Source organism: Cuculus canorus, chromosome 4 (assembly GCF_017976375.1).
Source record: "Cuculus canorus isolate bCucCan1 chromosome 4, bCucCan1.pri, whole genome shotgun sequence".
NCBI lineage: Eukaryota > Metazoa > Chordata > Aves > Cuculiformes > Cuculidae > Cuculus > Cuculus canorus.
The window spans coordinates 4,049,620-4,192,814 of NC_071404.1; the positions used below are offsets into that span (position 1 = coordinate 4,049,620).

The following is a 143,195-nucleotide window of genomic DNA, read 5'->3' on the forward strand; positions in this document are numbered from 1 at the left end:
GTCTAGACTTGGCCCTTTGCACCCTTTGCAGTTCTCCAGCCCTTCAAATCCCAGGTGGCCCACTTAGATTCTCTCTGTAGCCATAGTCTCCTTTGCAAGACACAACTGTGCTGCACACACACCTTTCTGGGCTGGGACACCACAGGGAAGTTACTCCAGGGCCTGTAAATGGGGCAGAAACACAAGAAATGAGTGTGATATCTCCTGGCCACAGGAGATGTTGTGGGGATGCACACGAGTATGGTCTAGCTGTGAAAAGCTGAGTGGCTCTGCACTGCTGGGACGTGGGGTCAATTCTCACTCTCTGGTGGGGTTGCCTTTATCAGAATAGTTACGGGCACTGGGAGGTGAAAAAATTGGAGGAGAGAAAGAGGCAAAAGGAAAGCAATGGGGTGCCAAGGAAATTAGAGGGGGTAAAGGAAAGCAGAGGAGGAGCGACTCTCTCCGCCCTTTCCTTTATCCCACATATGAGAAGACATGGAGGGGAAAGCAACACAAGTGGAGAGAGGAGGTGGTGATAGTGCCCGTCTACTCCACTCTCGTGAGGCCTCACCTGGACTATTGTGTCCAGTTCTGGAATCTTCAGGATAAGAAAGAGATGGAACTGTTGGAACGGGTCCAGAGTAGGCCTCAAAGATGATCTGAGGCCTGGAGCACCTCTGCTGTGAGGACAGGCTGAGAGAATTGGGCTTGTTCAGCCTGGAGAACAGAAGTCTGTGGGAGACCTTAGAGTGGCCTCTCAGCACCTGGAGAGGCTCCAGGAAAGCTGGGGAGGGACTTTTAACAAAGGCAAGTAGTGCTAGGATGAGGGGGGATGGCTGTAAATTGGAAAGGGGGAAGATGTAGATTAGACATTAGGAAGAAATTCTTAGTGCTGAGGGTGGTGAGACATTGGCCCGGGTTGGCCAGAGAAGTGGTTTCCACATCCCTGAAGGTGTTCAAAGTGTTCAAGGCCAGGCTGGATGGGGCTTTGAGCAGCCTGATCCAGTGGGAGGTGTCCCTGCTCATGGCAGAGGGGTTGGAACTGGATGGGCTTTAAGGTCCCTTCCAACGCAAATCATTCTATGACTCTAGTGGGTCACCTCTGAGAGACCCATGCAAAAAGATGTGGGAATGGGAAGGGGGAAGAGTTAAAAGAGAAAAGTTGTCTTCACACGCTGGGAGGGGAAGGAAATCCCTTGCATTCAGGGAAGCACAAATATTGAGCCAGATGGAAACCAGAACACAATCTGCTTGATTTCCCATCATCTATGGTGGATCTGACATGGTTGGATTTGTTGGCAATGAGTTACACCGTCTCTGTGAGTGGTGTGAAATAACGCTTCCTTTTGTTTGCTTTAAGCCTGTGCCAGGTTATCTTGGGACCTTCCAGTTCCTGTGGAGTGTGAAAGCTGTCAGCTGCCCTCTGGCCCAATTTTGTACTGTCGAGAAGCACAAACGCTTGATCTGAATTTACCTCCAATGTGCAGGAAGTTGTTGCATTGTGGCTGACCAAAGGCTGGCCAACCTGATGCCCCGAGCCGCCACAGGACTGGCTTCTCACACCCTGGCTTGCAGTCCTTTGCTTTGATCTGCCTGGCTGAGAAAGTTCTTTGTGCCAAAGTGCTGCTGATAAGCTGGGTTCTTGCTTTTCTTTGTAGCGCTGAGGATGTGGCAGGGATGGAGATTGCAGCGAGGTTGACCATCGGGGAAACCCATGTATCTGAGATACCTGCCAGATGCTGGTGGAAGCTGAGCTCAGCCTAACCCAAACCCTCCCACCAACCCTGCCCCTGGGTAACCCTGGCATGGTTGCTGTCTGTCCCATCTTCTCATAGAATCATTAAGGTTGGAAAAGACCTCTAAGGTCATCTAGTCCAACTGCCAGCTCAACAGCACTATGCCTACTAAACCATGTCATGAAGTGTCATGGCCACATGCTTTTTAAACACCTCCAAGGATGGGGACTCCACCACTTCCCTGGGCAGCCTGTTCCGATGCTCCACCACTCTTTCAGTAAAGAAATTTTCCCTAATATCCAATCTAAACCTACTGTGGTGCAACTTGAGGCCATGTACTCTTGACCTGTCACTTGGGAGAAGAGACCAGCACCCACCCCACTACAACCTCCTTTCAGGGAGTTGTAGGGAGTGATAAGGACTCCCCTCAGCCTCCTCTTCTCCAAGCTAAACAATCCTAGTTCTCTCAGCTGCTCCCAATAACCCCTGTGCTCCAGACCCTTCGCCAGCTCCCTTGCCTTCCCCTGGACATGCTCCTTCAACTTAATGCCCTTGTACTTCTTGTCCTTGTCCTGATTATGGATATTAAAAGGCCAGCCTTGAGAAGCAAAGTTCCTGCTGAAAGCACAGCCTGGTGATGAAGGGAAGCCAATATAAACACCTGGCAAAATTCCCTGGCCAAGTTTCACACCTAGAATGAATCAAAATATCTTCCTTCCTGCTCAGGCAGCTCCCAAGGAGTCACTTGTTCCTGCCCCACACGCTTTCTTTTCTTTCCAGGAGAAAACTTGCTTCCTCTGGAAAGTTCACACGATGAAACCTTTTATTTTACACTGGGCCCCTCGACTGTGGTTCCAGTTGAAGGCTGGGAACGGGGAATGCTGCTCCCTCTCCTGTACTGACTTCAGGCATGTTTAGCTTGGGAGGTCTGTGCATCTGTCGTTAATTAGCTCCACATTAAAAACGACATGGAATAAACTCAGTAACAGTTCAGATTGAAGAGAGATGTTGACCTGTCCCTCCTGGTAGTGAGGTTTCTTTGGCTTTATGCAACCTGAGCTTTGCTCATTGTCCAAACAGCTGCGGACAGGTGGGAGTGGCAAGGCCCTCTCTGTCTTCGTTCTGATATCCTATCTAAGAGGTGCTGGCTTCAGAGAAGCTCAGTTGCCCTGATATGCCTGGTTAGGTGGTCCTTGATTTTATTTTGCTTTGAAAGATTCAAGTATTTGCAGGAGAGGATGTGAAATAGGGTGAAGACAAGGAGGACGATGGTTTTAAACTAAGGGAGGGGAGATTTAGACTGGATACAAGGAAAAAATTTTTTCAATTCCCATCCCTGGAAATGTTCTGGGTCAGGTTGGGTGGGGGTCTGAGCAGCCTGGTCTGGTTAAAGATGTCCCTGCTTCTGCAGGAGGGTTGGAACTGGATGACCTTTGAAGGTCCCTTCCAACCCAAAACATTCTGTGATTCTGTGAAGAATTCTCTAGACATCTCAACAATTCCATAAGTAAATAACCCACTCCTCTATGCTCTTATGGAGGAAAATCACATCACCTGCAAGACAACTTGGTGCCCCAACAACTCTCCCTGCCCACCCTCTCTTTCCCTCTGATTTCTCTTTGCAGTTCCCATCCCACCCAGTTTAAGCTGCTGAACTGTAAGTGCCAAGTGTTGTTTGATGTGACCTGGGATATCCTCTCTCTCTTGTGGTTACTTGCCCAGAAGGACGTGGGTCTCTTGCATGTTCTCGGGCATCTTGAATCCCCATGATCCCAAGTGATGGCAAAGATCTGGCAGGACTTCGGTAAGAGGAGTGCTTGAGCAAGCCAAGACTCCTTAGCTTGGAAAGAAGAGGGGAAATACAGCAGATCCATCAAATCCTGTGTCACATGGAGAGGTGGGAGGGAATTACGTGTTCATTGAGAATTGATTTCTTGGAGGAATTTCTGGCCAAATTTCAGGGGGTGAAGATTCTTAGGGGACACCTACACCAGGGCTGTGGCTGTGCATTTTGCATTGCTGGAGAGGATTGTGTGCGCTGGTTGAAGAGCAAAGCAATGCTCTGATTCAGCTTTCCATCATGAAACCTGGTGATTTCCAAAACCACCTTCAAATATGTTTCCAGGCATTAAACTCAGACTCAGCCCAAGATTCCAATGGAAAGAGGAAAGCACAGCTGAGACAGTTTTATTCATACAAATATGTACTTTGAAAAAAAGCATGTCCTGTTGTATTCCTTCAGAAGAGGAGTTATGCCATGCTCCTCCAGAGGAGAAGGGATAGTGGACAGAAATTCTTCATGATGAGAGCGGTGAGGCACTGGCACAGGTTGCCCGGAGACAGTTGTGGATGTCCCATCCCTGGAGGTGTTCAAGGCCAGGTTGGATGGGGCTTTGAGCAACCTGGTCCAGTGGGAGGCGTCCCTGCCCATGGCAAGGGGCTGGAACTGGATAGGTTTTAAGGTTTCTTCCAAACCATTGGATGATTCTATGATCCTTCTGCATTATGTCTTCACATCCTCGGGTGAAAGCTGACACAGGCTTCTAAGGGTGTGATAAAGGACGACTTTTGTTTTCTTCATTAACAAAGTCTGCCTCCTGAATGACCTGATGATGTAAGATCAATCTTACATTTGGAATTACCTTAAAAGCTGCTTTAGTCTTCCCCTTGCCCGATTGGGAGGGAAACAGTGATTTCATAGCCAATCTCTTCTCAAATTGCTCTCCTGTCACCAGCAACAGCAGAAAGCAATGAGAAGCAATACATTTTCTTTGTTACCGGCAAATTTTGCTTCATTTTAGAACAATGTATTCCTTGTCTTCGCTATTGGCTCAAGTGATTAACTTATTGTCAATGATTTATGACTCCTCTTAAACTATTGCTAGGGTTGTTGGGCTGACATCATCAAATTGCTCCACTTAAGAGCAGGCAGAGCCAGCAGATAAGCGATCCTGACTCGTTGCTACTGTTCCAGGCAGGATTTGCTGAAATACCAATGGTGTGAATGCAGAGGTTGAGTTTTCTCACCCCACTCTTTCTTTTCTTGGGTGATGGTCCAAGCTCAGGTGTTGGAGTATGAACTTGTGCTTCACAATCAAGAAGCTCCATCAGCGGTTTCCGGTGGAAGCAAAGGTAAAGACAAGGAGCCAGTAGCTACACGCTGCTAATTAAGATTAAATGCATTCAGCAGCTGACAGCCCTCAGGCTACAAGCGAAAAATGGAACACCCCAAGGCTGGCTCCTCCTTGCACCCCTGAAAAGGGGCCTTTGTAGTTGCTGTGCAGAGCAGATCTCATTATTGGAGGCAGAGATGGACTCTTATTAGCAGCTCTCGTTGTGTCCTGGGAGGGTTTGTGCTCACAGCTTGTGGCAATGCTAATTCAATGTCCCCTCAAACACACCTTGATGGGATGACTGATAGACCTCCGCTACGTTAAATTTTTGTATGATGCACTGCAGACCTTACAAGGAAATGATCTGATGAGTCCTGGCATGAATTTTCCAGCTGCAGCTGTGCATGAGCGAGGAACTGGCATTGTCTTTCACCACCCTGAGTCTCTCTGCTCCTCTGGGTCTTCTACCTCATCCGGGATTATGAAGCTATCTTGTAGGCAGGTCTCTGGTGTTTTTGTCCTTGCTTGAAATGTTCTTCCTTTCCCATTTGGTGTCCTCTGCAAAAATGCTTCCTTCTGGAGCTTGAATACCCTCCGAAGCAAATCTCTGTGCTACTTTTACTGACCTGAGTAGTTCTCCAGCCAAGAGGGGGTGGCAGAAGGTCCCTGGAAGAATTAGGGCTGTGCAAGCTCTTGGAAATACCCATTTGTTTGTTGCATCTCATTCCCCACTCTTCTGCCTCTCTTCCTCCTTTTCCTTCTGCATATTCCGTCCTCTCCGGTGTCCTGGTTGGGAACAGGTCATGGTTGAGCTGGAAGCTCATCCATACAAGCCAAAATATCTGCAGTGCCTGCAACGTGCAACTGGTGGAGTCACCCGTGTTTGCCATATGAATCCTCCTTCTGGTCCTTAAATGGATGAGGGCCAAGTCTGGCAGACCAGGACAGACAGGGTCTGAGGCTGTCACTGCTCTGTGAGCTGCACATCAAACGTTCATCCATCTAAGGTGCCAGCAGAGCAAAAAAGCACCCTGTTCATAGCCTGTTTGCTGGGCTTGCCGAGAGGGAAAGCAAGAAGGAGGAGGTTGCTCTGCAAAGGGTATGCACCCTCCTTCCTTCCCCAGGCTACTCTCCTGCACCGCTTCTCTCCTCGTTTAGGGTGGTTGCACAGCTTCTGCTGTGTTGTCTCTTTACCCATATTCTCCCACTCTTCTCCCACCCAAACAGAAATATCTTCAAATACAGCCCAAAATGTAGCCTGTGCCTCCAGGCTAAGAATACTTGGTCTAAAGGAGTTTGAGTCGTTTGTGCTGTATCCTGATCATCCCACCGCTGTGGTCTTGCTCTGAGCTGGCATCTCTGAGCAGAGCAGCTCCTGTGCTGCCACATCAAGCATTCCTCCTTTTCTGGAGGGTAGGTCCTACCTGCTCCCTGGTCTTTAGTAGTCAGGCTACAGGTGGGAGAGGACGCAGAAGCTCAGGGTGATGGATTCAAGGTCATATTGAGTACAATTCTCTTCCACCACCTGTTTGCAAGGGCTTTGCTGTCCCACTTCCACTGGGAGCTGCTTGGTTTGGTGGCACCATGCAGCTCTGAAGCAGGATGCTGGCTATTTCCTTTTCAAGGCAGACACCTTTGTCAAAACAAACTTTCTGAGATAAACCGTGCTGTTGTTCACTCCTGGGGTCACCACTTCAAACAGCCTGAGCTTATCAGGTCCCACCTGGCCATGGGTGGGAGATGACCTGGTCACCGTCATGTCTGGCACATGCTGGGTGGGTGGGGTGAAGCAAATTGGTGATTCCTACATGTGCCTAGTGGATGGACACCCACCTTGATCTCTGCCTCACCAGCAGAACTGCCAGCAGGCTGGTGCCATTGCTGCTTGTCCTGCAAAAGAATTAAAGGCTATTTCGGAAGCAGCCTGCATGGAATTTTCTGGCATCACCTTACTCACTTCTAAACATATATTGAACCCTGTATTCTGCTTTGAGTTAAAGCAGAATTAATTTTCTAACTTTCAGCTAAGCCTTGCTGAAGTAACTTCATTTTCTGAAAGCTCACTACATGTTTTTTTCAGACAGTGTCTGCCTCTAGAATTGATAACACTGAAAATTTAGGATTGTTACCAAAGTAACAGGGCATCGGTGTACAGAAAGTCATTGCTTACATCTATCCTTATGGAGGAAAAAGTCATCTTCAAGATGATGGAATGTAGTAAGTGAAAGGGATAAAAAAGTATTGCACCTGCAGGGAGAAGCGGACAGGGCAGGTGACCCCAAACCGACCAACCCCATATATGTCATACTTGGGATAAAACTGAGGGATCACTAGGGACAAGTTCTCTTATTCAATGGTCAATGTCCAGTAAGTATTCTATTTGGTTTTTTTGCCCTGATTCTGGATTTGTGTGTTCCTGAGTCTCATTCCTAAGACGAGCTCCCACTTGCTACCGAGTCTGTTCCCTGTGTCTGCTCTGCAGCATCAGTGGTGATGTAGTCATCTTGCACAGTGGTGGTTCTATTTTGTATATTTGTCTATATATAACATATCCCCAACGTAAGAAGGATATGGAATTGTTGGAATGGGACTCCACAAGGATGGTGTGAGGGCTGGAGCATCTCTGCTCCAAGGACAGGCTGAGAGAGTTGGGGTTGTTCAGCCTGGAGAAGGATTTGGGGAGACCTTCTAGAAGCCTCCTGGTACCTGAAGAGGCTCCAGGAAAGCTAGAGAGGAACTTTTTATAGGGGCCTGGAGTGACAGGATGAGGGGGAATGGCTGTAAATTGGAAGAGGAAAGATTTAGATTAGACATTAGGAAGAAATTCTTCATGATGAGAGTGGTGAGGCACTGGCATAGGTTGCTCAGGGAAGCTGTGGATGCCCCAAACCTGGAGGTGTTCAAGGCCAGGCTGGGTGGGACTTTGAGCATCCTGGTCCAGTGGGAGGTGTCCCTGCCTATGGCAGGGAGGTTGGAACTGGATGGGCTTTAAGGTCCCTTCCAACCCAAACCATTCTATGATTCTATGAATTTCTTATATTTATCACTATTATTTTTCATTATTATTGTTTCATTAAAACTGTTTTAGCTTTAGTTTCCAACCCACAAGTCTCTTTTTCTTGTTTCCCTTTCCCTGGGAGGTGGTGGGACGAGGATTTGTCCTCAACTTCTCCTACTTAGCTGCTAATCAAACCAGGCTTGGGGCTAAACTGTGACACCCAGTCGCTCTCCCACTCCTCCCTGGCAACTCCATCCTTGTGGCAGAGCATAAAGGACACGTTTGCAGTGTGTCACTAACTTTCTACAAAACCATAGTCCTGTCACAACCACAAGGTGCCCCAGTTTCTCCATGTGTGTATTGGAGACGGAAGCTGTTTCACCTGTATGTTCTTCAGCCCAAGGTGGAGTGTTTCCTGCTATGTCGTGTGCACTGCCAAGTATGTCAGAGGACTTGGATCTCCTGGGGACAAGTGGGAGCTATTGGATTCTCATCACTGTGGCAGATGGTAGCTCCTCCTGCAATGGGCACGAGTGATATTATTCAGCGAGTCAGCAGATTAGTTTACTCACCCTCCTGCTGCCAATTCCCATCTTTGCCAGCTCAGAAGGTATCTGGGCTGATAAAACACCTTGGTTCAAAAGAAGCCATCGAGGTTGCCACTCCAATTGAGGTTGAAGACTCACAGCGTGCAGTGGTTAGAGTAACATCTGCACAATAAACCAGGAAAAGGCTGCTGTGATACCCCCTGCCCAGAATTTCTGCTCATCTGATCGGAGTATGGTCCCACTGAAGGATGTGAACATAAAGACAGCAAGCGAGCATCAGCAAGAAAGTTGCCAGATGATCTTCTTGCACTCAGTGATGCAATGAAGGCGTTTGTTTGGTCTTGGTACAAAGACCAAAGGATGAAAAGGATGAAAAATAAACCAAGAACCTTGAAGTCTGTTCACATGGATACTGGCACTTAGTTCAGTTGAGCAGCCATGGGCTGTTGGAGGCACCCTAGGATCTACTGGCCTCCAGCTGTGATGGTCTCCCACAGGACTTGCGACATACACAGATGTTTAAGGTATCATAGAGCATCTTGTGTATCACCAGGCATCTTGTAGGGAGCCACCTGACCCGTAAATCCCAAAGATTCTACTCTACCAGCCAGCTGCTGGGCTAAATTCATCAGCTGCTTCTGGTGGCTTCTCATCTCTGAAAATGTACTTTGGGTCAAATGGGAAGAAGCAGCAGCAGAGGGAGCTGGTTGGCCGGTAGATGGTTGAAAAATATGCTTAAAAGGTATTCTTGCTTCACTGAGTAGAACTTCAGGGCTGAGCAGGACTTGGCCTGTAAATATTGCACCCTGCAGCTAGGCTGGATTCTGCATGGTGACGAGGAGAATGACCTTCTGTCCTTGCAAATAAATCTGGGAGGTGGCAGTGGGATTGCAAAGCCTGATGCAGGAGCTGCCTGTATATCATGAATATAAGAAGTCCATCATCACAGGCTGTACTTGGCCAATAAACCCCATCCTGCATTGGTCCCATGGAAGGGCAACCTTGGAGCTATGCTACCAGCATTAGGGCTAAATCTCACTGGGGTTCTATTAGGGGGAAAGAACATCAGATGCACGCGTGTGTGTGTGTGTATGATTTTATATCAGCCTGATTTAGCTTTGCCGGTCTGAGTGAAGTGACATTTCGGATCCCCTGGGGTGGGGTGTGACCCTGCAGGAAGGGCATTTTCCAGCAGCACTAGTCCAAGTGTAGTCCAAGGGTTTCCCAGAAAGTGGCATTTTGTCTCTGCTGAAGGAGAGCATTGCCTAAGCTGCTCTACGTTTGGCTTTTTTTTCCTATTTCATTTGCAAAAGCATTCAAGCTATAGATTCCTCTCTCCTTTTTGCAGGCAAGATCTTTTCAAGATTCTCTCTCCTTTCAGAAAGCAGATGTTGGCAGGAATCTTAATTTCATGTCATTAAAATCCGCTTTGATTTTTTTCCTATCCTGCTTTTTTTTTTTTAATCACTTATATTAAATTACAGGCTTTAAGGATTGCTCCACAGTTTAGGAAGATGTTTGTGGCTCAGGAAAAACAAAAAAATCAGTCCCCTGATTTTACTGTGAATATGAGTGAGCTCAGTACATTTTTAATACATTCGCCACTGATATTCTGTTAAGGTTGATGTCCTTTCAAAGAATAGCCATCCATAGAATAGAATCGTAGAATAATGGAATAATTTGGTTGGAAAAGACCTTTGAGATCATCGAGTCCAACCCTACCTGTCCACTACTAAACCAGGTCCCTGAGGACTTAATCTACCCACTTTTTACATACCCCCAGGGATGGGGACTCCACTCCCTGTCTGGGCAGCCTCTGACAGTGCCCGAGAACCCTTTCAGTGAAGAAATTTTTTGTGATATCCAATCTAAACCTGCCCTGGTGCAACTTGAGGCCATTTCCTCTCATCCTATCACTTGTTACTTGGGACGTGACCAACACTCACCTCGCTACAACCTCTTTCCAGGTTGTAGACAGGGATAAGGTCTCCCCTCAGCCTCCCCTTCTTCAGGCTCCACAACTCCCGTTCTATCAATCTCTCCTCAGAACTTGTCCTCCAGCCCCTCCACCATCTTTGTTGCCCTTCTTTGGACAGGCTCAGTCCAGGGACTTTAGGATTTGGGTTTAAACCTGTCCTTGCCTCGCCTCTGCTCGCAGTAATCCCCTGTTGCTTTGAAATGAGGCCAACGACTCCCTCTCTCAATGGGCTCTCGGGAGAATTTGTGCTCTCGGCAATGTGCACTCGCAGCCCTGAAGGCCAACTGTATCCTGGGCTGCAGCAAAAGCAGCGTGGCCAGCAGGTGATTCTGCCCCTCTATTCCTCTCTTGTGAGACCTCATCTGCAATAGAGTCCAGTTCTGCAATCCTCAACATAAGAAGGATACGGAGCTGTTGGAATGGGTCCAGAGGAGGCTACAAAGATGATTGGAGGGCTGGAGCACCTTCCCATACGAGGACAGGCTGAGAGAGTTGGGCTTGTTCAGCCTGGAGAAGAGAAGGCTCCAAGGAGATCTTACAGTGACCTTCCAGTACCTGAAGGGGCTACAGGAAAGCTGGAGAGGGGCTGTTAATAAAGGCTTGTGGTGACAGGATGAGGGGGAATGGGTATCAACTGGAGAGGGGCAGATTTAGACTGGACATTAGGAAGAATTTCTTCACCATGAGGGTGGTGAGGCATTGGCCCAGGTTGCCCAGGGAGGTTGTGGCTGCTCCATCCCTGGAGGTGTTCAAGGCCAGGTTGGATGGGCCTTGGGCAGCCTGATCCAGTGGGAGGTGTCCCTGCCCATGGCAGGGGGTTGGAACTGGATGATCTTTAAGGTCCCTTCCAACCCAAACTATTCTACGATGTCTATGATTTGTCCAGGTCTGCTGGAGATGCTCAGGGCTGGCTGGAGCTCCCACTTAGGCAGCGAGGTCACAGCCCCTGTTCCATGATGTACTCCAACTGCCTCATCTCCCAGGAGGGAAGATCTGTGATTTGGCAAAGAGCTTCCCAGGATGGATTTTGCTTTGCTGTGAAGGCTTATGGAAATCACCGAACTCCTGCCCGTGATTTCCTGCACGTCTTTCACAATTTCTGCAGTGTCAGAGAGGACTTTTCATTTGCTTAAACTCAATTCCCTTTTGGGGCTTTAAACAGTGAAAGCAGATCAATGTCTCGTGAACCTCCTCCGTAAAGATGGGTGTGATTTGCTGCCATACTGCAGCTTTCTAGGCTGGAAGCTTTATCACTCACTTCTCCCTCTCATCTCCTTATTCCCACCATGAGCACTTTAAGCCATGGCACAGGCAGAGAGCCATCAAAGGTTATAACTCCTGCGGATGTTTACTTAAGTGTCTTATTTAGAAGATGATGAGGCTTGAGTGCTTATCCTAATGCAGTCACAATTCAAAGTTACTGGTGTGCTCTTAACTAATAAACTTCTAATTGCAGACCAGAATAGAAAGCTCTGTAATCACATAAAATTACTTTCTGATGGGTGAAAATGCATGAGCCTGGGGCTGAGATTTGCTTCCCTTCCCCCCTCCCCTTGTGTCTTCAGGCAGGAGTAGAAGGCTCCTGGGAAGCCAGAGGTTTTGCCCGATAGGAGCAGTGAGGAAGGATGGGGAAGGCAGGAGCATCCACCCCTCACTGTAGTGATGGCTCTTTTTGAAGTGCTCACTGTTCAAATTGGATTTGACACTGGTTATCATTGCGAATTGTGATTATGGGGCAGATGGGAAAGGGATCTCTCTGAGGCATTGTGAAAGCTTCCCTGCTCTGGATTTCACCCAACTTGTCGCTAAGCTTTTCTCAATGGTGCCAAGTTCCCCTTTGCCTGGAAAGGAAGATATCAGTATCCCTGGGAGAGGCGCACCGCATCGTGAGGGGAGGAGTGGACTGGGAAACAGGGCTCCCTGCAATGAACCTGGTGGCCTCCATCCCTTCATCCACGTTGTCTGCAGCACCGATGATTCAATGGGGGGTAAGTGAGCTCCAGAGACATCTGGGAGACCCCGAGCCCAATCAGAGACATCCGCTGGGGTAGCACAAGACCTTGGCTTGAGAGTGGGCAAAGAGCTCTCCAGATGGGAGGGAAATACTCCAGAGGCTCCAGCTGGAGGAATCCTGAGTGTTCTTCAAGAGAGAGTGAAGGAAGGGGCTTTGCATGCTGCAGAGAAACAGCTCAGTGGGACACAGGGGCTTAAAGGTGTAGGCTGAAGTCCCATGTTGAATGGGGCTCAGCAGGCGATGAAATGCAAAGTGATATCTGATCTACATGCAGAAAAGGCCACCTCTCACTGCTGGGGCAGGAACATCTCCCTCCATATCTTTCTGGGGGGTGCTCGGTGAGATGAGCCGACGTGAGGCATCTCAGGGAGCACATCGTCAGCGCAGCACTGTGTGACACCGAGACCTCTCTGAGGAGACTTCCAGGGCCAGGAGCACGGCAGGGCCATCTCCCTCACTGTTGCGCACGTGCAGGGCGGGAGGCACTCCCTGGACACTAGCGAGGCTGTCCTGATGTCAACCCGGCTGACGGTGGAGTGAGGGTCAGGATGTTCCCTCAGATGGAGCCTTGCCTGGCCGAGGTCGGATTTCCAGGGGCAGGAAGAATAATGTCCCCAGAGACCTCTGATGCACTGTGTGTGCAGTGGCGGTGGCCGACGGACAGATGGCTTCATGCCTACATGGCTTCTCTGTCTATAAAACACAGTCCTTAGGTGCAGCACGTGCAACGTGGGCACAAAGCAGGGAGGGAAGATGCCCAGGAGTTAGAATTCACATGCTTTCAAATCCAAAGTTGACCTTAAACTCCAGATTCTGTAAAATAAAAATCTTAGATCCACATTTCTCTTGGTGAGGTTTGTCCTTAATTGGGACTTTGGTGTTCGTTCTCAATTATTCAATGATTTTTTTTTTTCTGTACAGTCTGGTTTTGGTTATCGTGCTTTATCTCAAGTGTCTTGCATCTCAGGCTGGCATCTGTGACGATATGAGGCACAAGCATTCCTCCGAGCCCTTCCAGGAGCCTCACATCTCAATTCACAGATAGGACAGGTCCTGGCTACTAAATCATAGAATGGTTTGGAAGGGACAACTTAAAGCCCATCCAGTTCCAACCCTGTGCCATGGGCAGGGACACCTCCCACTGGATCAGGCTGCTCCAAGCCCCATCCAACCTGGCCTTGAACACCTCCAGGGATGGGGAGCCACAGCTTCTCTGGGCAACCTGGGCCAGGGCCTGACCACCCTCACAGTGAACAATTTCTTCCTAACATGTAATCTGAATCTTTCCTCTTTCATCTTTAATATTAATACTAAGTAATATTTATCCTTATCAGTTTTCATTCTAATTCCCCTCTTCCTTTGTGCTGCTCTTCCTTCAGTAACTCAAGACAAGACCATCCCATCAGCACCACCCAGAACCTTCCTGGAGCTCCCTGCCTTACATCTCACCTGGAGTAAGTTGATACCTATATTTCAAAGCACCTGATATGTTTCAATAGCAGAAATCAAGATGTTCTTCCGGTTAATTTCTGGCTTAGGGGAGGAATGCATGCTCTGGATCACGTGTACCAAGACTGGACTCAGAAATGGCTCAGCCAAAATCCCGCACTCTCAATGACGACCATGACTATTGCAGTTGCCAAGCCAGAATGGCCACCTTGTAGGTTCATCTTATAGATGATACTTCAGGGCTGTAGAATGCCATAGGTGGCTGTGTGTAGACCCTCTTTCACCTGTGCCTCACACCACTGACTGGTGGCCGTAGAGGTACCTGCACCCAGAACACACCAAGGGACATCTGACAGAGCCAGCATTGGGCTGCTGCAGCTGTGGCTTCCTGTGGTCTCCCGAGGAGATGAATTTTGGTGGTACAAGAGTGCTTCCAACGTGTTATGTTGTCCTTCCAAGGCAGAGCGAGTTACAGCTGTTGAGACTGAAGATATCTCCTCTGTGGGAAACTGCAACCAGGTCCAAGGATGAGATGATGAGGTGCCAGATTAAGGTCAGGGCTAGCTGGGAGGGAGCATATCTTTCCCATCACAGCTTCTGGGATGCTTGGGGGAACTGAAGAGGACACAGAAGCTGTGGGATGACATAGTGCTCTGAGGGCAGAGGTCTTGGACAAGGGGAAGATCTCCAGCAGCTACATCTCCATCCACACTCTTGTCTCTGCCTCTCTTCCTCTTGCCGTGTTTGGGTTGAAAAAAACCTCTTGAGTGCAAGAGGACTTTCTTAGCACCCTGCCAAGCTGAGGGACTGGGCCAGGACAGGGGCTGCATCATAGGGCCATTCGCTTGGGAATGTTGTCCTGTGTGGGAAGGTGTTTGGGTCTCGGAGGGGACCTCCCTGAGTCTCTGAGCCAAATGACAGACCTCAGACTTGCCTGGCCAGGACCAGTGGGAGTCCTCTCTGCAAGGACTCTCAGCTACTTTAGCCCTTACAGCAGTTAAAGAGTAAATAATGAAATTAAATAGGAACAAACAAGCACAGAGATCAGAATTCAAGACTCCCCAGTGTTTCTGGCCTGACAGAGAGTCGCAACAAAACCTTTCCTCAGCTGACTCTGAAAGGGAAAGCCACACAAGCTCCTTTTGCTATTCAGTCCAAACACAGGGCTGCTACTCATTCGAGCCCTCTGAATGTTTTCTTAGCTCCTGGGTACATCGCGCTGTGCCAAGAGCACAAACACTAAGGCCACTGGTTGTAGGTGGGCAGGAAACAACAGCGGTGGAGGAAAGTGTTTTCCAGAGCAGGGTAATCAGGGCATGTCCCAACCTTCTCATCCCATTTTTTTGCCATGGCAAATGGTGAGAAGCAGACGAGAGGACATCCTGGAGCTTGCTTAGCTTCCTCCTGTAATTTCTATTAGTGCTTTGGCTCAGTTTGCAAGTCAAAGCTAAGCTGTTCATCCTCATTCAACTCCAGCAAGAGCAGGGCCAGCACAGGAACCTTCCATCTGAGCCATCGGACATGGACTGAAGGCTGAGCCAAAATGACTCCACAGCCCAACCACTGGTTTCAAAACCACTCACCGTTATATGTGCCGTCTTTGCTAGGGAGCATGCCTGCTTTGGAGGAAAACATAGAACTGGGATCTTCTCTTTGGGTTGCTTAGAATCATAGAATGGTTTGGGTTGGAAGGGACTTCAAAGCCCATCCAGTTCCAACTTCCCTGCCATAGGCAGGGACACCTCCCACTGGATCAGGCTGCTCAAAGCCCCATCCAACCTGGCCTTGAACACCTCCAGGGATGGGGCATCCACAGCTTCCCTGGGCAACCTGTGCTGCTGCCTCCCCACCCTGATCAGAAAGAATTTCTCCCTAATGTCCAATCTAAATCTTCCCCCTTCCAATTTAAAAGCCATTCCCCCTTGTCCTATCACTCCAGGCCCTTGGAAAAAAGTCCCTCTCCAGCTTTCCTGGAGCCCCTTCAGGTACTGGAAGCACGTTCCAATGTCTCCCTGCAGCCTCCTCAATCATCTGGGACCACAGCAGGAAAAGGAAAGGGATTTTACACTTTGCCTGCATTTTATTTTTTTCTGCTTATAAGAAGATTTTGGCCCTTCTCCACGTTTCGTGGCAACCTTCCGGAAATCCTGGATGCACCTCCAGAAACCCTCCTTGAATGCTTTGATTTTTAGCCCAAAGAATATCAGCAATAGAAACAGCTTGTCCTTGTGGCGAGGTCGTAATCCATGCTCCTCCTCTTGCTTGTCCCTGAAGCACTGTGTTTTCCCTTCTTTTACGAAATGGAGGTTACAACGCGTATTTTACCTTCATGAAAGCCTGTGGTGGTCTCAGAGATGTGTTTACACACAGAAATCCTATCATCCAAAGCGGTGTTTCTCCCAGCTTTGTGGCTTTTGCTCTGTTCTTTACTACAAAGCGAGCTCCTCGTAGCCCACAGTCACCATTTTAGTATCTTCCCTTCTCCATCGCCCAGGCTCATCCCAAGGAAATCCCCTCAGAAAACCCCTCTGAGTGCATTTCTGTTTGATCTCCTGCCTTTGCCAACCATCACCACCTTACAGCATGAGCGGACGCTACTTATATGTGATTTTAAATCCCTTCTTAGCTAACAAAGCAGGGATTTGAATTTCTAGCCTGTGAGCATAGATCGTGCTCGGAGAGGTGCCTATGCCAGGAAATTCCTTGCATTGTCTTAAGCAATTTGTTACTCTGTGCCTCCTTGCAGGAACAGGCTCTGACACAGCTTTTGTGTGTTGCAGCTGCAGGAGAGCAGAGCTATCAGCGTTCCTTTCCTTCACGGGCGAAGCTTGTTCTTTCGGAAGAGAAGCTGACGTTCTCCAAACCCTGCTGAATTAGCACCCTAGATGCCAACGCTCTCTTGGCCCAGAGCTAACACTGCCCAAGCTTCTCATTGTCCAGTTGTTTTGTGCTCCCTTTGGGATAAACACATGTCCGGACTGGGAAGAAACTCTTGGGCAATAATTCGCTTGGCTAAATACAGGTTTCCAGTGGAATTTTAGATACAGAGGGTCTCCTGCCTGGCGCATTTTCCCCTCTATCCACTGGTTCAGTGGCTGTATCTCCATCCTTGTAAATCCTGCTTACATCCCTGAGAGGATGTCCCAGACACCACAGCAGCTCTCAGATAACACTACACATCTTCAAGGTCAGCTTAGATGGGACCTTGAGCAGTCTGATCGAGTGGGAGGTGTCCCTGCCCATGGCAGGGTGTTGGAACAGGATGGGCTTTAAGGTCCCTTCCAACCCAAACCATTCTATGATCTATGTTTTGGCAACGACATCGAGTCTTTAGTCCGTATAGGCAATGATGGCTGGAGGTTAACGCATCTGACTGCACACGGGTACTTTCTGTAGAGGTAGATTGCTCTCTAGAGTCCCTTGATTAAATCTATGTGAACCTCAACAAGCCCCTGGACACCTCTGGCTAAATTCAGTTGCCTCAGTGTAGATGCTTCAGGCCTTCTGAGATATGTCCTACCATGCCCAGGGCATCTGCAAAGGTTGGCTGGTATGGAACAGGATGCCCAGGACACCCATGCATTTCCAGAGAGATGCGTGTCACACCCAAGGATGTCCCCAGTGGAAATGGATGCCTACGTTTAGGTAGCTGAGTCTTGCCTCTAGATTCCAGACAGACACCTAATGCTGGTGGAGTTTTCATCTGAACTGAACCCCATTCCTGCTGACTCAAAAGGACACTGGCCACTCCAAGCTCTTAAAGAGAGGAAGCATTTCACAGATCATGCTGACACAACAGCAAAAGGCTCTTCCCTCCCTGCCGTGGTGTGGGTGACACATCAGTACTGTCATTGCCCTGTAGATGACCTTCCAGCTCATTTGCAGGCTGCATCCCTTTGGTAACCTGCGTCGTCCCAGGAAATGCCAATACACGAAAGCTATTTTGGCTCACTACAGTGCAACACGTGCCAGCAGAAGGAACATCAGGTAATGTCCTCCCTGCGGGATCATAGAATCACTAGATTGGAAAAGACCTTTGAGACCATCAAGCCCAACTGTACCTGTCCACTACAAAAATCACTCCCCTAGGCACCTCATCTACCCATCCTTTAAATCCCTCCAGGGATGGTGAATTCAGCAGCCTCTGTCAGTGCCTGAAAACTCTTTTGGTGAAGAAATTTTTCCTGATGTCCAATCTAAACCTGCTGTGGCACAACTTGAGGCCATTCCCTTTAGTCCTATCACCTGTCACTTGGGAGAACAGACCAACACCCACCTCTCTACAACTTTCTTTCAGGCAGTTGTAGACAGGGATAAGGTCTCCCCTCAGCCTCCTCTTCTCCAGGCTAAACAACCCCAGCTTCCTCAGCTGCTCCTTGTAAGACTTGTCCTCCAGCCCCTTCAACCAGCTTCATTCCTCTTCTCTGGACACACTCCAGGACCTCAATGTCTTCCTTCTAATGAGGGGCCCAAAACTGAACACAGTATTCGAGGTGCGGCCCCACTAGTGCTGAGTGCAAAGGCACAAACACTTCTATGGTCAAACCCTGGATGAGTTTGTGTATGATGTGCTGCTGGAATCAGTGGCTGTAAACATCCCACAGCCTTGTATAAGATGGAAAAACCCCAAATAAGAGATGCTGCTCTCTGGCCAAAGGCCTCTTTTCACCCACCAGGTGAACTTGGTGTTGGTTACATCTCTGTTAGTTTTGCTGAACCAGAATGGTGAGTTGGGACCTGCCCCAGTAGAGACATGATCCACAAAAGGGTTTGGACAGTGGTGGAGGGAAAAGACAAGCACCACCAGTTGCCTTTGCAATGTCTGCTTGCAGAGAGGGTGGCAATAAATGCAAATTTAGTTCAAAGCTCTCTATGCCGCAGGTGGGGGAAGCTTGTTTCGTTCCCGTTCCCTTTGGCAGCCAGAGTAAACTTGGATGTTGTCAGGAATATTAAATGTTGCTAAGCAACACGTGATCCCAAATGAGTTTCATCAGCGCAACCCTATGGGGAGGAGAAGATGAAAGGCATCTGAGTTGGGAAGATCAGCAGAAAGCACCTGTTAAGGTGGTGGAGGACAGAAACCGCCTGGGCCCCACTGGGGGAGCGAGGGCAGAACCGAGGACTGGCTGTGATTGGGTGTGTCCTGAGTAGAACGTCACGGAGAAGTGCAGGGTGGCCTCCACGCTGACCAGTGCCAAGTGAAGTCCTGCTACGGGCAGTGCCCACCCCTGTCCTCCTTGCTGGCTCAAGCTCTGGTGTTATCACCTCTGGCCCATGAGCCTCCAGTGAACTTGAGGAGATACAGACAGTCTGCAAAAGCCAGAGGCACAACAAGGTCAGTGCAAAGCTTGCTGATACCCAGAGTGGTTTCCTGAGGAAGAATAGCACAGAAATTGACTTCTCTTGCTTTTCTGTCCCTCTGGCATAAGTAAGCCACCTCCCTCCATCGTTGTAAGGTCACACTGGATGCTCACCACAGCTTGTCCAGCAGGGAGAGCACTGGGGGCTCATGCACATGTCCCCAAGCACTTCTGAGAAGGCACAAGCACTTTCCTGCCCTCTCCTGCAGTGCCAGTAGCTCTCCAAGCTCCTGACTTATATCCTTGAGATCTTGCTTTAGGCCACCTCACTGCACCAGACGTAACCATACCCGTTGACTCCTATCCATGTGGGTTATGGAAGCAGGAGGAGGATAGTTCAACCACCATCATCTTCCTCAGAGACATGTTCCCTGCCACTTAGTCCCTTTTCCATGTGTTTCCAGCTCAGATATGTTAACTCTTGAGTGAAGTTGTCTCCAGCATCAGTGAGGTGCTAGGAACTCTCACACAGGAATTAATAACAGAAGGGAAATGGGACAATAGCTCTATGCTGCACCACGGATATGGTGTCCACCATCCCAGAGGAGATGGAGTTGGGAAAGGTCTAGAGAAGGGCAGCAAGCTGAGCAGAGGCATGGAGTGGTATTCCCGCAAGGAATAGCCAAGTAAACACTTCTTGGCTTTGAAGAGATAACTGTGGGAGGACACAATAGTGGACTAGAAACTCATGAGAGGTCCAGAGTGTGAACAAGGACTAGCTAGTCTCAGTCTCATACAGCTGAAGAACTAGTGGTCATCAGATGAAGCTGTTATGACAAAGGGTTTAGATTTCAGGAAATCCCAGAGACGATTCATTTACTGGGCTTGCTTTGGTTGTTTCAATTACTTGTTAGTTTTCAAGTAAGGTAGATGGTCAACAGGCATCCCCTACAACACCCACCTGGTGTGGAGGTGCCCTTCCCATTGACAAATGTGGCTTTAATGCTGCGCTCGAGGATGGCTGGAGAGGACTCTGCTGTCAGTGCACACACTGCCATACGTCACTCCTCCTCAGCTGTGTCTCCCAGTACGAGCTCGGAGTGGAGCTCAGAGTCTTTTCTCACCCTCTGAAATGACTCACGGCTGATGAGACTGCTGGCGAGGGAAGGATCAAACTGGGTTTTGCAACAGGACTGGATCCTGCATGATGCAAGAAATCCAATTTACTTATCACCTGCTGGGTTACTGACTTCCTTTCCACCTTCCAGTTTGGTTCCAGTTCTCCTTTGCCTGCTAGCAGTGAATCACCACGTGTTTGGTTTTTTTAGCATCACTGCAGGATATTTTGTTTAAAAACATTTACACTTCTTTTCCTAGTTGATTTTGTACAGCTTTAGTTTTGGTCCCAGCCGAGCAGTTCCAAAATTGCACCCCACTGGGCAATCTTCACACTGTCCTGGGGACCAACAGGGATTGTGGGGGGAAGATTTTAAGTGGACACAGTGGCCATGGGTCTGGTTTCCTGGGCTGCCCAAGATGCCCTCATAGACTCTGGGGATAGAAGTGTTCTCAGCGGTGTAATGTTTCATCTGGTCAGTATCCTGAGACAGTGAAGGACACGAGTTCTTAGAATCATAGAATGGTTTGGGTAGGAAGGGACTTTAAGATCACCTACTTCCAACACTCCTGCCAAAGGCAAGAACACCTCCCACTGGATCAGGCTGCTCAAAGCCCCATCCAACCTGGCCTTGAAGACCTCCAGGGATGGGGCATCCATGACTTCCCTGGGCAACCTGTGCTAGTCACTCATCACCCTCACAGGAAAACATTTCTTCCATCTAAGTCTCCCCTCTTTCATCTTAAACCATTCCCCTTCATCCTAGCCCTGCGCTCTCTGATCAAGAGCCCCTCCCAGCTTTCCTGTAGCTTCCTCAGGTACTGGAAGGCTGCTCCAAGGTCTACCCAGAGCCTTCTCTTCCATAGGCTGAACAACCTCAACTCTCTCAGCCTGTTCTTTTTGTGGGAGGTGCTCCAGGTCATCTTCATGGCTTCCTCTGGACTCAGTCTAACAGATCCGAGTTCTTCCTGTGCCGAAGGAAGCATAGGAAGTTCTGTCCTGTTCCTTCTTGTCCCTGAGTAGCTGCATTATGTCTTCCACCCCAGCAAACTCTCCCCTGGGTGTTCATGCCTAGCTGATTTGACATGACTGTACAAATATAGATGGCTTAACCTATGTGGAGTTCTCTGGGAGAAGAGAAGAATAATGTTGGACGATCAGAATATTCCATTTAAAAAAAATTGAAACAAACAGAAAGAAAGTTCATCCAAACAAACCTTGTACTTCTCCCCTATTAATAGCACTCGATCTCTGTCTGGTCTCTTTAGGTTGCTGATGCTATATGGGCTGATGAGGATAGATATTCTGCTGGACCGTGATCAGGAGAAACTGATGTGATGGTTGAGAGCACCTTAATTTCTATGGTTTTGTCCCCATTTTTAACACAGGGTCAGTGAACCCTTGTGCAGTGAGTCTACACTGCTGCTAACGGTTGGCTGGGGAGAGCAAGCTCTTCCGCATTGGTTTCTTTGTGCACCTGAGTTAACACCTTACCATGGAGGAGTGAGCAAGGGATGTCCATGAAGGTACGAAGTCTTTGTGAGAGGAGTGGTGGCCACTAGAGGGTGGCCATGTCATAGCTGGCACTGGCCTTGGGGACGCTGCCTTCCAGGGGCAACTCTTTTCTCTCGTAATGGTAAACTGACTTCTGGCCTTGAACATGCGACCTGCCCAAGTACAACATTTCTGACCTGAAGGAGATCTGGTAAGCTCTGGTGGCTGATGGAGAGGGAAGAAGTTTTCATGTCATGTGTCAGAGAAGGAGTAGAGGTATTTGGATATCTGGGAAGGAAGAAGAGGAAAGGTGTGAGAGTTGGGTAGTTGCCTATGCAAGGCTGTAAGAAACGTCATGGCTACTTGCCATGAGTCTCCTGATCCTCTCAAGTTGGGGGTACCTATGCAATATTTTCATCGGCTCAGAACTGCAAAGCCAGTTTTCTGAGCTCGTGTTTACTTGCATCATGACCTGACTTCACACCCAAGCCAATGCAAACACTGCTGCTTTATTGCTTGAAGGCCATAATACTGTCAGAGAACACAATGAATCCACCTCTCCCGGTATGGCAGGTCCTGGAGGCAGGAGCTGTACTGCTGCTACCTGTGAATATATTGCATAACCTGAAGGACAGAGTTCCTCAGATGCAAGTGGCCCTACGATCAGGCATGGTGTGGACTATACTGAAAAGAGGCAAAACAAATTCTGTCCTCAGTGCCTGACTCCCTGCAGCTCCCTGCAGGTCCCCCAGGCCATCCCGCCAGCCGTGGCAGCTTCCCAGCATCCACTTCTCCTCCTCTGCCCTCCTGCTGTGGTGTATCTCATGATAAAGCTGACTTCCTTGTTCATCCTCCCCCGTTTTGGCTCTGAACAGGAGCTCTCTGTTCTTTTCCAAGGAGACTTTGGCAAAGGAGCACATTTCTTTCCTTCCCTGTAGCAGCCCCTTTCCTGCCCCAGACCTGTCCCTGATGAACTCCTCACTTTGTCATCTGATGCTCCCTTCTGCTTTGGCTCACTTTTTGCTTACCCATCCACTGGCTTCTGGTCCTTCCCCTCGCAGCCCAAACACATTTTAATCTTTCCCATCTGAAACAACTCTCGCTCAGCTCTGATTTCCTCTCCAACTCCATCTCATTGCCACTTCTGTGCACACACTATGCCAAGACCTAGCTCATGTCTTCACTAAAACCTTCACCCATGTCTAACAAAACCTCATGGATTTTGGGTTGAGCCCAGCATAGTTAATTTGTTCCTTCTGTGCTGTCTTGGTGTCTTTTTTTGAAGTCTGAGGACACCACTGTGCCTGCTGACACAGTGAATTTGTCCCCTTTTGCTTACATGCGTGTTATCCCAGATCCTGCAAACTGAGTTGTGTGCTTCCTACCTCTCTGCATGGCTGCCCACCTCATCCACGGCCTTTGCCATCTGGTACCTTCATCTCTACATGGGTCTCTCTTGCTGACAACAACTGTTCTCCTGTACCAAACGGCTTCTGTTCAGCCCACGGTATCTGCAGTCACCTTGCTCTGTTTTCAGACATGTGCCTCTATGTTCTCTCCTGCACTGCTCTTTCAAACACAGGCGGTGAAAATTTCTTTTAGACAACTTGGTTTAAAAGTTCTCATTCAAAACAGAAGGTTTGCGAAGAACCACCATTGTTTCTTTTTCCTTCTTTATACTCACTTATGGTTCATAGAATCATAGAATGGTTTGAGTTGGAAAGAACCTTAAAGCCCATGCAGTTCCACCCCCCTGCCATGGGCAGGGACACCTCCCACTGGATCAGGCTGCACAAAGCCCCATCCAACCTGGCCTTGAACACTTCCAGAGATGGGGCAGGCACAGCTTCTCTGGGCAACCTGCGCCAGGGCCTCACCACCCTCACAGGAAAACATTTCTTCCTAATATCTCATCTCAATCTCCCCTCTTTCAGCTTAAAACCATTCCCTCTCGTCCTAGCCCTGCATTCCCTGATCAAGAACCCCTCCCAGCTTTCCTTCCAGTACTAGAGGCTGCTTTAATATCTCCCTGGAGCCTTTCCTTCTCCTGGCTGAACCAGCCCAACTCTCTCAGCCTGTCCCCATATGAGGTGCTCCAGCCCTCAGATCTTCTTTGTGGCCCTCCTCCATACTCGTTCCTGTTGGTGTTTGCTAATGATATCTGACGATATGTACCTGAGTACTGCGTTTGTGGGGTTTTGAAGGAACAGGAATTAGAATCAACCTGGAATTATGAAGTGTCTCTGATTTAAGCATCTCTTTTGCTGGAGTTGTGATATCAACAGAAATTAATCTGGTTCCCTGGGGTGTCCCAGACAGGCAAAGCTGTGGGATGCTGCCTAGAAAGGACACGTAGATGCCGGGGAGACAGACGGATGTTTGCATGGCTGGCAGGCTGTTATTGCCAGCCAACACCAGCTGGTCTCAAACAGGATCTGCTCACGATTTTACAGTTCCGTTTGAGCCTCTTAAAGGCTTAGCTGCATTCACAGGAAGGGCTGTCCATGTTTTTACACCCCTGGACACACTGCAGACCAGTGCTCTGACCAGCTCTTTAGGTGCTCTGATAATAACAACAAAGAAGCAGGGAGAGGGCTGGAACAGTCTCACATCAGCTCTTCAAATTAGTGATTTCTGTGATCAGGAGCAGAAAATACTGAACAAAATCCTCTTACACTCCCTGTCTTTGCAGGCTTAGGATTGGGATGACCGTGCTCAGCAGCACTTCTCAGGGACCTCCTGCCTTGGCTGTTGGACATTCCTTATATGCCAGTATTTGTGGAATGAGCTGGTCCTCTGAGGCTGGTTCCTACCTCTGCTGACTTTGCAGACATCAGGCAGACACAAATGTTTGCCCAGCAAAGCACGTGTGAGATCTGCTCTGCCTTGCTCTAAGAAGTGAAGACATCACTTCCTCAGCAACGTGAATGCTGGAGGTGGTCACCCTGCACCTGCTGAAAGGGAATAGGGAAAGGTTCACAGAAGACACCACCGCTCAGAGATCTCTGCACTCTCACGTCAGCCATCCTGCAAACTTTCACTCAGGGAAGTCACCCTGGAGAAACTCAAATCCCCTCTGCTATTTTTCTCCCATCCAGTATCCCTGGAGTCTAATAAAATAATATTGTTATCTTTCTCCCCTTTAGAAAAATGCAGCCCTCCAAGCCCATTGCAAACACTGAGTGCTGACCCCTATCTCCTCAGTGAAGCAAGAAGGAACATGTTATCAGTTAGAGATGCTTTGGCCTGATAGACTTCCATGTTCAAGTATTTGGCAGCCCCTTTGATTTGAGCCTATGTGGGATACACACACCCTCATGGGAAGGGGCCTCAGCTGCTCGTGGTCTCTTTTAGAGAGCACCTGAAAGATGGTTTCCTGACCTCAAAAGGCAAATAGACACAAAGTGAAGTTGGAAAAGATACAGAACAACAAGAAGCTCAAAACTCTGTGGTGGCCTTCATATCACTAAGTAGATGAGGACTCATCAGGCTGGAAGGGTTATGACAGAGGACTATAAATCAATGTGAAGGGTGGACAGGGAGAGTACGATCGCCATCTCGATCTGTACAAGGATTACAGGATGTCAGATGAAAACAGAAATTACATGTCCAAAACAAACAAAAGGAGCTGGTTCTTCTCCTAGTGTATAATTAAGCTGCGGAACTCCTTGCAGCAGGATGTTGCAGATGTTGAAAATGGATGGGAGTTTATAAAGCAGCTAGACAAATTCATGGAAGAAAAACTCACTATGGGTAATTAAATATGAAAACGCTGTATATGGCACAGGAAGCTGCAAACTGTTGGAAGCTGACTGGATATTTTGGAGATGTATCTCAAACTCTTCGCTGTATTTTGACTCTCTTCTCTGGTCATTTTCTCCCAACCTTGGCCAAAGACAACTCACTGGGATGAATGGACCTTGATGGCCATTCTGAAGGTCCCACATTTTTTCTATCTGAATACCTGATGGTAGGTTAGGGCCCTCATTACTTCATAGGTCTCAGGACTTGTGACAATGCTGTGGGCAGGTTCATGGCATGCCGTAGGAACTTCTCCTGTCTTCTGGCTAAGATTAACTACTAGCCATAGGCATTGTGCAGGTAAAGGGTAAGTCACTTCCACAGAGACTACACATAAATGGCTTACAAACTATGCTATCCCTCATCTGCTTACTATTCCATGCTCACCCTACTCTTCAAATCTTCTGATACCAAAACAAAGTACTCCTTAAGCTGGATCTGCAGATCAGCTGTGGATCCTTTACAGCGAGGCTCTCTGGATTCAATGGGAACCAGCTGCTGTAGATAGGTTTAACTGCTTCTATATTAGAGTTCAGACACCTGCAACAAGGCTGGTTGTGATGGGCGTCTCATTGGGTTCGTGATCCTAATCCACAAGAGTAATCTCAGCAAGGCTTAGACCAAGCTTTCTTATTTCTTTGTTTGCAGTTTAGAGCAAGTAATTGTTTTGCAGCTGAGGAACATAAGAGAAGATGATGTTGCCTTCTTCCTCAGCCTTGTGTGGATCAGCAGCACCAGACAGACCACTCAGCACATTTGGGACCTGAAGGCACTTACCTGTCCTTAAATCTGCTTAGCCCGAGTGTCGCAGTACTGGTAAAACAAACATTCACCTCCTTCCCAGTGCCCATACCCAGCTGTGTCCATGTCATCGCCTCTCTGTACAGTCAGGCAGAGATACAATTATGGGAGCTGATCTATGTAAAAAAGAGGTAGACAAAACCAACAACACCAAGTGTGGTTGTTTTGGAAGCTGTGCTGGTTGCAACCGAGAGGACAACACAGTTGCAGTACGTGGTGATGGGTGGAGAAGATGAAGCAGGCAGCAATACCTTCAGCAGGTTTTTCTGCAAAGACTTGGTTCTGTGAAGCCACAAACAACGCACGCTGGTGTTTGCACAACGCCATTAGCAAGGGGGCTGGGTTTTAAGGCAGGCTGTTTTGCTTTCTGGCTTCAAGTCCCTTTACCAGGACTCGTACTTCAGTCAAGAAGAAGAATGAGGGCGTGAGGTAAGTTTTGATTTCTTTGTAAAACTGGCTTTCCAGTGGAGAATGCAGGGGAATCAGCAGGGATAGAAATTGTGACCCTAAATTAAGGACATGACCTGGGCTATGACCTGTTCCGTGCACTGTCTGTAGTCCATGCTAGCCCAGTTCAACTCGGTGACCTTCAAAGGTTTAGCACATTCCCTTTGGGTATGAGTGGGTGACCTACTGAGGCAAAAAGAGAGGTGCCTGTGCCTGGGAAGCTCTAGGCTGTTGAGCCTCCCCACGCGGAGCCTGGCTGTCCTCCCATTCCCACAGATCACAAGGGAAGAGGGAAGTCACGATGCCACAACACTCACTGTTTTGACGGTATGAGTCTCGGCTTTGCTGCAGCTGCAAATTAACATCAGCTTCCCCATCTGGCTTCCCTCTGCAGGGCCAAGTAGAACATTTTGTGCCAGAGGTAGCCTGGAACAAGCTGAGGCACGCACCTGGCTGAGAGCTGCCCTGTCGAGAGCCAAAAGTGAGAGGTGACTTTGTCCACAAGGTAAGACATGAGGCTGGTTAGTTGCCCTTGTGACAGCTCTTGCAGCTGTGCAGCTGGAGGGTCTGAAGTATGGAGGTGAGGGTACAAAGACAGGCTGAGGTTTGGAGGGGAAGAAGAATTTTTCTCAGAGCTTGGTGTCTGCACTCCGGGCAACATCATCCCGTTGAAGGTACTGAGTGTCTGCGCTGCCTCCGAGCATCATGAGCGAAACCACAACTGGGCAGCAGTGAAGGTGGTGGCTCTTACATCTAGAGGCCAGTGCCAAGTACTCCGCTGAGACACACCAGCTGCGGGTCAGTGAAGATCTCCTTTTGTAGAATCACAGAATCATAGGGTCCTCTCCTCTATTGTCAAGACCAGAAACCCTGCAATTTCCAACTCATTAACCTTTGATGCAGGGTTAGTGTGCTCCCGGCTTGCTGCAAATGTGGTGTCAATTAGCCCGTTATGAGCTAAAGGACATTATTGGATTTCAGGTATGAACTTCATAGGCTGCATTCTGAGCTGCCTAACAAGATGGAAATCTGGAAAACCTGCAGACTGCACCAAAAAGTTCTGCATGTAATACACTTTAAGGCTGAGATATTGGGAACCTTTGTACGAAAAGGGGTGACCGAGCATGCAGAGCTCTGGGTTTCTATGAGCCCAAGTGTAAGTGTCACCAAGTAGCATAAAATATTCTTAGACTGGAGGTTTTTCTGCATTATCAGGAGACGGACACCATGAACAGAGGACTTGGGAGTCCAGGATCCAGCACTATGGTCATACCTTTGCTTCTCTTTTCTTTAACATGTTTAATGTGTCCTCTGCCAATTTTCCCTAAGGAGGCATTTGAAGCTGGTTTAATGCATTTGCTTATATCAAGTTAAACCATCCCTTGAGTTCACTCTGGTTTAGATGTGCTGCTTGGTCAGTGCCCAGGCAGGACATCTTGGGCAGAAGTGCTGCATTGTGGCAGGCACTGTTTCATACTTATGTGCAAAAACTTTCCCTTGGGATTAATTTCACGGAATCGTAGAATGGTTAGGGTTGGAAGGGACCTTAAAGCCCAATCAGTTCCAACCTCCCTGCCATGACATCTTCCGCTGGACCAGGTTGCTCAAAGCCCCATCCAACCTGGCCTTGAACACCTCCAGGGATGGGGCATCCATGACTTCTCTGGGCAACCTGTGCCAGTGCCTCACCACCCTCTTCTTCCTAATCTCTGATCTAAATCTCCCCTCTTTCAGCTTAAAACTGTCTCCCACTCTGCCCTATCCCTGCACTCCCTGATCAAGAGCCCCTCCCCAGCTTTCCTGTAGCCCCTTTCAGTTCTGAAAGGCCACTATAAGGTCCCCATAGAGCCTTTTCTTCTCCAGGCTGAACAACCCCAACTCTCTCAGCCTGTCCTCATATAGGAGGTGCTCCAGTGTTCTGATCATATTTGTGGCCCTTACTTTAGCCAAAAAATGTCAGGTATTGAATCTAAATGTTGCCCAGAGTCAGAAGATGGGCTGAGGCTTTACCCCTGTGCTTGAGTCAGTGCTGGACAACTTACTGCTTCAGCTGTGACGTGTATGGAGAAGGTCTTCCTTGCAATGTCCAAGCCATGTGTTTCACCTGCAGCTGGCTGCTTGCTTTGGTCCGAGTTTGTCCATAAAGACAGTTGACTTACCCCGGGAATGCTGCCTGTGCTGCTGAACCCAAACAGCAGCCAAAGGTCACAGTCTCAGTCCTCCAGTGTCTCCAAGAGGAAGTGCTGTACATGCTGAAACTGTCTCCCTGACTAAAAAGCAAGAAAAACCCTGCAGCTGGTGGTTAAATAGACTGACCTTGAGTAACACCGGCTTGCCAGCTTTAAGAGAAAGCTAAATGCCATGTTTGGGGGTGGGAAGGTGATTGCGGGAAGGAACAGTTTAGCTTGCTGGAGAGGTGAGGGGCAGATCCTACAAGAAAGCTGGAGAGGGGCTATTCATAAAGGCTTGTGGTGATAGGACCGGGGGTAACGGGTATAAACTGGAGAGGGGTGGATTTGGGCTTGATATAAGGAAGAATTTCTTCACCATGAGAGTGGTGAGACATTGGAACAGGTTGCCAATGGAAGTAGTGGCTGCCCCATCCCTGGAGGTGTTCAAGGCCAGGTTGGATGAGCCTTGGGCAGCCTGATCCAAGTGGGAGGTGTCCCTGGCCATGGTAGGGGCTTTGGAACTAGATGATATCTAAGGTCCCTTCTAACCCTAACTGTTCTGTGATTCTATGATCCCCAACTGCCTAGAAGACCAGGTGTGTATCCATTCCAAATGGTGACAGGACAAGTAATGGTGTGTAGGTCCCCTGCAGAGCATGTATGTGCCCCATGTGTGCATAGGACCTTTGGGGCAACCGGGCTGGGGGTCATTGGTCTCCCAGCAGTGGATGTAGCTACTGAGGCTGTCCTGTGGGTAAGGACCTTGCCCCTGGATTGAGTCCAGCAACACACTGAACACGGTGACAGCTGTGAGCTGCAGCTTATAATGGGCCCTGACAGAATAACCTGATCACAGGGAAGTGCTGTCCTTGACCATGTTTGTCAGCACTGGGCTGATGCTGGGGCTGAAGAACCTGTGGCTGGGGGCTGCATGCAGCCTGGGACTTCATTCTGTGTGCCTTGCTGCCTCGTTAGGGCACCACGGCTAGAAGTATTCAAGTTGTGGTCAACCAACAGGATCTCCTCCAGCACTATCTCAGCACATCTTGCATCATATGCCACGTCCATATGCCCACGATTTTGTCAAAGGGCACTCAGCGTATACACTGGACATCACTCTGGTGGGTTGTGACACAACCTTCACAAGATCCTTGAACTGAAAAAAAGAAGAATAGTTTCATTTTGTGCCCAAAAGCACCAAGGGACTCAAAAGAGACTTGAAACGAGCACAGTTCAGAGTGGACATGCCTAGTCTGTTCCAGGGAAATAGTATAGACAGGAGCTTACAGCATTTAGCCTCGACACCAGCAATTGCTTCCCAAAGAGGCTGGCTTTGGCAGCGCGGAGGACTTAGTCCAAATTAATCACATCGTTTGTAGATTGTTCAAGGGGCGTGAAGAATATGTTTGACCTTTTGTAATGAAAAACTCCACAGCCTTGTTTCACCGAGTAAAATGGGAAGGTCTAAGCCCTTGAGAAACTACTTACGCTCAACAAATGTGACTGGCCAGATGGATAGTTGACCTGCAAGGCCCTCTTTTGCAAAGAGAGATTGAAACTGGGTAATTGGATGTCCTGGTGTGGCTTTGTTTGGGGGTTTCTGTGTGTTTTCTTGCAATGGGAGCAGTAACAGTAGGAAGGGCATTTCCCAGCAGGAGAATGGGAAAAGTCCTTGACCTCCTCTCTCGGAAGCAATCGCAACCACCCTGTTTTTTGTGGTTTAGAGATGAATGAAGGCAGTGTATGTGGATATAAATGTTCAGCTGGCCATGAGTGTCTTAGATAAAAAATAAACCCACCAAGCCATGCATAAAAGGTCTTGGAGATCTTGGTGGACAGCTAGTTGGACGTTAGTCAGCAGAGTGCTCTTGCAGTGATGGGCCATAAATAATACTGTAATAGCGACGGTGCAGGTTGAGGGAAGTGGTTATTTCCTTCTGCACATCACTGTGAGACAGATAGAGCTACTTTGCCCCATTTTGGTCTTCCTGGTAAAAGACAGACTTTGTGCTGGAGCAAGCTTAGGGAAAGCTGTTAAGATACTCATGGGTCAGGATTTGTTCAGCCAGCAGAAAGGTAGGGCAAGATGGTACCTTACTGCTGTTTAGAGCTACCTAATGGGAGAGTGTAAAGGTGATGGAGAAGACTTGTCTTGGAGGTGGGCAATGGAAAGACAGCATGCAGAGGGCATAAGCTGCAACATGGGAAATTCCAATTAGACACAAGGACAGGATTCTTCCCCACTGAGGATGGTCAAACACTGGAGCAGGACACCAAGAGGTGGGGGAATTCACATCCTTGGAGATACTGAAAACTCAACTGGGGAAGGCCCTGAGCAACCAGATTTAACTCACCCTGCTTTGGGCGGAAGGTTGGACCAGAGACCTCCAGAGGCACCTTCCAAGGCAAAACAGTCATTGACTCTAAGACATGTGAATATATGTGTATATAGACAGTATGTGTAGATACGCACCCCAGAAGTGGTTACTGTGTGATCTGGAAAGCCTCCTGGAATTATCTGTAACACCACCACTGTGCAGTGTTTCCTGATCCATTAGCAAATGCGGAGTAAGAAGGAGTAACTACTGTAGTAACAGCTTCTGGGACAGCTTCCCAAAACAAAGAGTGATTTTCACTTCTTTTCCCTTAATACTCCTTTCATTATTCTCTTGTTCTGACTAACCTAAAATGTGAAATGTTGTTGTGTCCCTCCTGGGCCCCTTTAATTGGGTCACCAGCCTATTCAACCATGAGTTCTTATCTGGTGCCGCGGCTAAGGGATTTGGAGGAGGGGGTGAGAGGAGAAGCGACTGCCATGTGTCTTGGCAATTCTGTCCCCTCCTGCAATAGTAGCAGGAGGAGAAAACCTGGCTCTCCCGGACTCGTGCTCCATTCCTTTGTCTCATCTCCATTCACTTCATCTTCTTTTCTGAGGGAAGGCACTAACTCTTTATCCTATGGGAGACGCTGGAGCCTGCTCTGGCCGCAAGGCATCATGCGACACCCCCAGATGAATCTTCTCCATTTCAGTCTGCAAACCCAATAAACTCCTCGCATTGCCATCAAAGGCTTTTCCAAGCCCATGAAAATCCTCTGCCACTCTCCACATCAGGGTTGAGACTGCTGTTCCTTTGGTGCAGGAAGCTGGGCCTTTTCTTACCTTGGGAATCTCTAGTTTCTGGAAAGTCACCTGGAGTTATCAGGCATCACTGAAGTGTCTGCCAATAATTGTTCTGCTGTGTTTTTTCTATATGCCTGTCTCAGCATCCTTGTAGGGTTTGCAGTCAAAGTGCTGCAAGAAAGTGCTATCAAACACATTCCCCAATGCAAAGAAATTATAATCGTAAGAAAAATGGCAAGATGAGATTGCAGATTTCTCAGGAATGTCACTATTATTGTATCACCGATAATGACATTAAAGACTTCTAACTGAGACTAACCTATGTTTTTCTTCCTTTGTCACAATATCTGTCAATACCTGCAACAAATGGGGCAAGAACCTAGAGTAAAAGCATTTCCATTCTGTACATCAGGTCTACCAAGGCGAATAAATGGTTCAGGAATGCTGCAGGAGGGAAAGACTGTGCATGGACCACTTTGAGTCTGCTACTTCACACAGCTGATGGTTGTGGGTTACTGTACCCTCACCTGTGCTTCATTTGTAGGCATGAGATCATTGGCCAGAGTTGCAAATCCTTGGTCCTGAGATCAGGGAAAAGTTGACTTCTATCATATTAGAAATGTAGCTTGGTGGGACACGGCTAGGAGATGAGTTTGAAGAGTTCTGGGCTGTCATAGCGAGAGTGTAGTCAGCACTAGAAATTTATTGGAAGGGTGAATTTCTTTTATGTCCTTGCTGGCTACAGAAATATGTATCTTCCCTTCCAAATTGAAATCACAGAACATTTTTGCCTCAGGCCGTGCCAAATTTGAGTGCTTCCGGTCTCAAACGTGGACCCCAGGACCCAGCAGTGCGGACTGGACCTGGCGTGATTCTTGCCAGTTTTAAAGCTGGAATTTCAAGCTGACAGCTGAGCTGGTTTCAGCCCGTGGGGGGAGGGATTTCAAGGGGTAAAAGAAGGTGTGTAACCAGATTTAGGTCTACCCAGGCCATTCGTTTGGATGTCTCCTTGGACTGCTTGGTTGAAGGGGCAGTGAAGCTTAACAAAGGACAGTCCAACAGCCTGGAGATAACATGAGTTGGTATAACACCTGCAATGAGCTGCCCCAGAGCCTCAAACTGCCAAGCTTATCCCAGTATTTGACTAGGAGCTATCAGAGAGACTTCTGTGAAAGCTTTGAGTTCATCAAGCCCTCTCCCTGGGTAACCTGGGATCCTGACTGCAAATCTGCAAGTCTGGCTCCCTGGAAATACAGAGAAGACAGTTTGTAAGGATTTCCTCACACTGACACATGAACCAGCAGTCAGGTTGCCAATGGTAATTTTTTTTTGTCCGGTGGAAACATCCCCCTCCCTGTGTCCATTGAAGGTTCATCAAATGCAATGTGTTTTCTGTGAAATGCTCAACGTTCCATAAATCTTCACATTCTGATGGGAAAAAATGTTTGTCTGGAAAATTCCCAAGCAGCTTGCCTATGTCAGCGTGGTGTGAAGCACGCCTGGGAGTGGGGTAGTGTTGAGAAACACCACTGTGTCACGCTGTCCATCCTGTCTCTTGGGTGTAACCTCATCCCAGACTTGAATAACCTGTTGCTCTTGGCCAAAGGCTTTGACTTTCTGTCCTTGCTTCCAGCTCCCCATCTCTACTGAGTTTGTTTCCATGGATATCTGCCATGAAGATAACTTTATCTTGGTCTCCTAAGGAAACATAATTTCTGTGAACACACTTTACGTATGTATGGAAGAGTTGTCTGGCTTTATTCATGTTCTTCTCTACTTCAGCTTCTCTTGAAGTGTTTGACCAACTTCCACCAGACCTCATGGCAGAAGAGTCATGGATATAAAGCTTCTACAAATTTGCAGTAAACTTATACCAGAGTCTGACCACAAGGCACAAATCCACATGGAGGCATTGGACATTATCAGCTCTGTTCCTCATTCTTGCTCCCCTTCTCCTTCTGTTCCTGCAGAGTGGGTCTGAATGGGCTCGGGAAAGTCCACAGACTTTATCCATGTCTGGAAGAGTGAAGTTACAGTCTTGTCTTTTTTTTTGTCTCCTGTGTGGGGTCTGCAGTAGCTCTCCCCAACTGTGAGTCAGGCTGGGTCACTTCTCTTCCCCCTCTGGATATTCCTCAGCAGAGCACAGACCCAGTGACAGCTTCCAGGAAGCTGCCCTCCAGATTCCATGTTGGCCTCCAAAACCCTCTGAGGTTCTGCAGCCCTACAAAAGGAAGAGATGTTCACATTTCGTGTTAATGAAGCACTCCTGGCTTAGCCAGCCGGAAGCCTATGCTGTGGAAACAACAAACATTCCTGCTTGAAAATTCATGCACTCCTTGAGGGATTGCAAGGAGGCTCCAGGAGTAACCAGCTCACGCATTTGAAAGCCATAAGTGAGTCCTTCCTCCTTTTTCTCACAAGCTTGGCATTCAACTGAAGTTTTAGGCTTATCTTCGCCTTTTGCATAAAGCATCAAACTGGAGGCTAGAAGATTTAAGGAATTCTGGTGTGTACAATGCATCATAAACCCCAGATTTCCCTTCGAATTGAGCAACTGCAAGGATAGGCTTTAGGAAGGACGCCAAAGATCAGAATGCTCCTGATGACAAGGTGTGAGTTGGCAATGTCCCTTGCCCCCACCTGTCCTCAGGTGGATAAAAGATGTCAATGGAGAAATGACATGTTTTCTGGCATCTGATAAAAACCTTTGAATTCTGGCATCCAGACCCTGCCCTGCTTGTAAAACTGCCACAGTTGCCACCAAAATTAAGACCCATATGTTGTCTGCACCTGCACAGGAGGTCTGGAACAAGCTCCAGGATTCGCCTCCCTCAAGGATGCCAAAGTCGTTTGAGGATGGAGTCCATAGAGTGGTTCCACCCTGCTGGTGTATGTGGGCTGAATGGTGACTCTGCTGCCAGCTGTGTCTCTAGAGTCCTGCAGGAAAAGAGGATTTTGTAATGGAGTAGCAAGCCCTGGCGCAGACAGCCAGGGATATCTTTGGAGAATATCCTGGTGTTCCCAAGCCAGCTCTGCACCTGCTCCTTTTTGCTGCTGGAGGTGGCAAACTCCAGCCTCCTGGGACTACGAGCTTTCGTTTGCCTCTTTGTTTTCCTTTGCAGCTCCACGTTCAATGCTGTTCTGGGCAGATTGGACTGCTCTCCGATCCTGCTCTTCTGGAGACACGACACATCTGCTCCTTGTGCTCCTGATTTTGAATAGCAGTCCCCTCCCCAAAAATATGCAGCTGCTGACAGTGCCAAAGAGGCTTTCACAACCTCTTGCGTAACAGCAGTGGACGTGAGGAAAGGTGATGATGTCAAGCGTGGTTGCTGCAGCAACCCAACATCAGGGTGCGTGTGCCCTTTCCAAGAATGCGGTTGTGATGCAGACCTGACATGGAGTCAGAGCTGGAGCCCTTGGATGCACTGGGCGAGATCCAGATGGTGCTGGGGTTGTTTGGAGACAGATATGAGTCTGTGTGCTATCCTGCGTGACTCCCTCCAGTGAGTGGCTGTGAACATGGAGAAAGGATTTCCAGAGAAGCACTGGGTAGTGATGGGATCTCTGCAACAGTCCAGCCTTGCCCTGAAGAATGAAACATGGGGATCAGCACAATTTTAAACCAGACAGAGCAGGAGGAGGTGAAATGTAGAAAAAAGCCACAAAGGAATTTGAGGGGAATGATGGGAATCCATGAAGGACAGTATAATTAAAGGTCTCATCCTGCTGATACATACCACCTCTGGGAGTGGCCACCAACTAACCAAGGTGTCAGTGGCATTTGACCATCAACCATTCAGTTCCTTGCTGAGTTGATTTGACCACATACGGAGACCCACTTGTAGAGGGAAGGCAACAGGCTGCTCTTGCAGCCCTGATTCATGTCTAAAGCAGAATGGTGGCCTCTATCTAATTAGAAAAGCTTTAATTAAAAAAAAGTTAAAGGAGAAGCAGAGTTGCCTGGCGGGGTGTCACTGAGCTGGTTACTGAGGTTGCAGCAGCTCACCAGAGGATGGACCTGTCTTGGGGCTAGCGGAGAAGATCCCAGTGGGAAGGGAAAAGAGAGGTCATGGAGCAGTAGCGACTGGTGCTCTCTTCTCTATGGGGGGTTGAACTTCCAGGTGTAGAGCGTGCTGGGCACAGGGAAGCCAGCATGTGGTGATCAATAGCATAAGTAGATCATCCTCTGCAATCTCCTTGCTGGATCCTCAGTGTAGAAAGGGAGCTCATCATATTGCTGTGTCTGCAGAGCTTGCAAGGGCCAGCTGGTGTGGGTTTTCTTCTGAGTGCTGTCAGCTGAGGCTTGTGGGGACCCAGTTGCAGAGCTCAGTTGCTCACACAGGACAAAGCCTGTCTCAGTCTTGGCTCTGTGTTGGCTCAGGTTAGAGGTAAGACAGTAATCACTGCCCTCCTTCCTCAGCAAACGGTCTGGGGAGCCCAAGGGACTAACCTTTATACTTCAGATCCCCACCTCACCCTCTTTTCCTCTGTGAAAGCACTCTAGTTGCCCTTCTACTCTCTTTCCACACACCAGACACAGGAGGTTGCTTTGATCACAAGACCTGAAGTGGGAGGAAGACAGCAGCACTGAGGCCCTGCTGCTAACAGTGATCGATGCTCATGGGATGATCCCTCTGTGCAGCAGAACCTTTTTCTGTCACATGGTTGGATGTGCTTGGGTGCTCCTATTTGTCCCAACACGCACCTCTCACCACCTCATCGTGTGACCCAGTGTGCGGCTCTCAGGTGCCCACACTATGAAAAATGGCCATTGCTTAGGCTGCATTGACGTTGCAAGGAGATCATCTAAGTCTTGCTTCTCCTTACCTTTGCCTTTATCCATGGCCACAAGGGTCTCTCCCCTCCACTGCAGCAGACCCTTCTGAGAGCAGATTTAACACCCTAATCTGGCAGAACACTATTCTACTGTCCAGAAGTAAAGAGGATGAGGGGTGGGAGGGAGAATGCTCTTCTAACGCACGGAACTGTTAATTTAACTCATCAAATCTGCTAGACATGGCCCTTAATCTGAAAACGAACCAAAATGCTCTCTTGCATACAAGGAAGCACCAGGCATTCTTGCACAATCCAAAAGCATCTCCAGGCTCCCTGCTGGATCGCAGCCCAGGGGTATTTGTTGTGATTCAGAAATGCTCTCCGATGTGTGGGGTTTATGAAAAAATAAGCATGTGTTTCGAATTACCTGTGTACAGCAAAGAGAGGGTTCAGCGCTTTGTTGCTTCACAACTCACAGCTCGATTCTGGGGAACAAGGGTGTATTTCGAACACGAGAGGTGCATCAAAACATTGGTCAACAGGCTTGTCAAGAAGACTTGATTTTGAGTCACCCATTCCATTAGGATCCCAGAGGAAAACGTCCAAAGAAATCCTCTACCTTCCAAGCAAACAAAGACAATGGGCTGGAAAGGCTTTCTCAGAGTTCCTCTAGCTAGATATTACTCTTTTTTTTTTAATGGCAAAAACATATTACGAAGGCAAGTGGTGTCCCATGTTTCTTGGTGAGCAAGGATAATTAGATCGCCGTAACTATATGCTGCGAAGTGCTCTTGCTACTATAAATAAAGGTCAAACGCAAGACACTTCCTGCTACTTTTGCTGACACGTGGCTGCCATTTAGTGATTCATAATCTCTACACACGGCTTGGCAAACCAAGGAGAGGTTTTTTTTTTTATAGGAGCTGTTTTCCACTTGTGCAAGCACAACAAAGGATTTAAAGGGACCTGCTTCGATCTATCTACACAACCAGCAACTTTCAGCAGAAGGTAAGACAAGTAGGATCGTGGTCTGTAAGCTGAACGATGCAGAAGAGGGGGCTTATCCTCCACGAGCTGTTAGGGGTCTTCAAGCTGAAAAAGGTTAATGTTATGCCTACTTTTACATTTGCAATAGAATCATCAAATGGCTTGATTTAGAACAGACCTTAAAGATCACCCGGTTCCAACCTCTCTACCATAGATCAGGTTGCTCAAAGCCTCATCCAGCCTGGCCCTGAACACCTCTCGGAAAGGAGCACCCATGACTTCTCTGGACAACCTGTTCCAGTGCCTCACCACCCTCACAGGAAAAAATTTCTTTGTAATATCTGATTTAAGTCTCCCCTCTTTCATCTTATAGTCATTCCCGTTGTCCTCTCACTGCACTCCCTTACAAAGAGCCCTTCCCCAGCTTTCCTGTAGCCCCCCTGTTAAGTACTGAAAGGCTTCTAGAAAGGTCTCCATGAAGCCTTTTCTTCTCCAGGCTGAACAACCCAAACTCTCTCAGGCTGTCCTCATTTAAAACCATTTTTCTCTGAATATCACACTGCCTTGTGCAACTGCATAAACACTGATATGACTGAGCAGCAGAGGGGGAAAACGGATGCCGGGAGATAAGAAAACGTGACAGTGTTTGGATAGGATTGTAGTGGGCTGTGGTCTAATGATCTGCAGGCTGGGCTTTAATTGTGAGAAGGACTTTAATGAGATTAATTTCATTATCTAGACAGGAATAGGAAAATATTGTACATGGTTTAAGCACCTTTCCATGCTGGGTCTGTTCTGTGGTTTGTATGACGCCTTGGTACCAGGAATATCACAGCGGTCTTGAAGTATTGCGGCAATTCCAAAGGGTGAAAAAGACTCTTCATGCTTAGGAAGACAACTGGGCTTAATGTGCTTGTTTCATCAAACAAGCATTCTTAATGTTAAAGATTTATGTTTAAGCTGCATAGGATCATGGTTATTTAATTTGAGACAACTTGTCACTGTTCATGCAAGATTCAAACTTGAAATATCAGGATTTAGAGAGCTGCTAGTATTCTGATGTTTGGTCTACATGCAGAGAAGAGAAATTACTTCTTTAATGCACTCTCACCATTTATTAGACAACATCAGAAAGCTGCCTCACCTCCTATTTTGATTTGTTTTAATGACCTGACAAGAAGTTTCCAGTTGGGAGCTGAACTGGGATGTATGATCTGGGGTGCGTATCTGTAAGCAAGTAATTCCATGAAGGATTATCTTTTACCTTTGATGGTTGGCCCATTTCCTTTCCTTTCCATAACCTTTTTTTGTGTGTGTTTTATTGGAAAGTTCCTGGAGGTGTTCAAGGGCAGGTTGGATGGAGCCTTGGGCAGCCTGATTTAGGGGAATGTCCCTGCCCACAGCAGGGGGGTTGGAACTGGATGATCTTTAAGGTCCCTTCCAACACAAACTATTCTATGATTCTATGATTCAGGGAAATGGCTTGAATTCTATTTTTTTAGTTAGTGTCTCCAGGCTGAGAGAGTTGGGCTTGTTCAGCCTGGAGAAGAGAAGGCTCAGAGGAGATCTTATAGAGTCCCTACAATACCTGAAGGGGATGCAGGAAGGCTGAAAAGGGATTGTTCACAAAGGCTTGTAGTGATAGGATGAGGGGCAATGGGTATAAACTGGAGAGGGGCAGATTTAGGCTTGACAGAAGGAAGAATTTCTTCACCATGAGAGTGGTGAGGCACTGGCACAGGTTGTCCAGGGAAGTCGTGGCTGCCCCATCCCATCCAATGCCAGCTTGGATGGGGCCTCGGGCAGCCTGATCCAGTGGGAGGTGTCCCTGCCCATGGCAGGAGGGTTGGAACTGGATGATCTTTAAGGTCTCTTCCAACCCAAACTATTCTATGATTCTATGGTTCTAATTCATCATGCAGTCACTTTGGTGTTTGCATTACAGCCCAGTTTAGAGGTTCCACTGTGCTGGGCACCATTCAGATGTGCCTCAAGGGCCAGTCCTTGCATGGAGATGTAACAACTGAAGGAAACGGGAGGGGAAAACCTGGCTGGGCAAGGGAAATCTGGAGTGAGCACTCGAGCAGGAAACTCCAACCATCCATAGTCCAACCAACTGAATCACACTGCTGATGTCATTTATTAAGGCTGATTCCTGGTGAGGAAGAGACTTGGTACCACACAGGTCACCAACCACTGTTGGCACGCTCAAGAGTAATGAATCACCGATGCTGTTGAGCTGAGTCACTTGCATGGACAGAGACCTTTTCACAGAAAATGTTCCGTGGTGAACAAAAATCTCACCAATTCAGTAAAAAAAAATCCAGCTCCCTTTTCGGTATCCTTTGACCAATGAAAGGAGCATTTTGCTCAGCCGAATATCATCTCCTTCTGAGGTTCTGGTCCGGGTGCAGAGCGACCTGTGGTTTCCAGCTGGCAGAACAAAGGCAGGGGATCGTGTTTGCAGGCTGTTTGTTCAGCGTCCCGGTAACAGGACATTGGGCACCTGGAAACTTTGGCACACAAAACTTGTATTTCATCATCTTTTTTCTTTTCTTCTGAATCCTAAAGCAACTGAGAAAAAAAATATAGAGTTTTATTATTCTTTCTTCTTTAAAACAAAACCCACAAATTGTGCAAGGGTGGGGGTGGAAGGGAGGAATTTTCCTGAGGCCAAATTGCCACCTGCTCACTTAAAAGCTGCTTGAATATTGGCACAGAGGAGATAAGTGAAAGCAGAATGTCGCTCTAGATAATGAAGGAACACATGAGGGAGGTCTGGAAAATCCTATGTGCTAGGGATGGGGTGGCAAGGGAACGGCTGTCCAGTGTCTCAGCCAGAACAAGAACTAAGGGCCAGCAAATTAAGTCAGTGGGATATAGAACCCAAGCAAACCGACAGAGAAGGGTCCTCATGCAATGGGTAGGTGAGCTGTAAACTTCTTGCTAAAGGATATTGTGATATAAGACGGTTCAAGAGGTGAATGGGCAAGTTCGTGGATGAGAGGTCTACTGGGATGTACCAAGCTTACAACCCCTTCAGGCTTAAGAGATGCCCCGAGCTGAATAAAATGAAGGCAAGGAGAACAGGCCACTCAGGGAAGGGCTGGAGTCTCCTTCCCTGGAGAGGTTCTAAAAACATGTAGATGTGGTACATCGTGGCATGGTTTAGTAGGCATGGTGGTGTTGGGCTGACGGTTGGAGTGGTGACCTTATTGCTCTCTACAACTACCTGAGAGGACGTTGTAGAGAAGTGGGTGCTGGCCTGTTCTCCCAAGTGACGGGTGATAGGACAAGGGAGAATGGTCTCAAGCTGCGCCAGGAGGGGTTCAGACGGGGTATCAGGAAGAAATTTTTCACAGAAAGGATTATCAGGCACCAGCAGAGGCTGCCCAGGGAGGGGGTGGAGTCACTGTCCCTGGAGGTATTTAGAAGATGGTAGACGAGTTGCTAAAGGCCATAGTTTAGTGGCAGATAGGAATGGTTGGACTCAATGATCTTAGAGGTGTTTTCCAACCTTAATGATTCTATGGCCCTATGAGTTTCGGGAAGAAGTTTCGTATATGTTGATTCACCCTTTTGTTCCTGCTCATGGCCACTGGTTTTGTCTATTTTTTTCATCTTGCTGACTTGGAATAGCAGGAGGCAAAATGAGCTTGGTTACCAAAGCCATCACACATTCCAGTGTGTGACTGGAGTTGGGAACACCATCCTTGGTCACATGTAATAGGAATGTGTTCTCCACAGGTCTCTATGTAGGTAATCTCAGGTTTTGAGATGCCCTGAATGCTACCAGGGAGCACCTCATGAGGATGCTCACATCCATCTTCCATTTTCTTTTCCAAGTCCCTTTCCAACTTTAGCTGTACCCACCAAAGCAGCTTTCCAAGCTGGATAAAGCCTGAGATAGAGCAGTGTGGCTGGTTTTATGCTCTTAATGTGTCTCAACAGCACTGGGCAGCCAGCCTAGCATTTTGACTGAGATTTTGATGGCTTGCTATTACCAATTCCCTCCTTGCGTTTCTCTCCCAGGAGCACCAGGTAATTCTACCAGTTCTGTTAAAGTCTTGTTCTGCTTTTCTTTTGGGGATTAGAACAAGGGACCTATTTCCACAAATGTGATTTGGCTGCCAGATCCCTGCTAGTGCCCGTCACCAGCTGCATTGTGCTGCTACCTTTCTCCTTCCCCACCTCTGAGCCAAGCAAACACATTCCGTCCTTCTGCGATTATATCCTAGAGATCTGAATGTCACAGCAGGCTGCTTGCTTTAACACAGGAAACATTTGTGCCTGCTATTTAAGAGAAATAAGTAGCTCAGGTTTCCCTGGGAACCAGCCTGTCAATCGAGTTTGCCTGACTCCCCTGCTATTAAAATAAAATGTGGAAGAGTAAATGGATATGTCACAAGTTGTGGAAGGGTAAAAAGCTATCTGGATATATTTCATATCCAAAATATGTACTCTTACGTAAAGAAGATGCTAAATTCGAGTGCTGTTTCAGATAAGTTAGATGGATCATTATTCTTTTTGGATTACTTGTGCAGTGCTGTATCTTCATGCACAGAACTTGGAGGCTGGCTGTACAAAACCTTGTGGCTCAGCAGTTGTCATATTATGTCTGTGTGCAGGTTATACATAATACTTGCTCCCTGGGCCCCTTGGCACTAGTTTCTTCTGCTGCTTGTGGCTGTTCCGAGCCTGCATTCTCTATTATGCCTCTTAGCCTATTTCTTCAGAGCTTTTCTCTTCACTTTAGGAGAGCCTTGGCTTCTCGTTTTGTACAGGTTATAGCAGGGCTTATCTTCAAGACCCGGGGCTTTTAAAGACTGCAGGTTATCTGTGGGGCAAGCTATTTTTAGGAAAAGCAGTACCAGGATGGGTCATAGCACTTGGCGGCGTACATGTGCAGAACACAAAGGCAGCCTCTGTACTGGACAGCTTGCGAACTCGGCACCGTCAGGAGCTGAGAGACAGGCACGACCAGACAGCAGGGCACGATGGAACAACGAGGCTGTTTTGGTCAGCAAGGATGGCTGCAGCCTGTGACCAGACATCTGTGGGCATCGCAGTGCCTGGAGTGAAGGCAGAGGAGGAGAGGCACGGGCTGCTGAGACCGAGATGGAATCAGTGGTGGGAGCAGGGGGGACTCTCAGAGTTGTTCACCAGCCTGTAAAGGAAACAGCCAAGCCAGTGAGATATTAGCTGGAAGAGAGATCTATTGGCTGGAAGTACTGCTGTCACCTGGCCAGAACTAGAGATCGAAAATGAGACGTGTAGGACTAGTTTGCATTTTTCCACTGTTCTCGGTGCAGCTGGCATTGCTTGCACTTTCCTCTATTACCTGCTGTGAGATAAGGCAGGAGCTGCTCTGCTGTCATCGGCAAAGACTCCTCCCAGATTTCCACATTCATCTCCGCTCCTTTGTACCTGCCAAATCTTCATTTCCTGCATTCTTTGTGTTCAGAATACTTTGAGTGATTGCGGTTTCATGCACCCTGTGCTGAATTGGCAACAAAGTGGAGTAAAGGTCCACAACTGCTTTTATACGGTGGCATACTTGGTGAGCTAGGACTTCCCTGGGACGTAAGAAGGATATGCTAGAAGTATACGAAATAGTGAGAGACTCGCAGAGAAATCAACTGTTCACTGTCTCTTACAATATAAGAACGTGGGGGCATCAAATGAAGATAACAAGCCCTAAGCAAATGAAAGGATGTGTCATTGATATGGTTCCTTAGTGGAATTCCTTGCTGCAGGGCCATCAATATTTAGCAGGCAAGCTCTTGAAAAAAAAAAACCAGAGAAATCTACTAAATACAGAGAAACCATGTCCACCATCTAATGAAGTCCCTGAGCAGAAAATAACTGGGAGCTGAGAGGGGTGAGTCTTGTTCTTCCACTTGCAGAGGCAGCATACTGGCCTTGGCAGATCTTCATTCTCACCTGGGACTGTTGTTCTGCTGTTCCACGTTTCTGCCTCTTTATTTTCTTCACCTTTTTTTCAAAAGCATCTGCTTTGTGGTGGGTTACTGCTGTGTTTCCTGACATCTCCCAAAGGTAACTTTCTCCAGGATTCCTTGAGAGGCGTAGCAAGAAGCAAGGGGGAAAAAGGGTGTAATAAAAGCACGAAATGCCCAGGCCAGGATCTATGCACTAATAGCCTTGTTCACCTGATGATGGTGGGGACCGAAGGTCAGGGAAGGATTCACCTACTGCTCTCTCTCCACCATGGACAGATGACCTTGGCTCTACCAATTCCGGTTGTTGCCACTATACATCCTAGAGAGTCTTGCAGCACTTGTGCAGCCCATGTAAGGCTCCAGCTGTCCAAGCTCCTTCCTAAATGAGCCAGATGTTGCACACCCCAAGGCACTGGGAGATACTCCGCTGCAGGACAGCACGCAGAGGTGTGTTTGTGCGGGGATGAGTGTGCTTATGAGACAGTGCCATCTTCTCACCTGCTTTCTGCTTGTGCTTCAGGGAAAGTATTTCCAATTTTCCTAAGCCAAATGAAACTAAAAGGGTGCTTTAGCTACTAGAACTCACAGAAATGGAATCGTGAAGGACTTTTCAATTTAGCAGAGAGATGATCAGAGTAAGAATAAGTATCTAAGACTCAAAGCTTGGTAGACACAAGCCAGAAATAGTGACATGTTTCAAGCATTCAGGGTGCATGCTCACTACAATTTATTAAGGATTGCAACGGATCTACCACAGATAGAGTTTTTTTTCCCTATTGTTGAGATCAGATATTTTCTCAGCAGCAACACTCTTCCAGGAATCCGTGCAAGAAAGTGTTAAAGCCTGTAGCTCTCAGGATATTATAAGAAATTGTTGTTTGAACTGTATCATCATAGAATCATAGAATGGTTTGGGTTGGAAGAGACCTCAAAGCTCACCCAGTTCCAACCCACCTGCCATAGGCAGGGACACCTCCCACTGGATCATGTTGCTCAAAGCCTTATCCAACCTGTCCTTGAACATCTCCAGGGATGGGGCAGCCACAAGTTCCCTGGGCAACTTGTGTCTCACTGCCCTCAAAATAAAAAGTTTCTTCCTAAGTTCTCATCTGAATCTCCCCTCTTTCAGCTTAAAACCATTCCCTTTAGTCCTACTCCTGCACTCCCTGATCAAGAGTCCCTCTCCAGCTTTTCTGTAGCTTCTTTCAGTACTGGAAGCTGCTCTAAGGTCTCCCCAGAGCCTTCTCTTCTCCAGCCTGAACAACCCTACTTTCTCAGCGTGTCCTCATACGGGAGTTGTTCCAGCCCCGGGATCATCTTTGTGGCCTCCTCTGGATTCGCTCCAACAGATCCATGTCCTTCCTGTGCTGAGGACTCCCGAACTGAACGCACTACTGGAATCACTCTGCAAATCACCTTCCTGGAAGGCAATAAGAAAGAAAACACCTGCAAAAGGAAATGAATGAATTCTCCTCACCTGGGCTTGTTTTGTTACTGACAAAAAAAGGTGAAATGGATGGTTTCTTCTGTGTCTAGATTGTTTATCATCACACAGAAATATTTATGATAGATCTCCCTGTCACTTAGACAAATGATGACTGAATAGCAAACGTCATCGTTACTCATTCGTATGAATTACTGCAGCTACACGAGAATGACTGGAAGGTCACAAGACTTTTTTAGCAAAGGGCAGACTCTCTGAAGAGACTTTTGAAACTGCCTGTATCCGAATATACTTTCAAAGGGAGGCTGCAGGGTTTTCACATTCCCTTTGTAGTCTCGGTAAAACCTTTTATTGACTTATTGCCAGGGGACTGTGAGGAAAAGGGGAAAAACATTCACAAGCAGTGATGCCATTTGATCTTTGCCCTTCCGCGTAATGTTTATGATCAGTAGTCTTGCTTCAGATAAAACTTCTAGTGGGATTTTGTGTTTATATTCTAATGTTTTTCTCTCCTGCACCGGACGTGGTTTTGGTTTTTCTCCTGGGAATGTATGTTTTCGTTTGGCTGTTCAAGTGTTCCTCAAGTGGGTGAATGAATCATGGAAAATCCGTATTACGTACGGGTGGAAAGATAATAAAGCATTACATCTGAGGCCTCACAGTAAGCTTGCTTTGTCTGCTTTGCAGGTAAAATGGATCAGTCTCTCTCTAATATACAAACAGTGTGGAGGAAAAGTCAGCTGAGCTCTTTGGAGCTGTTGGAATGTGATTATTTAGCACAGGCATTTCCAAGCTGTACCTAATGTGCTTCTTGGGGGAACACAGTGGCTGTGCTGCTGCGCTTTACCCAGCCCAGAGCAGGAGCCAAAATCAGAGCCCAGGTGCCCTGACAAGAATGATTCTTGGGTTAGAAAACTGGAGAACCGCTGTTCTAAGCTTCATATTTCGTGTTTGCTTTTGAGTTCCATTTTAACTTGACAAGGGTTCCGCTAGATGTTGGTGTGCGAGCGGATCCTCCAAAGATTAGAGCACATGCTAAACTTCTGATGTACAATGAGGCCTTTTGACTGCAGACGTGCTCCTAATGCCAACTCTGAATCTAAGCAAGAGTGGGCAATCTGTAAAGCATAACACGGCCTGTGGCTTGTCTCAGATGGCTTCACATTGAAGGATTGCTGTCTTCTAGTGGATGACAGCTCTTTTACCAACATTTCTTAAATCTGAGGATGAAAAACACTGTGTGAGAACAGCACAAAGTAAAGCCTTTTTATACTGAACATCAGGAATGTGGTGTTTTGGAGCATGGCGGAGTATGGAACGCTGGCTGTTTTTCATCTCCACTCCTGCTCTCTGTTCCAGGCAACGGGATCATTATTTTCCTGAAAAAAAAAAGTTTCGTGCCAGGCTTGATCCTCATCTCGCCTGACAGTTCTAGGAATGGGGCATTATGTTGGTCAATAGGAATCTAGAGGGCAATCGCTTAATGGCTATAAATCACTATTTTGCTTGGGAAAAAAACCCAACCCACATCATTCCATCCCCTTGACAAGATTTCCAACAGCCCCAAACCCAAAAGTGCAACTTAATGTCATGTCCAGGCACCCTGCCACCCTCCTCGTGCCCACCGTGAGCTCTTCTGATTAGTTTGCTGGAATGCCTTCCCCATTTGAATGTGTGTGTGTCGAAGAACAGGAGACCTGATTTATTTCTGTCCATCCCTGGGAGATCCTGCTGTGGTGCAAAAAAACCCCAGTGACCTTTCAGGTAATAATATCCTTTTCTTTCTTCATGCCGATTATGCCTCTGACTTGTAGCTCTTGGCAGTCTTCTCAGGTGTATTGCACAAAGGAGGGCTTTCTTCCCAGCTTGTGATTCACACTCTCTGGACTTCCATCATTCATTTTGTATTTCATTCATAAACCTGTGGCTCATGGATTTTTCCCAGGAAAGATGCTGTATTTACCTTGAACCCCAGCTGCTCACAGACCACAAGCTAAGAAAACAAATGTCAGAGGCACAAAAAGTGCTTATCTTAGGATTTCATCAGAGTTCTTTAGAACTGCTGTCTGACTATGGCACCAACATCAGCCATATCTGTCAATTCCTCTTTCTTAATGCATCAAACACCGCTATCAAACATGTGCTTGCAATGCATTTTTAGCTTTCTGTTCCCACAGGTAGTTGCATTTCTATGTATCTTCAAAACATCTTGTGAGCATGCCGAGGGCTTTTGAGCTGGCTGGGCTCTGTTGCCAAATTTAAACTGGATAAAGAGGGTCGAGCCCAGGGGACCCCAGCTACTTGGAGCTTTCATGATTTACTTCAAATCCTTCAAATTGCAGCCAAGCAAGCTGAGAGCTAGTGCAGTCCTGGAGCATGATTGTTTATTTGCTATGGAGGATATAGAAGTGCCATTCAGTCGGAATTGGCTCACCAGCTTTCCCCAGCTGCTGGGTGACTAGTATCTCTTAAGGGTCAGCTTCTCTGTGGGAACTGGGAGCACCAGTCTCTTATTCACTGTGGCTCCTCTTTGTCTACAAAAAGGTATGGCCTTGATTAGAGGCATCCCCAGGGGCAGGTATTGCTCTGTGAGATGCCAAGGACTACGGGCAGGAAATCCCAGCTTCCTCTCTGCCCCCTCCAGATAGGTAGCTGCAAGCTGGACCATCAAATTGACCCTTTTTCCTCATCATCTCAGCCTCTGTCCGGTCCAGTGAGAAAGACCGCTCTTTCCAGCCAACATAACCAACCTCGTTGCCAATTCCTCTTTCCAGATATAGATGGTTAGATCAGGGATATGGCTCATTTCCCTGAGATCCTTTAATTTGCAAAGCTCTGCTTCCATCTGTAGCCTCGGCGGAGACCCCATGCTGAGGCTGAACGTTGAGGGCAGAGCTGCTGCCTCTTCTCCGTTAGGATCCCATCAGACCCAGCTTGGCCCAGCAGCACTCGTTGGCTCCTGGAGTGTGCTGGATGGGAACAGCCATCCTTATAGCTTCAAAGGCTCAGAAACCATGTTTCAACACTATGTGTGCCTGTGAGATGCCCATTGTCTTAGACTGGTTCTCAAAGTCTACCATGGCTTCAGCATTCAGGTATTTTGAGATGCTCTGAGCAGATCAATCACAGCAGTGACGGCAGCAACAAAGGGCAGGCATAAGAGCACAAGATCTGGAAGAAAAGTGCTTGCAAACACTGTATATATGAAATGGAAAAGTCTGCACAGTTATTAATATCTGGTTGAACCTGGGAAACCCGAGCCTATATTATTCTTGCTGTTTGCTCCAGATGTTTTGGCTGGCTAAGTGACCTCATCCCAGTCATGCAGGTGTGAATGTCTGGCAGGGAGCTGAACGTGTCTATATTATAAAGCCTTAAAATGCTTGAAGGCAATTTGCAGACACGATGACGTCCATCCAAGGTGCAGCCTCTTCTCCAAACATCCAAAAGCAATTTCAGCCAGTGCTTAATGGTAAGGCTGGGGGAATGTCCGGATGTTTCAGCTCCACTGGTGCATCCTCATCCCTGTGTTACACATTGCAAACTATTGGAAAGAGACTATAATTTAATGGAATGTGCCATGTTCGGGGTGGCTGTTTGGAGACAAGACTTGTAGCCTTCGGTTTAATAAAAGGCAGCAAATTCAGCAACCTGTCCCCTCTGCTTTAGACCTCTTGCCTTGAAACACTGTAATGAGGTTTTCTGCTCTCCCCTACCCTGGGGAAAGGTCTGCAAGGTGGAGGCTCTGTGTCCAGAGGTATTTAGGACTATATGAGGTCCGACACAAAAAAACCCGAGACTGACTCTATAGCTCAGGAATCAAGAGTGGAAGGGGAGGGAAAAAGAGATGCTTATGGAATGTGTTCCAGCCTGTCACAGTGTGTCAAAGCTGAGCTTGATCACTTCACTCAGTATGACTGGATAAGTCTTCAAATAGAGATGTTTTCTTACCCCTGTTAGGAAAATGTTGATGTGCAAGAGTGAACAGTGAGTTAACATCAAGACAAGGTGCCAGACCACAATGCTTTGTCTATAAATCAATTTTTAGCTCATAAACAACATCACTGTGCTCGAGAACCTAAGCTATCCACCAGACCTGGCTCCCTGCAATTTCTACCTCTTCCCAAAGATCAAACTGGTGATCAAAGACACCCATTTTTTTGTCAGTAGAAGATTTGAAAGCAAAAATGACAGAGATCCTCAACAGACTTTCAGAAAATGATCTGTGGAATTGCTTTGGACTTAAAGTCCTTTCCAACTCAAACTATTTTATGATTCTACAGGAAAGATGTTGACAAACAGTTTGGCAAGGCCTTTTGCAACAGGACAAAGGAGTAATGGTTTTAAACTAAGTGAGGGTAGATTTAGACTGGACATAAGGAAGAAATGTTTTACACTGAGGGTGATAAGACACTGGCCCAAGTTGCCCAGGGAGATGGTAGCTGCCACATCCCTGGAAACATTCCAGGTCAGGTTGGATGGGGCTCTGAGGAACCTGACCTGGTTGAAGATGTCCCTGCTCGCTGCACAGGGGTTGGACTGGATGGGCTTTAAAAGTGCCTTCCAACCCAAACCATGCCATGATTCTATGATTCTGTATTTCTAGGACACTGGGATTCTGTGAGTCCACGATTCTATAATTCTCTGAATCCTTGATTCTAAGATTCTTTGATTTGATGATTCTATGATTCTACAATTCTGTGATTACATGCTTTTATGATTCTTCGATTCTAGGATAATAAGGGGAGACCTTATTGCTCTCTACAATTACCTGAAAGGAGGTTGTGGAGAGGAGGGAGCTGGGCTCTTCTCCCAAGTGACTGAGGAAAGGACAAGGGGGAATGGCCTCAAGCTCCGCCAGGGGAGGTTCAGGTTGGATATCAGAAAAAGTTCTTCATGGAAAGAGTCATTGGGCACTGGAACAGCTGCCCAGGGAGGTGGTCGAGTCACCTTCCCTGGAGGTGTTCAAGGAACGGGTGGATGAAGTGCTTAGGGACATGGTTTAAGGGAGTGGTAGGAATGGTTGGACTCAATGATCCAGTGGGTCCTTTCCAACCTGGTGATTCTATGATTCTAGGATTCAATGATTCTGCGAGTCTGATTCTATAGTTCTATCATTATGTGATTCTAGGATTCTCTGATTCTCAGATTCTGGGATTCTAGGGTTCTTTAATTCTAGGATTCTCTGATTCTGAGATTCTCTGATACTCAGATTCTAGGATTCTTTGATTCTAGGGTTCTGTGATTCTCTGATTTTGGGATTCTTTGGTCCTAGGATTCTCTGATTCGAGGATTCAAAGATTCTGTGAGTCTATGATTCTAGGATTTTATAATTCTATGATTCTCTGAATCTAGGACTCTGAGATTCTAGGATTGTGTGATTCTCTCATTCTCAGATTCTGGGATTCTAGGGTTCTTTAATTCTAGGATGCTCTGATTCTGAGAGTCTATGATTCTGGGTTTCTTTGATCCTAGGATTCTCTGATTCTAGGATTCTTCGATTCTAGGATTCTGTGATTCCCTGAATCTAGGATCCTCTGATTCTGGGATTTCCTGATTCTCTGATTCACTAATCCTATGAGCCCGTGGTTCTCGGTGCCTCTCTGTTGTTCCCCTCTCCGGGGCTGCGTTCCCCCTCTCCGGGACTGTTGTTCCCCTCTCCGGGGCTGCGTTCCCCCTCTCCGGAGCTGCGTTCCCCCTCTCCGGGGCTGTGTTTTCCCTCTCTGGGGCCGTTGATTCCTCTCTCTGGGGCGGTTGTTCCTCTCTCTGGGGCTGCGTTCCCCCCTTCGGGGCTGCGTTCCCCCCTCCAGGGTTGTCTTTCCCCCTCTCCGGGACTGTTTCCCCGCTCCGGGGCTGCAGATCCCGAGGCGCAGCAGCTCCGCCGCGGGGTGGGGAAGCGGACAGGGGAGGAGGAGGAGGAGGAGAAGCTGCTGCCGAGGAGGAGGCGTGGGGATCCTTGAGGCGGAGCCGGGGCGGGCTGGAAAACAGGCTGCCGCTGGTTTGTGAGCTCGCAGTGCCAGCAGCGCCGGGAGCCGCCAGCGCGGGGGGCAGAGCCCGTCCCTCCGGCCACCGCAGAGAGAGGTAGGGCGGGGGGGACACATCAGCGGGCAGGGGGACACACACGGGGGGCCGTGGGACCCCAGGGACCTGCCCGAGCCCTGCACCCGAGAGACAGCGTCAGCCGGGCTCGGGGGTGGGGGGAGCGAGGGGTGCAGTTTGGGGGCTGAGGGTTTAAATCCCCCTGTGACCCTCAGCCCCGAGGAAAGCCAGGACCAAGTGGAGCGGCTGCATTTCGGCGGCTGAGGGTTAAATCCATCGCCTTTATCCCTCAACCCCAAAGAAAGCAAGGGTCAAGTGGAGTAGTTGCGTTTCAGGTGCTGAGGGTATAAATTCCAGTCACCCTCAGCCCTCAGCCCCAAAGAAATCCAGGACTAAGTGGAATAGCAGCATATTGGGGGCTGAGGATATAACCCCCCCATCACCCTTATCCCACAGCCTCAAAGAAAGCCAGGACCAAGTGCAGTAGTTGCATTTCAGGTGCTGTGGGTATAAATTCCACTGTCACCCTCATTCCTCAGACCCAAGGAAATCAAGGACCAAGTGGGACAGCTGCTTTTAGGGGCTGAGAGTATGAATTCCCTGTCACCCTCAGCCCCAAAGAAATCCAGGACTAAGTGGAAGAGCAGCATATTGGGGGCTGAGGGTTTAAATCCCCCCATCACGTCCCTCAGCCCAAAGGAAAGAAAGGACCAACGGGAGCAGCTGCATTTCAGGGGCTGAGGGTATAACCCCCCCATCACCCTTATCCCACAGCCCCAAAGAAAGCCAGGACCAAGTGCAGTAGTTGCATTTCGGATGCTGTGGGTATAAATTCCACTGTCACTCTCATTCCTCAGACCCAAAGAAAGCCAGGACCAACTGGAGCAGCTGCATCTCAGGGGCTGAGGGTTTAAATCATCCCCCACCCTGATCACTCTCACCCCTCAGCCTCAAAGAAAGCAAGGACCAAGTGGAATAGTTGCATTTCAGGTGCTGAGGGTACAAATTCACCGTCACCCTCAGCCCCAGTGAAAGCCAGGACCAGCTAGAGCAGCTGCATTTCAGGTGCTGAGGGTATAAATCCCCTGTCACCCTCTTTCCTCAGCCCCAAAGAAGGCAAGGACCAAGTGGAGCAGCTGTCTTTCAGGGGCTGAGGGTTTAAATCCCCCCTCGGTGACCCTTATCCTCGAGAAAAGCAAGGACCAAGTGGAGCAGCTGCATTTTGGGGGCTGAAGGTTTAAATCCTCCGTGACCCTCAGCCCCAAAGAAAGCCAGGACCAAATGTAGCAGCTGCATTTCAGGGACTGAGGGTTTAAATCTCCCCATCGCATCCCTCATCTGAAAAGAAAGCAAGGATCAAGTGTACTTGTTGCATTTTGGGGGCTGAGGGTATAAATTCCCCTGTGACCCTCAGCCCCAAGGAAAGCAAGGACCAAGTGGAGCAGCTGCATTTCAGGGGCTGAGTGTTTAAATCCCCCTGTGACTCTCATCCCTGAGCAAATCCAGCAGAGAGCAGAAGGCTGCAGAGGGTTTTATCCCTACCTTTGTTTTTAGGGAGAGGTGAGGAAGCACCCCCACCCTGCCAATGTGTGTTGTGGTTTTGGGGTGTTCTGGGGTTGTTTTTCGCCTTCCCTGTGTTGATGTCAGTGTTATCGCCTGCTAGTGATGTGTGCCGTTGCATTGGGGTTTTGGGGTGGCTTAGGGTTTTCTCTCCCCTCTGTGTGTTTATGTCAGGGTTCTCGCCTGCCTATGCTGTGTGTCCGCGCACGCCTCAGCTTTCTCCACCTTAACATTTCAGGCGATGACACGAAGAATAAAGGTTAAGTGGGAAAGTCACCATAACCTGACACGTGAGGCGGAGTGTGAATTACGAGCTGTGAAGACTCTCGGTTCCTCTGCCTGTTGGTATTTCTTGTTTACACAAAGCTGTTACCATAACTGGGGGCTTAGACACTTCATAGCCGTCTCCTGATTTCAGGCGAATCCATTGACTCGCATGGAATTGCTCCGGCTTTTAAATCGCTGTGGTGGATGAGGAATTAGTCCTGGACGCGCGGTAGCAAAATGCACAAAGCCAGTTGTCAGTTACCCGATTCTGACCTGAAAACAAAGCTTTTTAGCATGTCATACCCTCAGCCACTGAAATGCATTTGCTCCTCTTGGTCATTGCTTTCTGATCACCCTTAAAAATCCTTTGCGTGGTGTCTGGGCTTGTTGTCTCAAATCCAGCTGTAATTGCCCTGATATAGTAGATGTAAACACCAGCTTTACGTAAAAGTGAAACCATATGTATCGGCTAACGCGCATCCACTCCATGATCCGGCACAAATAGAGTCGAGCCCGGAGCTCTGTCCTCAGCTCACCCTGTTGATCCACTTTTCCCTTAGCCTGTATAACACAGTCCCGTTCCCGGAGTCACCAGACAGGTTTAGCGGAGGACAAGAAATCAGCCTTTCTGCATGTTGTGCAAGAATGCTTTATGTTTTCAGTCTTCTACAAATGTTGTTTTATTGAATTACTGATAACATTCTGCTTTCGTAGGTCCTTTTCCATTTCAAGATTGTTAGCCCAGCACTTACTAATCTTTCATGGCACTGCTGTGGAACAGATGTACAGTGTTTTTCAGCGGCAAGGTCTGTAGTTTCAGCTGGCTTTGCCTCTAAAAAAGGCAGTGCTGCCTTTCCCTTATACTCTCGCTGTGGAGTGGGAAGCCAGACTAGGAAACAGATTTGGATGACAACTGAGCTGGCAAACCCCCAGTGGTCTTAGGTCTGACTCAGTGCCTGAATCCAAAACAATACATAGCTGTTCAAATGTTTACCTGAGCATCTTTGGGTTTAGAGGAGCATCTAGGTGGTATTTTGGGCAAACTATACGTGGAAAGAGGTGTGGAGGTCTGGTTCTTTAAGTCTTGAAAACACCAGCTGATCTTGGGTGCTGTGGTTGCTTATCCTCAATCCTTTGGCTTGGCTTTACCCTTTTGTGCCATGTTTTCTTGAAATGATGGAGCATGTGGCTGGAAAGCCACGAACACCCTGTATGTATCCTGGAAGCCCCTGTCCTCATTTCTGCTGTTGCTGAAAACACTTCTGGAGAGTCCTCTCTGGTTTTCACTTGAAGGGCGTTCTCTCTCTTGTGTCTTTTCTGCCAAAATGTGTCCGAGTGCTGTCACAAGTTGACTGTGATGTCTCTGAAATACAGTCTTTTCCTGGTATGGGGGAATCGAAGTTGATGTGGTGTGGTTGGGGAGGTTGAGGTAGAGTTTGGGAAGTGCTGTGAAATCATAGAATGGTTTGGGTTGGAAGGGACCTTAAAGTTCATCCAATTCCAACACCCCTGCCATGGGCAGAGACATCTCCCACTGGATCAGGCTGCTCAAAGCCCCATTCAACCTGGCCTTGAACACCTCCAGGGATGGGGCAGCCACAACTTCTCTGGGCAACCCCCACCAGTGCCTCCCCACACTCACAGGAAAAAGTTTCCTCCTAACATCTCATCTAAATCTCCCCTCTTTCAGCTTAAAACCATTGCTCCTCATCTTTTCCCTGCACTCCCTGACAAAAGAACCCCTCCTCAGCTTTCCTGTAGCCCCCTTTAAGTCCTTGAAGGCTTCTATAAGGTCTCCCTGGAGTCTTCTCTTGTCCAGGGTAAACAAGCCCAACTCTCTCAGCCTGTCTTCGGATTGGAGGTGCTCCAGCCCTTGGATCTCTGAAATATTCCTCAGGAGGAGAAGGACACCTATGGTTTATGGGCTCTCTACAGGACCCTTTGGTGTAAAAGGTGTGGGTGTGCTCTTTTACTGATCTCCACCTTAGCCAAGTGGACTGATTTAGTTTTTTTCACATTCTTTCATCTGCAAAGGGTAGTGGACTCCTGTCCATTGCTGCCTTGGAAGCTGAAAGGCATATTCCTGCCTGTAGTGGATTCCTGCTGGCTACTTGAAGAGTGAAGCTGCCTGTCCTCTCCATCCCAGTTGTATCGCTTCATGTTTTCTGTGACTGTCATCCCACGGAAAAGTAATCCCTTCTGATGAAATCTAAGATTCCTCAACTCATTTCTTGCTGGCCCAAATGAGGGTCTTAGGAGAAAGACGATGCCAACTTCTGAAGTATGTGGTTTACTTACTTTGTATGGTTGGGTTATAGAAAAAAGAAATAGGCTTTATTTTCTCTGTGCCTGTATATTAAAATACAGCCGGTTGTATTTCACAAATCAAAGTGCTGTCTCCCTTCTCTCAGTAATTAACAGTCCAGAAAATGGAAAAATGTAGAAATATCCTTTCCCATGGCCACAAACACTAGTCCTCTCCAAGAGTTAATGAAGTCAAGTCTATGGAAATTAAATAACTGATTTTTTTTAGCTCTGTTGGTGAGCTAAAATGTTGTGTCAGAGTGGTAAACAGTAAATTAAAGAGGTATAAAGATTACCTCTTGGAAATGAAATGGGTGGAGGATGGATTGGAGCTTTTCCTTCTCAACAGAGCATTTAAACCATCTGTCTTAAGGATCTGTCCTGCTCTTGCGTGGCTGCAAAAATTGATCTGTAGCATCGCAGCAATGTGGGAGAAGGGCAGTAACCCCCCATGGCTGGTGAGCGAGGTGCTCTCCCCTGGCTGCTGGGAGCTGGGCTTCAAATTCTCTTGCACGCCAAGTGCGCAGCAGGTCTGTGACAAGGGGTCGGAAGCATGACCACAAAAACCCAAATGCAACCAATTCCTTGTGTTATGGGCTCCTAAGAAGTGAACAGTTTAACAAATGACATCACAAAATGTGGTGTGTTACCCATCTGTGTATTCCTCTTGAAGGAATGTGAAAATTGTCAGCCACTTGGATGATGTGTCCCATTTTTCTCAGCTTTTGTTGATGTGTTGGTTTGCTGTGTCCCTGTATTCCATGCTATGTGTTGAGGTTACGTGGGTGTATGCACGGTAATACCACTTGAGTTTATAGTAGTGGAAATTGGTTACAAGGCTTTGGTTTTCTTTTTAAATCTAATGTTTCTGTGGTTTCTTTTTATTTTAAGAAAAGATTCCAGAAATGCTGTGGGTGGGAACGCAAACTCCTTGGAAAATAAACTTCTCCAGTTAGCATGATGTGCATGGTGGCACCTCAAGAGCACATTGATGTGATGCAGCCGTTTCACGTGGTGTGTGGCTCTGCTCTGGAGAGTGGCTTTGTAAGAACCCAAGTTTCACAGAATCACAGAATCACAAGGTTGGAAAGGACCCATTGGATCATCGAGTCCAACCATTCCTAACACTCCCTAAACCATGTCCCTAAGCACTTCATCCACCCGTTCCTTAAACACCTCCAGGGAAGGCGACTCGACCACCTCCCTGGGCAGCCTCTGCCAGTGCCCAATGACTCTTACTGTGAAGAATTTTTTTCTGATATCCAACCTGAACCTCCCCTGGTGGAGCTTCAGGCCATTCCCTCTTGTCCTGTCCTCTGTCACTTGGGAGAAGAGCCCAGCTCCCTCCTCTCCACAACCTCCTTTTAGGCAGTTGTAGAGAGTAATAAGGTCTCCCCTCAGCCTCCTCTTCTCCAGGCTAAACAACCCCAGCTCTCTCAGCCACTCCTCGTAAGACTTGTTCTCCAGCCCCCTCACCAGCTTTGTTGCTCTTCTCTGGAGACGCTCCAGAGTCTCAACATCCTTCTTGTGGTGAGGGGTCCAGAACTGAACACAGTATTCAAGGTGCGGTCTCACCAGTGCTGTCTCACAGTTTGAGATCTTATGTTTGTGTCTGTGAACATATTTTGGGCAGGCTGTGGGGTTCAGATCCCCCCTGTACCTTCTGGGAGTCCACTGCAAGCTTCTCGAGGTTCTGCTTGATGCATGAAACTGTCTTTTCTTTGGTAGGATATGGTCAGTTGGTGTTGCAGAGGCATTGCTCTTCGGCTGTGCTGGGCATATGCTCTTTAAGGAGTTTATGGCACTGTGCTTCACATTTACCGGAGCGTCACTAGAATATACAGCAAGTGCTTTATTCGTTGTGTGGGGGAAAAAAAGGCTTTGGGTACCAGAGCCTTGGGGCGACCCTGGGGTAGGGACTGCAGGCTGGCGGAATGGAAGAGGTGGTGGGGGTTGGAATTGGGTGATCTTTAAGGTCCTTTCCAACCCAAACCATTCTATGATTCAGCCAGCTGCCCTGTGTTGTCGATTCAGGCTGTGGATAATGCAGCATGCAGGGGTTTATACCAACCTTCTTGCAGGAGGAACCTGACAGCAGTGTGACACAGACCTTTGTTCTGGGAGATGCACTGTAGGTATTGGCGACCTTTTCCTCCGCAGACCTTTAAATGCAGTGGATTTGTAAAAAGCAGTGCTTCTTTGGTGAATTTTAATCACGTCCTTGGTTTTAAGTGCATTTTTGTGGCCACTAGAGTTTTTGTTTTGTGACACCTTTGGGCCAGGGATGCGATGTTGTAAGGACTCCTGGAGTGTTTTGGCCCGGAGTTGGCCTGGAGGTAGTGAGATAAGCTCATCAGTAGGGATGTAGTGCAGAAGGGGTCACAGAGCCCCTCCCAGCTCTTCATGCTGAAGTTTGATCCCTGGGCTGTTTTAGGGTGGTTCTCTGCTACCAAGCCATCCTTGAAGGTTTTCTGCAAGTCTCGGTAAAACAAGACGGCTATTGTTAGTGCTCTTGAATAACTCAAAATGAGGGCGGCTGGGAGCTCACTGGGGCTGAAGGAAACAGATTTTGCAGCCCTCGCACAGTGATTTACACAGAGCTGTGGCTGTTGCACATTCCTTCTTCAGAACCGTATTCCACATCATCCTCTGAGACCACGGTCATCTCATTTCTGAGAACAGGAGGATGGAGGGAGAGAGCTGGAGCCCAGAGAACTGAACTGGTGTAAATAAGGATGATACCAGCTTGTGGGGTATCTTTGGTTTTGGTCACTTGCATTTCTTTTATCTAATAGGGCTTTAAAGGACTGCAGCATCTTTGTAATGGCTTGAAAATTGCATTAAAATAACTTTTTTTTTTTTGTACCTATTGAATTCAAAGGCAGGAACTACCTTTTAAGAAATAAGAAAATATTTGTTTTCCTGAATGACGAAGTCAAGAACTTAATGGAGGCAGATAATTTCTGCCTTTCTTCATCGTTTATTGTTCTGCACAATGCCAGATTTTTCCTGAACGTGTCCTCTAGATTTAGCTGAGTGGCATTTAACAGTGTAGGTTGCTGGCATGCTTGGAATGACTGAAATATTGGCCAGGATATGATGATGTTTGCACACTCTGAGAGGGAGGGGGAAAAAAAAGTGCTTTGGTTTGGACCATTTCCGTTGTGAAATACCTCCTCAAGCTACTTTTTAGCTAAAGTATCTGGAAAATACCTTCTGCTAAGCTAAGCAGGTAGTTCTGGCTTATCCCTGAGCTGGGAATTGCATAGGAAAGGAGCAGTTGCTTTTCCTTTTGGAGAGTTCTATTCAGTTTAATTCATTTCACAGGGCAGATGGGGAATGGTTTTTCTCCCAGAGAGATTGTACAGGTGTCATATTCAAGTACGCTCACCTAATAATTCCGTTGGGCGGACAGACATTTAGTCTGAAACTGAATCTAACGTTCTCCTGTCCCATGGGCATGCATGTTCCAGGATGTAGGTGTAACTGCCTGCTTTGATCTCCAGTCTTTTTCGAACAGGATTTTCTCTTTTTGGAAGCAGTCGCAGTTGTGATCCCAGAGGACCCTGCCAGGAAGACGTGCATCATTAGCCTGTCTGGGAATCCTTTGGTTGAACTCCTAAAAATCACAGACCCTTTCGGAAAGTCTGGGAAGCTGGAGGGAGCATCGTTTTGCAAGACACAGGCTTCAGCAGTGAAACTGCATTAAGATCTTTTCACTGTGCTGTCCTATCTCTGGCTGCTTGTTTCCTCTCTTGCATAACCCCTCTCCACCCCCATCAGGGCATGGTGTAACTGGTGATTTATAGCAAGTTAAGGCACTGCTTCCAGTGAAAGGGTGTATGTCCGGGTGTGACTGTGGGTAAGAGATCTTGATCAGGCAGCCCACACACTTTGCAGCTCATTATTACTTATTTTTATAGGGTTATTTTTCAATTAGGTCCAATTCCTGCCCTGTCCTGTGACTGCTGCTGCCATAGAATCATAGAATCACCAGGTTGGAAAGGACCCACTGGATCATTGAGTCCAACCATTCCTAACACTCCCTTAAACCATGTCCCTAAGCACTTCATCCACCCGTTCCTTAAACATCTCCAGGGAAGGTGACTCGACCCCCTCCCTGGGCAGCTGTTCCAGTGCCCGATGACTCTTTCCATGAAGAATTTTTTTCTGATATCCAACCTGAACCTCCCCTGGCGGAGCTTCAGGCCATTCCCTCTTGTCCTGTCCTCAGTCACTTGGGAGAAGAGCCCAGCTCCCTCCTCTCCACAACCTCCTTTCAGGTAGTTGTAGAGAGCAATAAGGTCTCCCCTCAGCCTCCTCTTCTCCAGGCTAAACAATCAGTAGGGAGAGAGCAAGGACAGTGCAAGCTTAGATCTAAGTTTCCTGGAACTGCAAAACTGCCCTCAGATGCACTGGGATGTGCTCACGAACTCACACGTGCACACACAAGTGGGTATTTCTGCCCTGAACCACCTCTGTCATCTCACTCGCTGCATGCTTCCAGGGACGGGCGCGATTGAGAGCTTAGAGATCAACTTTGTATTTCCAAGAGTGAGCTGGGAGGATTTGCGAGGAAGCAAAAACTCCTAAACCCCCTTTGCTGCTGAGGTTGGAAGCTCAAGCCCTAATCCTGAGGTAGAGATTAGTACTTTGGGGTTCGCAGTTTATCCTCTGCTGGTTGGATGGTCTGATCTCACAGAACACTATGTTAATTCATGTTTGCAGAAGCACGGTGCTTCCAGTAATGTAGTAGACTAAATTAAATGTTTATGTTTTATAGTCTGTTTTATTTTATAGCCTGTTTATAGTCATGGGGAGCTCACATCATTGCTCCAGTTATACGATAGCATCTGGTGCCTCTATTTGGACTTTGAAGAGAACTTGACAAAGGGCTTTAGAATCCAACACTAGGTCATTACCCATTTTGTCCCTCTGATTCCTTTGGAGTGGGATCCAGGACTGTGTGGGGGGATCCAGGACTGTGTGGAGGGCTCCCTGCACGGTAGAGCATTAGGAGAGGATCCCAAGGTTTGATGAGAGGGCTACATGAAGCCTGCTCTGCACTCAAATAGCTGCCATGGGCAAGCCTGTAGGAAGCACCAGAGGTTGCAGCTCTTGTGGGTGACTGAGAGGTCAGCACTAATGAGGTATTTCTGCATGAAGAGTTTATGCAGGTGGGATTTCTCATGCTGGGCTCCCAGCTGAGCAGGGGACAGGCAATGCTGGAGGGCAGATGGGAATCTGTAATGCTGAGCAGACAATCTCTGAGCTTTTATGTTGTTAGAAGCAGAGACGTTTTGCTCAGGGCTTCCCCAAAACATCAAAGATATCCAATCCTGAAGATCTTACACATGAAAATATTCCAGGGAGGAAAAGAAGGTAGGTCTAAAGAGAAGAAAAAGAGAGCTCCTCTGACTGCCAGGAGGGATGTGAAGGAGGCAAAATGGGAGAGAAAGTGCAGATGGACTCCTGTTAACAACCGTTCCCGTGCTGAGGGATGTGAGGGATGGCTCCATTGGGGAGGCTGTGCTGGGAAGCTCCTGTTCATGTTCCTCTTCTGTAGGACTGAGGTCCAGAGGAGGCTACAAAAATGATGCAATGGCTGGAGCACCTCCCATTATGAGGACAGGCTGAGAGAGTTGGGGTTGTTCAGCCTGGAGAAGAGAAGGCTCTGAGGAGGCATTATAGCGACCTTCCAGTACCTGAAGGGGCTACAAGAAAGCTGGAGAGAGCCTTTGTTTACAGAGGCTTGTAGTGACAGGACTGGGGGGAATGGCTACAAATGGGAGAGGGGTAGATTTAAACTAGATGTAAGGAAGAAATTCTTCGTGGTGAGGGTGGGGAGACACTGGCCCAGGTTGCCCAGGGAAGCTGTGGCTGCCCCATCCCTGGAGGTGTTCCAGGCCAGGTTGGATGGGGCTTTAAGCAACCTGGTCCAGGTGGGAGGTGTCCCTGCCCATGGCAGGGGGTTGGAACTGAATGGCCTTTAAGGTCCCTTCCAATTCAAACAGTTCTATGATTGTGTTATCTCTGCAGCACTTCTCCAGGGACAAGAGGGAGAAATTGCCCATAGGGAATGGGCAGCTGTTGCACACAGGATCCAGCAGCAGTTCTCCAGAGTGTTATGGAGATGCTAGGGAAGCATGTGTGCTCCTGTGTTCTGTTGTCATATTTCTGTTATAAGCAAAGAACAGGAGGGCCAAAAAGGACCTTCGTAGGTTGTCCAATCTGACCTTCTGCCCCAGGAGTGGGTCAGATCAGTCTAAACTTTCCCAGCAGATGTTTATCCAACACAGTTGTTAAAAGCCTCCAGTGATGGACTTTCCCAATCCTCCCTGGGTGATCCTTTAAAGTCTTTCACTGTTCTTAGCACTACCAAGATTTTCCTAGTTTCTGGCTTGGATTTCTTGTCCTACAGTTGAAAATTGTTGACCTCCTGCCCTTTTGTTACTGTACAGAGTGAGCTGTTCTGTCCTTTCTTTCAGCAGACTTTGGGAATGCCTGGGCCATGTCTTTCTTGAGCTACAGGTCCCCGAACTTGCCTGCCATGCTCATCTGGCACCTGCCTTGAACTCAGCCAACAGATGTGGTTTTGTGACTCATATATAGATTTTGTGGTATGATGGATGCATGGTTTTTCTTTTCTGGCAGCAGCAGAAATGAAATATTTTGGCATGTAAGGTTTCATTATGGTTTTGTCTTTTTACCCGCTATAAAATCAGGGCATATGCTCATCTTAAAAGATGTCCCTGCTCCTGCAGGAGGGTTGGACCAGATGACCTATAAAGGTCTCTTCCAACCCAAACCGTTTTATGATTCTATGTTTTTTCTCCAGTGATGTCTTTTCTACAGGGATGTGTTATGGATCTCCACCAGCTCTTCCAGAATAGTGCTTCTCTGGTGTAGGGTGAAAGTCCTTGCTGGCTGCTCTCCTTAAGGCTCTCCTGGTGACTAGCTGGATTGCAACCTGGATAATTGTGCTCTACTGATCCCACCTCCCAGCTGTGTTCAGGAGTCACCTTCCATTCTCTCTCCCTGCAGTGGTTACGCTCCTCGCATCTGATTTTGTAGGTACTTGCTGTGAAGGATACAGCTATTCATGCATTTCCAGAGATTATAAAAATTTGTCTGGGCGGGTTATTGAGAGGAGAGATGGCACTCAAACATAAACCACTTCAGAAAATGCAAGAGATAAGCACTAGAAACATCACTTTGTAAGGTAAACTGGGTAACTTACCAGCCGGCATTAAGGGAACAATTAGCCATTTGCTTCAAGGTGATTGCTGTTTGATGGTTGTAATTTTAGGAAAACGATTCCAAATGACTGTGACAGATTTCTGAGGGCTGCTTGTCCATCTGGGTGAAGCGAATTCGGGTCTTTATGCTTCCAGGTGGGCAGATGTCCACATTACACAAAACACTGCAGTTTACATTCATTGACCTTGGTGTGCACCATAGTATCAGTTTAGGGAGTGCAGAGATAGGACAGGGGGTAATGGTTTTAAGGTGAAAGAGGGGAGATTTAGATTAGATATTAGGAAGGAATGTTTTCCTGTAAGGGTGGTGAGGCACTGGCAGACGATGCCCAGAGAAGGCACAGATGCCCCATCCCTGGTGGTGTTCAAGGCCAGGTTGGATGAGGCTTTGAGCAGCCTGATCCAGTGGGAGGTGTCCCTGCCCACGGCAGGGGGTTACAACTGGGTGATGTTTAAGGTCCATGCTGACCTAAAGCTGAAGTTAACACCAAAATGAAGGCTGGTCTGGACAGGTCTGAAACACCACTTGGCGTCAGCTCATGTTTATTGTGGTGGGAAGAGCAGGTAGGGAGGAGCAGCCTTTATTTTGTTTGTTTGAGCTATCAGTATGTATCTTCTTTGAATTCCTCACCCTTTCCTTGCAGAGCTTTTGTGTGCTAACTCGTAAAATGTGAGTTTCCAGTTTCTCTTTTCAGTTCCAAATAACAATGAAAGCTCTGGTGTTTTCTTTCTTAGTCTTTTTCTGCCTTCATTACAGATGCAGGGACCTTTAGTCATGTGGAAGGTATTTTATTGACAGCTTTTGTGTCTTAAGTACTTGTTATGGCTGAACAGGTGTAGAGTGCTGTCGTCTCCTGGACAAAATCCCTTGTTCACTGTTTCTTCATAATGATTTCTTAGAACTGAAGAGTAATTTAGGTTGCATAGGGCATCTGGAGCTCTCTTGTCTGACCTCTTGCTCCAAGCAGAGCCAAAATCAAAGGCAGGTTTCTCGTGAACTTTTCTGATCAAGTTTCGTCCTTTTCCAGTCAGATCTGGCAGGTTGATGCTTAGTGCTCTCCCAGTGAGAAATATTTTCCTCTTGGCTGGTCAGAATTTCCCTTGCTGCAAGTTATTCTGATTGATTCTTGTCCTTTTGTTCATATTTGTTGAGAAGTGTCTAGCTGCGTCTTCTCTCTAACCCCCCAGTTAAGTAGTTGAAGATAGAAATTACATCCTCCACTCACTGCCATTTCTTCTCCAAGTTAAGCAGCCCCTGTTCCCTCATTCTCTTCTCTTACATCATGTATTCTAGTGACTTTCTTCAACCCTTTCCTCCAGCTGGCTGAGTAGTTCTGCCCTCCAGTGTATCAATCGCTAACCTCAGCACGGTGTAGTTTCGGAACTTGCTGAGGGAGCTCACCACCCCATCATCCAGGGCATTAGTTAAGATGTGGAACAGTGTCAGTGTCACTACTAGCTGTTCATTGAGGAACACCATTCATACAGGACTGTTGGTTAACACATCAGCCTGTTGGCTGCTACCTTTTGAGCTCAATGATCCAACCAAATTTTAATCACCTTGTGTTCCACCGACCCAACATGTATCTCCCCATTTGTGGGGACATATTAAGCGTCTCTAGAATGGTTACTCTACTCTTTAAAAGACCTGCTAATGAGTGAGTTGCTTCCAAACAGCAAAAAAGCTGTATTCAGACTGACCTGTGTGGGACTTTTCTATGGGGCAAGTGTGCTGGAAGAAAAGGAATGTGGAGTAAATGCACATGGACTAGAATCATAGAATGGTTTGGGCTGAAAGGGACCTTAAAATCATCCAGTTCCAACCCCCCTGCCATAGGCAGGGACACCTCCCACTGGATCAGGCTGCCCAAGGACCCATCCAAGCTGGCCTTGAACACCTCCAGGAATGGGGCATCCACAACTTTACTGGGCAACCTGTGCCAGTATCTCACAGTCAAAAATTTCTTCCTTATATCTATAGAATCAGAATAACAGATTCTATAGAATCTACAAAACTTCGGAAAAGCAGTTACTAGTCTCTTTTTCTGTGTTGATAAACCCATGGACTCTCGTTCTTCCCATCCACATTGATGGCTTGTTTTTAGCAGAGATTAAGCCAGGATGTTAGACTCCAAAATCATAATCTGTCAATTTTTCCATCTGGGTTTAGGAAGAAAAAGGTTTCCTTCAGGCTGTAGCCTGCTTGCTTGCCTAGGCTAGTTTGTTCTTAGGAATGCGTCTGGCTTAAATGCATGCAGCTTACTCTCATACCTGGATTGTTTTAGTTCTGTTATTCTCCACAAGGTTCTTTCCGGTCTGCATTTATAAAAGATGCATTAGCTGCACAGCAGTGAGCAGCTAAGGGCGAAACTTTGCAAGGTTGGCTTGCTTTCCACAGATCATCTCTGCGGGTTGAGGTTTGCCTTTGTGCAGCTGTGGGATGTTGTTGAACCTCACAATTGTATCATAACCCTCTAAAATGCCAGAGCCATTTCTGGAATCTTGTTGTATAGGAAGTTGCTCCATGTTTTTGCATTTGTTAACACTCTTTCTCAAGTGTTTCCTCTTGTTGATGTTGGACCAGTGTGTCAAGATCATTTGGAAATCTAAACCTGCACACCATAGTGCTTACAAATCCCTCCCAGCTGAATCATCTGTTGAGTTTATGGCCATACATTCCAGTCCATCATCCAACTGATAATGAAAATAATGCACAGCTCCTATGTCTGGATGGACCCGCTGGAATTTCCAGTGCCCTCCCAAATGGATAGCAAACCCTTGATAATTACGCTCTGAGAACTGTGTTGTCAAGCAGCTGTTTTATGGTGATTATATCTAATTCATGTTTTCTTAGCTGGATGTTGTGAGAATGTCATGTGGAACAGTGTCAGAGCCAATAAAGATTGCATTTATGGATATCCTCATCACTTATGTACAGGCATACATTTTTTACCTGCTGATGCATAGATCCTTTATTGTTCCATAGCTTTTTAGAGCTAGAAGGCACCTTAAAAGTGATGACATCTGCCCCTGTCCACACTGAAAGTATAGATGTGCCAAAGCCAAGCTAGATTTATCAGGGCTTTTGTAATGGGACAGTTGCCATATGACAGCTCCAGGAGATCAAGAGGAAACAAATGGGATGTGTTTATGGGTCCTAAATAAAATTAAGCCATTACCTGAATCCAGTGTTCAGAGCAGCCTTTGAACGAATCCCAACCCTTTTTCTGCAAAGTCTGGAAAATTAAAGACGGTGTCTAATCTGTACCAGATATCAGCCACCGGTTATCAGTGCCTACGTGCTGTTACTCAGATCTCGTTATTGTCTAAGTGGATAACAGGCACTACACTTCACAACTACATAAGTATATTAAGCTTAATCTGCTTTGGAGTAGGGAGGGGAAGATGTGCTTGGTGACAAATGACACAAGAAGCTGCACAGTGGAGCAGTGGTGTAAATATGCTCTTGTGTCCCCATCTCTTCAGTTCCAGGAACTTTCTGTGGCAGAGGCTTTATAGGTCTATAGCACTTACATGAATATTTGAGTCCCAGAGCAGAGAGTTGGCTCACTTTCAGACTTCAGCTGTGTTAGCCAGGCAGTTTCACTCTTAAAAGCACAGTTTTTCCAGTGGTTAAATCCATTTCAGAGGTGTATTTTAATAAGAGAAGCAGGATAAAAGATAAAAGATGGTCAAGCATTGGAACAGAATGCCCAGGGAAGTGGTGGAGTTTCCGTACCTGGAGGTGTTCAAGAAACTTATCCACATGGCACTTTGGGACATGGTTTAGTGGGCATGGTGGTGTTGGGCCGACAGTTGCTGATCTTAGAGGTCTTTTCCAACTTTTGTGATTCTATGATGCTATGATAACTTCATCCCTAGTTTTAAATCCAGTGTGGTACAACAGAGATATTCATCGTGTGTGTGTGTAACAACTGGATTTTGCAGCAGGTCCCTCGTCCTAAGGCTTCTTTCCAGCTCGTGAAGAAGACACAAAGTGAACAGGATCAGAAGGCTTATGTGAGAGTTGAGGTGACTTGTTCTCTACCTGGAAGAGAGAAGCTGTTTGCTTGTGGAAGTACTCTTCCTTTTATTTTTTTCCTGAGTAGATGCATGCTTTTACCCATTTAAAAATTTTTGGAGTGGAATAACTCTTTGCAAAGGCATAACGAAAACTAAGTCAGACTCTTGTAGAGGATATGTGTTTATATTTCCTCAGCAGGTAGCTTATGTATTGAAAAATGTTGATATGAGCACATTTCGCTAGTTGTGAACACCTGTTACGTTCTTGGAAGAAGGTATCTGCAAGGGATGTTTCTGGTGTGTCTACCAAGGGGATCTTTAGCTCAAGGTAGTTGGAGAGTGACTGTGTGAAACATAGAATCATAGAATAGTTTGGGTTGGGAGGAACCTTAAAGATCATCTAGTTCCAACCCCCCTGCCATGGGCAGGCACATGTCTCAGTAGATTAGGCTACCAGAGATCCCATCCAACCTGGTCTTGAACACCTCCAGGGATGGGGCAGCCACAACTTCCCTGGGCAACCTGTTCCAGTTCCTCACCACTCTCATAGTGAAGAAATTCCTCTTTACATCTCGTCTAAACATGCCCTGTCCAAGCGTTTTGTGGATTCCCTTGGGATCAATGGAGAGTTTTGACAAAAGGCTCAAGTTTAGGCCAACACTTGGCCCTATATCTTGGGTGAGGTGCCTAGGGCTTTTCATTTATAGCCTGCTTACCTCATCTAAAAACTATCTTCAGCTTGTCATGCTGTCCAACATCCGTCTGTCATAGGCAGAAAAGACAGCAGTAGACCTCTTAATCTTTAAGAGTCTTAAGCAAATGTAAACTCCATTAAGTGTGTTTATCACCGAGCAGCTCATTTACCAGCTGTGCGAAGTAACTTGAGGTTCATTTATACTGGAAGTTTGGGGGAATCTCTGGTGCTTTCTATCTTGCCGTCTGTGTTTTTGTGGCTAGCAAGGGTTAAGGGTTAGGCACTTGGCGATGAGAGGAAACTGTTCCACTGTGAAGTGGGGTGTGAATTTAAAGCGTGCTGATTTTCCCTGTGGAAAATATTATTGAACAACGAGGAACCTAATCACCCTTACAGCAGCCTTCCAGTACTTAAAGAGGTCCTACAGGAAAGGTGGGGAGGGGCTCTTTATCAGGGAGTGCAGAGAGAGGACAATGGGCAACATTTTTAAGCTGAAAGAGGGGAGATTTAGATGAGATCTTAGGAAGAAATGTTTTCCTGTGAGGGTGGTGAGGCACTGGCACAGGTTGCCCAGAGGAGTTGCGGATGCTCCATCCCTGGAGGTGTTCAGGCCAAGTTGGATGGGGCTTTGAGCAGCCTGATCCAGTGGGAGGTGTCCCTGCACATGGCAGGGAGATTGGAACTGGATGGGCTTTGAGGTCCTTTCCAACCCAAACCATTCTATGATTCTATTAAAGGAAAAGATTGCAGGGTAACTGTTTTGTTCCATTTCGGTGTAGACAAACTCCCAAACCACCACTTTATTTTGGATGAACTAGAGAATGGCTGGCGAATGCAGAGGAGTTTTTATAGTTATCCACACCTGATTTAGTGCCTGGACTAAAAGCATGGTCAGCAGGGAAAATCCTTTTTTTTTTTCCAAAGGCTGGTTCACATCTCAGCATCTAAATTACTGGGATAGGCTATGGAGACAGTCTGTGTCCTTGTTTTCACTGTGTAGAAAGCCTGCTCTCCTAGCTGAGGCACTGAGGGTGGGTAGCTACAGGTTAAGCACTCGGTTCTGTTGCTATGTGACTAGGTCAGGTTTCAATTTGAGCCAGCCAGAGAAAAGTAGAGTGCTCTGTTACAGATGGTCTGCTCCAAGTGTTAAACGAGGTGAAGGCTGCGTGCTTTCTGTAATAGTATACACTAAGACTACCTTTATCTCCCATCCCAGTCTGCTGTGTATTGAAGTAAGCTCCCATACTCAAGCCATCATCAGCTTTGAGTCAGGTAGACTTTGAACTATTACTTATTAAACGGTGAAGAATGCTCCGTCATATATAATTGATAAAGGATTTCAGATATAAAAGTGGATAAATTGTCAGTGGCTTTTCTTTCCCTTTAGCTGGAAAAAAATAATGGCATAGGTTGTTTTCCTCCTCCTGCGTGGGCAATATCTAGACATGCCTAGCACTTTCATTCAAAACCAAGATAACCATTGTGGTGGTTCTGTCTGGCTGCTGCCTGCTGCACATCAAACCCACACCCAGGAACTTCTGAATCAAAGGCAGAACACGTGTTTGGTTGGTCATGGAATCATAGGATGATTTGGGTTGGAAGGGACCTTAAAGCCCATCCAGTTCCAATTCGCCTGCCATGGGCAGGGACACCTCCCACTGGACCAGACTGCTCAAAGCCCCATCCAACCTGGCCTTGAACACCTCCAGGGATGGGGCAGCCATGGCTTCTCTTGGCAACCTGTGCCAGGGCCTCACCACCCTCACAGGAAAAAATGTCTTTCTAGCATCTAACCTAAATCATCCCTCTTTCATCTTAAACCCATTCCCTGTCATCCTATCCCTGCACTCCCTAATAAAGAGCCGCTCCCCAGCTTTCCTGTAGCAACCCTTTAAGTGCTATCATTAGCGTCTTCTTTTTAAAACCAGTACCAGCCCAATGCTGTATGTTTTCAGGAAAACAATGTGGTGAGATTTGTGATGTTTTTAGCTCTTGGGAAGGATTCATCTTGTGGTAGTGGCTGAGGATGGGTGAGCAGTCCTTGTAGAGAGCTCCACAGTGCTCGCAGAGTTAATGTGTCACTCTAGGTCTTCATTAGGGTCTTTAAGCAACGGTTTAAGTTTCCTAATTAAGTCAGAACATCTCATGCCTGGAGTCAAGGCCTTGACTGTGACAGGCAGTCCTTTGGAGAGCCGTGCAAAGATCCTCGTGTCTCCCACAAACAGTGGCCTGTGTTTCAGAAAAGGACATTGTGAGCGAGGAGAACAAGTTTCACATCACATGTCCCCCAGCAAGTACTGTTCTTTCGATAGGAAGACTTGTTGGAGAATGTTAATTGAGTCCCTTTTTAAATGAAGGAGGCTTTGCTTCCTTCCCAAGTTTTCAAAACAAATTTTCCAAATACAGAGCCTGTGTTTCATTCAAGTGTAAATCCTTTCTCTTTAACCTGGAAGTTATCCCAGAAAAAAAGCCTATCCATTCACTGCAGGACAGACCCTTGTGCTTGTGGTGGCAAAAAAAAGAAGTGGATCAAATTGTCCAAACAGGAAGGGAATTAAGAAAAGACTTTGCTCAGTGAGCGGAGCTCTCACTTAAGTTTAAATGGTCGTCCTATAAACTCGCTTTGTATCTTTGTTGCTTTTGAAGCATCGCACAATAATTGACGTGTCGGCTAAATTTAGAAATGGCAATTTTTTCTTGCTAACGTGCCAGCCTATCTGTAAGCTGGATGGATTTTAGCAGGTAGTTATGGGAAGGATACAAACAGCGATTTGAGATTTACTGGCTTGTTATCCCTCCTGACTCGCACGTAGCTCAGTCCTAGAGGGTACCTAATTCTTTACACTGATTCCTTTTCATTTGAGGGTGTTAATCAAAATGCTTTTTTGGCCCAGGGAGATGCTAATGCTGTTTTACTTACGATGAACCTGGAGTTTTGGAAGGATAAAGCGTGATGTGCAGAATAAAATGAGCTCCCATCTAAACACATTGACATCGTCCTATATTTTTAGCAACTTATGGATAGGATTGTCATCCTTTTACCCCCATTCTTTTACTCATAGCTTGGCTGTGAAAGAACAGATAAATCACAAATGTCTCAGTTCCCAGTTTCTACTGTTTACTGCTTAGCAAGTCTTTGTGCTCTGTGAGAAATCTCTTACATCTAAAACCTGTCTTCTTTTTTTTTCTCCAGCCTGTGCTAATTTTTCTCTTTCTGAGCGATGTTTTATCTTCATTCTGTGAAGCTGTTTGAGACACAGTTTCCTGAAGCAGAGGAACACAAAGTAGACTTCCTTTGTTTCAGTAAAATGCCTTGATTGTCACAGAGAAGAAATGGTTTTTGGGTTCAGGTGTGTCAGGAGGAATGAGAGGACCTTGCAGAAGTGGTAATCCATCATTCGGCTGCATCTATGGCACTCCAGGTTGCAGTTGTAGGTTAGGGCACTTGGTAACCTCAAAGCACAAGACACTGACTGGAGCAGGTTTGCTGTTGGAATCTCCAGCTGAAGTTTCATACTTGGGCTTTGTTTTGAAGTTTGCAACAAGGTGGAAACAAAGACAAAGCTGTCACTGTTGTGTTTTCATCTCTTTCATCTCCTACCCTTCTTTTCCATGCTCTTTCCTGAGCAGCTTCTGCTCTCTGCTCTCATTCAGTGTGCCCAGAGCTCAAGAGGAAGACCCCTCTGCAGGGGAAATTGCGTTGCTTTACAGTGTGGACACATTGCTGTATAAGATGTTTTTTGTTGCAGTCACTGGTTTCTTCTGGATATCTCTAGGTGACCTGAATGCAGACAGTATTTAGTTAGGAGAAAGTCTGTGCATTTGTATTGAAACATTTAATAGAATCAGAATGGTTTGGGTTGGAAGGGGACCTTAAAGCCCATCCCTTTCCAAACTTCCCATTCCCACTGGATCAGGCTGCTCAAAGCCCCATCAACCTGCCCTTGAACACCTCCAGGGATGGGGCAGCCACGACTTCTCTGGATGACCTGTGCCAGTGCCTCACCACCCTCACAGTAACAAATTCCTTCCTAACATCTCATCTAAATCTTCCCTCTTCCAGCTTAAAACCATTCCTTCTCATCCTATCCCTGCAATCCCTGATAAAGAGCACCTTCCCAGCTTTCCTGTAGCCATTTCTTGCTGTCATATGCAACCCCCCACACCTCAAGCAGTGTGGAGCAACACCAGTCTTCAAGGGAAACTTCTAGAGGGTAAAATTGTCAGAAAGCCAGCCTGCCAGCCACGACCCAGACTTCATGGAGATCTAGGGACATGCTTCCTAACCTAAATTTCCCTGCCTTGGGCTCTTGTTGGATATGTGAGCATGTTTGGGCAGACAGCGGGATGGATAAAGCTGTGTATCGCATCCAGCCCTGGCTATGTGTCTGCTGTATTAAAGCGGGAGCATTTGGTTTGCATTTAATGTTCCAGCAAAGCACGGACCCAGGAGAAGCCCCCTCATACAGCTCCACCAGGAGAGATACACTTTTCCTGGAGTCACATCTAGTCTGTTCCAGGCTGAAGTCAATCCAGTTATTGTGGGAGTAAATCCATGCAGTGTTCAGCTTTTCTAATTTTGGTTCTCATCCTCTAGTGTTGCGTTTAATGATTTTCCCTGTGGCTTGAATGGTAAAGATGTGTTAACTGCTCGGGGATGGCTTAAAATCAAAGATTTAGTGTGGGTGTTGCTTTCAAACGGAGAAGAAACGATGCTATTTAGAGAGCTGTGTTGCTATTTCAGGGCAGTTTGTTAGGTCTGGGTTCTGAGAAGGGGTGAGAAAAAATAATTGCTTTTGGGCCAGTGTGTCTCATATGGTGTGTCCTGAAGTGATCCTTATGTACACATTGAGTTGGAACCAGTACTGAGCCTCTCTGCGTGCAGATTCATTCCCTCTCTCACCCTCCTATTACACAGGATGGGAGGAGAAGAAAAGACGCCTGTTGAAACTTTGCTCCCAAGCTTGCTGCAATGAATTTAAAACCCCAGACCACAGAGAATTCCCAAATGTAATATGGACACCAGTGTTTATTTGACTGAGACCCCATTGTGTTCTGAGTTGTGCAAACACGGGCAAGTTTCCTATTTAATTAAGGCTGGGTTTATCAATTAAGTTTCCCAAACAATTGGAGAGAGAAGGAGGGTATTGAAGATAAGATTGCATGGTTATGCAGACAGGAGAGGGTACAGCTCTTTTTGGCAGTTGGAATACAAGTTCTGCAGGAAACTTATTTGCAGCATTGTTCTGATCCATTATGCCAGTGTTTTTAGTTTGTAATCTCTTTTTTTTCTGTAGTTTCCTGTCTCTTTCTCCTTCCTTTTACAGTCTTGAAACAGCAAGTTTTGCTTTCCTGAGACCCTTAGCAGTGACATATACTTCCCAATACTGAATGTGATGGAGGAGCTGGAAATAAGGGGAAGATTCCCACTATGGGGTCAACCAGGGCTTGGCAAGCTTGCAAAGACATGGTAAAAAGACCAGTTTTAGTCTGGTTGTTGCCTGTCCTGGGCAGCTCAGCAGCATTAACCTTCTGCCTTGTTAGAGGCTAGCAGCCAAACTGCGTCTTGCTGTGCTGATTTCGGTTCTCGTGGTGTTGGTAGGTCTCTGAAGGTCTGTGGGATGTGGATACATAGCGATTTCTACTACAAGTGGTAGAATTTGTGGCCAGCTCATGATTTCTAACGCCAGGGTTGAGATGGGAATATCCCATTCACTGCAGTAGGTTGAGTACCGCTCTAGTCTCCCTATTTTCTCCAGTTTCTCTTGATGCAGTAGAAGAGTGTCCTGGCAGTGTAAGCTGTCCCTGGTGATGGGGTAGATGTTGTGGGATGCCTTCTAGCTAGGTAGGCCCTTGTGCCTGTCTCTGCAGCCTCCCAAAATAAACGGGATGCTAGTAGGCCAGCTATACCATATACTTGTTCTGTCTTCAGGGGATTTGTAGAGCGTATGATTTGCTGGATTTGCTCCTCTGTTGTGCAAGGAACATGCCGAAGCTGTGCTTTTTGTCATTGCTGTGAACCTCGTTTTAATTGTGTCCTGTGTAATACTGTAGCCTCTGGCACAGGAACCACAGCATTAGTGTTCTGATCTCATTCACTTGATGGGCAGGACAAGCTCCATAGTGCAGACCTCATGGCACAGGCAAGTCATTGTCTCAGATGTTGACAAGCTCACCAGCTTTTTGTGACCAGAGAAGCTGCAGTAGAAGAGAGAAGGAACAGACCATCACAGGGTGCCCTTGCTGTACATTCCTGAAAGGTCTTTGACTTCATTCTCAGCCCATTTCTCTGGGAATCACCTGGGGATGGTGACCATCTCCTAACACTTCCATGGGAACTTCTGATAGTGGAGGGAATCATAGAATCATAGAGTGGTTTGGGTTGGAAAGGACAATGAAGGTTGTCCAGATCAACCCTGCTGCAGTAAGCAGGGACATTATCAACTAGATCAGGTTGCTCAGAGTCCCATCCAACCTGACCTTGAATGTTGCCAGGGATGGGGCATCTACCATGTCTCTGGGCAACCTGGACCAGTGCCTCACCACCCTCAGCATAAAAAATTTCTTCCTAGTATCCAGTCTAAACCTCTTCTCTTGACCTGTTGCTACAGGCCCTGCTAAAAAGTGTTTCCTCATCTTTCTTTTAAGCCAGCTTTCAGTATTGTAAGGCTGCATTAAGGTCTCCTTGGAGTCTTTTCTTCTCCAAGCTGAACAACCCCAACTTTTTCAGCCTCTTTTCTGAGGGAAGGTGTTCCAGGCCTTTAATCATTTCTGTGGCCTCCTCTGGACTTGCTCTAACAGGTCCGTGTCCCTGCTGTGTTCAGGGCATCAGAGCTGCACGCAGTATTCCAGGCGTTGTCATCTAGTCCTTAATTTTAGCCCCAAACTCTAAATCAAGATGCCGACTGGCTGACCAAAGTGTTTTCCAGCAGGCTGTCAGAGAGGCCTTTGAAGAGTATTCAGGATAGCCTGCTCCCTTCCCGGTATTTCAGAGCTAGTGAGCCTGTTGTATCCTCATGGTGCCCTTTAGCCAGAGGAACGTGCCTGAGAATCAGCCGTAGGCCAACCAATTATTATGAATTATTTTCTTTTCTTTTCCTTCAGATGAGAAGCATTTAAAAAACACATAATGGTGCATTTTATCAGTGGATTTTAAATGGCATGATTCATCTCCTGTGTTCTTGGCATGACGTTCTTTGATTTATTTCTTGGATATCCTTGTAGTTCTGTCAGTGCCAAGCACTGTATGGAAGTGCCCCGTGGCAGACAACCTGCTCGGCCCATATGTTTGCTTTAAAAGAAAACAGCTCATAATAGGAAGTCTTTATGCCGCGTGCCAAGATGCTTGGGGCTTGTTAAATATATTTTACTTGTCAACAACCTCCCAATTTAAAAAGTAGCCTTGGTGTGAATCAGCTTTGAACGAGTTCATTTGACTCAAGGGATATTTGCAGGCATTAAAACAAGTTGGATCACAGTGGTAAAAATGTGCAGTGTTTTCCTGATCCAAAGCACCATCCAGTGACCCGTTTTTTTTTGGTTGTAATGTCCTCTAAATATTCCAGAGTATGGATATTTTCCCAGTTAGCAAGTTTTTGGTGGCTTTGGGAGCAGAGGAGGCTTACTGGGGCAAGTGTTTCTGGGAGCCACTTGGTGTGTTCCTGGAACGCTTACTGCCATTGATGCAAAATGAATGTCGGTGCGCAGGATTATGGGTGTAACAGGACAAAGCATCCTGACACTTCTTTGCCTGAAGTTCCTACTATTCAGTGGGGCTCCCTGGCTGCAGCCCTGGATTCCTCTCTGGTGTATAAATCACATGTGATGCTTGTATTGCTCCTCAACAAGTTGATTTATGAAGTCAGAACTGTGGTACTCATTTACAAAGTGAGCTCTGCTCTTGATGCTGTTGAAGACCTTAGAACATTTCTACTTCATTTTCTAGGCCAGCAGTGCAGGACCACGGAGTGAAGCTGTTTTCGGAGCCTGTAATCTGCATAAGGTCTGATGGCCTCAGCTCTAAGGTCTGGCAGCTTTGGGCTGCTTTTTATTCATAGCTGATGGAGTACTGAGAGGTGGCTCCGGGTGGCCATCCTTAAGTGACACAGGTGAAATGGCTTGCCCAAGGTCCCACAGACCATCAGTGGTCGCACTAGGATTAGGAGTCCAGTGTTTGTGATGTATGTTTCAAAGAAGCACAGTTTCTTCCCTCTACTGTGCTCTCATGAGACCTCCTCTGGAGTCTTGGGTTCAGTTCTGGAAGTGTCAGCACAGAAATTACATGGATCTGTTAGAGTGCATCCAGAGAAAGCTGTGAAGATGATCCGAGGGCTGGAGCACCTCCCATGTGAGGGCAGGCTGAGAGAGTTGGGGTTGTTCAGCCTGGAGAACAGAAGGCTCCAGGCAGACCTTCAAGCAGCCTTCCAGTACTTAAAGAGGACCTGCAGGAAAGCTGGGGAGGGGCTCTTGATCAGGGAATGCAGGGATAGGACAAGAAACAACGGTTTTAAGCTAAAAGAGAGGAGATTTAGATGAGATGCTAGGAAGAAATGTTTTCCTGTGAGTGTGCTGAGGCCCTGGCACAGGTTGCCCAGAGAAGTTGTGGCTGCCCCATCTCTGGAGGTGTTCAAGGCCAGGTTGGATGGGGCTTTGAGCAGCCTGATCCAGTGGGAGGTGTCCCTGCCCATGGCAGGGAGTTTGGAACTGGATCATCTTTAAGGTCTCTTCCAACCCGTTCTGTGACTCTGTGGTTCTATGGTCTCTGTCTCTCCTGAGATGTGAGGAGCTAATACTTCTGGAAGTAAAGGTGTAAATGAAGATAAGGATTGCAGGGTTTTATTAAAAGGATAAATTTTATTACAAGATTAAAGGCAAGGCAGCCATGCTAAGGTCATCTTCCCAAGCTGGAGTAGTCCAGCGTTTGAAGAGGAAAAGGTTAATGCTGTGATTTCCCTCTGTCACTTTTGGGATGTGTCCAGAGGAAGAAGAGTGCAGAGTCAGCCTGAAGGTCTCTGCTGCCTTCAAAAAAAGGATGCCAAGGAAGTTTTGGGCACAAGGCTGCAGGTTTGGCGTATGGGTAAGACAGGAACCATCCTGTTCATGCTGCTGTCTAAGAGTACATGTGGTGTGTTATTAACGTGCTTCCTTCCTTCGTGTCTGATCCAGCTCTGCGTTCACTGTGTGTCAGTCATCGAGGTGGGTCAGTAATTTGTAAATAGGGCTTGTAGATGCTATGCAAGATCAACACTACTGAACTGCAGCCTTTTCAGTGCCTCAAGCCACGTTTGATGGCTTGGGCTTTTACACAGGCAAATTTTAGTGGATGGTAGCATTTGTCCTCCGTTCCAACTCATTTTTCTCTCTCAGCCACTGCTATAAATTCCAGCGGCTCTCTGGAAATTGAGCGATGTAATTTCTGCTTCTGCGTGCAGAAATGCAAGGCAGGGCACGGGTTGCTCGTCTGCAGCAGGAGTGCTGGCTTGCTTTTGTGAAAAGCTGTCTGACTTCTTTGTGCCACCATGGGAAGAAAGATGAGCATGGTCAGCTCTTTGTCACCAGGGCTGATGGGCAGAGGTGAGGCATACAGGATCAATGGGTTGTACTGACGGTGTGAGATGCGGTGGAGAGGGTGCTGCGGAGATGATGGAGATTCTTCACTCAAAACCTGCTTGGGTCCAGGGTGAGTTGCTTACTCAGGCTCACGTGTCCCCATGCAGCATCTGCAAGGCTGCTGGCTGCCAAGAGCTGGCTGCCAGGCATAAAGAGGTGATGAGGAGCAAAGGGCCAAATTCACACTGATGGGAAGAACAGGGATTTTGGATCTGTCTTGCTTGTTTCAAGCACTGGAAAATGCTGCATTCAAGGAGACCATGCTGACGGTCCTTGTGGAGCAGGAGGTTGACGTCGAGCATTCTGGGGTTCTGCAGGGAACCATCTTCTGTGAGTTGTTGGAACAAGTCTCCTCTGCCAAGACCTGCAGCCTGCGCACACCCAGCAGCTCCCTGCAAAAGCAGGCAGCAGGACTGGTCTGGGGCTGAGTGACTGCCCACATCCAGCTGGCAAACCTGTTTAGATTAAAGTACTGAGTTGGTTAAAGCCTGAGCATGAGGATGACGATGAAATGCTGCTCTCAGGGTGGTTTAAGCCAGCTGGAAATGGCTTTGAGGTGTTTGCATGTGTAACCTGGATCTCACTGGTGCATATGCTGTCAGGGACACAGGTTTATGAGCTTGGGAAGGGCCCTGGTCTGTACGTAGATAGCTGCGGTTCATTATCCTGTTCCTGCAGCTCTCCAGGTAGCTGAGTAAATGAGGTGTGTCTGCTTCCGATGCAATAAAGGTCCCGTTGCGCTGCAGATGCAACGTTGGTGTTTGCACAACTATTGTACAAAGGTGGTTTGTAAGGGTAGGCTTGTTGCGCTCACGTATCTGACTGACGTGGAGTGCTTAAGTTCAATTAATAATGTTCCTGCCTTCTGTTTGAAAGGGTGTCCGTGCTTAACCCATGCTGGTATAAATGCTGAAAAGGATTGTGAGCGAGTTTGGCGTGCAACCTGCTGGAATAAAAAGGAGGAGGGGTATATGGAGAAGGAAAAAAGAGACCTGTCTTGTAGTTTGACATGTTTACAGCCTGGAGAGCTTGGAAAGAGCATCTTGGAAATAACAGACAGTGAAGATTAATGTGCTTGCTTCTGAGCAGCACATTTCTGATGAAAGTGGAAAAGAGGGAGCAGTTACAGAATGTTTGCTGTTTGTGCCAGGAGCCGCGGCGAATCGCAGTGAACGGGGCTGGGAGGCACTGGCGACAGGCACTGCTGGGGCCAGCACGGGAATCTCCTTCCAGTTCATTTTTGTAGCTACTCAGAGATATGATCTGCTCTTTCTTCCTTTACACTCAGTGGACAGCCTGACTGTGAAGCATGGAATGGTGTTAAAGGAGATAAAATTGCTCTAACTAGAGTAATCCTTCTAAACCCATCTCCTTCAGCATAGAAAAAAAAGGTGCATTAGAGATGATGTTTGAAAATGTTGTTATTGCAGTTACTTAGGTAAAGGTTATTCGTTACAGCCATGCAGTTGCTCGGTACAAATTGTGCTAAGCTGCCTAACGAGTTAATGGCTGAAACGCTGGAGTGTCTTTACATCTGCTAAATACGTTGTGTTTCTGTTGTTGTGGAGCTTTTGTGTATGGGCTCTGCTGACAGTGCTCTCTGATAATGACTGTTCTGTATGTGGTTGATGAAATAATCAGAGAATCATAGAATGGTTTGGATTGGAAGGGACCTTAAAACCCATCCAGTTCCAACCCCTCTGCCATGGGCAGGGACACCTTCCAATGGATCAGGCTGCTCAAAGCCTCAGCCAACCTGGCCTTGAACACCTCCAGGGATGGGGCAGACACAACTTCTCTGGGCAACCTTCTCCAGTGCCTCACCACCCTCACAGGAAAACATTTCTTCCTAAGTTCTCATCTAAATCTCCCCTTTCACCTTAAAACCATTCCCCCTTGTCCTGTCCCTGCACTCCCTGATCAAGAGCCCCTCCCCAGCTTTCCTGTAGGCTCCCTTGAAGTAGTGGAAGGCTACTATGAGGTCTTCTCCAGGCTGAACAACTCCAACTCCCTCAGCCTGTGCTCTTATGGGAGGTGCTCCATCCTCTGGATCATCTTCATGGCCTCCTCTGGACTTACTTTACCAGATCCGCATAATAGAAGTTATTACACCCATTGAAAAAAGGCTTTCAAAACTCAGTATCAAAAAGTTGGCTGTTTTTTTTTCAGTTTTCTGAAAGCCAGGAGATGTCCTGTACTGGGTGGTCTGTGTGAATTTCCATTCCTTAAGCATCACTGGAAACCACCTGGGGTACACTCCATCTCTACAACACTACCCTGTGAGCATGTGCTCGCAGCCGTAGAGTTCTGCTTCACAGAAGATTCCTGAGGTGCAAAGGCAAGGAGGTTTATCTTCAGTATCTCTCTTGGCCACCTCTGCCACCTGTGTAGGTAGGAGCATCACAACCCTGTCTCGTGGTGGGACTGGAGTGTAAATGTCTATGAGAGATAGAATCCTGATTTAAAAGCTTCAAGCGATATCCTCTCTGTCTTTAGGGAAAAGCGTTTCGACAGCTGATTAGTGTCACTGTTAAAAATAGCCATCTTATTTCTGCTCTGAATTTTCCTAGCTTCTGCTCCTGGTTGCCTAATCTCGCTTTGTCTCTGCTTGGATTGGATTAATCCTGTGGTGTCAAGTAGTCTCTGTTTGTAAATGCTTTCAGACTGTGATGACAAACCTGCATTATAAACACATGTGTCTGTAGGGCCCCTTCGTGTGCTGATACTATCTTGAATAGTTGCACTTTAAATAATAATAAAATCATAGTGTGTTTATTTCTCGTGCTTCTATTTATTCTTTCAACTCTTGTTGGTTTTATCGGAGTTCCTTTCAAACACACACAATATTGTTGTTATTTAGGTTTCTGATTAAGTATTATTCTTAATTCCATTCCCATCAATTACAAAACTAGAGGGAATAAAGTGATTGTGGTAAACTTTGATCGGTTGATGCTGGAGCTCTTTGTCTGTGTGATCAGCAGGGAATTTGGTTTTGTTGATGATACATTTCTCACCCTCCAGACTGACTGTTACACTTGTTAATGTGAAGACCATTGATTCAACACTCTTCAGAAGGACTGCAAAATTCAGGGAAATAGTGTGTTTAGGAGAGAAATCCAGGTTCACATGCAGGAGCCTCAGCATTTCATGTGGAAGTGCAGCCACTGGCTGCCTCTTCTGCAGGTGTGGTTCCTCAACCCATTTTAGCTGTCAGAAGCTATTTCTAGCTCAGTAAGTATGTCACCATAATGTGAGGTGATACCCTGAGAGAAGGAGTCAGTGCAGAGGTCCTCATGTCTATGAGTGTGTGTCCCTATCTCTGGCCCCATGAATGCCCCTTAGAGGCTGAGATACATTTTGGCTCTCCTGGAGCACATCTTCTTCATTTCAGGCTCATCCACAAGGAGTAAAGCTGTATCACTGCCCAACATAGAATCAGAGAATGACTAGGTTGGAAGGGACCTACTGGGTCATTGAGTCCAACCATTCCTAACACTCCCTAAACCATGCCCCTCAGCACCTCGTCCACCTGTCCCTTAAACACTTCCACGGAAGGCAACTCAACCCCCTCCCTGGGCAGTTCCAGTGCCCAATGGCCCTTTCTGTGAAAAATTTTTTCCTGATGTCCAGCCTGAACCTCCCCTGGCAGAGCTTGAGGCCATTCCCCCTTGTCCTGTCCCCTGTCACTTGGGAGAAGAGCCCAGCTCCCTCCTCTCCACAACCTCCTTTCAGGTAGTTGTAGAGAGCAATAAGGTCTCCCCTCAGCCTCCTCTTCTCCAGGCTAAACAACCCCAGCTCTCTCAGCCGCTCCTCAGAAGACTTGTTCTCCAGCCCCTCACCAGCTTCGTTGCTCTTCTCTGGACACGCTCCAGAGCCTCAACATCCTTCTTGTGGTGAGGGGCCCAGAACTGAACACAGTACTCAAGGTGTGGTCTCACCAGTGCCGAGTACAGAGGGAGAATAACCTCCCTGGACCTGCTGGTCACACCGTTTCTGATCCAAGCCAAGATGTCATTGGCCTTCTTGGCCACCTGGGCACACTGCTGCCTCATGTTCAGTTGGCTGTCAACCAACACCCCCAGGTCCTTCTCTTCTAGGCAGCTTTCTAGCCCTGAATGAAAGCGTGGGAAGTAGAGCTGTTGGGATCACCCCAAAGCAAACTCCTGATCCTGGCTAAACTGCTAACATAAGAGGTCCCTGAAAGCTTAGGTTTTTAACTGGTCTCCCAGCTTCTCGTCAGCTTGCTCATCTTAAAATAGGTGTGCAAAGCACCAGCAGGATGGATTACTCCTCCTCCCCATCACCTGAAAGGCTGCAGAGAGCAGCTGCAAATTGGCCACCCAACTCATGAAATAGAGTGAGACAAGTCCCACCTGGGATGACCATGATTCCAGTCTCTGGTGTGCTGGGAGCTCACAGCTGTGGCTCGTGAATAGAAAACAACCTGTGGTGTGATATACAGTCTGAGGGGAGAAGGAGGTCACTTTTAAAAAGGCTTTTCATCAGGATTGCTTAAAAATAAACCTATGTTTATTTTTTTTAACTCAACCAAGCACCAGAGAAGCCCTTTGGCGTGCAAGCCTTGTTTTCAGTGTGCTGCCCTGCCTAAGTCTTTGTGTCATCACAGCTAGGACAGGACTACCACGAGGGTATTTGGGTGAGCAGATTTCCTTGAGAATTGTTTTTGTTTATTTGGGTTTTGTGTTTTTAAATTGTTGGAGCCTTGGTGACCTTTTTCTTCAGGGTCCTAGAAGAATAGTCTGATCAGAGCATAATGTTGTAATAAGGAGGGCAGTTGTGAACTGCCGTAATGCTTTGGCTTCTTCCTTGTGACTTGCAAGGTTTTACTGGCAAAATGGGGGAAAAAAAAATCATGAAGTAAACATACTTTATTGCTGCTGGATTAAACGTGGAGAAGGCCAGTGTGACATTTGCATCTATGCAGTTTCTATGTTGCCATTGTCTGTGGGGCCATAGTAATTTAAATAAGTAGAAGGCACTTCGCTTTAGAGGGAATGTATCCAGAATATGCCTTTATCAAAGGATGAAATGTGATAATCTGTTCAAAATGATTTCTAAGTTAGTGCTAGGGTAGCTCTGGTGTCAAGTTCTGCTGAAAGCTAATGAGATTCCTCTGTGTGGATGAAGAAGAGTGATTTCCCTGGGATTCCTCTGTGTGGATGAAGAAGAGTCATTTCCCTGGGATTCCTCTGTGTGGATGAAGAAGAGTGATTTTCCTGGGATTCCTCTGTGTGGATGAAGAAGAGTGATTTTCCTGGGATTCCTCTGTGTGGATGAAGAAGAGTGATTTCCCTGGGATTCCTCTGTGTGGATGAAGAAGAGTCATTTCCCTGGGAGCAGCCAGGGGGCTGGGTGTGTAACTAGGATCAGCAGAGATTAAGGGATAGGGAGCTTGTTGGATTGAAGGGTGCAAATGCCAATGCCAGGAATGGAAACTCATTATTCTGGTTTGGCAGAATTATGCTCATCTTAGAAGATATAGTTTTGCAAAGATTTGTTTGCTGGGGAACAGCGGTTGTTCTTAGGAATTTATTTTAGGGAGGAGTTGTTTTTTTTCTGATAAGGTATTTTTTGGATGAAGGAAATGGACAGTAGGGAGAAGGGATGAATGAAGGGCAGTGGCACCTAGGGAGGCAAGGATGGAATGGAAATAGAGACTGAGAAAATGGAGCAGGTCTGGAAGAAGTGATTATGATATGATGGGTGAGGCACTTCGATGCAGAAGAGGCGAGAGGATCAAAGCTGTATTTTTAAGACTGAAGGAAGATGTGCGCTTGCAGCCCAGAAGCTCGACTGGATCTTGGGCTGCAGTTGAGAGGGGAATTTTGCCCCTCTAATCTGCTCTGGTGAGACCCCACCTGGAATGCTGTGCCCAGCTCTGGAGCCCTCAGCTTGGGAATGACATGGAGGTGTTCGAGCGGGTCCAGAGGAGGCTACAACAATTATCAAAGGCCTGGGGCACCTCCCCTATGAACAGAGGCTGAGAGAGTTGAAGTTATTCAGCTTGGATAAGAGAAGACTCTTGAGGAGACGTTATTGCAGCCTTTCAGTACTTAAAGGGGGCTTATAAGAAAGATGGGAAAAAACTTTTTAGCAGGGCCTGTAGCAATAGGACAAAGGGCAATAGTTTTAAACTAGAAGGAGCTAAGTTTAGACTAGATATTAGAAAGAATTTTTTTATGCTGAGGGTGGTGAGGCACTGGCCCAGGTTGCCCAGAGACGTGGTGGATGCCTCATCCCTGGAACCATTCAAGGTCAGGTTGGATGGGGCTCTGAGCAACCTGATCTGGTTGAAGATGGTGCTGCTCATTGCAGGGGAGGTGGTCTATGTGACCTTTATGGTTCCTTCCAACCCAAACTATTATATGATTCTATGTATATTTGGATATTTTTCTATGGTGGCTAACCAGTGTCTGCCAGCTGTCTCACAGGAAAGCTCTAAGCAAGACAAGGCAGGGGGGATTTAACTTTTAGTGAAGCTATGATTTGTTACTACCCTTGATCTTAGAAGGACACAAAGTAAAATTACAGCCTGGGAGAGATTTGCAGTGCAGCAGCTAATGCACTCTTGCCCTGTGATTTAAAAAAAAAGAAGAAATAACCCTTTTTGGCAATCAAGAAAAAGGAAAAAACCAAACTATCTTTGTGTCAGAGGACCTGGTAATATTCACTGGCTCAAGCCCTGGCTGGTGGCTTGGCAAGTACTGAAGGTAGAGCATTGTACTTAATAGAGTGTGTTTTATGTGCTTGTTGTACTTATGAGCCTAACGGAGTGTATAATTGATACTGAAATGAAGTGTAGTGGGGATTCGTATGTTTATATCATCTACTTGTTTCACAATGGTGCGTGCATCCTGGTTGGAAAGCTGAAGCTCTTGCTATAATTTTAATTGCCTTCCCCTGCCGATCATATGGGAAAGGTTGTTGGCTTATTAAGGATGGTTTTTAAATCAGGGTTCTGTACATACAAAATACCCTGTTATTTTCTCATCTATCTAAATTGGTCACCTAATTCAGTATTAAAATGCCGAAACGGGAGGGGAAAACATATTCTTGAAGCTTTCATGTGAAGAAGTCACGTGAGTTTGCCAAAGCCAGGATTAGGAAAGCTGTACTTAAAGAACTGAGCTAAACTGGTTCAGTTTCTATAGGATTCAAATGCAAAAATGTTGTTTCTTTAAAGTGGCAATAAAAATACACACATTCAAGTGTTATCTGGAGACTGCATGAGAAATGGAGGGTGTTGTAGAGTGTCTACATGTTGTAATAAACCCTGAAGGCATTTATAGTAAGAGTTATTTCAGCTGTAGGTTTTTAATTGCTTACAAATGAGAAAGGAATAGCCAGATTAAGATTTATTTCCTCTTGAAGAACAGAACACTGGGATCATATGTCAAGGTCCTTAGCACCGAGGAGAATGTGAACAGGGAATGACCCTTCAGTGTTTCTCATAACACGCTTTTGGGTGATGTCTTCAGTTTCCTTTGGAGGTATGGCTTTGAAACCCAAAAGGACAGTAGTGTTTGCCTAAGGTTGATAAACTGTGGGGATCCTCACCACAAAGTTGTTGTGAAGGCTAGAAGCGTGGAGGGATTTGTGAAGAAGTCGGCAAATGCAAGGGGGAGAAGTCCCCAGGGTCTGGAGGTTGGCTCTACCTTACGATAGCTATATTGGACTTTAGAAGCTGATGCTGCCAGAAGGAGGTCATTCCTCCTTGTGCCCACCCCAGACTCTTCAATACAACTTGCTTTGGCATTTCTTATGTACTCTTTAATAACTGTACTGCTTTGCCCTTCATAGCTCAGTGTTCCTGAAGCTCTCAATACAGAGATTCCAATGTTCACGGCCATTTAAAATATCTTAAAATAAACTAGAGAAATCTCTCTTCTGATCTTGTTAGATTAAAAGTCAATAAATTGCTCGAGAGAAGAGGTAAAGGACCAATGATTGACAAGGCCCAATAAAGGTAATGGCTTAACTCAACCTCAGGAGAAGATGGTGGAAAAACCATTTCTTGGGAGGAATTCCAGCTCCTTCCCATTGTCCTGAACTGTTAAATAGAGAAAAGTGACTTCCTTGTTTTTCGGTTGGGTTTTTAACCAGAATGTTGTTTTCATCTCTATGGTGTGTATTTCTGTGAGTCTGAGGAGTGGTCTTATCTTTCCTATCAGCCTCTGACTGGTGAGGAGTTAACCTACGCATCATGGAGCACTTCCCGAGTAACTCCTGCAGGAAACCCTTCATACCTGCAGTACCACTTCCCTGTTTATTTTAATCTATTTTGGAAAATCCGCTTTCAAAGCGGATCAAGTCTAATAGGAAAACAAAAAAAACACATTCTCTCCCAGGTGAGGAAAGTCCACAGGAAAAAGGAATCAACAACAAAGCCAAGTAGACACAAGTCCCCAGGAAAGGCGGGGAGGGGATGAGAGGGGACAGTTTTAAGCCAAAAGAGGGGAGATTTAGATTAGATTTTAGGAATAAAATCTTTACTGTGGGGGTGGTGAGGCACTGGAAGAGGTTGCTCAAAGAATTTGTGGAACACATCCCTGCTGGTGTTCAAGGTCAGGTTGGATGGGGCTTTGATCCAGTGGGAGATGTCCCTGCCCATAGTAGGGGAATTGGAGTTGGATAATCTTTAAGGTCCCTTCCAACCCAAACCATTCTGTGATTCTATGAAGTCCTAAGTTGTCTGCAGCTGGAAACTTAACCCTTGTCACTATCTGCTGTAGGGAAGGGGCTTTGTGTCCTCTTCTCCCCTGCCTGCTCCAGATCTTTACTGTTTCTTGAGGAATCATTCACTGCTAACTTCTTCAAAGTGGTGTATACTGCTTTTGTATCCAGCTTGCCCACAAGTGAGGCCAATACCTGGTTTTGGCTGCTCACAGCTATTCCGCTTGTCAAATGACCATGATTCGTGACTCTTCCGCCGTGAACTAGAAAGCATTGGATGCTTAACATGTTTGACTTTGGCTTGGAAATAACTTTCCAAACACCGGTGTCTGGCTCCCTGAGACAGACATCTGCTAGCTGAGATCTGTTGGTCAGGAGATAAAACTGAGAGATGATTGATGTGATCGCAGGTAGAAGTTTTCAGCATGGCCACAGCTGAACTCACTCAATGTCACCTCTTCCGTTGCTCAGTGGCAGTTGGCATGAACTGTATTGGCAGAAGCAGAGTTGCTTACAGGCACTTTGCTAATCTTTGTACCAGGTAGGATGGGTTGAGCTTAAGTTGTTCCCCTTGCAGCTAACTAAACGTGTTCACAATAGTTGTCTAGAGCTCCATTATGACCACTTTACTTTTTATACCACCGCTTCAGTCACTACTGACTGCAGTCTGATGTCACCTCTACTACAGAGACCAGCAGATGTTTGGGCGACATACAGAAATGCCAGAGTAAAAAGGACTCTACAAATGAAAGCGCTGTTGCTTAGTACTTAACTAGTACGCATGATCATATACAGTAATAGTCCAGTAGTGTTTTATGCACAAAGGTTTGACTCTTCTCCTAGTGATGTAAGAGAAAAAAAAGGAGGTTTTTGAGACTGATCAAGTGTTGGGTGAATCAAGGAAGAGCTCAGAAGGTGTAACTAGCAGCTTGGCAACAGATAGAGGCAGCACACTAGCTCCTTTGAGTTCTCCTTATTCAATGAGTGTTGGGTGGGGCAAGTGATGAGGCTAGGAATTAGGTGTACGCTTTATCCTTATGAGGACAGGCTGAGAGAGTTGGGGTTACTCAGCCTAGAAAAGAGAAGGCTCTGGGGAGACCTTCTAGCAGCCTCCCAGTACTTAAAGGTCCCCACAGAAAGGCGGGCCAGGGTTTTTTTTTATCAGGGAATGCAGGGATAGGACAAGGGGGAATGGTTTGAAGCTGAGAGGGGAGATTGAGATGAGATCTTAGGAAGAAATGTTTTCCTGTGAGGGTAGTGAGGCACTGGCACAGGTTGCCCAGAGAAGTGGTGGCTGCCCCATTCCTGGAGGTGTTCAAGACCAGGCTGGCTGAGGCTTTGAGCAACCTGATCCAGTGGAAGGTGTCCCTGCCCGTGGCAGGTGGGTTGGCACCAGATGATTCAAAAGCTGATGAATCCTGAGCTGTGTGTTTATCCTTTGGAAGTCAGGAGTGATGTCTTCTTGGTTCTGGTGGAGTATGAGTCTCTATACCTTGTTCCTTTGTGCTCTTGAGGGCAGATGTGAACCTACCTGGAACCAGATGACCCAATGTTCGTATATAAAGACATCCTACATTGATGATTGCTGATTAAGGTTGAACCTTAACCGTGGACTCATGCTGTATACCAAAAATAAGGTGATGGGACCTGAGAACTAAGGGTATTCACAGTTTAAAAAGTGGCTTTTAGAATTTTGTGAAGAAAAATAGGATACTGCTTGGAGAAGCAGTTCAGTGCATTGGGTCGGTGGGGGTAGAATTAGACTAGCCCAAACCAGTATGGATTTGAACTTCTCTTCATCAAAGGCTGAGGCTGATTCTGATGTGGCAGGACACAGACTACAGGGACTGCATTGTGGGGCTGTGAATTTTTGTACTGGCCTGTGTAGGCTCTCACAGTTTGAAACATTTTTCCATCTATACCATGATTGGTTGGATGTCTGATCTCCACGCTTTGAGCTAAATCCTCCTTGCTTAGTCCCATGGTTATTTGATCTGAAGCTTTGCGGTTGCCACAGAGGCAAAGTGAAGCTTCGTTGCTGTGTTGTGGAGCTTGTCAGTACTGGGGCATGTGGTTTTCTTTTTCTTTTCTTTTTTTTTTTTTTTTTTAAGTCTGTACCACAAAATTGCCACTTTTAGAGGTTATATAAAGAGGTGGGAGTTTGAAAATCCTTTGACTTCTCTGGAAATAGCCTACATGGTACATAAGGGTGGAGATTTCTGGAGTTTCCAGTACTGGTGCTTGAGGCCAGAATATTGTTACATCCCAGTTTGACCTCAGTTATCCTTCCTATGCATCTCATTTTGAAGGCTGGGTCCAGTTCACGAGTCTTCTTTCTTCCCTGCTGGATCTTTCATAGACTTTCTCAGGACTTGCAGACAATAAGTTTGAGCTGAGTTCCCTGAACACACTTCTCTTTTTTGCTTTTTCTGTAGGTTCCTTAGAAAGAGAGCTTGGACGGCATGCAAAGTTGTGAAATATCTGGAGACAGCACGGATGATCCTCTTAGTAGTGGCCTACGGAGAAAGCGACAGCCTCGAATAGTAATTATCGGTGCTGGGCTTGCAGGCCTGTCAGCAGCAAAAGCACTCTTGGAAAGCGGTTTCACGGATGTAACTATCCTTGAGGCAACTGACCGAATTGGAGGCCGCGTGCAAAGTGTGAAACTTGGTGAGAGCAGCATTTTGGGAGTAACGCGTTGGGCTGGCTTTGTTCTGCTAGCAAGGGGTTGTGTTTTCATTGGGTTAATTTGGCCTTGGAAATGTGCTTTTCCAGTCAATGTGCGCATGCCGAAGGTTATTTGAGGTGTGGTGCTGTCAGGAACATAAATCCTTGGCTGGTTGGGTGGGTGGCTAAATCTGAGCTATCTCACGCATCTCTTCTGAGCGAGGGTAGCTCCAAAACCATGTTTCTGTAGAATAAAGATCTTGGGGATTGTTTTCACTCATAGGGGAAGAGCGCCGTGTAACGAGTCTGTGAGAAGCATTCTGTGATTAAATAGCTATATTGAGATGGTTTTCACCAACGTTTTCATTCTTGACTAGGAGCAGTCAGTAAATCTCCTGTCCGGCGGCTGTTTCTCAGTGACTTAATCACTTCCAAAGAGGCAAGCTCTAAGCTATTCTGTTTCACAAGCAGCCCCATTCATTTCCCTAGAACTAATTTACTGTGCAGGACACTACCCACTGTCATACAGGCTGCTGGAGAAACCTCTTCAGTGTATCCTTTCATCTTGATTTGCAGCTTCCCTGTGTCTGTGGCTTTCTTTCTCAGCATGTAAGAAGGGTGCAGATGCAGGATGGTTTAATCCGGTGTCAATTGGAAGGGGTTGTAAAATGTCTAAATGCAAAACCGCTGGGACAAACTTGACTCTGCAGCACAGGAGTCGATGAAATGTTCCCTGGTACCTAGAAGGGCATTGCTTGTCTCTTCTCTGCAGGAGATTTCAATTAACTCATTCTGTTTCTGACCCTACTCTCTGCATTTGTTAACTTTGGCCTCTTGCTGCCCTTTCTTTTTATTTGTTAGGTGCTTATATCACTTACTATGCTTTACTTGATAAATTCACCACAGTAAATAAACAGCAACGTCCTATGGACTTTCAGAAGGGAAATGCATGAAAAGGCAGTCGGGCAAATCTAATCTCCGGGGTTTGAATAGGGCACTTTATATTCTGCTGAGACTTGGTGTAGAGGTTAGAATGGGAAGTGTGTCCTTTACACACTGAATTTGCACTGAATTAAAAATGTCCTGTATTGTTTCTGTGAGAGGTGGGAAGTGGTGAAGACCTGGGATCTTCAGGGAGCCATGTAGAATTTTGTCAATGCACCTGTGAAAGTTTTGTTGTACGTGTATTGAGACCAATTCTCGTGCCTTTGGACACCCTCACTGGTTTTGAAGGGAGTGCCCAGTCATTCTCACGTCTCAAAAACTGATTCGATTCACAGAATAGTTTGAATGTTTGCAAATTAGGCTTCTCTCTAAGGAAACTAAACCAGAAGCATTTAGAATCAGAAAATCAGAGAATGGTTTGGATTGGAAGGGACCTTCAAGTGCATCTAGTTCCAACCTCCCTGCCATGGGCAGGGACACCTCCCACTCAATCACTTTGCTCAAAGCCTCATCCAACCTGACTTTTATGACAATTAAAATCTTCAGCAGAGCTACGGTGGCAGCCTCTCATGGCCATATCCCAGTACTTCCACTCTCACTGAGCCATGATGTATCTTGCAGGGGGCAGTACTTCTCCTTGACTGCGTAGAGTGTGTTCCTTATAAGCACAGGGGAATAATTTTGATTTTCAGAGGTTTAGTTCATAAAGATGAGGATGAGGTGGGTTGGAGAGGGGCTTTTCATCAGGGAATGCAGGGATAGGGTGAAGTGAAACAGTTTTAAGCAGAAAGAGGAGAGGTTTAAATTGGATATTAGGAAGAAATTTTTAACTGTGTGAGGGTGGTGAGGCCCTGGCACAGGTTGCTCAGAGAAGGCGTGGATGCTCCATCCCTGGATGTGTTCAAGGCCAGGTTGGATGCGATTTTGAGGAACCTTATCCAGTGGAAGGTGTCCCTGCCCACGGCAGAGGGGTTGGAACTGGATGATTTTTAAGCTTCTGTCCAATCCAAACCCCTCTATGATTCCATGATTCTATCTCTAGCATAAGTGAGGCAGAGGGTTTGCATGTTTCTGGTTTTGTACGTGATCTAGAACATCACTGCAGATGTTTCACAACAAGATGCACAAGGAATAGTTAGGGCTACAAAGGGAAACGTGAAAGTTCCTGTGTGTATTCTGAAGGCTTCATATGCTATCTGTGCATTCCATTGGGGAACTGCCGGTGTGTTATGTTGTTGTGTGTGGGCCTGTTTTGGCTGCTGCTTGTGTCTTAGTGATTACGTTCACAGAATAGGAAGCAGATTTTTTTTCTTCCTATTTTTGTTGTGTTGTATGATTCATTTGAAATAGATGACTATTAGAAAAGAAAACCTTGTAAGGCCCTGCAAGCAAATTAGCTGTTTAAAAAGATGTTATTTAATTTTACACTTGTAAATAATTTATTATGTAACTTACACTGGGTAACAACTGACTTACCCGCTTGGTAGCGATGACAGCGAGTTTCTGTGTGTTACAGGCAAGAATGACTATTTTTAATTTATTGATGTTTGATTCTATTCCACACAGCTACTGAAAATAGCTTGGAACACATCATAATTGTTACCGAGCACCAACCAGGACTTGCTGGCATTTTTTTTTTCTTTCAAAGATCAGGTCCTCCATAAATAAGAGCTGGAGGATTGTTAGTGTAGCAGAGAGCAAGCTGCTGACATAAAGCAGCAGGCAGTATTCCTGCTGCTGATCTGGCGTGTGATGACTCGCAGGAGGATTGCATTAACAAGGTGACTGCCACATGCAATATTTATGAGCTTTGTACCTTTGGCTGCCAACATAGAGCAGTCGTTTATGCTAGGCTGGGTGCTCTGGGAGTGTTTTGGAGTTTGTGGCACTTTAGATATTCACTCAGTGGTGACTTGATGCTGCACATCCTGCAGGACGTACTTTGTTTTAGGTACACGGAGAAATCTTGTGCTCTCGACTCCTGTAATGGATATTTTAAAGGGTAATGAGCTTGCTCCTTAATGATGAGGTGGTTGTCTGCTTGAAAAACAGGATGCATGGAGCTTCCCTCGGAGGCAGCATGTCAGCTGGCGAGAAGCATTCCTGGGAGCTTTTGCCCCTTAAACCTGACTGTGTTATAGCGAAGTGCTACAGTGTCTTTCTGTTTGAGCATATATTTACATGTTAAACAGTACATGATGACTGGAGGTGGATTCTTTCTTCATCAAGCGGTATCCTATTAACTAACCCACTTAATTGGGCATTTGCACACCACTGCAAAGCTGCTCAGGGTGGTGTTGGCTGGGATGCTGAGAGAACACACCTTTGTCACACTTTATATCAGTTATGTTTGGACTTCAGAGAATCTGTGAAAATGGGGGTGGAGGCCATGACCCAAGTGTATTTTTAGCACCTCTTTTACAGCTGCCAAACATCTCCTGGTTTCACCCTCAGCATAAAAACCTCCTGGTTTCAGGAGATGTTGGCATCCTGATGCAAACCCTGTTAGTTATAAGGAAGGGAGAGAGTGAGGCTGACCAAATTCTTTGTGTTTTGCAGGCAGAGAGTACAGGTGATGAAGACTAAATGAGTTCGGTGTTTAATTTGACCGTGCATCTTTTTAAAGAACTCAATTCCAATTTTCAGAGGTGTAAATAATAAAATATAACTGTATTTATTCTTTTGGGGAATGTAAATAATGTTTTTGTATTGCAGTTAAGCTGAGGTATATTTGTAAATAACAAGCATTTTTAATCACAGGACAAGGTTTGATATGCAGGCCCATGTTGCTATCCCAGGGCAATCCAATTTTGTCCCTAATCTCCTTGCCGTAGATGCTTTTCTCCCCGTGTGTGGGTCTACATCCCCTCCTCTCAAATACAGTGGATTCTTGAAGTCTTTAGGTACTCTATTCTTTTCCTATGATTTTAATATTTATGTAAGTACACTTCTATGCACAATAATATAGTGAAGTTTCTCATCTCTTTTCCCTCCCACACCTCCTTTGCTATACCTTGTTAGAGCTGCAGTGCATCCTTGCTCTCTGGTTGTGTCCTTAAGTGCAGGTTGAGAGAAGATGGTTTAAAAAGGATAAGTAACAAGGACAGAGCAGCAGAGATCAACCACGGTATGAACCAGGAACCTAGAAGAGAATGAATTTCACCTTAAGTTTCAGAGGGGTGTCACTGTAATGTGTCTTTATTGGAAACATCCCATCTTTCTAGCCCTATCTAAGTATGTATCCCAAAGGACTGGGTTGAAGAACACTGGCATTGTCCTCGTCTAACAAAGAAAGCTCACTTAAGTGATGTTCAAACATGTGGTATCATAGAATGGTTTGGATTGGAAAGGATCATGAAGGTCACCTGATCCAACTCCCCTCCAGTAAGCAGGAGCATCTTCATCTAGATCAGATTGCTTAGAGACCCATCCAACTTGACTTTGAATAGTTCCAGCTATGAGGCATCTACCAACTCTCTGGGCAATCTCTGCCAGTGTTTTACCACTCTCAGCATTAAAAATGTCTTCCTAAAATGTGTCTTTGGGCAATTGTTCCTCTTTTGCACATGTACATTTTATCAGATAAATGGGCTTCAGTGACTCGTCTGCTTGGTTTACTCTGGGCTCCAGTAACTAGGTTGCTTGGTTTACTGTCCTGCAGGGCACGCCACTTTTGAACTGGGAGCTACGTGGATTCATGGTTCACATGGAAACCCGGTCTATCATCTAGCAGAAGACAATGGTTTACTTGAAGAGACTACTGATGGCGAGAGAAGTGTCGGACGGATCAGTCTTTACTCCAAGAATGGGGTGGCTTATCATCTTACCAACAGTGGGCAAAGGATCCCGAAAGATGTGGTTGAAGAATTCAGTGATTTATACAACGAGGTTGGTATTCCGCTGCTTTGTTAGGATTTGCTTGAAACCCTGGGACCCCTTGACAGTTAGAATGTTCCAGGTGCTGGGCAAAGGTAGAAAAACAGTAATATCTTTAATTTCTTTGCAACAAATCAACACTCAATTTGCTCTCATCTCATACCCCATTTGTCCCTGATGTGGGATTAACTCACTGTTGTTAGGAAGAACAATCTTTCCACGTCTGTCATCAATTTAATCACTTCCAGCAGCTATTGCTGGGGAGATCCAGTCATTTGCTCTTGAAAGTTGCTATTTAATTAAAAGAGTAAAGGAGGGATCAAATTACTAATCAAAGTAGAACGTAAAACCTTAGCAACAACCAGCTGAATACTGTAGTCCTGTGACATTTTATTGATGTTATAAATACCATACTGTGCTGTGTAGTGTGCCAAAGTCAGAAATTGCGAGTTCTCTTGCATCAGAAGGAAAGGAACGTCTTTTTCTGCTGGATTCAGAACGGTGTGGACTTCAATTTAAGGTTATTTTATCTTGTTTTGCTTGGTGTTTGATGACTTCCTCTTCAGTTCAGTGTAGATAAGGGCCTCAGTATCTGACTGAAGAGCCAAATAGGAAAAAAAAAAAACCAACGAAGAACTGTGGGCACCCAGAACCTAAAAATACAAATTAGAAGGCTGCAAGATGGAAATGAAAATACATGTTTAGTGAAACGATTACCCTCTGCTAAAAAAGGAATAACCCAATGTTAGACTCGGACAAAAAAGGTGAAATTTACTTTCATGTAAATTGGCACTGCTGCTGTCATCCTGGTGTTCCTTTCAGAGGATAAATGGGGTTTCTTACTGATTTGTGCGTTAAACATATATGAAGGATTGGAATTAGTTCTATCCGCTTTCAGTAGGAAGATTTGGCCTTCGGGTAGAATGACGTGAAAGAAGGAGGCTTGCCATAATTAAAGTTAGTTATGATTATTCCCCACATTTTTTTAATGTCACTTTAGGGATCGTTTAGAGGAGGCAGTGCAGAATGTCTGGTCCTTCAGGTAATGTGATCCTTCAGTGGGTTGTATAAAAAATGGAGCAAAATGTTATTATTTCCATCGGGCTGTAGGCATGCCTAAAACCTCCACATTTTCACTTGACAGTGGGTTTCACCAATATTTGATGCTTGGCTAAACATGCACTAGATTCAGGTTACTGTTGCATATCTTATGTTTAAAAATATGTCCATAAGCGTTTAGAAAGCCACCAAGAGAAAAGTCCCTGTAGCCTGTAAAAAATAATTGAGAATGGGTTTTTTTTTGTTTGAAAAGACTTTTGACACCGTCCTGGGGCTCTGACTTGTGATGGAATGGCGCAAAATCATTTCAGTTTTAGGGAGGGATAGTAGGAATTTCAAAGAACCCTCACTTTGGAAAGAATTTAGAAACCTGTGGTGGGGAAGGAGTTATTCTTGAACAAATACAGGTGGAGATAATTCATCTGACAGCTTTACACCATATTTATGGATTGAAAACAGAACCACAGCCAGCCAGGGAAAAAAGGTAAGATGTTTGTGGAACAAGATTAACGGCAACTAAGCCTCAAAAAGAGAGAGGGAGTGAGTGAAAATACTGCAGTGAGCAGCATTATTTATGTAAATGGAACACTGCCAACCCGTGTGCAGTGCTAGGTGATCATCCTGTCTCCAACTTGATAGGCAAATCTCCTGCAAAGGGAGGATGTCAGAGGCAGGCAGACTCTGAAATGAGAATACAAAGATGAGAGCTACTTAAGTTTGAGATACAGCTGATAAGATGCAGGCTGTAATGAGGTGCTGGTGTTTTTGAAATGATTAATTTGGTAAATCTACCCTTTCTTCTAAAGCAAGAGAAAGGGGGCAGACGGTGACATGAGAGAACAAAACATTAAAAGTTAATCTTCTTTACGCAACACATAATTAGCTTATCGTTGCCACAGGATATCTTTATCGCTTGGAGGCAGAAAAGGCTTTCACATTCATGGATTGTAAAAATGTCTACAGCTACTTTTTGCGATTAAAAACTATGTAAGGGACAGCTCAAGCCAAGAAGAGGACATCAGTCAGCCTCTTGATTGCTGTTGCTGGGGAGGCGCTTTCTCTGTCTTCCTGTGAAGTGTGCTGGAATTTCTTGCAGAGGCAGCTCATGATTTTCCTGTCCCAACCTCTTGGGGTGTCAAGTTGGATATCTTTAGGGATTTAAGACAGCTGGCTGTGGTTTCTTCCCTGTGCTGCATAGGAAAAGCAGGAATTAAGGCGAGCTATGTGATCTGAAAATCTGTAGTTAAGCAAGGCTATATGAAATAGAAGTGGGGCTTGTGCAGCAGGTGCGTGGATTTAGAGACCTTTTCCTCTGGCACAAAGTGCAGAGATATGTCTGTTTACATGTACTGAGTCTGCGTGGTGCATTTCTGTTTTGTTGAGTACCCCACTCCCCAACAGCTGATTTTTCTTTTTTTTATTTTTCATTTTCACTGTAGTCCATTGTATCTTTATTTATTTTTTTTTTTTATTCTGGCTGGCCAATAGTCTCTTAATTGGTGATGAAATGAGTGTTCGAGTACTCGGGAGGAACAGTAGGAACTTGGTCTTCAGTTCTGTATCTCTGTTTTTTGGAGGAGGCAGGATTTTTGAGCGGTTTTTGTTAATGTCCTGAAGTTGTCCGGGATTAAAAGCCACCTTACACATCACCAAATCCTGAGGTCAGGTTCCTTCTGTGCCTTATAAGAGCTCCCAGATTCTACTCAGAGTCTTGGCAATCCCACCATTATGCTCCCTCATCTGTCAGCCCCTTTAGAAGAAAGCTGAGATAACAAAGGCTGTGACACACGCTGTCCTGACTTGACAAAAAAAAACCCCAAACAAGCAGCGCCCACATGATAGATAGGAAGCCTAATCGGGGACAGAGCACTGGCATTAACAGTGGAAAATGTGGTACTGAATGAACGGGGCTAAATTTGTCACGGTTTCAAATGCCTGCCCTCCCCTGCGCAGCCGGCTTGCTTCCCATGTGCTCACACGCTGCCCTTCGTGCACTGCAGCTGCTGCCGTGGGCTTGAGCTTGTGCCTCCAGATCCGCTTCTCCATCTATCCCAGTTACCTTGTCATCTGGACACCAAATTCGAGTGCAAATGCAAAGTGCAGGAGGTCTCCCTTGAGTGTTTCACTTGGGTGAGTGGAGTGACTGAAGCTGGAGCCTGGCAGCGTGCAGTCTCTCCTCTGCACGTTGAATTTTCCTAGGGTCAAAGGCAAAGCACCGTAGTATCTCCAAAGCTTTGCCTCACGAGTTCATTTGGAAAGTCCTTACGATTTTCCAGGCACTTATCCAGTCTTTTTTTGGCTGGCTTCTTCTACTTCAATACAAGTTTTGCTTCTTTTTGTTTGCAGTAGCCTGAATTTTTAATAGCTGTAGAGATGCCTAACGGAAGCCTTTATTTGATTATGAGGAAGACAAGTAGTGAGTCTTCTCGGCCTCTGAGAGGCTGCCTTAACTGAGAGGCTGTTAACACTGCATTGAAGTCAGTCAAGATCTATCACGAGCTTGTGACTGGTGACCCAAATCGTCCTCCGTGTGAGCCCTGGTAAACTGAGCGATGCCTATAAGGGAAGGTCTCCAGTCCTTCAGAGAATCCACCTGGATTTTCAACTATGCGTTGCCAAGCGATGCACCATGAAAAGGGGCATGAAGCCTGCTGTCAGCAGCACAGCTCTCCAGCTGCTGTTGCTTTCAGACTATCCTTCTTAGCCTTGGTACTGCCTGGGGCTGGCATTGCTCTGGATTGTGGACAGTATGTTTGGTCGATCTCTGAAAGGAAGGGAGCACCAGTGTAGTATCTGTGCCATGTATTCATAGTCATAGAATGATTTGGGTTGGAAGAGACCTTAAGGGCCCATCTAGTCCCACCCCCTGCCATGGGCAGGGACACCTCCCACTGGATCAGGCTGCTCAAAGCCCCATCCAACCTGGCCTTGAACACCTCCAAGGATGGGGCAGCCACAACTTCTCTGGGCAACCTGGGCCAGTGCCTCGCTACCTTCAGAGTAAATTTCTTCATAAGATCTCATCTAAATCTCCCCTCTTTCAGATTAAAACCATTCTCCCTCCTCCTATCCCTGTTCTTCCTTATAAACAGCCCCTCCCCATCTTTCCTGTAGGCCCCATTGTAAGTACTGGAGATCTGCTATAAGGTCTGCCCGGAGCCTTCTTTCCTCTAGGCTAAACAAGCGCAACTCTCTTGGCTGGTCCTGATATGGGAGGTGCTCCAGCCCTCGGGCTGGAGGGTGTTTTGGCCTCAGTCTGCTTATACCGCATCTGCTTGACCGTCAAAGAAGAGCGACAGGAGTGTGACCTTTGAGGATAACGTCTCTAGCTTCAGCATCGGTGTATATGATTGCTGGGGAAATGTGGGTAGGGACAACCCATCTCAGAGGGCTGTTCTGTCCCTGCTAAGTTCTTATTTCCCTCTCCAAAGAGGTATTTGAGGCTAGCTCCCAGGTATTTGTGAAGGGTGGGAGGGAGATGGGGAGCTTGACAAGTTAAATGCAGGTGAAAAATCACACTGCTTTACCTGCCCAAGAATTTCACAGTCCATCAGCCTGCCTGATTTGGAAAAAGTGCCTATTTTTACTTAGGCTTTCAGTAAGGTTCCTTAAGACTTGCTTCCCAGGAACCCTCCCTTTAACAATCAGCTAATTAATGGCCTTGTTATTTGTCAGCTTTCTCCTGTGTGCTGCACAGCTCCTGGGGGAGGGATGCAGCCAAAGAATGACAAAGTTTTCCACCCTTCTCACCCCCACCCTCTGCTGGGCTTCTTGCCATACCCAGTTAATCTCCAATGCCTTGCCTTGCCTTATCATCGAAAGCAGGACCAAAGGGCCACGGAGAGTCACGGTTCCCTCCCTGCTCCTCTATTGCACCGACAGATGTCTGGCCTGGTAACAGCGTGGACCTATCTCCATCGAGGTTTTTTACTGACCGGGGATTAAGTCACTGCAGTTTTTAAGCCAAGCGAGAAAAAGACAATGCTATGGATCATCTCCGGCACTAGCAGGAAGGAGCATGGGTTGAGATGTGCTTTCCTGACGTCCTTCCATGCTAAGAAAGTTCTTTTTTTAGATTTGCTCTTCCTAAGAGGCTGCCTCTTCCTGTGGTGGAGGAGCACGTATATAGTAAACACGTGGACATCCCTGGTGGAACCCATGTTCTCTGCAGAGACCCCAGTTGCGGGATGCCCTAAAGCTGATCGGAAAGAAAACAGGAGATCTAAGCCAACATGAAGCCATCTTATGGCCATTCAATTAACTCCTTTCAATTTCTAACCTTCAGCCCCATTTTCCCACAGGATTGTATATAAAGCCACAGAATTAGAGGTGGAAATCTGTACAGAACTAATTGCTGCTTGAGATGATCTGTGTCTTTCGCTTCTGCTGATGGTTCTTGCAGACAGGTTTCTAGGGCCAGTTATTCTGTGCAGACCCGGAGGAAATTCAGAGTGAGAAATGATAAGGTCATTGTGCTGGGATGCAAGTTTGCTGGTGTTAGAAGCTGGGAGTCGAAGCAGCCTGTCCCCCCTTTCCCCCCACTCCTGCTTGTCTCAGGTCAGTGATAACAGAAAAGGCACATGAGTCTGGACTGTACATGGATGGTGTAGCTCTCCTTGCTGATGGGCACCGTCCTCTCAGTTTGGATGCATGGATATTTTGTAGGGTTAATTAGAAGATTAGGTAGAATCTTTCAGGTGGTTCTTGATGCTACTTTTCACCAGGCTCTTTGAAATAAAGCCCACTTGAACTCTCTCAGGAACCCTTCGGTCATCACATCATGGTGAAATGATTGAAGGAGAAAGTGTTTTCAAATCTCACAAATGCCTGTTTCCCCTGACTTCAGAGATGGACCCACTGGCATGATGATGCTTTCTATTATTATGACTAGTTTCCCACCCGCAAAAGCGAAGCCCAAGTAACTCTGACTTCAGATCGTACAATTCTGCTCCTACTTCATTCAAAACCTGCCTCAAATAAGGACTTTTAGTTAATCTTTTCCATAGAATCCTTAAGATTAGAAAAGATCTTTTAGATCAAGTCCACCCATCAGCCTAACACCATGAGCCTGCAAAGCCGTGTCCCAAAGTGCCACAGCTGCGCATTTTTTGAACACCTCCAGGGATGGTGACTCCACCACTTCCCTGAGCGGCCTCTTCCAATGCTTCACCACTTTTTGAGTGAAGGTATGTTTCCTGATATCCAATCTAAACCTCCCCTGGCGCAGCTTGAGGCCATTTCCTCTCGTCTTATCCCTTGTTACTTGGGAGAAGAGAACCTGTATTGGTTCTCACACAGGACGTGTTCACTCCATGTGTGCATTGAAGAATACATTTTGAGCATCTTCTTGATTCATTGCTATGACCCCGTATGTCTCTTCATGTAGGACCTGCTTCTTGCTACAACAGCATTGCCTTCTGTTCATCGTTTCCAGCACCCTCAATGAAGAAAAGTAGGGAAATAACAGGGATTATGAGAAGAAAGAGTAAATCCTAATGGTGATTATCCTTACCTGCTGTCTGATTGATGAGCTAAGTAGGAAAGACATAACTTAATGCTTACAGGGCAGAGCACTGTATGTTTCTGCTCTTTTCTCCGTTGGGCAATGAAGAATAGAATGGTTAATAAAAACATACCCACGGCTCGCTTATCCTTTTGGCCAAATGGTGGCTGGGTTTTAACGCAGCTTTGCTTGTCTTGTGAATGTGTTATCTGCTTACAGTGTGCAATCGGCTTATGAAAGCTGAGCTGCATTGTGCTGACGCAGGGTCTATGCCGCTTGTACTTGCTGGAAGTGATTTGGGCCTCAGAAATCAGCGGACCTGAGAATTGTGCGATGTCAAAACTGCCAAGGGGCTTTTGGCATTGAGGAACAGAGAAGACAGGATTTCCTTTCCTCTGCTGGAAGCCATCATGCTATAGAGAGCATTGATCTCCACTTTTCTGGTCTGGAAGTCTTGGAAAGGCAGTGTCCCAGTTGGGTCTACATTTCTCTTCTGTATTCAGCAGTTCCACTCATTTTTCTTGTGATTAAGTCTCTATTTTGGTAGTTTGTTTTCCCCTTTTTTTCATTCTTTCACTTATTTCTTTTTTTTTTTCATGTCCTACTCATCTGTTTTGTGTCTGTATCTACTCTCCTTCCTCTATTCACTCACAGTCCTGCTCTCTCTTGCTCCTACCACTCCCATGCATTTTCCCTTACTCTCTCCCCTTCCTCCTCATCTCTCTATTTTACCCCATCAAGTTCATTTTACTACTAAAACCCAAGAGCAAACTACACTTCTGGGAAGCATCAGGATGGGAGGAAAAACCCTAAAATATGGTGAATTAGCATATCATCAGGGAATGAGGAGCTTTTGAAGGACGGGCTGCCACAGTTCTACCAGCTTCCTACCAGGCATTTATTTTTGAGTTGAACTCCTCAGTATGTCTGAATAAGGATCATAAAGTTGTGATCATACCATCTCTGACGGGAAAGACTCACCAAGCAGGGATCTTGCCTCTCTGTTTGTAAGAGTTATGTGTACTGCTGTGTCATGATGTAAATAAGGTGACTCATTCTGGACAAACAAGTCATAAATGGGATGAGTTGCGCTTCTGGGAGGCATCTTTTAAAAGCTTTCCTGTGTTAAAGGATTCCTCAGGGTTTTTCCATGGAAATGAAGGGCTGTGACTCAACTGCAGGCTCTTCTGGCAATATTACAGACTGAAGAACCGATTGCTCCAGAGGTCAAGGAGATGGTCGAGGTGGATGGTTGTTTCCTTGCTTTTAAATAGGTTGTATGGTGGGAAAACTGGGGTTAGAAAAATGTCAGGAAGAGCTCCTTCAAAGAAGATCAATTCGTTAGAAGGGAGTTTTTCTTGTGGGTCCTTCTCAGGGTGGCTCCTGGTTCGGGGCTAGTAGGGCTATCATTGTATTCCATGGATCTATACCTATCCCATGCTCAAGAAGTAAAATGTGTGTGCATATAAAATTCCTTTTCTAAGCTTGTGTTTATTGCTTCCTGTTTTCCAGGGGGCAACAGAAAACGAAGTATGAAGCTGAATTCCCCTCCCTGGTGGATTCCTGGGGAGGTTTAGGCTGGATATTAGGAAAAGTTCTTTATGAAGCATAGGCACAGGCTGCCCAGGGAAGTGGTGGAGTCACCATCCATGGAGGTGTTCAAAAAACACATGGACATGGCACTTCAGAACATGGTTTAGTAGACATGGTGGTGTTGGGCTGATGGTTAGATTGGATGATCTTAGAGGTCTTTTCCATCCTCAGTGATTCTATGGTCATTGCTAAATGATTAATTAATGGAGAGGGTGGAAGGGCTGGTTTCAGGTTGGAGCAGAGCCCTGCAGCCTCTGTATTTTAGATACAGATTCTGCTCCTGGGGTTGCACCTGAGACACTGAAGTGGGAGAAGAGCTGGTGCTTTGTTGTCAGAGGCGAGGAAGTGTGCGGGTCCTGCTGCTTGAGCTCACTCCTAGTAGACTTTGACAGCGTCTAGAGCTTAGTCGGGCTATGACACTGCTCAGCAGAGTCAGAAATTGCACATAGCGAACTCAAGCCTGCTCTGTACAGGTGCTTTGCAGTCTGTGCTTGCCTGGCTTACTGATGCAGCTGTGGTATCTAAACAGCTGGTTGAACAGCTGGCTTTACCTACTGAAAATGGCAGGACTTGCCTCGGTTTGTTTTCTGCAAGTGGTAGAAGGGACATACTATTATTTTTATTTGAGTAAGTTAATATTAACTTAATGAGTTAATGGCAACTAACTGTTGTAAGTGGGTTGTCTTTACCTACAGGGAAGTCTTTCTGCCTTCCAACCTACATAGCTTTGGGTGCAACTTGACAAGGTGTTGGAGCAGAGGGCACAAGAAACTGCCAAAGCTGATCTGGCAGGAGAAGGTGACTTGAATGTGCCGGGTTTGGATGGAGGAAAAAGCATTCTGCTTGGGCCTTGGATTCTGCTGTGATTCACGTTGTCTATCTTTCTGTCCTGTCTCTGGCAGGTCTATAACCTGACTCAGGAGTTCTTCCAACGAGGTAAACCAGTCAACGCTGAGAGCCAGAATAGTGTGGGCGTCTTCACAAGGGACGTCGTGCGCAAACGTGTCAAGGCTGATCCAGATGACACAGAGGCCGTCAAGAGGCTGAAACTAGCCATGATCCAGCAGTACCTTAAGGTGTGTGTGCACATCATCGTTTGTTTGTTTTAATTAAGACAAATCTTGAACCTCAGAGACCTGGCTAAGCCTTGCCCATCACTGGGGAATTGCTTTCTGTGCTCTTTTGCAGCTGGGGCAGTTTGTGTTTATATTGACAACTTTTCCTCGTGAGGCCTATCCAAAGACAGCTGGCTGCAAGAAATAATACCTTTACTCTTTTCTTATTCTTCTTGCCTTAAACTTCCAACTTTATAATTAGAAGGGGCTTTCCTAGGCCCTGTTGAATTTTCTGGTGTGATTTAATGTTTTCTCACCACCTGAAGCTACACTATTGCCAGGTTCTTTTAGTAATGTCTTGTCTTGTCCCTTACACCTGGGACCCCATGCTCATGTCTGAGAGTCTTTTACCTTATTCTGCCTCTGCCTCTACCTCAGAGACCAGAAGAAATGTAACTTTGATACTATTAATTTGCTGAAGAAATCCCTTGAAAGCATTTTGAAGGTAAAGCAATAAAATCAAAAGTAGATTGTTTAAACCCGTGTCCTAATCATCTTTCCTCGTGGCTTCCCTAGTTCTTTCTATCTCCCTGATGAATAAATGAGATCTCTGTGGGATGGAGACTTAATGCTGCATCAAGTACTCACAAGTAAAGTGTAGCAGTCATTCCTATTTCAATTATAATGACTTAAGGGCTTATGAAATGAGGCTGGGGAGGCAAGCAACGCTCTGTGATGTGGGTGAGTTTATGGTATTCACTATTTACAAGTGGGAAACTGCAACAAAGAGAAATAGAGCCTCACAGGGTGTCTCTGATAAAGCTGAGAATGCAGACGTCTTAAGCGCTGTCCTGACTTCTCAGTGTCCTAACTCAAGAGCTTATATCACAGGGCGTCTCCACAGCTGCCATGTAAAGACTAGTTATTCATTGTGTTAACCATGTAACATGACTCATGCAGACAATGTCAGTCATTTGATACAGCTATGGATTTCCTGGGGGTTACTTATGCGGTGGTTACAGGTTGCCACAGCCAGAGACTCTAGTGCAAGTCCTGCAAATCCCTTCTCATGTGTAAATACCTGAGAACAACAAAGCCTCCAATACTTAAGACTATCAGATCAGAGTGGTTGCTGCTAGAGTGGGGATTAGCCAATATCTACCAAGTATAGTCTTGGTAGCTGCCTGTTTTTCTCCCTGTTGTTTTTCCTTCATGGTTGAAAGAATCAAGCAGCCATCACTGGTTTTTATTTTCATAATCCTGTCGAAGCATCCAGGCAGGATGAATGGCCTATGTGTGACCCAGGGTGTGGGGTTTGTGTTGTGGGCCAGCAGAACTGAGCCTGGGTGAGTGCTGGAGAGTGCTTGCTCAGTCATCGGATGGGGTGGAACCTCAGGCAGGCTTAGAAGATAGGCCTTCTTCAAGGCTGACCTCCTGGTGACTTGGACCAGCAGTTGTGCCTACTCAATCTTCACTGCAGGCACTGGGTAATGACCAGGAAGGGGCAATGACCCATATGTCAGTACAGTCACAGGAGCAGCCTGTGAACTATTCGGTACAACTCGGACCTGTTTGCATGACATCTTAGCTCAGCACAGAGATTCTTGTCCTGCACCAGGATGCTCCACAGGGAGAAGGTCTGGGCTTGCCAGGCTTTCAGACATGGTCATTAAAGTGGCCTTGAAAACTGGCCAAAGGGTGAGGCAAGGAATTGTAATGTTCCCTTTGCCTAAAATACTTAAAGAATTAAAGTATGCGAATCATTGTGACTGATGATTTGAATCACTGTAATTTGTGAGTTGAAGGTTTTAACATCACTGTGTCCCATGTACCAGTATTATCATTAGAAACTTATCACAGGACAGGCCAAACATCCTGCCTTTGTTCCAGGGGTTGTTGGAAGGTACGGTTGTGCCTAATAACGCTTGCAAACATTAACCAGCAGATCCCAAATCTAAAGCTTTGATAATCACATCAAGTGAATCAAACGCAAGTGTCTCACATCTTGGCATTTCCTTTTTCTGCCTCCTTCAGTTCCTTCTGTGTTGGGTCCTCTCACCTCCCGCAGATTGTTAGCTTGCTGATTGCTGACTGTTTGACAACATGTTGAAAGCTGCAGACAGCAGAAGGAGCTGCCAAAAGTTTTTCATGGCTCCTCATGGGAGCATTTATTAACATTGGAAAGAGCATCTGCTTAACATAGCTCCAGCTTCTGTTGTAGGAGCACCAAGCAGCCAGTCTCTGGCCAGTGAAGTGGAGTTTAAATGACAGAAAACAGCCAGAATTGTAACCCAGAATTGTGCAGAAGCAGGGACACCATCTCTGAATGCTGACTGATGTAACCATGGTTGATGCAACCAAAGCTGATGCGGCTTGTTACCATGACAAAATGGTTTTTCTGGTTGTAAGGAAGGCTAAGGATTGATTTTGTCAGATCCTATGTCCAAACACTTCTTTGCTAGCAAAAATAATGTCGTTTAAGAGTGAGATTTGGGACTCGACAGCTTGTGCAGCTTCTCTGTGTCCTTGTGATGATGTGCTGTGGCAAAATGAGTTGCTCTGTGGCAATGTTGCTTTTGTGTTGCTTTCCCTTAGGTAGAGAGTTGTGAGAGCAGCTCCCACAGCATGGATGAAGTCTCACTCAGTGAATTTGGGGAATGGACCGAAATCCCTGGGGCTCATCACATCATTCCCTGCGGTTTCATTAAAATTGTGGAGATTTTGGCCCGCTCCATTCCTGAGTCTGTCATTCAGCTCCGCAAGCCGGTCAAGTGCATCCACTGGAACCAATCGGTCAGCAAGGAGATAGAGAGAGTGGCTGACCACAACAGTGACCTCCCTGAGGGGGACAAGGGCTCTGATGTCTTCGTAGAGTGTGAGGACTGTGAGTTCATCCCAGCTGACCACGTCATTGTGACTGTGTCCCTGGGAGTCTTGAAGAAACGCCACGAGAGCCTGTTTCATCCCCGCTTGCCTGAGGAGAAGGTGATGGCCATTGAGAAACTAGGAATCAATACAACTGACAAGATTTTCCTGGAGTTCGAAGAGCCTTTTTGGAGCTCTGAATGCAACAGCATCCAGTTTGTCTGGGAAGATGAGGCAGAGAGTGAGAGCTTGACTTATCCCGAAGAGCTGTGGTACAAGAAGATCTGCAGCTTTGATGTACTCTACCCACCAGAGAGGTATGGCCATGTCCTGAGTGGCTGGATCTGTGGAGAAGAGGCTTTGATTATGGAGAAGTGCGATGATGAAACTGTGGCAGAAACCTGCACCGAAATGCTACGTAAATTTACAGGTCAGCCATGCTCTGGTTCCTTTGATGACCGGAGAAGAGAGGGAGAGCAGGGCTGGGGTGTTGAATAACCACTGGGAAGGAAATGCATTAAAGTAATTTTTAGTTCTTTGGCCCTTTGAACGGGCTGTGCGTGTGCTTCCAGCGTACCTCCTGCTTGGGTGTGCCTGAAAGCTATTTATACGGAGAGGCTGATAACCAGCTCAGGAAGTGATGGACAGAAACGCTTGAGGATTCCACATCCTCTGCTTTATTTAGTCACAAGTAACTCTTTAGCAGCTGGAACTGTCAGACTCGGGGCTTCTGAGGGCTGAGCTCAGCTGTGGAAAGCAGTATAGCTCTCTTGGAGTGGAGTTGAACTCGTTTAGATCAGCTGAGATGGGGTTGAACCACATCCTGAACTTCCTTTCAGGATGAATCTAAGTAGAAATCTCATTGGCCTGGATTTCCAAGTATCCATTGATATTGAGAGTTTCCATTTTCTGAGTGTTTCACCTCAGCCTTCCTGGACTTGGCAGATTTCAAGTGTACTGAGCGCACATCATGTTAAAGGCAGCAGTTGGAGCAAGACATCTTATGCGTGTTATGCTGAGAAAGTCCATGATGAAATTGCTACAAAAAGTAGCAATACTTGGACATGCTGGGACTTGCTTTGTCTGTAATCCCTTTGTCTAGAGCTTGCACACCTCCCTAAGGAAAGGGCTTTTTGTATCTGGAGAGACCTTCTGATGAAGGACACTGTACAAGTGCAAGCATAAGATGGTAACGCTGGAAGAAATAGTGCCTGACTCATTGGCAGTCTTGAAATAAGGATTTAGGATTTATACATCATTATGAGCAATTATAAAAGTGGCATTCTCCAAGATTAGGTATATTTTTTGCTATTGTAGAAATGGGTCCCACGATTGATCTATTCGTGTCTGGTAGCTTGTGTTAGCCAATCTTAACACCCAGTGGGGTTCCAGCCTTATCTCTTGTCCATGGAATTTCTATTAACTGAAGAATTTGCCTTCACAAGTGTAGCTTTCCCCTGTGCTTACAGACCATTTGCTACCAACAGCGTGGGGATCTAGAGAAGGGATTCTGGAAGCTAAGGACTACCTGTAGAACTGGCAACTGCCAAAAGAGGTTTTGCATTTTACTACTCTCTCTAGAAACTGAAGGGTAGACACTGGATTCAGAAATCCTAATGCAGAGCTCAAAACTGAATCCTTGTTTCAGCTTGTTTGATGTTGCATTTATGTTGGCTGATGAACCTGTATCTCCCTTGAAGGCTGCAGAGTCCAGATGAATACTGGACTCTGGGCAGCTTTTGCCTCCCAAGCTGTTTATTTTCAGTGGTGTTGGGTGTCCCTGCGTTATGTCACAGTGTCAGTACATGCCTTCTTTCCTTCTGACCTTAGCAGGCCAACTGTGCCCTATGCAGGCATAGCCGGAGGCTCTTCTCTCTAAGGCCAAGTTGTTCCAGTGCTGACATCTCCCAGAGCATATAACAACTTTGTTTGTTGCAGCTTTTCTTGCTCTTCTTTTTTCTACACCACCTCAAATCATCAATGGGAGTTTGGCTCTTCAGGGCTTTCTTAGTTTGGTAGATGGGAGTATTCTCTCCCTCTTTCTCCTCAGTCTCCTTCACTGTTGTTATTGTTTGCATGTGTTGGATGTTCCTCTCTTCCTCCCAGGATGGAAATATGTTGGCACTGGGTGGTTGGTATGTGTTGCAGTTGCTGTTCCAGCTGATACTGCACCTGGTCACCATCCATCAGCCTCTTCAGTGCTGTAAGCTCTGTCTCAGCCTCTTGTTAATCCTGGGTTCACTAACCCAGGAGAATTTCAGATGGAATTTGCCAGGGCCTTGCCCTGCAATCAACATTTTGTGCTTATGCTAAGAGGTCGCCTCTCAGCAGCTCAAAACTTCAAGAAGAAAACCTGTCATAGAATCAGAGAATGCTTTACGTTGAAAGGGACCTTAAAGATCACCCAGTTCCAACCCCTCTGCCACCAGTAGGACACCTTCCACTGGATCAAGATGCTCAAAGCCCCATCCAACCTGGCCTTGAACACCTTCAGGGAATGGGCAGCCACCGCTTCTGTGGGCAACCTGTTCCAGTGCCTCACCACCCTCAGTGGTGTCCTTGGAGCACACATTGATCAACATGACCTGTTCTACTTTCTGCCCCAAAAACTTCTTAGTTTGTAGAAAACCTTTTTGCAGATCTTTAAGGATGGCCTTCACTAAGGAAGCTGGGCTTATCCCGTTATGCTTGCTCCCCTGTTTTCCCTAGCAGGTTCACAGAAGATGTACAATGTCAAGGCCAATCTCGACCAAGCGCTGGGCAGGCTGAAACAACATAACCATGCACTTACTGTCTTCTCCATTAATCTGTTTCATTTGGACTGTGAGAATGGGTTAGACCAGCTAGGGGCAGTCGCAAGGGGACAAAGCAGCCTTCTGTCTGTCATCTAACTGTAATTGTCATTTCTGAAAATAACTGGACTCCTCTGGTCCAATTAGCACCACTGAAGCCTTTAATGTGTTTCCCAGCTGTATGTAATTCAGCTAACTGACTTGAGAAACTATTCTGCCCAGGATCCTAAGCTCAGTAGAAAGAGAACCTCTTCCATAAGAGGTTCATACCTTCCACCCCTCATTTGGAGCTCTGACATTTTCCAAAGAAGCTTTTCTCTATTGAGTATAGGGAGTGCCTTACATTCAGTAGTGGAAGGAGGCGATATGAGGCTTTTAATGTTCACTTTGCCTTTTGTAGTGTTTGTGTTGTTGGTTATAGGTTATTTCTTATTCTTCTTTTAAAGACTTCATGCGCTAGGCAGGTGGGTTTCCATCTTCAGCTATGTTTTCCCAGTCTGTTGCTCATGGAAGCTTTTCCTTTGGCTTCACAGAGTGTTACCAGTCCTGTGTTAAATCAGTTCTCATAGACTCGGTGTTATTTCACACTGAGAGGACATGATCTGCCTCTGTGACTTTAAATTCCACATGCAGGTTAGTGTTGCAGATTATCTGGCTTTGCCGTGAAAAGCTCTGCGGATTGTTCTAACCTAAGAACCCTTGACAATTACTGCTTTTCACAACTGGATGGCTGAAAAGCAACGTCCTCTAAATCTGATTAAACGGGATGCCTTTGAACAATCAGAAGTCTTGCTCTGGTTTCTTTGTTGGCTGAGCTCCAAGTGTTAGAAGCCAGAAGGCAGCGATTGCAGGCCTGCTCCCTTCTGGAGGACTCCACTGATTTGTCAAGCTATAGCAAGGGATGCCCTAAGTTATCCTCCCCTTCCTCCGGCTCTTTCTCCAGAGGGAAATGGATCTGTTTTAGGTTCTGTGTGGTAACTGCCAGCCCTGTGTGGATGCTTGGGATACCCTAATGTCTCTCTGACAGCTGTGGTAGACAACTAAATTTGGGTGTCTTAATTTGTATCTGTGAGCTAATTTTATCCCATGTCTCATAATCAATCCTAGAACCAAAAAATCTATTGTTCTCCACACCTCCCAGTAGGTGAATAAAGATGGAATTGTTTGAAGCACACGGAGTTATCTTCCGTAACTTCACAAGTGGGAAACTGGCATAAAGATATGTGTCCTACTGTTTTAGTGAAGGCAAAAGAACTTTTTTAGTCATTTTATGTCTCTTTGGATAGTGGAAACTTGGAATTTGTATTCTTACCTTTATATGTAGGCAAAGGCACATGTTTACCCATCTATTTAGGAGCAGATTGAGAAAGTCCAATTAAATGTGTTCCTTGAAGGAGTGTGGCACTCCCTGTCTTTGTAGTTTCTGTCTTGCAAGCAGCAGTTCAGGATCAGAGCTTGCGTTACATTTTCCTGTCTGACCTTCAATCAAGTCCCTTCTCTGGGTGTGCAGCAGAAATGAAGGCCTCCTGATTTTTTTTTTTTCCTTATAAACAGCTCCTCACACAAAAAAGGACATAACGAAGAAGCACAGGGGCACAACAGTTGCACAGTGGACACTTGGATCATGCTCACGCAGTCTGATGTGCTGGATAACAATAAGCAGCTCATGAGAGCTGGTACATCTGCACCACACAGCACGGTGCTGGGAAAGGAGACTGGCTTTGGTGCTGGGAGCTGTGCAGCTGTGTTTTAATGCACCAAGGCTCTTTAACCCAGCTCCACACTAGCAGCTGTGTTGGGTATCTCTACATGAAGCTCTGCCATCTGCCCATGGCCACAGGGTTCAGGTTGCTGTGCTACAGTTTCCCTTGTGATGAAGTTGCTAGGGAAGAATAATTCCCCAGTGGGAAGGCTGCTGTTTACCTGCTTGTCTACACAGTACAAGGTCATCCATGGGAAACACTAGAGAGAGACAAAGCTGTTGTTTTTGCCAGTCTGATTTTTTTTTTAAGAAGTGTTTGTGAAGTCATCAGCCCAATCAACAACTGCATAAATCCAGCACTATTTAATAGAGCAGTCGTTCAGTCTTTTTACCTCTTGAATCGTAGAGGTTGGAAAAGACCTCTAGGATCAATTCCCACCATCAGCCCAACCCCACCATGGATACTCAACCATGTCCTGAAGTGCCACAGCTACATGTTTATTAAATGCCTCCAGGGATGGAGACTCTACCACTTCCTTGGGCAGCTGTTTCTGATGCTTCACCACTCTTTCAGTTGAGAAGTTTTTTTTTGGTATCCAACCTAAACCACCCCTGGCACAACTTGAGGCCATTTCCTCTTCTCCTATCTCTTGTTACTTGGGAGAAGAGACCAACACCCACCTCACTACTCTACTGGGAGTTGTAGAGAGCAAGGAGGTCTCTGCTCAGCCTCCTTGTTTCCAGACTAAAAAGCCCCAGTTCCCTCAGCTGCTCCTCATAAGGCTTGTTCTCTAGATCATTCATCAGCTTTGTTGTCCTTTTCTGGGTGTGCTCCAGCCCCTCAATGTCCTTCTTGTAGTGAGGTACCCATAAGAGGACACAGTGTTTGAGGTGATGGAGGACTGCTTTGGCCCCGTTTGCTGTTGTGTTTTCTGACAGCTTTCATAGTATGTTCTCCGGGGCTTTCCCATAGACCTTAAAAATAAAACGTGATAATTTACTTCCTTGACACATCTGAGAGCTCCCTGTTCTCAGACTCCCTTGGGCTTTTCACTTCCATCCCAGGCATTCCTGCTTTTAAGATTCTCGGAGGAGCATATTTTAGAGGCTTTGTTATGCTGAATTGCTACTCCTGAAACAACATTCAGTTGTAGGATGTATTTTTTTTTTTGTAGGGTCTATTTATTTGCTAGTCTGTGCCCTATTTTGAACTGGGGATTACTGGTTAGAAAGCATTGACAATGGACTCTGGCAAGCCATCCAGGTGCCCTTCCTCTGTTTCAGCCTTGTATTTTATGTTCTGAATGATAGATGATGCTCCTAAAAGCAGTAGCTGAACCAGTGAAGTGACCTGCTCCAGATTTTAAGGAATTGAAGGCACCATTAAATGATTTTTTTAGTAAAACTACATAACGCGGTGCCTAACTAGTCTTTACAGATGGATGTCTCCCTCTAAGCCGTGATGAAGAAAGTAGGGGAATTTGGATCGTTTTCGTAGCGGGCTAAGCATTCTCATATATTACAGAGTCAGGGTTTGAAGCAAGCACAGGAACTGTGCAAGATGCAGACGTCTTAAATACCCTTACTTATTGTGCTGATAGTCTCTTAAAATCATTTAGGTTGGAAAAGACCTTTAAGATCGTCAAATCTAGGTTCTTCCAGCTTCAAAAGCCTTTTTTCCACATCATGTGCATCCCACAAAATGGAGTTATGTTGGATTCATTTTGGGGGCTACTGGGTAGCAGTGGGAGTGAGTAATGTGGGGTATGAGAACTTCCTGGCAGGTTTTTCCTCTGCCCCTGCATAATGAGGATTTGCCTTCTAACGTCCTTATCTCCATTCCTCTTTGGAGGCGCACCCCTCTCACAAGACTACCTTAACATCCAGTTTAGACTGTGCATCCAGTTAAATACATAAAATTAGGTGAGATCAATCGTATGCTTGATCACTACCAGGCTCCCCATGGCAAATCAGACCTGGAGATGCTTTGTATTTTTGACCAGACTATGTCCAGAGTTCCCTGAAGCTCCACAGTCTTTTAGGAATGTAAAATGGAAGATTAAAAAGGGTGCTGTTTCTCTTATGTAGATGCTTATAACTCAGTAAATAAAAGAGATCTGGTTTAGGGTCTTTTCCCTGTAGCCTACAGGGTCTTATAGGATGTATTTTCAATAAATCAGACTGAATATGTGCCACCCCACAGCTTGCACAGCCATTGCCCTGTTTTTTCTTGGCGACAGTCTTACTTTTTGTCTTCTGCTTTCCACACAGGGAATCCAAACATTCCGAAACCTCGCCGGATCCTGCGGTCCTCCTGGGGCAGCAATCCCCACTTCCGTGGATCCTACTCTTACACCCAAGTTGGGTCTAGTGGGGCTGATGTAGAAAAACTCGCTAAACCCCTGCCTTATGCTGAAAGCTCCAAAACTGCTGTAAGTATCGTCCAAATCGTTTCTGTGGTGATAAGGCTACCAAGGCTCGGTAGTGGATTTCCTAGGAGGGAGGTTGAAAGGGTCAATCTTTAGTTGGGTCTCCAATTGTGTTTTCCACTTTTGTATACATACCCCTCTGGGAAGTGATGTAGGTAGGATTTTACCTCTTGAATCGTAGAATCATTTATGTTGGAAAAATACCTCTAAGATCATCAAGTCCAAACATCAGCCCGATATCACCGTGCCTACTAAACCATGTCCCCAAGTACCACACCTAAATGTTTTGTGAACACCTCTAGGGATGGGGACTCGGTCATTTCCCTGGGCAGCGTTTTCCAGTGTTTCATCACTCTTTCAGTAAAGAAACTTTTCCTAATACCCAGTCTAAACCTCCCCTGGTGCAATTTAAGGCCATTTCCTGTCACTTGTTACTTGGGAGAAGAGACCAATACCCATCTCACTACAACCTCCTCTCAGAGAGCTGTAGAGAGCAAGAAGGTCTCCCCTCAGCCTCCTTGTTTCCAGACTAAACAGCCCTAGTTCCCCCAGCTGCTCCTCATAAAGCTTGTTCTCCAGGTCGTTCACCAGCTTTGTTGCCCTCCTCTGGATATGCTCCAGCCGCTCAATGTCCTGCTTGTAGTGAGGGGCTGTGTAGTGATGTTTGGAATACCAACACCTCAGCATTTCCTACATCTCTCTCTGAAATTATTATAGAATCATGGAATGGTTTGGATTGGAAGGGATGTTAAAGCTCATCCAGTTCCAACCTCCCTGCCATGGGCAGAGACACCTCCTACTGGATCAGGTTGCTGAAAGCCTCGCCTGATCTGGCCTTGAACACCTACTTCCAGGGATGGGGTATCTATGACTTCTTTGGGCAACCTGTTCCAGTGCCTCATCTATGTGGCTTCTGGAATTGTGATTGCTGTTTTTAATGACTATTAGCCTTATTGGCCAGTTCAAAATTCCTTAGGAAAGCACGTTACTCTGTTTTAAAGCATAATCTTAACATGTAGCATTAAATATGTGACCCTGCTAAAGTCTAGGTCTGAATGTGTCAGCGGTGCATACTAGGAAATCTTTCTGTGTTGGCAGTAGGGATGAGGGAGTCCCAGTCCGTGGCTGGGAGACTCAAGCACTAACAGGTGACGGTGAGTTTGCTCTGCAGACACTGCCTTTACTTTCCAAATTAGCACGGAGGGCACACAGGGAGGTTGTTACCACAGCTCAGAGTAGTGATGTATTAACAAGGTGCCCAGAGCAGTCATGGATGTTCCATCCCTGGAGATGTTCAAGGCCAGGTTGGATGGGGCTTTGAGCAACCTGATCCAGTGGGAGGTGTCCTGTGCATGGCAGGGGAGTTGAAACTGGGTGGGCCTTACGGTCCCTTCCAGCCCAAAGCATTCTATGATTCTGTTACCAAACCAAACTTCCCCTATCATTTGGGGTTACGTGTCCAAATCCAAAGACAAGGACAATGAATATACAACCTTCAAACAGCTGCCCAGTCCATCTCTTCCACCCAGAGCCTGACCTCACCGTTGTGATTTTATTCAGCACAGAAATCTATTAAAAAAGATAGTAGAGCTTTAAAAATCTTTCTCTGTAGTTCCTGGGGAAGAGAGGTACCTGAAATTCCTGCCTCAGAACTGAGTTGGCAGCAATTTTAGGAAGCACCTACCTATTGATGTAAGAGATGAGATACTCTGTCTCATTGTGTGGGTTTTGAGATGTGGGTATTTTTCCTTCTGAAATTGCAGTGCAGAAGAATAAATCCTTAATGCCTAAAAAGGCTGAAGTGAAATTTGGGGGAGCGAAAAGCGGAGTTGATAGAGAAGTAAGGTGCTTAGTGACTTGTGCAGATTTGTTTGAGGTTATTGGAGCTAATATCTGGCTCCACGATAGTACCTCAGCCCTGCAAACAGCTCCACGCAGGTGTAGCAGTGAGGATGAGCTTTTATCAGAAATAGTGTGGCCGGGAGGACCAGGGAGGTGATTCTCCCCCTGTACTCAGTGCTGGTGAGGTCGCACCTCGAATACTGTGCAGTTTTGGCACCATCACTATAAGAAAGACATTGAAGCCCTGGAGTGGGTCCAGAGAAGAGTGACAAAACTGGTGAAGGGGCTGGAAAACAAGTCTTTTGAGGACTGAAGGAACAGCTGAGGGAACTGGAGTTGTTTAGGCTGGAGAAGAGGAGGCTCAGGGGAGACATTATTGCTCTCTACAACTACCTGAAAGGAGATTGCAGAGAGGTGGGTGTTGGTTTCTTCTCCCAGGTGTCATAGCACAAGAGGGGATGGTCTCAAGCTGCATCAGGAGAAGTTTAGGTTGGACATTAGGAAGAATTTCTTCACTGAAAGGGTTATCAAGCATGGCAGAGGCTGCCCAGGGATGTGGTTGAGTCCCCATCCCTGGAAGGTGTTTGAAAGGTAGGTCAATCTCTAAGATCTTTTATAGCGTAATGATCCGATGATTCTATGACCTCGGTGTTCATGTGCTGTGCCTGTTCCCTTGGTGCACCACACTGGGATTTTGAGACCCAGCACTCTAAAAGCACTGGTGCTGGCTCGTGGAGATGTGGGAGGCTGCATTTTGTCTCCTTTTAGCCTCGCGTCTGTTTTCCAGTAAGCTCTGTTGAGCTTTTCTGCTTTTCTTGTCCTCTCCAGCCGATGCAGGTGATGTTTTCAGGGGAGGCCACTCACAGGAAGTATTATTCCACTACCCACGGTGCTGTGCTTTCTGGGCAGAGAGAGGCCGCTCACCTCATTGAGATGTACCAGGACCTCCTGCAGAGCCGGAGCTGAAAAGCCACGTATTTGCAAACACCACCAACTCCCAAATCCTCGTGCAGGTGTGTGGAGAGGTTCTTTTTTTTTAATTTCAGTGCACAGTAGAACAGGCTTTATCATTTCCTATTAAAAAAATAAAGCCCTAACTGTTTAAAAAGTTAGTCATCAATAGCTTCATTTCTGTGTGCTGTACTGTTAACAGGGAAGGGTGCTCCTTTTGTCTGGTAAACTGTTTCTTTGTCATTTTAATTCTAACTTCACTTTTGGTGCCTATCATATTTTTTTTTTCTTTCTGTATTGTAAGTGCCTTCTATACTAAAATAAATGTTGTAATAAAAAGACTGGCTGCTTTCTTTCTTCCTGGATGCTTCGCTCAGTAACTTGCAACTCTTATTCAATGTTATAAAAATAGAGGTTTTCTCCCTTCCTACAAAATTTGGAGTACGAGGATTTTGAGATAGATTTGAATACTCGGTGCACCAGTTGCTGTTCAGAGAATTGCACCTTAGAGACATGGTCATTTGCTATGCCCAGATTAGCACAAAAATGACGCTGTATCACTCCATATTTAACTCCCCATGTCATGTGTCTGTGAGCCTGTGTGGGCCTTTTGTGCTTCGGGAAGTCTGCCTATGATTTTGTGGGAGAATTTGCCTTCCCTCTGGGTTCACTCAGCCTGTCTGTGGGAAGTTATCAAAGGAATCGCAGCGCTGCAAAGCAGAGAGAAAAACAGCCTCAATGAAAGCAGTGTTGGAGACTGTGCCTGCATTTGGTCCCGAGCAATATCCTGGGTTTGAGGGGAGTGTCCCAGTCATTCCCAGTTTTCAAAGACTGATTTGGTTCACAAAATGGTTTTTATGTTTGCAGATTAGGCTTCTCTCTAAGGAAGCTAAACCAGAAGCATTTAGAATCATAGAATCAGAGAACAGTTGGGGGTTGAAAGGCACCTTAAAGCCGATCCAGTTCTAACTGCCATGGGCAGGGACACCTTCCACCAGATCAGGCTGCTCAAAGCCCCATCCAATCCGGGCTTGAACACCTCCAGGGATGGGGCAGCCATGACTTTTAAACTGTGCCAGGGCCTCGCTGCCCTCACAGGAAAACATTTCTTCCTGATATCTAATCTAAATCTCCCTTCTTTCAGCTGAAAACTGTTCCCCCTCATCCTATCCCTGCACTCCCTGATCAAGAGCCCCTCCCCAGCTTTCCTGTAGCCCCCTTTAAGTACTGGGAAGCTGCTATAAGGTCTCCCTGGAGCCTCCTCTTCTCTAGGCTGAACAACCCCAACTCTCTCAGTCTGTCCTTGATTGGGAGGTTCTCCAGTCCTCAGATCATCTTCATTTCTCCAAGAACTGCTGAGGTGAGGTGCAGCCTGTAACGGGAACATCAAAATCTAACCTATCCCTTGTCCTTCAGAAATTCTTAAACCACATTGTGTATGGAGCGTTTGTACCTGTGAACCCCCACCCTGTAAATATAATGTAAAACTCCCACACTACCTTGGTAACGCAGGTACTGCTGGAATATTATCTATGGCTGTAATTAGGGTAAACAATCCACATGGAAAACACCACGCAAACTTAGGTAGGAGTGTGGGCATGAAGGAGAGTGACAAGAAGCAGCGTTCTTGAACTGCCTCCGTCTTGAAACTCCATCTTTTATTGAGCAATACTCAAGTGACGTTTTCACCTCCACGCTCCTAGAAAAGTAGGTCCAAAGGTCTGAATGGTGCCATTGGTGTTTAAAAGTTTTCTCAAGGAAGTTGAGGCCATTCCCGCTAGTAAGGAATTTTGAAGGAATGTGAAAGATTGGATCAGACATGTTATATCTTGGTTAAAAATTTATTTTCCGTAGAGCCTACATGGAGTACCTGCCATGGGCTTGAATTAAAACTTCTTAAATGCAATTACCCCAGATTTATGCTCAGTCTCTATACAAGCTGGGCAGCCTTGGCTTATCTAAAGAGTTGCGACATCAGGATGCAGCTTGGAAAGCTTGATTTTCCCTATGGGGATGCAGCATCTCACACTGAAATGATTTTGCCTCAGTCTGAGAGGATGTGACACCCCAGAACCTCTGATACACAGTGAGTATCCCCATGTCCTTTTCTTTATATTCAGATTGGGCCCAATTGTGTATAAATTTCTTGGTTTATCAATGATTCATTTTTACATTAAACTATTTCTGCAATAAAGCAAAAGGCTGGGAGACAGTTTTAGGGGACTGCCAGACTAGCCAGGGTTTGGAGACTGATTGAATAGATGCCCTTCCTTCCTTTGCTTGAGTGGAAGCAATTTCTCCTCCATGTTTTGGGCAGAGTTGCTGAACCAGAAGAAGACTAAACACCAGTGCCAAGGATAAGGAATGCCTGGCAAGGTTCGTTTGTGAGCCTGCCAGCTCTTCCTTCAGTGATCTGGAGAGCACATCTTCAGCTGATGAGCACCTCTGGCAGTGACACCTCTTGCAATGACTGAGTAGAACAGCTTGAAAATTCACTCAGATGTGCTTGAAAGAATGAAGTTGACAAGAAAAAAAGAGGAATTTAACAAGAAAAAGCTTTGAAAATTAACTTGAGGTGAATGAATGAATAAAGATAATGCAACAAGCCTGTCCTAATGTGCACCACTTAAACCTTTGGGAAGGCATCCAAGCTGAAAATTGCTTTGTGAGTGAAGAGACAGACTGGTTCTCAGTGGAGTCCTAAGATAATCACCAATAGCAGCCCATATGGAAATAATAAGTTCTGATTACACAGTGTCAGAAATACACCACATAAATGGTGCTGAATCTCTAGGAACTGAGGTTTTCCTGTTCCAACAATGTAACCTAGACCAAATAAGTCTGGTGAGTGCAGAGCTAACAGGACTGTGGTGAATGAGAAACCGTCTGTGTGTCATATTCAAGGTGCCCCTCAGTTTACTGAGAGAATTCTCCATTGAACCTAAAAAGCTTCCTGAAAAGAAACTTGCCTTTAAAATAGGTTAGAGTTTTCACCACTGCAGCATATGTGAGTGTGTTTGTGTGCATGGTTTGTTTCCCTCGAAGAGTTCTCTGATTATGTAGGCAAATGTTTGCTAGGACATATGTTTCTTCAATAAACAATAAGACCAATGGCAGCCACGCCGACTTCCATATGTCCTGAAGAGGAGTTGGATGCAGTCAGGAAATATGCAGTCTTCGCAGATCATCAGGGTTTGGGATCCCCTGAACTGTGTGGCTTTGAATAACTTCTTCTGGCTCTGAGCCTTTACTCAGTCTAGCGGCGCTTGGTGCTGCTGCAGCAAGTGCGGAATGTAAAACCATAGTATGGTTTGGATTGGAAGGAACCTTAAAGTTCATCCAGTTCCAGCTCACTGCCAAGGGCAGGGACACCTCCCATGGGATCAGGTTGCTCAAAGCCCCATCCAATCTGGCCTTGAACACCTCCAGGGATGGGGCAGCCACAGCTTCTCTGGGCAACCTGTGCCAGGGCCTCACCACCCTCACAGGAAAACATTTCTTCCTAAGATCTCATCTAAATCCTGCCTCTTTCAGCTTAAAACCATTTCTCCTCATCCTATCCCTGCAATCCCTGATAAAAAGCTCCTCCCCAGCTTTCCTGTAGGCCCCCTTGAAGTACTGGAAGGCTTCTATAAGGTCTCCCTGGAGCCTTCTTTTCTTTAGGCTTAGTAGGCCCAACTCTTTACGCCTGTCCTCATATGAGAGATCCTCCAGCCCTCACATCATCCTCGTGGCTGCAGAACATGCACTCGTGTCTTCTGCACTGTTGGGGTGGGACCCCATGAGCTGGTGTGCATCGAGGCCAACAACTCGCTTCAGAGTTTGGCGTTTCATGCTTTGGTGTCACTGTGGCCGACCCTTGAATCCTGGGGGACAAGAGGCTTTTTAGCATAAGGGTTTGAAACTTATCTTTTTGCTTTTGAAGCCTGCAGGGGCTGAGGTTTAATCTGTATCATGTTGGGTTCGGTTCTTCCCCTGGGTTAACAGCTTCCACGAGGACTCGTACACAAATTATCCCTTTGTTAATGAGTCCATTTGTTGCCGTATGTTTTCATTGCATGTCCTTCAGTTTAATGTGAGCATTCTCCTCCAGCTGAGCAGCCCCTGAACCATGTGGGTGTGTGTCAGCAGGCCCAGATGCCAGTGACCAGCAAGGTTTTGTTTTGACCTTGTGAAAGGTGCCTTCTGAAACAAAAGAAATCCATTTTTTTCCTTAGAGAGATAAATCCTATTCTTTTTTTAAAGTCAAGTGAAAGAAAATGTAGACATCAGCATAGTTTCAAAATGTTTAAACAGCGTTTTCCCAAAAATTAAGAAGTTTTCAAGGTGAAGAAGGCGCGTGTTTGGCTGTTGCCTTGTCTCTCTTCATTTCATTTATCCATCTGGCTGGCAGCTGGCCAAGGGTTCGTGGAAGGAGTGAAGTGAAGAATGTGTCTGTTTTGGCATCCGTTACCCTGTGAGAAGCATCTGTGCTGTCTCGGTGCTCTTCTACGAAGCACCTGGGGTAGGAGTCACGTGGCTTAACTGCAGCTCTTTAAAATGGGATGTCCAGTTGAGAAATTAGTTACAGAGGGTCCTTCTAGAGGCAACAAAGAGAGGGAAAGGGACAGAGAGAGGGGAAAAAAAGCCTCTCCAGAGGGTGAATCAGTGCATCACAAGATAGATGTCTGGAGAGGAGTCACTGCCTCTGACTGGCTCTCTCCAACCTCAGCTAAGTTGTGCTGAATTTCTGCTGTTGTGTGGAGGTGGAATTCTTTCCCGGCTGCTGGAAAGTTGGAAAGGATTGCAGTACAGTGCCTTTATGATTTTTTTTTCCCCAGTTTAACTCAGAAGCAAACTGCTTTTCATGATGTTACTGAGTTGTGAGTGCATTGTGCTGCAGGAAGAGAAAGGAGGGTGCTTGAGTTGAAGAGAACCTTGCGTTGAAGAGAACAAAAGATGGAAAATCTGTCCACTAGTTGTTTGGTTTTGCCAGAGCTTAACCTCAAGGAGCCAGAGTGGATTTCCTAGCAGCAAAGTGGAAGCAGAGGAGAAAACCAAATCCTTTGGGCACAGGAGGCTGTGACCCCGATAAAGCCAAAGGGTTTCTCCTTCGGCTTTCTCCTGTGGCTTCTTTATCATGGGATAGCCAAGAAAAGCTGCTATGCTTGGTTTCAAAGCTCCATTTTCTCCTGTGTGTAGACAGTATGATGATGGTGTCTGGTTTTGCTAATAGGGATCTGTGTTAGTGCTCCCACAATTGATAAGTCTCAAGACACATGCAGAACTGAATGTCTCAGGATGCTGGTAGAAGTTCTTCCCTCCATGGCTTGTTTCTCTGTGTGCCATTCAGCCTTGGGTCCCATTGTACATCCCATGAGCAAGGGGTGTTGTCCATCTCTTATCCCCTGGTTCCACAGCCCTGCCTTTGCTCCAGGAGGTCGAGCATTTCTCAGCAAACCTCAGCAAGTTCCTCCTGCCAGCACAAGGTCCCGCGGTGTTGCTACCCATTGCACAACCCAGCAGGATGCAAACAGCTGGACATGCAAACAGGCAGCTCCTGACAAAGAGATCTGTGCAGGCAGCAGTTTGGAAGCCCTCAAGTGATGAGGAGGGCCGGTCCTGCTGAAAGTCAGGGCATGATTCCCATCTTTATTGGGGTTTTGATCTGCCTGAGAACTGGAAACCTGTACATAGCCAGGTCAGTGAAGGAGGAGAGGTGAGGGGCAGCGCTGAGGGCTGGACTGAAGCTTCGTGCCTTCTGACCTGGCAGTGATTTTCACTCTCTCTTTCTATGGAAGATTCAAGTTCATGTCTCCCTTCCCCATCAGAAGAAGCTTGAAAGGCAGTCAACTCTTCACTCCTCTACCTCCGTCACCAGCAATCCGGCCTTTAAATCTAGGCTCATGTTGCTCTCGGAACCACTAAATTTAGCAATTGTTTACTAAGAGGTACTTAAAATTAGCAGCCTCCACTGCAGCAAAGGCCACCCTGAGCGTGTGATCAGGAGAGGTGGCCCTGGCATCACCATGGGGCTCTGTGACCACTTGTGTAACCCCTCACCCACCTCTCCCTTCTTCAAAACCTGCGGTGTCCTCTCTCCTTCTGTGTCTACTACATGCTCACTGCTTGGACAAAGGTTGGTAGAAAACAGACATGGGTGCTGTGATGGTAAGAAGCACCCAATTATCCAGCAGTAATTATAAGAGGTCCTTTTGGACAGTTGGGTCAGGAAAGTGCTGTGTGGGGAAGGGAGGGTGTCGGCAGAGGTGAGTTTGGGTGATGGTGGCACAGGGGAATGTTCACATCTGTCTCCATCTGCCCATTTCCTGGCTGATCCTTGAACTCTGTAGCAAAAAATGCTTTTGAAAGGAGGATATTTGAAAGCCGGAGTGCTTAAAGCTTCTGTTGCACGAAGAGGGGGGTGTAGTTATGTAGCTACATGTAGATTTCCATGTAGCTATGGCCTGAAGCTCTGCCAGGTGAGATTCAGGCTGGTATCAGAAAAAAATTCTTCACGGAAAGAGTCATTGGGCACTGGAACAGCTGCCCAGGGAGGTGGTCGAGTTGCCTTCCCTGGAGGTGTTTAAGGAACGGGTGGATGAAGTGCTTAGGGACATAGTTTAAGGCAGTGTCAGGAATTGTTGGACTTGATGATCCAGTGGGTCCTTTCCAACCTGGTGATTCTATGATTCTATGATAATATGCTGTGATGCACAGAGGGAATCATCTGCACCCGCTTGTTTAAGGCTCCTGGTATGATTCTCTGGCACAGGGCTGTGGATGTTTGCAGTGTTTGCTCCTTTCCCCTGCCGTCCTGAAGGAACGGTCCAGGACCCACGCTAGTATCTGAACTGTAGTAGTGGGCACAAGCCAGGCTGGACCAGGAGATGCTAATTATACAAATGATGGCTTGGTGCCCAGGAAACTTCCCTGGTGCTGATTTTTTTACAGTAGCAAACACAGACCTCAAGCAGAAGAGGAGACTGTGATCTCGGAGACACCTGAGGACAGGGAAATCAGGAGAGAGGATAGGAAGGAATGGCAGTATCTTGGGATGTAGGGTTACATGTACCTCTATGTCTGACCATAACATGCCACTTGTGCACATTCCTTTGATTTTGTTGCTGCTCAGGGCTTGCTGCAGCCTTCATTTCTTTTGCAGCCTCAGCATCCTCTCCTTCAGAGGCTTTTTCATAGAATGACAGAATCACAGAGTGGTTTGGGTCAAAAGGGACTTTAAATCATCTAGTTCCAACCCCCAGCCATGGGCAGGGTCACCTTCCACTGGATCAGGTTACTCAAAACCTCAGCCAACCTGGCCTTGAACACCTCCAGGGCAGCCACACCTTCTCTGGGCAACCTGTGCCAGTGCCTCACCAGCCTCACAGGAAAACATTTGTTCCTAATATCTAATCTAAATCCTCCCCTCTTTCAGCTTAAACTCATTCCCTGTCCTCCTATCCCTGCACTCCCTGATAAAGAGCCCCTCTCTGGCTTTCCCAAAGGCCTCCTTGAAGTGCTGGAAGGAAGCACCGAATGGAGATGCAGGAAGTTTCTTGCATGGAGTTACAAAGATGGGAAAAAGAAGAAAACCAAGATGGTAAGAACTGCAGCTCTCTTCTAGGTTCCCTCAGGACTCATGCACCTAAAGCCGAGCACATTAATACCCACAGGCTTTGTTTGCCTAATCTGCAGTGATAACATCCCCGAGCACCTCAAATCAGCTTTTCCAGCTCCTTGTTGCCTGTGGATCAAAGCAGAGATGCTCCAGGTGTCCAAACCAGTCACCTTAGAGCTATGAGTGTCTGAAAGATAGAGAAACTCAGCAAAACAAAAGTGCTTGCAATGAGTGAATGTTGAGACTGAAGATGGTTTAAGTGGTGAAAAAAGTGGATCCCATCTCTGCCTCTGGTGGGGTTGGCTATTTTCTCCTCCTGTGGCCATCCCCAGGACAAGACCTTCGGCTTCCACGCAGCTCAGGGTTCTTGTGCAAACAGAACACAAACTAAGGAAAGCTGATTTTATGCTGCCATCTCGTGGCATCATAATCTTGTCTAGAAACAGTAACAATTATATGCTATAAGAAAAATATGCAAACACACACAGAGGTATGGGATTGAAGAGCTTAATAATCTGAGATGTCCTGCGGCGCCTGAGATACCTCTGAAGGCCTGGCAGGAGCTGTGGGAGGTAGATGGAAGAAGCTGGATGATCTCTCCTCTATCAGAGCCTGTGTCTATGTGTAGACACAGCAGGTCCAGGGAGGTGATTCTCCCTCTGTACTCGGCACTGGTGAGACCGCACCTTGAGTACTGTGTTCAGTTCTGGGCCCCTCACCACAAGAAGGATGTTGAGGCTCTGGAGTGTGTCCAGAGAAGAGCAACAAAGCTGGTGAGGGGGCTGGAGAACAAGTCTTATGAGGAGCGGCTGAGAGAGCTGGGGTTGTTTAGCCTGGAGAAGAGGAGGCTGAGGGGAGACCTTATTACTCTCTACAACTACCTGAAAGGAGGTTGTGGAGAGGAGGGAGCTGGCCTCTTCTCCCAAGGGACAGGGGACAGGACAAGAGGGAATGGCCTGAAGCTCCGTCAGGGGAGGTTCAGGTTGGATATCAGAAAAAAATTCTTCACAGTAAGAGTCATTGGGTACTGGAACAGCTGCCCAGGGAGATGGTCGAGTCACCTTCCCTGGAGGTGTTTAAGGAACGGGTGGATGAAGTGCTTAGGGACATGGTTTAGGGAGTGTTAGGAATGGTTGGACTCGATGATCCAATGGGTCCTTTCCAACCTGGTGATTCTGTGATTCTGTGATTCTGTATGTGTGTGAGATATTGGTCATGCCGCAGGGTCCTTGAGAGCCCTGCTGGCAATTACTTGGTGTCTTGGGCAATGTCCCATCTGCTCTGTATCTGATTGACCCACATGAGTGTTAAGGTCAGCATCGTTGCATTTCTGTAGCAGCTGGCATGTGATTGGCACGTGATCCTCCACCTCTGCTCCAGGGGCGTTGGGTGTCCGCTTGTAGAAATAACAGTAATTAATCAGGTCCTGCATGAGGGTCCAACTGGGATGTTTTGCCTATGGAGGCTCTACTCTGCCCTAGTGAGGCTGCGTCTGGAATACTGCCTTCTCTCCTAGGCTCCCCATTCAAGAAACACAAGGAACTGCTGGAGAGAGGCCAGCAGAGACCGTGGAGATGAGGGGGCTGGAGTATCTCTCTCATGAGGAGAGGCTGATGGAGATGTGTGTGTTTAGCCTGCAGAAGAGAAGACTGAGAGGGGACCTTGTTAATGCTTATCAGTATTAAAGGGTGAGGGTCAAGAGGATGGGGTCAGACTTCTTTCAGTGGTGCCCAGCGACAGGACAAGGGGCAATGGACACAAACTGGAACACTGGAAATTACACCTGAACACAAGTGAAAAACTTCTTTCCTTGGAGCACTGGAACAGGCTGCCCAAGGAGGCTGTGGAGGCTCCTCTCTGGAGATACTCAAAAACTCACCTGGATGATCTCCTGGGCAACCTGCTTGAGGTGAACCTGCTTTAGCAGAGGGGTTGGACTGGATGATCTCCATAGATGCCATCCACCCCTGATATTTCTGTGATTTCCACGAGCTGCACAAACAACTGAGAGCTCAGAACCTTTCATGTTCATCCTCTCTCCTTCCGCTCTCTTTCCCTACTGTAGTCGCTTGCTGGCCTACAGGAAACTTGGTCACGCGTAGTCATGGACTGGCAAACGTATACTGACCTCTGTTCTCATGGTCAGGTACTAGTAACATCTCAGTAGAGGGACAGGCTACAAGTCATGAGCAACTGACTTTAAACTGGCCCAAGCAAAGGACTCGAATCCCAGCAAAACCAACTTGGAAGTGTTCAAGGTCAGGTTGGATGAGGTTTCAAGCAACCTTTTCTAGAAGAAGGTGTCCCTGCCCATGGCAGGGAAGTTGGAACGGGATGGTCTTCAAGGTCCTTTCCAATGCAAACCATTCTATGATTCTACGAATTTTGTCCTATGCCAAAAAAAAGAAAAAAGAGATCCTTCAGGAAACATTGGGAGAGGTTTTCTAGCCCCTGTTAGCCTGGTAGCTTCACACCAGGGTGGATTTGCTTTGGTTATCTGTAAGATAAGTGAGACAAGTATGAGAGCAGCAGTAAAATGAGCAACTATATTCAGAGGAGAAGGAACAGCATTGATTTTCTCATGGGCAGTGTGGCCCTGGCCAGGGTGGCTGCCAGAGGGCAATTTGCAGTCATTTGGCAAATAAGCATTGAATAATGGAAAGTCACCAGCACAGGGAGTGATTCAGGGGCTGGAGAACTTGATGTAGAAGGGGTGAGATTAAAAACAATAAATTAACAGAGCTAAATATGTCGTGTTTGGCTGGGCAGCGGGTGAGGGCTGAGCTGAGGGGATGCCAAGAATGTGGGAGGATTTGGCAGAGGGTAAGGCGAGGATTTGTGGCAATCATGGGTGGTGTGGTGGGTGCAGGGGATGACAGCAGAGCAAGGAGAGAGGGCACACAACCATCCTGCCAGTGGAAATGTAGATGTGCCAATGTCTGCAGCAGTGCTGCACTAAGACTCACCAGATGAGGGCCTTAAATCTCCAGGAAACTTCGGTACAGGGACATCAGTGCAAAACTTCTTCCCTGCCCTGGCTCACTTCATTGAAACCGCAGCTGGAACCCCGAAATGTACCTGCTGACAGGTAAGCATGCTTCAAAGTCCAAACTGGTGCTTTCTCCCTGACGTGGGGATGTTCAGACCGTCTTGATAACACCTGGATTTCCTTGTGATCATAAATATTCCCAGAATTCATTGCTTATTCCTGGTCACGCTACCGTTTCCCAGGTGAACGGGTTGATTTTTTACCTGCTTTTGTGATGACAACCACTGTGCTCCTGCATGGAGAAGATCCAGGAGCTCTAGTCCAGTCCCACACTTCTCCTCTTTCCAATCCAGACCATACCTGCCTGCTCTTTGCTAACCTGAGCACATATGAACCTCCAGCAGTTGTAGAGGGACATCTACTAGTTGAGCCAGTGACCTTGTGCTGCCTTCCTCGTGTTTCTGGACACTGCAGTGCTCAAGGGGGAGACAGCTATTGACCCTCATAGCTGTCACGTATGCTCATACAGAGGTATTTTGGCCTCGTGGCAGAGTTGTGGCTGCACTAGGTCTTGTTTTGATTTACAGTCAAGTAAAGGACCTTGAGCACTGACTTCATTTTGGGCTGTTTTGCATCTATTTGTGGAGTTTAACTACTCATGTCTTAGCAGGAGAATCCCTTTTGTCCTGAGATCTCTGCCTCTGGATCACTTCCTGCTCTCAGTGAAGTTTCATGGTCCAGGAGGGTGGTCCTTAGCTTAGCAGTGAATTTCTGAGTGTTGGTGTGTTTCTGAGATGGTCCATGGACCTTTGGATTCCTTTGCAAGCAGAGCCAGAATCTGAACTGGACCTGCTGGTGTAAGGGTAGAGACTCAGGAACCTGTTTTGAGGATGTCTATTTTGGGGTGGCCATCCCAGAGGCTGATTTTGGTCTCTCAGAGGAAGTACCCGGTACACACTTCATTCCCTGGCACCATCCCTTCTGAATGCCCTCCTCTCTCCAAGGAGACCTTATAGTGACCCTCCAGTACTTGAAAGGGCTACAAGAAAGCTGGGAAAGGACTTTTTACAAAGGCTTATAGTCATAGGTGTAGGGGCAATGGGTATAAACTGAAGTGGGGCAGATTTCGACTGGACATAAGGAGGAATTTCTTCACAGTGAGAGTGTTGAGGCACTGGAACAGGTTGTCCAGGGAAGTTGTGGCTGCCCCATCCCTGGAGGTGTTCAAGTCCAGGTTGGATGGGCCTTGGGCAGCCTGATCCAGTGGGAGGTGTCCCTGCCCATGGCAGGGGGGTTGGAACTGGATGATCTTTAAAGTCCCTTCCAACCCAGACTGTTCTATGATCCTATGAATGTAGAGAGGGAAGGGGGTTTAACCTACATGAGTTGTACTAAGGTCCTGTCTTTCAGAAATGTCCCATCACCTGTGTGTACCTGACATGTAACTGCCATTGTCACATACTGGGCACACATTCATGCGTGTTGACTTCTGTGTATTTGGGTTGGTTCCACCTCATTCTGCTCTTCCATCACACATCAGGTCTCTGTTGGACCCTGATACCCTCCTTCTTATCCCAGGCTTAGGAACAACCTGCTGGAAATGTTCTGCTCTGTTTTGGTTTAGAAAGAAACCTACCACTGCACCCTTTTTTTTGTCTCATTTCCACTGAAAACCTCAATGGCTCCTTTGCTGAGGAGTGCGTTTGTCCATCACTTTTGTTACGGAAGGTCTCTGGAACTCATCTGTACACAAACAGGAACATTTGATGCACAGTCTTCCCTGTCCCGAGCAGAAGCATTTGGATCATAAAAATAACCTCCCAGCAAATAAGCTATGGTTTGACCTTTAATTTCTGATACCATTTTGATTAAAACACCCATTTAATTTCCATGGAGCAGCCTTCTGATGGGACTGCTGGGAAGGGCCAGGTGATTTTCCACGGCCACTTCATGATGCTGAGGCCACAGAAATCTTTCTGCTATGACTTTTAAACAGCAAAAGATTTTGCCATCCCCAAAGAATAGGAATATCAAGCTGCCTGCTGGCACAATTGGCTCTAAATGGGCCAGGCTTTCAGCACAATCAGGATTCAGGAATGACAGCTTTTTTCCAGTAATACCTTTTCAGACAAGAATTAATTTCAGGCAGACAGTTTCTTCTGCCTGAGTCATGTCTGGAGATGATGCAGTCTGTGCATTGTTTGTGGCTTTCTTAGCAAGGAATGGCTCTTCTGGTCAAACCCACTTCTGTCCTGCACCTTATAGGACCACGATTTCAGATGGAAAACTGTATTTGAAATACTACACAAAGCCCGAATTCATGAAAAGACGTGCTAAGGCATCCTCACTTTCAGATAATTTGTCCTTTTAAACGATCTGCACACAAATGAGAGGCAGAAGGGTTTGGAGAAAGCCAGGACAGGTCAGAGGTGGAAGGATCGGATGTGGATAAAAAGCCACTTAAATTATCTGGCCCTGTATGAAGTTGTTACTGCAGCTGAGTCACAGTTCTGTCTTCTTGAACTGAAAACCCTTGGTAAATATAGGTATAAATATGTATATATTTTAAAATACATATATAAATATATATATTCATATATATTCATGTTTATTTATGTATAAAATTGCAATGACTCTCGCTCCTAGAGATATCCTAAGCAGAGGCTGCTCATGCAATGGACTTATAAAAGTGTCTACGTGACCCTGAACTCATCAGAATAGTTCTGAACTCATTTTGCCTCAGGATTCCTTCCCAAAGCTCTAGTCTTGCGCTCTCCACCCTCCTTCCTATTCCCTTCAGGCTGTGCACCATGTAACGTCCTTGCTATGTGGTCACGTCACTGCAGACACGCCTGTTGCTCCAGGACAAATGTTTCCACTGGGAAATGCACGAGTGGGAGAGAAGGAGCTTTGCTGAGCTAAGCGAGGCTCACTGTCGCTTAACCTTCTGTGGACAGCTGAGACATATTCTTCTTGACCTAAAGTGACCCGTCTCAACTGATCCTGTCTGGGCTGGTTCCCCTCTGCTGGAGGATTTAGGTCAGGATGGATGTGGCCAATCCACTGACCAGCCCTTCCCGAGGACACAGAAAGGAGTTCCTCTGTGGTTAAGAAGAAAGAGAGAGCAAATAACAGGAAAATCTAGAGAGACGGAGGAAAGGATGTGGTTTTAGAAGAGAGATCTCTGAGAGACAGATGTTGTGAAGACAGTCCTAAGCATGTTAACTGCTGGATAGTGTAAATAACACTAGGAAGAAACAGCATTTTTCATCACCCTGAAAGTGTTTGATACAACAGCAGATGTTTTTGCACTGCAATTCACAGAATCACAGAATCACAGAATCACAGAATCACAGAATCACCAGGTTGGAAAGGACCCATTGGATCATCGAGTCCAACCATTCCTAACACTCCCTAAACCATGTCCCTCAGCACTTCATCCACCCTTTCCTTAAACACCTCCAGGGAAGGCGACTCGACCACCTCCCTGGGCAGCCTGTTCCAGTGCCCAATGACTCAATTCAATGAGAAATTTTCAACCTCTTCCTTCAACCTGAAGGTAAATGACCGCATCTTCTGAAAATTTTCCTTTTTGTGACACGTTGCTGACCCAGTGTGGGCTGCTGAGCAGCCCTTCCACATAGGAAGAACAGCCCTTGGAGGCAGTTGTTTATCAAAAAAAGTGGGATGGTGGGAGGTACCCAAAGCTGCCTTTTGAGTTTGGTTAAAAACTCGTGTTTTTACATCTTTCTGTTGCATCCCAATGTATCTTGTCAGCTACATAGCCTCCAGTCAACTGAAAGGGAACTGGACCAGGATCTTCCTGCAGATGTTGGGGAGGGTTGTACGCTGTGGTCAGGGCTGTGCAGATGTGATGCCTTCATTGTCTTCAGTCCTGTGTTCCCTTTCTATCGGGGTCCTGGCAGTAGATCTGACCTGAGTACCAGGCAGACCTCCTAGGAGCAGGTGACGTCTTGTAGTTACTGTGAACAAATATCTATTGGGCTTTTGTCTCCTGGACTGTGACTAAGGCAAAGCCTAACTTGAAATACACAGGAATATTTATCCGGGTAGGAAAATATCAAGTCTACAAGTGTGGCAGTTACAAGGAAGGGAGAAACCCATTAGGGTTGCTAAATTCATTGAAATGCTATCTGGATTCAGCGACTTTTTTCCTGTGGGATCAGGGCCTTGTGGCACAGAAAGCAGATGACCTGTGCAACAAAAAAAATACTGCTTTCCCTGCTCCCTTCTCCCCATGCCTTGTAGTGCTGTACTCAGTTAGGTGTGGGTTGCTTTGATTGTAGAAACATAGAATAGTCTGGTTTGGGTTGCAAGGGAGCTTTAAAAGTCATCCAGTTCAACCCTCTTGCAATGAGCAGGGACATCTTTAACCAGATTAGGTTGCTCAGAGTCCTGGCCAGCTCAACCTTGAACATTTCCAGGCATGAAGCATCAACAGGCACTTGGGGCAACGTGTTCCAGTGTTTCATCACCCTCATCGTAAAAAATTTATTCCTCATATTTGGTCTGAATCTCCTCTCTTTGAGTTTAAAAACATTACTCCTTGTCCTGTTGCAACAGGCCCTGCTAAGAAGTCTGTGTGGTCCATTTTGAGTGAGGGGAAACTCCACCTGGATCCATAGGAGGAGATAAGTGAGAGGCAAAGACAGGTTCCTAGTGTTAGGTGGAAAACTTGTGCAAAGATATCTGCTGAAATGAAGTTTTTATGAGAGCGGGTGAGTTTTAGGACATTTCCAGTGGCTCTCTCCTCTGAAGTCCGCTCTCTGCCCAGTGCCAACCTGCCCCTGTGTTGTGGACAAGCTCACAGGGATGCTTTTGTAACATAACATAAGGTGGCTGAAAATGGGTAAAGCACTCAGGTTTTGATCAATTTTAAAAAAAAGAAAACAAAAGATACCCAGGAAAAACTTGGGAAACAAGTCAAAGAGTCTAGGGCCTCATCCAAAGTCCATCAATGATAAAGGAAAGACTTGGGATGACTTCAGGATTGTGGTGGTAGCGGGTTGCCAACGGCTCCGCATCCTATACACACATAGGAGGTAATCCAGTGATTATCTGCCTCCTGCATAATGCCATTATTTCCATTTCTCATTTTCTTACTTTTCAGCCAATTCTCATTTTCTTACTTACTTCCCATACTTCCCCTATATTACATCTTTGCCAGCTCTTTGTATATGCCGGGCAGAGAATCTATTGACTCAAGAATGTAGAACAGGAATTATTTATAGGAGTTTTGAAAGCCAAGGCCCAGATACAGGAGATGGTCCATTGCAGAAGCTAACAGTAAAGCGCCTGATCTTGTTTCCATATGGAAGACGGAACACATGGACTACACCTAAACAGAGAGGTTCCTGTGTTGCTGGGAGTCTCTCTGGAAACAGAAGAATAACTGGAGAACACGCATGACTTAAATCCAAATAAACATGTTAGTGATGTGCATGATGGAGGTGGAGGGGGTAAGAAACTGTGACTCCTTTGACCCTCCCTGGGCTTCAACAGGAAGGGAGGATGCTGAGAAGGAAGATAACACTCAAAATGGTGCTTGCAATGTCTTTTTGATCTCCCCCTGAAGCTTTAATAGCTGAAGCACCACCCCATGCTCATGTTTCAGCACACTTTCCAGAGATCATAGAAGTATGGAACGGTTTGGGTTGGAAGAGACCTTAAAGATCACCCAGTTCCAACCCTCCTGCCATGGACAGGGACACTTTCCATTGGATCAGGTTGCTCAAACCTTCATCCAGCCTGGCCTTGAACACCTCCAGGGATGGGGCAGCCACAACTTCTCTGGGCAACCTGTGCCAGGGCCTCACCACTCTCACAGAAACATATTTCTTTCTAATCTCAATCTCTCTTCTGTCAGTTTATATCTATTCCCCCTGTCTTGTCCCTGCACTCCCTGGCAAAGAGCAGCTCCCCTGCTTTCCTATAGCCTTTGCAGTCTTAGTTTTGGGGTAAAATGTGTATGGAGAGGGCATATCGGGTATCTGCCCTGTATTCCTGTCTGCCGACTGTCAAAGACAAACCCAGCCATAAACAACAAATACCCACAGCTTGTTTCAGGAAGCCTCTCCCAGGAGTCTAGATTGTCTGGGCAGGCATTTTTAAGCAATTTAAACAGGTCTTGATAGACTTGCTAAGAAAAAGAAGCAATGACTGGGATGTAGGGAAGGTTACGTTTATATTCTTAATATGTGCTTTAATGTGTGCTTGGAGGAATTAGAAGTCATCCAGCCTTACATGTGTCCTGGGGAAATGTGTTTGAAACGATGTTTAAAAGTAGGGTAATGAAGTTTCAGGGAGACAGGTCATGACAGGATATCATGGACCCAGCAGCTAGTGGAGAAGAAAGGTCTCACAGAGCGATGGCAACCCAACGACTGTGTCAGAAAAACAGTGGATGATGGAGACTTGGTAGACATTGAGCATCCGGATACCCAGAAGGTGTTTAACAAGGTCAGACTAAGGAGCCTTCTGAGAGAGCTAAGGGTTTACAGGATAAGTGGAAAACTGTAGTCATGGCTCTACAGCCGTCCTAGGAGAAAGCAAAGAGGAGAATTAAACTATCAATTCTGGCAGGTCGCAGCTTGGTGCTTAGTCCCAGGCGTGCTGTGCTGGTTAATGTGCTGATACATGGCTTGGAAATAGAGGCAGAAGAGTCTCCTGATAACACAGAGCTAAATTAGGTAGTCAAAAGCAAGAAGGGACTTCAGAGACACCTAAACAAGCCAAGGGAATTAGCATCACCACAGCAGAGGAAATAAAGATTTGATAAAATGCAAACTAATGCAGAAGAGAGGAGAAATGAAACAAATCTTGAGCTGGACAGGATCCTTAGATAACCTGTGCCTGGTTGAGAGTGACACCTCTGTGTCAGGACACAGTTCAATACAAACCTCTTTTCACTCTATAATGGCAGTCAAGAAAGTAAACAGAACAGTATGTTTTATAAAGAGTGGGATGCTGATTAATACTGATAGCGCCTTCACATAAAAATCAATGTGTACTCCTCAAAAAAATATTGGCAAAGCCACTCAGATGGTGCTAACTGGGACCCGAGATGTAGAGACAGAGTCACTGGGAGAGACTAAAAAACATTTGCATTATTTACAACACAAATAAGGGGGGTATTTTGAAAAATAATATGAAATAATATAGACTGTTTAATGTCACAGGATGTAGAAGACCACAGACATGCTGGGATTTTCTGTCCTGCACATTCAAAATCAAAACAGCTCCTGGGAGTAGGTTATCAGGCCAGTTCTCCTTCAAGAGAAGGCTTAAGATACACGGAAGATGGTGTTGAGCCCCTCTTCATTTGCCACAGTACCATCAATGCAGCTTCTCAGTGGGCCATGGCATGGCAGGACCTGCTCCCTCTGTCGAAAGAGGTGAGTTTTCAGAATCATAGAATATTTTGGGTTGGAAGAGACATTAAAGATCCTCCAGTTCCAACCACTCTGCCATGAGCAGGGACACCTTCCATTGGAACTGTTTGCTGAAAGCTCCATCCAACCTGGCCTTGATCCCCTCCAGGGATGGGGCAGCCACAACTTCTCTGGGCAACCTGTGCCAGGACCTCACCACTCTCATCATCAATAATTTCTTCCTAATGTCTAATCTACATCTTCCATCTTCCAATTTAAAGCCATTCCCCTCTGTCCTATCACTCCAGACCCTTGTAAGAAGTTCCCTCCCCAGCTTTTCTGAAGCCCCTTAAGGTACTGGAAGGCCAACCTAAGGTCTCTGCAGAACCTTCTCTTCTTCAGGCTGAACAACATCAACTCTCTCAGCCTGTCCTCATAGCAGAGGTGCTCCAGCCCTCTGATCATCTCTGTGGCCCTATTACACATTTTATCACATATCCCTTCTTCTCAGTGTCTGTCATCTAAAAACACCAGATGGGCACGGAAGGTGGCAACCCCTCTGGAGCTCTGTGTCTCCCTGGTACAGGCTGTTTGCTTCTGACAGCTACACAACCATAAAAGTGCAGCTGCTCTGATCAAATGCAATTTTTAGATGCTTGGTCATAAGTACTGGCCTTTTTCCAGAAAGTCAAAACCTCTGATAGCAACAGCCATATGAAAATTTTGCAGCTTCTTTGTGTGTTTTGAGTCATTTATAGAGGGGAAAAGATACACTTTGCTGGCTCTTTTTTTTTTTTTTTCTTCTGATGTAGGCATTTACTGGTGGATCTGCTCTAAATTTTGTCCCTTTGTATATGATTATTTGATTTTCATCACTGCTGAGTTTGGGTAAGGAGATGAACTCAGTGGTCTTTATGGGTCAATTCCAATTTGTTGATTCCAACTCCTTGATTCTGTGTGGGTGTGATCAAAATACTCAAATCATCTTGTGTACTTGGCAGTGAACTCAACCCATTAGAGTGTCTCTGGCTTAAGGCATGATGGTGTTGAGTTGATAGTTAGACTTTATGATCTTGGAGGTCTTTTCTAACCTCAATGATTCCATAATCTGATGTGCTTTTGTGATGTCCATGGCACATCAAGTCTTCAGCAGGTCCTTGAGTGCCATGCCTGTCCAGTAGAGACACAAGAGAGTTTTCCAGATCCTGGCACTGCTGAGTGCTTTGGGACATCTCACCTCTACACCTGGGCAAGACCAGAACTGTTCTGCCATGCCCACTCTTGAGCTGGAGAAAAACATACTTAGAGATGATGGGGAGCAACGGCTGGAGAATGCATCACCAAGGGTGATGCCCATGTTATGAAAGACCCTGAGTAGGCAGGTGGGGCACACTAGTCCCAGTGTGATCACCCAGGGGGTCACACACGTGTCTTGGGATTTGGTAGGGTGGTTGTGTCCATGCTTGCTTGAAGTAGTTTTCCATGGGTTGCTTGGGATATGGTGCAGGAGACCATAAATCTTGCAAAGTTTAATGAATTCCAGGTTATTTGTGTGAGTGTGGTGGGGGGATAGTGGCCCAAAGTAGATGGCCTTGCTATGGTGGAGGTAAGAGTTAAATTGCATGCTGGGGAAGGGGATTTGGGAGTGGAGAGGCTTTCCCAATCCCTGAATAAATGAAGGGTATTCTGACCATGATCAAGATTTTTAAAGGAGGGAGAAGAGAAGAGAAGAGAAGAGAAGAGAAGAGAAGAGAAGAGAAGAGAAGAGAAGAGAAGAGAAGAGAAGAGAAGAGAAGAGAAGAGAAGAGAAGATGCTGTGGTTCATAACACTCCTGGTTAGAAAGATATCTGAGCCAGCCGCAATGAAGAGATGCAAAGCATTAGGAAACATCAGCTGCAGGATCAGTGGAATGTTTACTGGCAGCCCTGCTGACAGATCAGAACAGTTAAGACTTGTATTTATTTCCTTTGGAGTGATTTTACCACCCTTGATAAAGGTGCTTTGCAGTTAAGTGCTGCATTTTGGGCCTTTATTGAACTACAACAGTTTTGGATCAGCACAAAAGCCTTTGAGTAATTGCAACAATTTTCTTCCCTTACCTCAGAGTCATTAAGAAGGAGGATAAAGAGTAGGAAAAGACCATGAGAGATGAAGTTGTGTACCTCAGCAAGGAGAGGTATCAGTCACACCAGTTGCAGGTGACCAGGAATAAGGAAGATAGAGGTGCAACACCCCGTGTGAGCCAATTTCTTCTTTTATAGAGCTGATCAGATATCTCTGTTTGCTTTGCTTGGGATCAACACTTTCCAAAGATAAAAGAACGGGGAGAAGTGTGCACTTGCAGCCCAGAAAGCCAACTGTATCAAAAGAAATGTGACCAGCAACGGGGTTCTGCCCTTCTACTCTGCTCTTGTGAGACCCCACCTGGAGTCCTGTGTTTAGTTCTGGAGTCCTCAGCACAGGAAGGACATGGATCTGTTGGAGTGAGTCCAGAGAAGGCCACAAAGATGATCTGAGGGCTGGAACATCTACCATATGAGGACAGGATGAGAAAGTTGGGCTTGTTCAGCCTGGAAAAGAGAAGGCTCCAGGCAGACCTTATAGTGGCCTTCCAGCTCCTGAAGGGGCTACAGGAAAGCTGGGGAGGGGCTCTTTATCAGGGAGTGCAGGGACAGGATGAGGGTGAATGGCTTTAAGCTGGAAGAGGGGAGATTTAGATGAGATCTTAGGAAGAAATATTTTCCTGTGAGGGCAGTGAGACACTGGCACAGGTTGCCCAGGGAAGTCATTGATGCCCCATCTCTGGAGGTGTTCAAGGCCAGGCTGGATGATGTTTTGAGCAATGTGATGCAGTGGAAACTGTCCCTGTCCATGGCAGTGGGGTTGGAACTGCATGGGCTTTAATCTCCCTCCCAACCCAAACCATAATATGATTTTATGATTTTATGATTCTATGAATATGAAGGTGCAGTTCCCCACATGAGACAGCCTCTGCCTTTATATGGCAGAACAGGTATCTCTGCTTGCTTTACTTGAAAGCAACACTTTCCAAAGAGAAAAGAATGCATAGAAGTTATGGAGAACAAAAAGGACAAGAAAAAGCATTCTGAATATCTGTGCACCTACAGAGAGAATATGAAAGTGCTTTTACCATAAGCTTCAATCACAATAATTAAAATCATTTTATGTATTCACTGAGGTGGTTTGGTGGAGATCTATTAAAATCACAGAATCATGGAATCATAGAATAGTTAGGGCTGGAAGGATCCTTAAAGATCATCTAGTTCCAACCCTCCTGCCATGGGCAGGGACATCCCACCGGATCAGGCTGCCCAAGGCCCCATCTAACCTGGCCTTGAACACCTCCAGGGATGGGGCAGCCACAGCTTCCCTTGGAAACCTGTGCCAGTGTCTCACCACTCTCATGGTGAAGAAATTCTTCCTAATGTCCAGTCTAAATCTGCCCCTCTCCAGTTTATTTATGAATAGCCCTTCTCCAGCTTTCCTGTAGCCCCTTCTGGTACTGGAAGGTCGCTATAAAATCTCCTCTGACCCTTCTTTTCTCCAGGCTGAAGAACCTCAACTCTCTCATCCTGTCCTGGTATGGAAGTTGCTCCAGCCCTCCGATCATCTTTGTAGCCCTCCTCTGGACCTGTTCCAACAGCTCCATATTCTTCTTATGTTGAGCATTCCAGAACTGGACACAATACTCCTGATGAGGTCTCTGAAGAGAGGAATAGAGGGGCAGAATCCCCTCCCTCGCCCTGCTGGCCAACCTGCTTTTGATGCAGCCCAGGACATGGTTGGCCTTCTGGGCTGCAAGCGCACATTGCCAGCACATGTCGAGCTTCTCATCGACCAGCAAAAATTAGCAGAAAAGTGACTCAGTCTCTCTATGTCTAGATTCTTTTGAGCACACCCCATTTATTTTCCACTTTTAATGGCAAATTTCACTTTCAGTCATCAGCACTGTTTTTCTAGCTGATGATATTCACACGCCTTTTGTTTTGGAGTGAGTTGAGAATAAACTGAACAAGACCGGTATTTTTGGTTAACTTTCTCCATTACCTGTGTAAATGCTGTTTGTGCCCCTGAATGACTCCCAAATCCTGCTGAGTTTGGAAACATGAGCTGTGGGAGATGTTGGTGTCCTGGAGAAATGTGTCACAACCAACTCCTGGTGTGCATTGCTGACCCTTCTTCTCTCTTCTGGTACCCACCTTTGATGAGACTCAGACAGTAAATACAGAGGTGTCAGGGTGGGAAGCTCTTTCCCTTTGACAAACATCATTTGACCTCAGTGCCTTTTTTGTCACTAGTCTTTCTGATGACAGGACAGATGTAATGAAGAGCTATAACAAAGCTGAGTGATGAAAACTTAGGTCATTGATGATTTATGAGCAATGTCGCGGTGCAGGGTGTGTCAACGTTAAGAGCACATCTGAAATGAAACAACAGGGACTGTGTTTTCCCCTTGACAGAAACAAATCAAAACCAAGAGGGAAGAAGAATATTTTTACTTTTTTTATCATGTTTTTAATATTCCGGACAGCAGCCCAAGTTTCTCAATGAAGTGCCTTTGAAATATGTGCCCAGCCAACTCTGAAGCAGTTTAAGGGGTGTACGTATGGCTGCTATTCAGCCTGATAAGAGCTGTTTCTTCTAATGCTATTCAGAGCCTGCAATCACATCCTTTTGTTGCTTCTGTCCAGAATAAAATGACCACTGTAAAGCTCTGCACTCTGTATGTCTTGGAAAAAAGGATGGCATTTCTCACTGCATCCTCAGAGGAATTTAGCCAAACACAAATTGTAGCCCAGAAAAAAGGCATCTCCTAAAGGGGAGAGCTGGAAGCCTTACACATAGGTGCTCCATTTTCCATGAAGCTGTAGGCTTGAGGAATCAATGAAGCTGGAGCTCTCTATTTCAGCCCCTTACTCAACATTGATGGTTGGGCTTGATGATCTTAGAGGTCTTTCCCAATCTTTATGATTCTATGATTGGGCCAACCTTAAGGTTGTTTACTGTCTTGTTCAGTTAATTTCAAGTATCTCTGAGGATGGAGGCTGGACAGCCTTTCTTGACCCCTGATCCGCGGCTGCACTGTGCTCAGAGGAAATATTTTTTCCTTTGTATTTTTTCCTCTGTATCTAATGGGAATTTCCATTGTTGAATGTTGAGCCCATTGCATCCAAGAGGAGCCTGGCTCTGTCTTCTCAGCAAACCCATTAAGGCAGTGCAACAAGATGCCTATCTAAGACCTTCTTTTGCCTAGGCTGGATGAAGCCAGCTCCCACAGCCTTTTCTTGCGTGCCTGCTCCAAACTCCTGATGACTGCTATGTCCTACTCTGGACTCGCTTGTCCATGCTCCTTTGGATGGCATCCCAGCCCTCCAGTGAGTCGTCAACCCTCTCCAAACTGATGGATCCCAACGGCATTGCCTAGAAATCTGCTGATGCATCAAGATTGGTGCCCAGAAATCTCCCCTGGTCAGGGAAGCAGAATAGTTGTTTAATTCTTCTTTTCTTTTCAATGATTAATTATTTATGGCCTACACAAATGAAAGGTCATTTCTTTTTTTGTTCCCTCCCTAACCCCTCTTTTCTTTTCAGCTACTGATGATATTCTGGCTGCTCTATTTGATGGAAGAGTCTCAAAGAAAGAGGGTTCACCCAGCTCCTCTTTCAGCCTCTCTCATAGTGAGCTGCAGAGCAGGAAGCCTTTTCCTCCTTTGTCCTGCACTCAGCAGAGAGATTCCAATTTCATTTGAAGTTATTTCCTAATCCTTTTTCAGTTATTTTGGTACCTTGACTCTCCATTACATATTGCCTATTTATAAGAGACATCAAGTATTTGTAACCTAGTGCAATTATGGATTTTTTTTATTTATTTACCTAGATTATTATTTATTATTATTGTATTTACCTACATTATTTCCTCAGCACAGGGAAGACATGGACCTGTTGGAGCAGGAGCGGAGGAAGGTCACAAAAATGATCAAAGGCCTGAAACACCTCCCCTGTGAAGACAGATTGAGAGAGTTGGGGTTGTTCAGCTTGGAGAAGACTCCGAGAAGACCTTGTTACGGCCTTTCAGTACTTAAAGGAGGCTTGTGAGAAAGGTGGGGAAAAACTTTTTAGCAAGGCCTGTAGCAATAAGACAAGGAATAATGGTTTCAAACTGAAAGAGGAAAAGTTTAGATTGGATTTCAGGAAGAAATTTTTTATGCTGACAGCAGTGAAACACTGGCCTGGGTTGCCCAGAGAGGTGCCCCATCCCTGGAAACATTCAAGGTCAGGTTGGATGAGGCTCTGAGCAACCTGATCTGGTTGAAGATGTCCCTCCTTATTGCAGAGGGGATGAACTGGGTGACCTTCATTGTGCCTTACAACCCAAACCATTCTTTGATTCTATAATTGTGTGATTCCATGACTATTAACTGGAATAAGCTAATTCATGCCAGCCCTGAGTTATATCTTTTCACTGCCCATGACTTTATTTTTTCTGTGCTGCTAGGAGTGTTTTTAGTAATACATTGACACAACCACCATTTTCTTGTTTAAAATAAATACATGACTCCTTTTCCTTGCAGTTGTCTGTCACTTTGACTTTTGCTGTTAGTCCGTCCATTGTTCCCATGGAAAAAGTATTTGATCTAGTGAAGCTGGCGAGTGATGCATACTGTACACACTACCCACACATTAATAGCCTTTACAAATTCCTCTCAAGTGAGATCATCCAATACTCTTCCTCTTCTCTTCCAATATAGTCAATATTGCCTTCTTTTTTGAAGGTTTCATGATCTTTACAGTCTTCAGCAGTGTATCCCAAAAAGTTTCCTATTTCTCTAAGCTCTCATGGGATAATGTAGGAGGTCACAGAATAGAATAATTAACATTAGAAATGACTTCTAAGGTAATCAAGTCCAAATATCAGCCCAACATCACCGTGCCTAAGAAACCATGTCCCAAAGTGCCACGTCTACACATTTTTTGAGCGCCTCCAGGAATGGTGACTCCACCACCTCCCTGGGCAGCCTCTGCCAGGGCTTCACCAATCTTGCAGAAAAGACATTTTTCCTAGTAACCACTCTAAACCTCCCCTGGTGCAGTTTGAGGCCATTTCCTCTCATCCTGTCACTTGTTACTTGAGAGAAGAGAACAGCATCCACCTCACTACAACCTCCTCTCATGGGGTGAGAGTGACAAGGTCTCCCTTCAGCCTCCTTTTCTCCAGGCTAAACAGCCTCATTTCCTTTGGGTTCTCATCGTAAGACTTATTCTCCAGCCCCTTCCCCAGCTCTGTTCCCTTTCTCTGGATGCACTTCAGCCCCTCAACATCTGCTTTAGTGAGAAGCCCAAAACTGAACACAGGATCCAAGGTGCAGCCTCGTGAGTCTGAGTACAGGGGCATCATCCCTTCCCTACTCTTGCTGACCACACCATTTTTGATACAAGCCAGGGTGCTGTTTGCCTTCTTGGTCTTCTGGTCTAATAAAGACCTTCTGTTTTAATATATTCTTCAATAATTTAAATCTATTTTGATTTAATAAATATATTTAATAAATTCTTCTGGTGGAATAAACAGAGAAGAAGCAAAAGAAAAATAGATATGATTGAACAGTCATGTCTCACAGTGGAGACAGGCTATTAGAAATTTCCTTAACGTAGTCCTAGGTCCCATAATAGTAATTGTATTCCAAAAAGACCTGGGAAAATATGTAAACAGGTTGGTGACAGTTTGACAATCCTTCATTATTCAGGGTAGTCAAAGCTAATGCTAAATGTGAATATTTGTGGAAGAGATGTCATGGTATCGGATTAGCAGGTGGTGAATTTAACACTGATGAATGCAAAATAATGTAGATGAGGAAAAAACTATGCATAAGTGATCATGCCCTCAAAAGTAGTCATTAGCATTCAGGAAAGAGATGCTGAATCTTTTTGAATAGCTGAAATGGGAACCTCAGCTCTGTGCTCAGTGGGGGTCAAAAAGGCCAATAAAATGTTAGGAATTACTATGAAAAGAATTTAGGATAAAGAAAAACATCATTATGCTGTGTGCGTGGTGCCATTATGCGCTTAATGATCTCCCTGGTGGAACTACAGCTGAAATAGTCAAGTTAACTTTGGCCATACACTCTCAAAAAGGACATAATTGGCCTAGAAAAGACCAAGGGAAGGAAAATGTAAAGACATCCGGAAAAACTGTATATTCAGATAGGATAAATATGATAGGATTTCTTACTGGAAAAGAGATGGTGAGGATGGACACGAGAGGCTATAAGACATGAATTAATTACATTCATCTACAGAAGGGTAACAGTTAATTATCTCATGGCAGAACCGGGCAACCTATCTACAATGGGCAGAAGTTATTGCCACGGGGTAACCTGGAGGCTGAAAGTGGATGTGGGATAAAAAGTGATTAAGAAAAATTCAGTGATGTGGAGCCTGTTGATGACCTCTTCTTTACATGCCCTAAGTGTCAAAATCCAACTCCATGGCTTAAAAAGGCAGTTGGAGAGAGAGAGAGAGATCTCTCAGGCTGTCAGTCAGCTTTCCTTCTCTGATAATCAGTCCCCTCAAAATAAATACCTAAATGAAAAGAGTTAAAAATAACTTGCTTGGCCAGTTTCCACTAGCTAAAACCAGCTGCAGCGACCCTTGATGGAAACATGGGATATAAAGAAAACGGATGCAAAAAATACTGTAATAAATAAACAAATGACACAGGGAGTGGAGTAGAATGGAAAGGAGGGAGGAATGGAGTGGAGTGGAGTGGAGTGGAGTGGAGTGGAGCAGAGAGGGAAGGAGACCTTTCCACCCAGCTTCCTTTGGGTCAGTGGCTGATGCCTAAAGCAGTGTATTTTCTACTCTCAACAAAAAGAGTGCAATCTTTGGGCAATATTTTAAGATCAGCAGGACTTGCCAAGTCAGGCAGAAAAACATTTATTTCAGGAGCACGCAGAGTATTTTGATAGTTTAGCCTGACCTCCTCTATAAACAGGGCAGGAAAGTAAATTTTACGTCAAGCCCGTTACGTCTTCCTGAGCCAGAGTGTGTGTTATAAAACAAATCTGTCTTTTCTTCTCTCCCAGATTTTGCATTTCAGGAACTTCTCACACTTTTAAGTAAATTTGCTGGAGTTGTTTATTACTCCCTTTGCTCACTTTGGTTTTAATCTTAATTTGCCTAACCTCATCTTCCTGCCAGTGGATTTAATAGTCCTTTGCCTGCTGAATTGTCCTGCTATGGGAGAAAGCTCTTAATCACCACATCCTGCTTACCCACATCCCAACTGGTCACTGCTGGAGACGTGGCCTCCAGAGAGAGGGGCTCTGTTGAAGCATGCGAGAGGGGAGATTTAGATCAGATCTTAGGAAGATATTTTTCCCTGGTAGGATGGGGAGGCCCTGGCTCAGGTTACCCAAAGAAGTGGTGGTTGCCCCATCCCTGGATGGGAGGTTGAGGTGTTGAGGGTGTTGAGGACCTGGAGGTGTTGAGGGCCAGGTTGGATGGGGCTTTGACCAATCTGATCCAATGGGAGGTGTCCCTGCCCATGGCAGGGAGGTTGGAACTGGATGATCTTTGAAGTCCCTTCCAACACAAACCATTGTATGCGTGACTCTTGCACTGTGCCAAAGCAAGGATGACCATTGAGAGGCTAACAGAAAAAAGTGGAGACTGGAAAGCTAAACTACATCAACTTATAAGGGCAGTGATTATTCCCTTATTATTATCAACAAGCAGGGCAATGATTATTCCTTTTTACAGGCAGTTCGTTAGCACAGTTGCTCGTCTTTGTTGAATTTGAAAAGCTAGAGATGGGGTTCATACCTGCAGTACGAACAGCAGAAGATGATCAATCCACAAAACATGAGAAAACAGTTTTCCAGTTCCTCGGGGGTAGATTAGGGAGAAGACCATAAAGAACAGTATAGAATATGCAATGCTATAGCTCATAGGAACCTCCAAGGGCTTAAATTACCTCACCACCTGTAGCTGGCTCCTCTGTCCTATTTAAAATGCTACCCAAGACAAATATTTGTATGAACTCCAGTGATGGAGAATCTTCATCCTTTCTGGGGAACTGATTTCAGAGACAGAATATTAAAAATTTCATTATTTTATTCTGCGTCACCCACACGGTGATTCAGCAGCTGCACTTAACATGCTGAGTTTTGGGGTGGTACCTTCTGGTTCAGGAGTACATAGCACACAGCCTGGGTACAAAGTTAGACAC

The 143,195-nt window shown here is 46.3% G+C and overlaps 1 protein-coding gene across 3 annotated transcripts; it reads left to right on the top strand.

Moving 5' to 3' along the window:
• Positions 1-27,146: 27,146 nt before the first annotated feature.
• Positions 27,147-115,309, top strand: SMOX (spermine oxidase). 3 transcript variants are annotated; one of them, XM_054065249.1, is made up of 8 exons: positions 27,151-27,283; positions 37,770-37,857; positions 88,125-88,359; positions 92,963-93,189; positions 102,235-102,408; positions 104,983-105,682; positions 112,018-112,178; positions 114,846-115,309. In XM_054065249.1, the coding sequence occupies exons 3-8, from the start codon at positions 88,152-88,154 to the stop codon at positions 114,981-114,983; spliced, it is 1,608 nt and encodes a 535-aa protein (XP_053921224.1). In that variant the 5' UTR covers positions 27,151-27,283; positions 37,770-37,857; positions 88,125-88,151; the 3' UTR covers positions 114,984-115,309. The 3 variants fall into 3 exon arrangements, with proteins under 3 accessions (XP_053921225.1, XP_053921224.1, XP_053921223.1); XM_054065250.1 differs by lacking the exon at positions 37,770-37,857 and having other exon boundaries at positions 27,147-27,283; XM_054065248.1 differs by lacking the exons at positions 27,151-27,283; positions 37,770-37,857 and adding an exon at positions 51,188-51,321.
• The last annotated feature ends 27,886 nt before the right edge of the window (positions 115,310-143,195 follow it).

What these genes read in the sequence shown, in the direction of transcription:
- SMOX (XM_054065250.1), top strand. Translation starts at nt 88,152, where the DNA reads ATGCAAAGTTGTGAAATATCTGGAGACAGCACGGATGATCCTCTTAGT. An exon ending in TGATCCAGCAGTACCTTAAG is followed by an intron (nt 102,409 to 104,982) that starts GTGTGTGTGCAC and finishes GCTTTCCCTTAG; the next exon opens with GTAGAGAGTTGTGAGAGCAG. An exon ending in AATGCTACGTAAATTTACAG is followed by an intron (nt 105,683 to 112,017) that starts GTCAGCCATGCT and finishes CTTTCCACACAG; the next exon opens with GGAATCCAAACATTCCGAAA.